We start from the raw sequence: 121458 nt of genomic DNA, 5'->3' as shown, positions 1-121458 counted from the left end.
AGGAGGCGCTTCCTTTGGAAGTGGGCCTTGACCTCATTCATGCTTTTGGAGGGTCTTTTTTCCTTCCTGAAAGTTCATTTTTGTAACCTGTTGGTAAATGAAACGCAGCCTCCCTCCGTGCAGAATGCGAGGAACGGTTACTTTTTTTTCTTCTTCTTCTAATCAGAAACCCTAGAATTTTTCTGGCCAACACGCAGTGACTGACACAGCTTAGCCACTTTCACACAATTCTCTCCTGTTCTCTTCGTGTTTGTTTTGTCCTGAAGTAACTCCTGTACTCGGTTTTCTGGGGCCCCGAGAGGCTCACAGGGGCCTTGCCCGCTCCCCTCACTCCCCTCGCAGTGGGAGAAGAGTGGGGGTGCCTTCTCCCCTTCTCCCCAGCTGAGCTTGCCATCCACACGCCACCCACTTTCCCACGCGGCCTCTGAACATCAAAGCCCCTCGCCCACCGCCTCGGATCCTGGCCCACAGGCAAGGCCCGCCGGGGGGTGGGGGGCAGGGGGTGACACAAAATAGAAAGAGGAGAAAAGCGAAAATGGGAGTCTGGCAGGCTTTCCAGAATCGGCCCACCGGGTTTGCGGGGAGCCCACGGGCAGGAGACGTGGGCCCGAGACCAGAAGCTGTGGGCTCCCGCTGCCCGCAGGCTGTCCCCTCCCGACTCTGCCCGGAGCTAGTGGCGAGGTAACCACGGGGGATCTTCTGGCAAAGGCCTTTGTGCAGACGTTCCCCCCGTTTTATTCATTCATTCACTGATGTTTCTGGCGGCGGCAGCAGCATGAGCCACGTTAGGTGGTTCAGCCGTTCACGTGAATTAACTCGTGTCAGGCTTACAAAAACCTTGTGAGATGAATATCACCGTTCTTCCCACTTTTTTTCTTTTTCAGATGGGGAGACTCGGGGCGTGTCAGGGATGCAGACAGAGGTCAGGGTCCTGGCAGCATCGCCCCGCAGCTTGACTAGCGAGCGCTTCACCGAGGGTCTCAAGAGGGCACAAAGTGGCCCGAGACCACACAAGCCAGGTTCAAATCCAGCCCTCACGCGGTGTTCCCGGGGTACCAGGAACTTACCCAGTGAGGCAGCCGGAGGGGACCCTCACCACCTGAAGGCTGTATTAGCCTGAAGGCCGGCCAGAAGCCAGACATGCTGCCCTAAAACAGTTTTCTGGGGGGTCTTTAAGAGATGCTTTCACTTTCTAGAAAATATACTTACACGTATTTTAAATATAAAAATAGAAATGTGTAACACACACATACTCAGTACATGCACGTTAATGTTATCCTGAACCAACAACCGTTGTTTTTTTTAATTTTTTTTTAATATTTATTTATTTTTGAGAGACAGAGAGAGACAGAGAATGAGCAGGGCACGGGGAGAGAGAGAGGGAGACACAGAATCTGAAGCAGGCTCCAGGCTCTGAGCTGTCAGCACAGAGCCGCATGCGGGGCTCGAACCCACAAACCGTGAGATCATGACCTGAGCTGAAGTCAGTTGCTTAACCGACTGAGCCACCCAGATGCCCCAACCGTTCTTTTATACCACCTCTTTATGCCAGATCTGCCTGGAGCCCTGCGGTGCACCCCCGGGCTTTGATGTCGGATAAACCGGAGGGGTTCCCCACCCCTGCTCGGGTCCCTGTGGCCCGCCATACACGGCCTTCATCACGGGTAAAGTGGCCTCGAGATGCAAACAAAGTGCATCCCGTCACTGACAATGTTCAGCAACTCCTTTAAGGAGCTCTCAGCCTAGAAAAGGACCTGACAGCTAAGGCTTTCAATTTTGTGGCGATTATGCAAGTCTATGGAGCATGAACGGTATCCATTTATACCCCAAATGAGAAAACATGGAAATTTTTTAAAAGCTGCCAAATGTAATCTTTTCCTAAGACCTCATTTATATAATGAAGTAACTACTGGGGCGCCTGGGTGGCTCGGTCGGTGGAGCGTTCGACTTTGGCTCAGGTCACGATCTCGTGGTTCCTGAGTTTGAGCCCCGCGTCGGGCCCTCTGCTGTCAGTGCGGAGCCCGCTTTGGATCTTATGTCCCCCTCTCTCTGCCCCAACCCCACTGGTGCAGGCCTTCTCTCTCTCTCTCTCTCTCTCTCTCTCTCTCTCTCTCTCTCAAAAATAAACATTCAGAAAGAAAGAATAAAGTGACTACTAACTGGTCTTATCTTTCAAGACCTCTCTTTTATGATTTATTGCCTTAAATTTTTCATTATTTTTTATCAACACAGCACATGTTTATTGCACACAGTTCAGGAAAAAAATCAAGATGAAAGAAGAAAATTTAAGAATTATTCATAAACATGTCAGGCAGTGATAAGTGTGAATATTTTGGTGTTATTCATTCATTTTATGTGAACACACATACAAATATAAGTATAAATGTAAAGAAATAACTATATGCAGATAAGGCATTGACACTGTAACATTTATTTAATAATCTCCTTTTTATAAAACCTTCATCAATGTATAACATCCTACAGAAAAGTGCACAAATCCAGTAACCTTTTTTATACAACATATAACGAATATCTTAACATGTCGTTAAATCTTGTAGAGCATGCTTCACAACCTCAGTATTCCACTTTGTGAACCCCGGTGGTCCCCCCGTCCTGGGACTCTTGAGTTGCCTGAAGTCAAGCAACTTTCTGAAACGAATTTCAATCCTTAAGCAGGACTCTCATTTCAAGGTCCTGCACATTCTTGCAGGCCACGTATGGAAACTCGTGGGCCATGAACCACCTCTATCAGGATCCTGGGGCTATTGATAAAAATGCAGATTCTTGCCTTACTGAATAAGAATGTCAACGTTTGGGGACCAGGAATCTTCACTTAAAGTAAGCTCATCTGTGGGACACCTGGGTGGCTCAGTTGGTTAAGCCTCCGACTTCGGCTCAGGTCATGATCTCGCGGTCTGTGGGTTCGAGCCCCGCGTCGGGCTCTGTGCTGACAGCTCAGAGCCCGGACCCTGCTTTGGATTCTGTGTCTCCCTCTCTCTCTGTCCCTCCCCTGCTCTCTCTCTGTCCCTCTCAAAAATAATTAAACATTAAAAAATAATAATAATAAAGTAAGCTCATCTAGGAAATTCTTATGAGCATTGAACTTTGAGAGCTCCTGGCCTTTCCTCATTTTAAGGTGAACATCTCTTCTTGGGGAATCATTCCCTAGAATGATTGGGGAAGTAACTTCACTTGCTTTCATGTTCTTTAGTGACACCTAGATTGTAGGGTCTGCTTAGGGGAGGTTGTGTGAGGATAAGACGCCTTGGGGAGAGAAGCCAAGCTGTGTCACCTACCCACTGAGCACTGTTGGGCAAGCCACTTTCGCCTCTCAGAGCCTTAATTTTCTCATTGCAAAATGATGCTGCTGAAAATAATTATCTCACAGGGTTGCTACCAGGACCGTATGAGATAATGTCTGGGAAGCCTCTGCAAACCAAAACCTGCTCTAAAATGTTATTATTGTGATTATTACTATTATTATTATCCACAACTCAACTTTTCCTCTTAGCCACGGGGGTCCTGGCTACTGGTTACTTCTGCACCTATAATGTCTGATATGGTAGCCACTAGCCACATGTGGCTTTTGAACATTTAAAATGTAGCTAGTCAGAATTTTAGTATAGGGGCATCTGGATGGCTCAGTCGGTTAAGCGTCTGACTTTGGCTCAGGTCATGATCTCACAGCACATGAGTTCAAGCCCCGCGTCGGGCTCTGTGCTGACAGCTCAGAGCCTGGAGCCTGTTTCAGATCCTGTGTCTCCCTCTCTGACCCTCCCCCGTTCATGCTCTGTCTCTCTCTGTCTCAAAAATAAATTAACGTTAAAAAAAATTTTTTTAATAAAAAAAAAAATACTTCAGTGCAATCATATGTGCTGATCAGCCTCCAATTGAATTTTAAGACTGTCCGGCCAACAGCTTTACTGTCAGCAGTAAAACACTGCTCGGCAATAAAAGGAATTACTAATAACGTGGTTGAATCTCCAATGTAGTATGCTAAGTGAAAGCCAGACAGAAAAGGTCTCATGCTTTGTGATTCTGTTGCCATGACATTCCGGAAAAGGCGAAACTATCAGAGTAGAAAACCGATCAGCGCTGGCCAAGGGTTGGAGGTGTTTCCTACAAGGGGCTTGAACGTTTTATACAGGAAAACATTTTGTATAGGAGCTTGAAGAAACATTTTATATCAGAGAAAATGTTCTGTATCTTGATCGTGGTGCCTAACTATAGATATCTGCCAAACTCATAGAACTATATACTATAAAGAATGAATTTTACCATATGTAAATTATATTTCAATAAACTTGAGGAAAAAGGAGACCGCGCGGTCCAAATTTCACCATATGTAAATGTTACTTGAAAAAAAGAAATCCATGACGGGGAGCCCGGCTGCCTCACCTGGTGGAGCATGCGACTCTTGATCTCAAGGTTGTGAGTTCAAGCCCCACATTGGAGATTCCTTTGACGTTTATTTATTTTTGAGACAGAGAGGGACGCAGAGCATGAACGGGGGAGGGTCAGAGAGAGGGAGACACAGAATCTGAAACAGGCTCCAGGCTCTGAGCTGTCAGCACAGAGCCCGACGCGGGGCTCGAACTCACGGACCGCGAGATCATGACCTGAGCCCAAGTCGGCCGCTCAGCCGACTGAGCCACCCAGGCGCCCCTGGAGATTCCTTTGGAAAAACTCCATGTGCAAGTACTGGAGGTAGTTGATGTGCATGTTCAAGAATTTAGGGATAATGTACTGATGCCTGCAACTTACTTGGAAATGGATCAGAAAATTGGATGGATGGATAGACAGGTAAGTGGATAGACGTGTGGCCACAAATATCTCGGCGTGTTCACGGTAGCACCAGGGTCTGTAGTTCTCAAAGTGACGTGCAGGAACTGGCATTATCAGCATCACCTAGAAACTTGTTAGAAGGTGCACGTTTTTAGGCCAGACCCACCGAATCAGAAACTATGGGAGTGAGGCCCAGCCATGTGTGTTTGAACAAGTCTTCGAGGTGATTCTGCTGTATGCTCAAATGTGAGAATTATTGACATAGATAGGGATCACTGTACAATTCCTTCAGTTTTTCTGTAAGTTTAAAGTCTTTCGTAATAGAAGGTTGAGACAGAGAGAGGAATGGAAATCCAGGAGTGGTCAGTAGCATTACACGGGTGGCTTTCACAGGCGGCTACTGCCAGTCCCCCCGCACCTATGTCTCCATCAGCAGCCCAGGCCTTTCTGAGAAGCATACTGGCTATCAAAAATGGGTTTTTATTGGTAAGACAGTATCTTGTTTTTTAGAATGATAAATGCCAATAATGGGCTCCCATGGGTGACCTTAAGGCTAATCAAGTAGGCGTTGGTTAAAACAGTTTGGACTCTACCCTCGTAAGAGCAAGTTATAAGAATTTGGAGGCCTGCAGCCTGCACCCTTAAGGTCGGGCCTGGGGTCTGATGGCCTTTTAGTTGGGGGTCCAGCTTTTGCACCTCGGGAACGCTGCGTCTGCCATGTTGAAGGTTTGGGCAGAGCAACTGAAGGACCGAGAGTTGGAACTTCTTGGATCTTCCAGAACCGGTTGTGTGAACTGTCTTGTGCTTGCTTTGCTAATAAACGTCTGTCTAATAAATACCTGTTTGTATCTGATTTTGGTCGGAGATTTGCTTTCATTATAACCCAATGGTGAGATGTGGGAGGGTACCTAACCCTGACCACTTCAAAACTTTCTGTCAGCTATCATCACCCATGAAAATGAACCGAGAAGTTGCGTGGGATCAAATGAACTCCGGTCAGTTATAACACCTAGGGGACAGATTATTTGGTATCCACGTGGTTCAGGAACATTCACGTAGTCGCCTTACCTGAGGTTTAGCTGTTTACCATCAGTACTTTAAAATTTCCTTTTTAAGTATTCATTGCAGAAAAGTACACCTTCTAGGGTTCCTGGTTAGGTTCATTAACAGGAAATGTGATGTATATTGGGATGCATATTGCGATCACGGCTAACATTGAATGCTGTGTTAAGCCTTTGAAGGCTTCATATGGGGGATGCTTTCTGTAGGCGAGACTAATCCAGCGTTCTTAACCTGAGGTACAGAGGTCCCAAAAAGTCTGTGGATAGAGCTAAGGGGTTTGTGAACCCAGATAAGGACAAATTACATCTTTATTTTCTCTTCTAACTGAAATTTAGCATTTCCTTCCTTTATGAATGTAGACAACATTCTCAGTAGTATGAACAGAACCTGTGACTTTGTCTCCAGTAGAAATACTAGAATCTTCCTATCACATGGCAAGTGTAGTTATTCTTGAAATACCACTTATGGTCATTACTACTTTTGAACGATGGAAGTTGTTAGATCTGATCTTAACGCATGAGTGAAGAAACACATATATGACTAAGTCATCAGACTTTTTAAACTATTTGATACTTGTATTTCAACAAAATTGGTTTCCTTTGTCATTATGTGTAGTTTATTTCACACATTAGAAAATTTCTGAGAAGGGGTCCTCAGGCTTCCCCAGATGGTTAAAGAGGTTCATCCCCCCCCCCGCCAAAAAAGAGAGAGATTCAAACACCCTGTTTAGCCAGACTGAGAGATAGCTGTTCCACTGAGACTTATTTCTGAAACATGCAAGCATTGGAACGTCCCCCAACCCCGGGCCCTGCCAGCCAGATTCAACAATTACTCAGAATCCCAGGGAGCTGGAAGGAGGAAGATAGCAAAGTGCAGGCTGATGGAAAACAACACTTGCCTAAGAAACCAGACCAGCAGAGGAGGCACCCGCCTCAGTTCTTTTCTGTTCCTTCCTTCCATGGTCCTCCCATCTGGGCCTGGTGATTTGCTAGTGATCCGTTGTTACGGTGACAGCCTTTGCTAGTAAAAATAATAATCTTCGAATTCCTCGCTTTTGATGTGAGCTTCGGTATTTTCAGTGGCACCAAAACAAAAGTGGATTTATTGCAAATGTATTGCATAGTTTTCAGTGAAGCTCAACCTTGGCCCACTGTACAGAAACTTATGATGAACGGCTTCTGCTCTGCCGGCTGTAAAACTCAAGTAGAAGCTGTTCCAAGCTCAGGATGAACACAGTGTTTTTAATAAAAAAAGAGGAGGAGGGGGAGGGGGAGGGGGAGAGGAGGAGAGAAAGGTCCCTGTTCGCTTCATTAAAGTCACTTGGAATAAAAGGTGCCTGCTGATTGACACCCTCTGGTTAGTGTTAATGGCGATGAAATTGTCCACTTAGTAAATTCTGAAAATGAATTTAGATATGGATGGGAAACCCGGTTTAGCCACTTACTGTGAGACTTTGGACCAGTTAAAGCCTCCGAGCCTCCTTCTCCTCCCTGCGGAATGGAGTTGGTCAGAGTAGCTGCCAGTAGAGTTACTCTGAGGATCCGACGAGAAACGTACCGGGAGGAATTTACCTGGAGCTCGACATGGTGAGCGCCAATTCTCAACCCTGGGCCCCACGCGGCTGCAGGGAGTGATCACGGGAGGTGGGGGAGGGGTGTCTATTGTGGTAAAATACAGATGACCTAACCTTTACCAGCTCACGACTTTTAGAGGCGCAGTTCAGTAGCATTGAGAACATTGACAATGTACCACAATCACTGCCCATCGCAGGAACTTTTTCACCTGCCCGAACAGAGACTCTGCCCCCGTGAAACAATAATGCTCACCTCAGGAGTTTCCAAATAATGTCCAGGCTACACCCCAGACCCACTGAAGCAGGGCCCCTGGGGGCAAGGCCCGGCAGCAGTGTCTCTAAAACTCACAGCCATGATGCTGACCATTGAACACGGAAGGTCCCACTCGAGTGGCTTTCCAGCTTCCCAACCTTCTTCGGCCACCTCAACTCCCCGAACACAGTAAGAGGGCAGAGGATGAAGAGGTCGCCAGGCTCTGGGACCTGGACGTGGCTGCCCCCGCCCGCCCACCCCCTGCCCAGCCCGAACCCTCGGCTCCTTTGGCACACCCTTTTCGGTTTTTCCAAACAGGAGTTTATTGCTGTTGTTCTCTGATCACAGAAGCAACATCTGCTCCCGAGAGAAAAGTCAGAAAACACAGGTGATCAAAGAAGAAATCGCAGTTTCCATCTTAAAAGCAATCCTGTTGTACTCCCTGATTCCTTAAGCCGTCTGAGCTCTTTCTGCCAGCTGGCTGCCATTGCCCATATGTCCTGAGCCTACAGTGGATTTTAGGAAAGGGTGTCCTGTATAACTTTTAGTCCATGTTCACGATTTCTTGGAACGATTTTTGTAGAGGTGGAAGGTTTCTTCCCGGCCTCATTGATTTCACCCACTGCACCTTGCTTTCCTGACCTTCATATTTCGTTTGAGTGGGAAGCAAGCTTAATTCAGCAACATCAGTGCAGTGTCCATGGACGTACATGGTGAAAGGGACTGTTGACTTGAATCATTTTGCTGTTTAGCTGTTTTAGCGAAGATTGATTGGCTAAGATGCTTTTTATAATCAATGTACTTTATTACATAGGGCAGGTAGAAATCAGCGATGATCACGGATCCTGAAGGAGCTTTACGAACCGTAGGGACACCTCTGCTCAGGAGTGGTCCGACGTGGGGGGAAGTTGTCATCGTTCAGGAAAACCGAGGCTCTGACTCCTCTTCTTGTAATGCAGGCTCGGGAAATGGAAGCAGGGCTCCTGGGCCTCAAAATACCTGCCCACACTTCCCATCAGCAGAAGAGCTATTTGAGCCAAGAAACTTCAGTTTTAAAATGCAATGACCTCCTTCCATATACTAGCAATGAAGCAGCAGAAAGAGAAATTAAGAAAACAATCCCATTTACAACTGCACCAAAAATACTAACGTACCTAAGAATAAACCTAACCAAGGAGGTGAAAGACCTGTACTCTCAAAACTATAAAATGCAGGTGAAAGAAATTCAAGATGACATGAACAAATGGAAAGATATCCCATGCTCACGGATCAGGAGATCAAGTATGGGTCTGTATATGTTCACACCACCCAAAGCAATGTATAGATTTAGCACAATCTCTGTCAAAGTACCAACAGCATTTCACACAGAACTAGAACAAATAATACTAAAATTTGTATGGAACCACAAAAGACCCCGGATTGCAAAGCAACCTTGAAAAAGAAAAACAAAATCGGAGGTTTTAACTTCTTAGGTGGGAAAATCATATCATGGTTGTGTTTTCTTTTAATTGAGGTATAATTCACACATAACAAAATTCATCATTTTATAGGGTATAATAATTCAGGGCCTTAGCATTTCACAAGGTCGTGCAAACATCACCACTATCGAATTCCAGAGTGCTTTCGTCAACCCAGAAAGAAACCCAAACTCATTAGGCTGTCACTCCCCCTTCCCTTCTTCCTCTTGTGTCCTGACAAATGGTTTGCCTCTTATGGACATTTCATAATGTTCACGTATACAATCACATATACAGACTTTGGAGACTGGCTTATTCCACTCGTAGGCTTTGGAGGCTTATCTACATAGTAACATGTATCAACTTCATTCATTCCTTTTTATGGTCAAGTAACATTCCATTGACTGGATGATCACATATGGTTTATCCATTCCTAAGTTGATGGACATTTGGCTTGTTTCCACTTTTTGGCTATTACGAATACTGCTGCTATGAACATTTGTGTACAAGTTTTTGTATCAACATTGCTTCCACTCCTCTAGGTAGATATCGGGGGGGGGGGGGTTGCTGGGCCATGGTGACTCAAGGTTTCACACTTCATAGAACTGTCAAACTGCTTTCCACAGTGACTGTACCTTCTTCGTTTTCACCAACAGTGGACGAGGACTCCAATTTCTCCATATCCTAACGAACGCTTATATGTCTTTTCTTATTATGGTCCTTCTAGTAACTGGGAATTAATATCTCATTATGATTTTGATTTACGTTTCCCTAATGACTAAGGATGTCGAGCATCTTTTCATGCGCTTCCTGGCTATTTGTATATATTTTGGGGAGACATGTCTCTTTGGGTCCCTTTCTTGTGTTTTATTTGTCTCTTTATTGTTGAGTTATAAGAGTTTTTTATATATTCTAGATATATTATTGGATATATAATTCTTTCAGTAGATTTTTTTATTAAGAGAAACTTCTTTTTTTTATGTTTATTTATTTTTGAGAGACAACACACTAGTAGGGGAGGGACAGAAAGAGAAGGAGACAGAATCTGAAGAAGGTTCCATGCTGAGAGCAGAGAGCCCAATGTGGGGCTCAAACCCACGAACTGTGAGATCATGACTCGAGCTGAAGTTGGATGCTCAACTGACTGAGCCACCCAGGTGCCCCAATCCTTTTAGTAGGTATATGATTTATGAATATTTTCTTTCATTCTGTGAGTTGTCTTTTCACTTTCTTGGTACTATTCTTTGATATACAAAAGCTTTTAATTTTGATAAAGTCCAATTTATCTATTCTCTCCTTTTGCTGGTTGTGCTTTTGGTGTCGTATCTAGGAAAGGTTACCAAATCCAAGGTGATGAAGCTTTACCCCTATGTTTTCTTCTCAGAGTTTTATCATTTTAACTTTTACATTTAGGTCTTTGATCCATTTTGAGTTAATTTTTGTGAATGTGTGAGGTAGGGATTTGCCTGTGGCTATCCAGTTGTCCCAGCACAGTTGAAAAGACTATTTTTGTCTATTGAATTATCTGAACTCCCTTAACAAAAATCAATTGACCATAAAAGTATGGGTTTGTTTCTGGAATTTTATTTTATTTTATTTATTTTATTTTATTTTGTGTGTGTGTGTGTGATATATAATTCATGTGTATTTCCTTTCTCTGTTGTGGAAATGATCCTAGTTATTTACAGTTTATGTAAGGAAGAAGTAAGATTTTTTAAATTTTTTTAATGTTTGCTTTTGAGAGAGAGAGAGAGAGACATGGAGTGTGAGCGGGGGAGGGGCAGAGAGAGAGGGAGACACAGAATCCAGAGTAGGCCAGGCTCTGAGCCATCAGCACAGAGCCAGAGGTGGGGCTTGAACTCACGAACTGTGAGATCATGACCTGAGCCGAGGTCAGACGCTTAACCACCCAGGTGCCCCTATTTTATTTTATTTTATTTTATTAAGGGACTAGTAATGATTTTTTAAATTATTTTTATTATTATTATTATTATTTTTTAATGTTTATTTTTGAGAAAGAGAGAGAGAGAGATGGAGTGCGAGTGGGGGAGGGACAAAGAGAGAGAGAGAGAGAGAGAGAGAGAGAGAGACACAGAATTCGAAGCAGGTTCCAGGCTCCAAGCTCCAAGCTGTCAGCACAGAGCCCGATGCAGGCTTTAAACTCACAAACTGCGAAATCATGACCTGAGCCGAAGTCACACGTTCAACCAACTGAGCCACTCAGGTGCACCTGTTTCTGGAATTTTAAATCAGTTCTATTGATTCACATGGCTATGTTTATGTCAGTATCATACTTCCTTGATTACTGTAGCTTTGTGGTAGGTTTTGAAATTGGGAAGTGTTGAGTCCTCCAACTTTTTTTTTTCAAGATTTTTTTTTAAAGTTTGTTTATTTTTGAGAGAGAGAGAGAGAAGGAGAGGGGCAGAGAGAGAGAAAATCCCAAGGAGGCTTCATGCTGTCGGCACAGAACCCCACACAGGGCATGATCCCATGAACCGGGAGATCATAACCTGAGCCAAAATCAAGAGTCAGATGCTTACCCGACTGAGCCATCCGGGCACCCCCAAGATTTTTTATTTAGGTAGGACCCACACTCAGTGCAGAGCCCAATGCAGGGCTTGAATGCATGACCCTGAGATCAAGACTTAAACCGAGGTTGGACACTTAACCAACTGAGCCACCCAGGCACCCCAAGAGATTGTTTTATCTATTCTGGTCCATTGAAATTTAGGGTTAGCTTGTCCATATCCGTGAAAAAGACATTTGGAGTTTTGATCAGTATTATATTAAATCTGTAGTCAGTTTTAACAGTATGAAATTGTCCAATCCATGAACACGGACATATTTCCATTTATTTAGGTCTTCTTTCATTTCTTTCACCAATATTTTGTAGTTTTCAGTATAAAAGCCTTGTGCTTCTTGGTTAAATTTATTCCTAAATATTTTTTTCTTTTTGATTTCTATCATAGATTTTTTAAATTTCATTCTCAGATTGTTCATTGCTAGTGTACAGAAATAAAATTGATTTTTTTTATATTTCTCTTGTACCCTTTTACTTTGCTGAACTAATTTATTAGGTCTAATAGTTTTATTCATATGTATTTTTAGGGTGTATATATATATGTATAAATATATATATTTATTCATGATCATGTCACCTGTACATGGAGATAATTTTATTTCTCCTTTCTGATTCAGATGCCTTTTACGGTTTTTCTAAAAAGTGTCCTTATCTTTTAAAGATATTGAAAAATTTACAGAAAAAATGATGTCTGAGATTTGCTTCAGAACAATATGGGGGAGGATACAAGAAGATAAACAAGATATGCCATGTGTTGAAGCTGAGTGATGGGTACATGGGGCTCATTATACTAATCCCTTTATTTTTGTAAATACTTAAAAATTTTTGGTTATAAAAACCAAAATGAACATGCCTAGAGTTGTCACTTTGGACTGACTTTTGGACTCAGAATCTCTGGGGTAAGCGAGTAAGAAGTCCACTTTTTTAACAAATTCCCCAGGCTATCCCTATAGACAATATTGGTTGAGGGTTTCCAGCGCAGTCTGTGAATTACAAATGAACCTGACCCCAGAAACCCTCCGGGTTTCCGCCACCTTGGTGCTTTGCCAAACTCAGGTCTGTTTTCGAGAAGCTATGATGAAGGATGCGCCTTGACTTTCACGAAAACCTGTGATTTTGCAGGTCGTTTATACGTTGACTTGGTGAATATTTTGGTTGCTTCCCACTCAGGCCACTTCCTCAAAAAGAAGGTCTGTGAGGCCAAGCATACATGATCGAACCCAAGTTTTTACATTAGTATTCCACTTGTTTATACGTTTTCGTCTTATCACTACCAAGTGCCAGAAGTTTAAGAATAAACGGTCTTCAAACCAAATGTCAGTTAACTGTGTACAGTCACACAAGCCAATTTTTACATGAGAATAATTTAGCAGTTCAGTAGAAGTAGATAGTCTTATTTTTTAAATAAAATAAGAAAATATATTTAATTCTGCCTTCTAGATTTTGAAGGTGAAATGATAGCTCTCTGAGCCTAATTCCTGGGCACCGTTTAAAAACGGGGGCGCCGGGGTGGCTCAGTCGGTTAAGCATCTGACTCTGATTTCGGCTCCAGTCACGATCTCACAGATCGTGAGTTCAAGCCCCACATCAGGCTCTGTGCTGGTAGTGCGGAGCCTGCTTGAGATTTTCTCTCTCCCTCTTTCTCTCTGCCCTTCCCTCACTCGTTCTCTCTCAAAATAAATAAATAAACTTAAAAATAATTATGTTTCCCGGCCCACAGACCTGTGTTTAGACCACACAGTTTGCCCCCCGCCCCCAGAGCTGTCCCTTCTCTACTTCATTTGTTGTTTTTCATCGCTGCACTCGTCTGAACTTTGGATTCCAACCGAGCCCTGGATTTCGGCTTGACACCCTGGGAGCACTCTAGCCCTTGCTTTGTTAGTATATTACGTTGAACTTCTTACTGTTCTGTTGCTCCATGAAAAACATGCCAGTCATTATTCCTCTTGTCTGTGGGGCTCCCTCCATCCGTCTTTCCTGTTCCTTCTCTTCGCGGTTCCTGGCACAAAAGTGCTCAATGGATGCTATTGGCTGACATCCAGTCCTATCTAACCTTACTGAGTAGCACACCTCCAGAAACTCAGCACTACACTATTATGGTGTCCTGGGCATTTGAAAGAATATTGGAACGTTCACTGCCCTGATTTGTGGCTCGCATTCAGCAGCGGAGCAATGAAGGCAGCCGTAACTATGAAATTCATTTGCAGCTGAGCAGACGAGTACTTGCTTTTCGCACAAATGAAACCCCAGTCTTGCCAGCTGTGCTTGTTTCGTGGAACTTGCGTGTAATGACTGCATCACCAACTAACGCCCAGCACCGCCGGGGAATTTTCAGGGCTGAGCCCCTCGTGTACTGACGTTTGTCCTCTGTCAGCCCATTTGGTGTTTGTGATAATGCCCACTAGATAGGAGAACGATTTCCTGCAAGTGAGAGAGCAAATTCCTCCGAGCATTCCTCATGGTGTCAGGAATTGCTTCTCTCAAGGAAGGAATTGAAATCATTTGACCATCTCTCTGTACCCATAGTCTCAATTTCCTGACATTCAGAGAGTTTTTCAGTGACACATTCTGTTGGGCGTGTGAACTGACCCAACAGGGTGTTGCCTCACGGAACAGGCGGTGGGGAGCAGCCTGTCTGACCTCTTGTTTCCAGCTGAGATGGGGGCCACTGTGTGTGTGTGTGTGTGTGTGTGTGTGCATGCTTATTAAAGGATCGGGGTTGATTTTCATCAATTCAGGGAATTTTGTGATGAACGTAAAAACAAACCTTCAAAAAAGGTGAAATGGGGACGTAAGACTTTGGGATATCAACAAGTTTAAAGTCATCTTCTTTATGTTTCCAGTCTAACCTGTAAATCATGCTTCTTCTCTCTGAATAGCAGCACTCAAGGAAAACTAGGGTTATCCACGCATCAGAACCCTGAGTTTCAGAGATCCACCATAACACATTGCTCTACTCTTGCCAAATAAAATACTTGTCAGGCCTTAAAATGGCTTAGAGTTAATTCCACAGCTGGCATTTATGATGTTCGACTTGTGGCATTCCTTCCTAAGGTTAGGGAAATTCCATTCAAAGTCCCCAAATTCTTTTAGTTTTTTTTTTTCAGCATGCACAGCATGTAGAGTTTAATATGGCTAAATAGTTTTATATAAAAAAAAACAATTTAGTATCTACAGGATGTTGATCACAACTGTGCCTTACTTAAAAATCATAAATGCCTTTTTTAGATGTTCTGTTCACGATTCCTAAGAAAGCACAGCTATGGGCTATAATTGGTAGCATATGGTGCTATTACCTTCTGTAGAAATGCATTTCCCTCCCTAAATTTGATGTTAATAATTTGATTCATTAGGCTGAAGACTCACAGAAAGATTATTGACTTTATCCTCCCTTCTAGGATGTTCTTTTCACTCTTTTGAGATTTGGTAAGCTCTCGCTCTTCAAAAACTTTCCTTGAATCGAAAATTTACTTCTTCGACAACCACCTTGCATCTGCCGGGGGCTCCGCATACGTTGTGTCGTTTGGTCTTCCGATACCGTGAGACAGAAATGAATCCCTGCTTTCTAAATAAGAAAACCAAGGCTCTGAAGAGTTTTGAAGAAATTGATCAAGCTCTCACAAATAACCAGATATGTTGGCTCCACAGACAACACACCCACTGCCTCCTAGAGCAGAGGTTATATGTGTGCAATCCAGGTTCGGGAAAGACTCCGTGGAGGAGGATGGGGAGGTCTTTTTTTTTAATTTTTTTTTTTCAACGTTTATTTATTTTTGGGACAGAGAGAGACAGAGCATGAACGGGGGAAGGGCAGAGAGAGAGGGAGACACAGAATCTGAAACAGGCTCCAGGCTCTGAGCCATCAGCCCAGAGCCTGACGCGGGGCTCGAACTCATGGACCGCGAGATCGTGACCTGGCTGAAGTCGGACGCCCAACCGACTGCGCCACCCAGGCGCCCCATGGGGAGCTCTTTTAAATCAGGGTGATGGAAGCTTTCAAAGCAACGAGTAGAGAAAAGCACTAAGGATCAGAACCATTTGGAAAATAGACACACGACACAATTACCCGAAATCGTTCGACAATATTCATGCCTCACCTCTTCTGTGCCAGCCGTGTTCTAGGTGCTAAGGACCAACGAAGACTGACACAATCCCCGTCGTGGCTCAGTTGACAGTGGCAGGGTAAGGTCTCTCCTTCCTCCCCGCCTCTATTCATTCATAGCTTTCTCTTCCCGGAATCTCAAAAGCACATCCAGGGGACAAGACTCAGAGAGAAGTCTGGGGGCAGGTTCTGGCTGGTGGAGCATCTCAGAGCTGCGCTCGGGCATCGGTTCCCCAGAGTCTGTCTGGGTCCGGCCTGGGTCCCATCGCAGGCCGGAGGGGACGTGCTAACAGGCCGGCAGAGGTGCAGGGGGGGCTGTTGGGAAACAACCCACTTCCATCCGAACCACATCCTGGTCTTGTGGCCTCGGTCTTCACCTCCAGTCTTCTCACACACCTGCACCTGCCTGCCGTGCTCCTCTTACACAGGCAAGAACCAGCCTGGAGGAGAGCTCTTGACGGGCGAGGAGGGCTCCACACGGGCCAGGGTGCAGGGGGGAGGGAGGGGGAGAGGCCGAGGGAACAAAGGAGCTCCGAGGCTGGGTGCCCAGGGCCTGCAGGAGAGACAAAAGGTGGGGCACACGCGGTGTGGCTTAGACCCCGAGGTGGACAGGGGGCTGTGGGATTTGATGGATGCGAGGCCCCACCTTTCTCCCCACGGGCCCCACTGGACTCGGCGCATCAGCCTTGTAAGTGGGAGCCATGAACTAGTAAATCGGCCTGCATTTGGTTTCCAGATGTGTGTTGTTTCACCAGCATCGTCTTCACAAAAATTGACTGCGTACGTTTAGGCGAGGCACGCCACCCTCCCCCACCCCCCCATAAGGCCCCGGTGTTCGTTCTTTCTTATGAGGGTCCAAGCACAGGGTCATTTTACTCACCTTGTTGGTTTGCGGAGGCGTTTGCGTATCCCGGACTCTGTGGCGATCTCTGGGGGAGGTACCAGGAAAGCAGGAGTCGTTGATCCCCCTCCCTGCCAACGCCCGTGTAACCCAATGCCAAGTTGTGTCAGTCTTGCCTCCTCAGCAGCCCCATCAGCCAACCAATTTTTCATGCCCACTGCTGCGGCTCCGGGGTGAGGGTTGGCAACCTTTTCCTGAAATAAGCCAGAGAGCAAATATGTAGGCTTTACAAGCCATATGGTGTCCACCATAACTCCTCAAGTCTCGTATAGGGCAAAAGCAGCTACAGGTGGCAGCACATGATTGCATGAGTGTGGTCGCGTCCCAATAAAGCTTTATTCGTGGACACTGACATACGGATTCATGAAATATTCATGAATCATGAAATATTATTCTTTTTCTGGCCTCCCCCCTATTTAAAAATATAAACACCACTTAGCTCAGGGGCCACATAAAAACAGGCAGTGGCATAACAGACACGTGAAAAGATGCTCACCATCACTCCTCATCAGGGAAATACAAATCAAAGCCACACTGGGATAGCACCTCACACCGGTCAGAGCGGCTAAAATGAACAAGTCAGGAAACGACAGATGCTGGCGAGGAGGTGGAGAAACGGGAACCCTCTCGCACTGTTGGTGGGAATGCGAACTGGTGCAGGTGCTCTGGAAAACAGTGTGGAGGTTCCTCAAAAAATTACAAATAGATCTACCCTATGACCCAGCAATAGCACTGCTAGGAATTGACCCAGGGGATACAGGAGTGCTATGCATAGGGGCACTTGTTCCCCAATGTTTATAGCAGCACTTTCAACAATAGCCAAATTACGGAGAGAGCCTAAATGTCCATCAACTGGTGAATGGATAAAGAAGATGTGGTTTACATATACAATGGAATACTACTTGGCAATGAAAAAGAATGAAGCCTGGCCATTTGCAGCAACGTGGATGGAACTGGAGGGTATTATGCAAAGTGAAATAAGTCAGAGGACAGATATCATATGTTTTCATTCATATGTGGATCTTGAGAAACTTAACAGAAGACCATGGGGGAAGGGAAGAGGAAAAAAAATAGATACAGAGAGGGAGGGAGGTAAACCACAGGAGACTCTTAAATACAGAGAACAAACTAAGGGTGGATGGGGGGTGGGGGAGAGGGGAAAGTGGGTGATAGGCATTGAGGAGGGCACTTGTTGGGATGAGCACTGGGGTTGTATGGAAGCCAATTAGACAATAAATTATACACATAAAAAAAAAACCAAAACAAACAGGCAGTGCCTTAGATTTGGCCCATGGACCACGGTTTGCTGGCTTTGTTATGGGTTGAGTTGTGTCCCTCCAAATTTCAAACGTTGGAGTCCTAACCCCCAGTACCTCCACTGTGTGACCTTATTCAGAGATAGAGTCTTTGTAGTGGTTAAGATATAGAGAAAATCAACGAAAAGTTAATTCGTTCTTTGAAAAGATCGATAAAATTGATAAACCTCTGCCAGACGGATCAAGAGAAAAGAAAGAACACAAAGCTACCAGTATCAGGAATTAAAACGTGGACATCAAAACTACAGTTGTGTTTTAAGTTTATTTATTTTGGGGTGAGAGAGAGAGAGGGAGAGAGAATGAGTGGGGGAGGGGCAGAGAGCGAGGGAGACAGGGAATCCGAAGCAGGCTCCACACTCAGTGCAGGGCCCAACATGGGGCTCAATCCCATGACTGTGAGATCATGACCCGATTTGAAGTGAGGTGATCAGGTTGGACCTTAACCCAGTATGATTATATGTCCTTATAAAAAGGGGGAATTTGAACACAGTCACATACAGAGGAAGACCGTGTGAAGACACAGGGAGAAAATGACCACCGACAAGCTAAGGAATGCCTGAAGATTCCAGAAGCTCCTGGAGAGGCCTGGAACACATCCCCCCTCACGGCCCTCACTAGGAACCGACTCCATTGACCTGTCGATCTCAGATTTCTACCCTTCCTGACCAACCATGACAATACATTCTTGCCGTTTATTAAGCCGCCCGGTTTGTGGTAGGTGGTACTTTGTTAGGCAGCCTCAGCAAAGCCCTGCAGCCCTGCTCTGAGGAAGCACCATCATCTCTCACCTCTGCGAGCCCGGTGATGGCTTAAGCTCCTTCCCGACGGGCCCCGCCAGCTGCTTGCCACGCGGTGGCCAGAGTGATCATTTTACAATCATGTCAGTCCTCAGCTCAGATCTCCTCAGTGACTGCCCATTGCTTTGGGGTAGATACAGTCCCACATCCTTACACTTCCCAGGAGTCTGGCCCTGCCTGCCCTCCAAACTTCTCCTTTCAACTTCCCCCTCATACTCCTGCCACAGGCCCGTCCCAGGGCTGTGGTGTGGCCTCTTCCTCCATAACAATTAAAAGGGTATTTATGACTGTGTATAAAGGCAAATATAATCTAGGCTAGATCTATTATTACATTCACGTTTTTTCCCCGATTTTAAAAGAAGTTAAAATTAAAACTTTTTTCTGGGCCTGATGAAGAGGTTGCCCTGGCAGTGCCCTCTGCCTAGTGGTGAGGGGGACAGAAGAAGGGTTTAGGTCACCCACATCTCCTTCAGCCCCTCCAAGAAACTTGGGTGGCCCCAAAATCACTCCTATCAGCATCACCAAGAGGTGGTTGGTTTGGTGAAAACAATGAGGGTCCTTGCAGCAACAGCAGACTGGCTACAATCTTCACAAGGCATTTGTTAGCACAGTACCCCCCCCCAACCCCTACCTCTGCCTCTGCCCTCTGCCTGGTTACCTCCCACTCACCCTTTAGCTCTCTGATGTCATTCCTTCAGGAAGGGCAGCCCTGACTGCCACCCGTGCCCAGTAGGTAAGAGGAATTAGATTATGTGACACTTAATACTGTTTTGACCATGCATTTGTTTTGATGATGATTGATTTATGCCCCCCTCCTCCTCCTCGGCTGTAACTTCTATGATGATGGGGTCCTGTCTGAGTTTGTTCACCATTATGATCTCCATGCCCAACGCCGGGCCTGGAATTCAATATATGTGTGATAAATGAATGAATGACAAAGTATTTCTAATCCCTGAGATTCCACTTGAAGAGATTCGGCCCTGAATCTTAAAGGCTTTTCACCCCCTGAGTTCCCTTTAAAAGACAAATACTCAGTGGTTATCAGTTGCAGAGGAAATGCAGCATGAGAAGGGGCTCAGACATGGCTTCCTAAGGTGACCACACCTGGGACAAGCACTGTCCTGGGGACGTGGTGACATAGCGTTGGTTGCTTTCCATGAGGACCTCAAAGGATCTCCCCTCTTTTGACTTCCTTTTAGGTCCCACTCAAAAAAAGGACTTGGGCTCGGGCACCTATGTGATCCTATAGTATTTCTATTGCACTTTGTAATTAAAACTTAGTCTGGAGGAGAAAATTGAGAAATCTATCAAGAACAATTTTACAGTAACAGGGTGGACCCATAGTCCAATAGCCCTGTCTGTCGCAGGAGCACCAATGCTCTTTATTTTCCTGCTGGGAGCTCAGCCTTTCCTCCCCACCTGCTCTGCCTTCGGAGGGCTCTTTCTCTGAGTTTCTGGTCCAGTTGGCCTTCTGGCTTCTCCCTCTGTTTTCCTGCCACTTCTTTCCTTCCCAGCCAGATTTTATCTACAATTTCTCTAGATTTCTGTAGCTAGCTACGTTCAGTATTTGCGTAGTTGCACGCTCGCTAGAGAGATCTTCAACTCATATATAGTATACTATCTGCTAAATAAGGGCATACTGGGAGGGTATCGTGGAAGCTTAAAATCCAGCAAGAGCCTGGTAAAAACAAAATCTATCATTCTGACCTCTCAGTGTAAAAATCTGTTAGTTCAGCTCTGAGTTGTGATTTTTTAGTGGTTTCAGCTGTTCAGATAATATTTGCCTTTCCTCTTGACTTCTTAGGTTTCTAGTTCTGGGATCTGTGAAATTCATGTATCCATTGTCAAGGGAGCAATCGTCTCTAATATCTGAATCTTGCTTTATGCTTTCGCAGTGATTCTTTGAACATTGTAGCTTCATATCTTGGGATTTTTAGTAGTGTGTAAATGTTCTATCCATCTTGCTAGTTGCATCGTGGCATTTGTTCAGTATAGGTGGATATGAACATGTCACTTGATCTGGGGGAACTTTTTTTTTTAACACAGTTTTCTCTTTCTAAGTTTAAATATAATTTATATTCACCATTGTACTGTTTCCTCCCTCATAATTCCACCCTGGAAAAGAAACATTAAAATGCAGACTTAGTTCTTCATAAGGAAGCCAAATCCTGTTTGGTGTGAATGTAACTGATTATAATCAGCAATATTAAGAAACATAATACCTCGGGGGGTGCCTGACTGGCTTAGTCAGTAGAGCACGCGACTCTTGATCTCAGGGTCATGAGTTCCAGCCCCAGTTGGGTGTGGAGCCCACTTAAAAAAAAAAAGAAAGAAAAGAAAAAAAAAAAGAAACAGAATACTTTGGCTGTCAGCAACCATTTACAGGTAAACATGTCTCTTTATCCATTCTTATTTATTATTAACTCCCTAAAGTTCCAAGGTCTGCTTCTGAGGAAAGGCATGAAATAGAACTAATCGCAATTAATTATGTGATGGGAGTAATATTTTCTGTGAACTAAATATCCAAATGGTTTTGGGGCCACTGATGATAGTAAAGGAAAGGCCTTCGATTTCCGAGTTAGGATAATAATATTTAACGTAAGGGAAAAGAGAAGAGAAAGGGTACACTTACTACGGTTACTTTTCTTCTGCCACCTTTATAGGGTTTCCATTTGTTTAGTGATTACGTAAAAACAAAGCAAAAGAAAGCGAACGCAATGGTTGAGCAGCTCCTATGAACTGGGCAAGTGGCTACACACTGTGGCAGCTCCTTATACACACCTAAACCCACTCACCTCGAGGAGCTAGAAGTCTAACAGGAGAATTAGGACCCGTCTGCAAATACCCAGGATGCCAGACCATTTCTCACCAAGAGAGAAGTCCCACACAGTGCTGCTGGGAGATGAAAAGAAAGGAAAGTGGTCACTTCTTGCTTCAATGGTCAAGGAGAGCTTCTCGGAGACACTGAATCAGAAACTGTGTCTAATGAAGGAGAAACCCCACGAAGGAGACTGTGGCACTTTCCTATTGCTGCCCACGAATTCCACAAACTTAGTGGCTTAAAGCAACACAAATGTCTTGTGTGGTTCTGGAGGCCGGCACGGATCTCGATGGCAAACACCAAGGCATTATCAGGGCTGAGTTCTTTCCTGGGGACTAGGTGGGGGAGTCTGTTTCCCATCCACTTGGGCTGTTAGTGGAATTCAGTTCTTTCCAGTTGTGGGACTGAGGTTCCTGTTTTCTTGCTGGCTGTAAATCAGAGGCTTTGCAAAGCTTCTAGAGGCCACTGCATTCCTTGGATTGTGGCCCTTCCTCTGTCTCCAAAGCCAGCTGCAGGTCAAATCCTTCCCATCTGCCTTCTTCCACTTCTTAGGACCCTTTTAATTACCCTGGGCCCCACCTGAATAATACAAAATAATCTCCTCATCTCAATATCTGTAACTTTAATCACATCTGCGCTGTCCCTTCCACCATGTGGGGTGACACATTCTCGGGCTCCAGGCATTATGGTGTGGCCATCTTGGGGGGGGGGGCATTCCGCTACCTCCCATATGGGGGTCGGATTTCAACCAGGAGAGAAACTGGGGAGAAGACAGCCAAGCTTGGCGAGACTTGGCAAGACACGATGTGGAGCCAGATTCCAAGCAGGAGGTCTAGGGCACACCTACATGCACACACAGAGTCCAAGAGTGCAAGAGAAGCCTGGAAGGACCTTTTTCCACTTCATCGCGGAGGGCGTCGATTATCAGAGAGTCTAGGCCTTGTTCGGTAGGCAGCGGGGAGCCCCTAGAGGTTTCTGAGTAGGCTGTGTGTTAGGAAAACTAATGTGGCTTCGGGCTGCGAAGAATGGGTGGGAGACAGAAGAAACTGAAAGTAGGGGGGCCCATGTGGGCCCAGGTGCTGGCCTACAAAGGAGAGGGAATGGACACGCTGGGGTCTCCTAGCCCATCCTGCCCCTGTGCTGCGGGCCTTCTCTTCTGACCCGCCAGGTGGGAAGGTAATAACCCTGTGCTTCCTCAAGTCACTAATTGTGTGCTAACCTATTACAGCAGCAGACTTCGCCCATTGAAAACGAGCCCCGCCCCCGCCCCAACGTTCCTTGTCCTCCAACGACTTTCACTTCCTCACCTTTCCAACTGCCTGTCCCAGAATCTGCTTTGGTCTTTGCTGCCTCACTCGACGGGAAGTCCTCCCATCTAACATCTTCCCTTATCAGCCTCCCAGCAGAGCTCTCTGCTAAGCTTCCAATGACTGCTGGGTCTTTAAGGCCAATGGACATTTTTCACTTCTCATTTTACCTCCCTTCCGAGTAGCTTATATCTTTGTTGATCCCTCCTTCCCTTTGTTTCTGTGAAACCACGTCTACTTCCGGCCCTCTGGCAGCTTGTCTATTTCCCCGCACAGGCTGACCCTGCTCTGCATCACCGTGAAATGTTGCATTTCCTCAACGGTCGAGTCTCCTTCCCCTCTCCCTCTACACGGTCCCCGGGGGCAAATTCTTGTACACCTTGAGCTTTAGGGGCCACCCGCAGTACGCGCAAGAAACTCACCAGTTTGGACCTCCTGATCAGATTTCTCCTGAGTTACAAAGCCTTCCTAACACCTCCATTCACTTCACTCCACCTCAAAGGATGGCTCCAACACCAAAGCCCTGATCTCAGTCCATTGGATGGACACTATGGCCCCCCAGTTTTGGAAGTTGGAAACCTCGGAGCCACTCCCTTCTCGGCTCATCCTGTCGACCTTTCTCCATTTCATCTACTCTTTTCCATGTCCGTTGCTACACGAAGCTGTATCACTTCTCACCTCAACTAGTTTTGCCTCCTTTCTCTCAGCTCCCACTCATCCTTTCACTTAGCAGCCAGAATGAACTTTTGGAAACTCGTCAGATCATGTCATTCCATCAGGTCATTACGACCCTTTCATGACTCCCCATTGTTCTGAGTATAAAAACTAAATTCCTTAAAACGACCTGCAAGACCCGATGTAGCCTGACCTCTGCCCACCTCTCTGTCTTCACCCCCACCCCCTACTCCTGCATTCCGATAACAATGGCCTCTCTTTAATGTTCGAAGTGGTGTGTGCCGATCTTTCCCCCACAGGGCCTTTGCATGGGCAGTTGTCTCTCTTGGAATGCTTTCCATCTTGTTAATTTCTTTGCATCTTTTACATCTCAGCTAAAGTGCTTCTTGATTTCTTAGACCAGGTCACATCCCCTCTTTTATAAAATCTCACGGACACTTGTGTCTTTTTATAGTACAAACCAGAATCCACACTTTCCATTTGTTTATAGCGTGGACCTGATTGTTATCTACCTCTCCGGCTAGACTTGCAAGCTCCGTGATAATGCCCATTTTCAGTATTTTGTCCCAGGTGCCTAGTACATCTGGGCACCCAGTGTTGAACCCAACCCCAACGTTGAACAAATTAGGTACTTGTTGGAGAGGGTGACAAGCCTAGCATGTTGTAAATGCTCAATAAATATTTGAATGAATATACGTGTTCCATTTGAGACCATTTTGACTTTGAAAGGTTGTCAAGACACATACGTGGAAATGTCCAGCATTGCTTGGAAGTGTGGAAACGAGTATGTGGGACTTTGAAATGCAAACTGTAACTTCTGTTACCCATGAACACCCCCAAAATTCCTCTTTAGGCAAAACACCAGAGAGAAATGGTAGGCAAACTCAAGATCTCCTCTTTTCTTTAAGGTTACCTTTTGGTGTAGACATAAACCTTGCTCTGTTCTTTCATTGTGGGAACCCTGGGAACCGTGATAATTTCCACCAGAGCGTTATCCTCTCTTCCCCTCCCTCTACCTGAGCTCAGTTTAGCTTTCTCTCACCTCCCGTGATATCACACCAATATTCTTTCAGCTCGTCTCTCCCACCCAGGTATTAATTTGACAGAGCGATGCCATCTGGTCTTCTCCACTTCTCTGTTTACTTCATGGCCCTATTTCTCTAACATTCTCCCTACTCTCTTCATTCTATCCATTCTCCGCATGCCTGGAATACCAGACTTTCCCATGACTTTGCTGCCGCCCTTCTCCCCTTCCAAGTATCTTTACCTCAAACTTTAATTCTTTCTCTCACCTCTTCCTGAAGGGTATTAGCTCTGGGACATTTTTCAAGTTTCGACCCCAAGCCAAGAAACTCTTTTTGTCCTGGGGTTACCAGCTATCGAATACAATCTGCACGAGTGCTTCCAGACTTTTACAGATTTCCCTTTGCTCTTTGAAATTTGGCCGCCTCTCCGTCACTGGCCTCCTTCCACTTCTGCATGTGAAATTGCCTATCATCATCTCATCGTGGTTTTTACTATCAAAACCCATTTATCAAGCATCTGAAGATAACACACTCAATTGTTTTGTTTTGTTTTTTCAGATCTGATTAATGAAACAAAATGCATGGTCTTAAAAGCAACTGTTCAATAACAACCAAGATGACATTTAGTAGTTAATTTTAAAGTTAAAAATAGACCATGAAAATGTTTCTTTTACAATTACCCAATTAAATAGTTATTGTCAATGTAGATTGGCTCAGATGTTTCCCTTTGAGAATGTTAATTTCGTTACGGAAATTGATTTTGTGGAGATCAGAGTTTTGAGCCTCACACTTTTAGTTCTTCCTAAAGCAAATTTTGCCAAGGTTCACTGCAAAAGATTAAATTAAAAATTTGAATGGAAGGTTTTAGAACATATCGGAGCATATAGACCTTGTCAGTGGGATTTGTATTTCAGTTACAGACACAACAACGTACTGCTCGTGTCTGCAGAGAAAATAGAAATCGCAGCCAACTCTACACGTAATGAGAAATAATAAATAGCTGGTGTTGCTGTCATAGCTCACTCGGCATGAAAAGTAAGCTAACGGGGGATGTGGTAAGAAAAGAAAATTTGTTTTAGCAACTCGTCTCTTAATAATGTGAAGTGTCAACATAAGAATTCTCTAAATGCAGAATGTGATTTTTATCTTGACAGTGTTTCTTTGAGGTCTTCTGGGAACAAATCTTCTTAAAGTCTTGAGCAATCCTGACTTATGCAATCGCATACTTCATTACTCATCTGAGCAGCAGAGCGGCTGCTATGCGGAGAATGAAGCTGTGCTCGGTGGTGTTGGAGGGCTGGAAAGGCAGGTCTGTGGACACTGGCCAGGGGGCCACCCTGGGAGCCTTGCTGGGACCCTGGGCCTTCCCCTAAAGATGCCCTAGTGAGTTTCATCAAGTTTTCCAGGAGGTCCTGTTTTCGAAAATGGTGAAAGCAATTAGAAATAAGCTAAAATCAGAGAAGATGTTTTAATATTCGAAAACACACATAAGAATGCAAAATGAAAACTTAATACTGGGGATTTCCCCCTCTGGTATCAGAACTGTTTTCATTATTGTGAAACATAAAAGCTTATACACTAAAAAAGTGGTGAAGATGGTAAGTTAGATGTATTTTACCAAAATTATTATTATTTTTTTAATTTGGAAGAAACCAGAGCACTCGGGTGGCTCAGTTGGTTGAGTGTGTCTGACTGTTGATTTCGGCTCAGGTCACGATCCCAGGGTCGTGGGTTTGACTCCCACATCGGGCTCTGCACTGAGCATGGAGGCTGCTTGAGATTCTCTCTCTCTCTCTCTCTCTCTCTCTCTCTCTCTCTCTCCCTCTGCCCCTCCCCCCATACTATCTCTCTTTTTTAATTAAAAAAAAAGTAAAAAATTTAAAAAGAAAATAAAATTTAAAAGAAACCTGGTGGTAGAACCCAATAAGGAGGTTTGTATTAAAGGCTTCTACAAAATGATAAGATATGAAACATTACTGGTCATTCATCTACTGCCTACTAATCTATTACTCTCTTAAAAACAGTAATAATCTACTTGTATCGAAGTCTGACTTTCTACAATATAAACCCTTTGGGAAATGTCCAGAAACTGAAGAAGCAAATGGCCTTTTAGCAGTTGAAACAGCCATCACAAAGCCCTCGTTCCTCCCTGCAGAGGAAGACTTCTAGGAATAAGTTCTATCAGCTGTTTCTGTACGTACAGGTTTGATAAGCTAAGTAATCTTCCTTACCTAATAGCAGATTAAAAGCAAAAAAATGAGTAAGGTATGGTACGTTACTAGAGACTGGGGTCGCAACAGCAGAGTTAAAATACGAGCTGCTCACCCAACAGAAGCGAAACAATTAACTGCAAAAAAAAAAAAAAATCCCTCAAAACAACCCAAACAAACAAGGAGAGGAGGAATGGGACTTGTTTAATGCGTAAGAGCTTCAGTTTGGGACGATGACGTTCCGGAGATGGGTGGTGGTGATAGTTGTACGACGTGGAGATAACGCCACTGAACAATACACTTAAAATTGGTTAAAATGATGACTTTTACATTACGGATATTTTATCATAATTACAAAAAAGGTTAAAAAAAAAAGAGTTCATCATTGAAACAGAGTCTCCAACTAACAGAGCTGAAATGGTTAATCCTTTCTTTGGAAGTTGCTACAAGTTTGTAGAATGGAACAATCCAACCAACAACGAACCAGAGATCTCCTTGGCTGACCCAAAGTCCTTGGTTCGGAGGAAAAGGTGGTACTTACACTTTGGTATTTGAGATATTAAAGTGCATTCAAGAGCACCTGGGTGGCTCAGTCGGTTAAGCGTCCGACTTCGGGTCAGGTCATGATCTCACAGTTTGTGGGTTCGAGCCCTGCGTCGGGCTCTGTGCCGACAGCTCAGAGCCTGGAGCCTGCTTCGGATTCTGGGTCTCCCTCTCTCTCTGCTCCTCCTCCACTCACACTGTCTCTCTCTCTCTCTCTCTCCTTCAAAAAGAAACATTAAAAAACTAAAAAAAAAAAATAATTCCGTAAAGTGCATTGAATACATTCAAATTGTTAAGACATTCTTTGTATGTAGTCTCAGGGGAAGAATATGGTTCCCGTTCCCGTGGAATTTATAAACTACTCAAGGAAACAAAATACCTGGGTATAAAACAAATTAAATCAGTGTGCCTCATCTTCCAGTTTTGTAGGCCTTTTAGGACCGGATGCTGCTTTCCAGGCACTAAGGCATAAAGAGGCTGAGCCATAATCATTCAGGTTTCTTGCATTCAAAGCCTGAGGAAGGGGTGGGGGGCAGGTAGGTAGTCTGGGGGCATCCTCCTCGGGTGCCTCAGGGAGAACCTCTAAAACATCCTGGCCTCACAACCGCGGGGGCCCTGCCTGGGAGGGGATTGCCCCTTGTGCTCGCAGTGGCTGCTGCTGGAGACGCGTGCCTTTGAGTTCTTGTTCCTCCCTCTAGAACGCCCGCTCCTCCTCCCTCAGATGAAGCATAAGGGAGTTATTTGATTTCAGCTTCCTTCTTTGTAAGTACACTATAATCAAGACTTCCTGAGACCCGTGTTTTTGAGCTTTGGAGCCAGATCTACTAAGGTTTGAATCCCAGCTCTGAGATCTTGGGCGAGTCACTGGGACTCTGTGTTTTAGGATCCTCTTCCAGAAAATGGGGTTCATAACACAGTTGTCTAGAGGATTAAATGAGATAGTACACAAATTTAGGGCAACAGCTGGTATAGAGTAAGGACGCACACATACATCTATATACATGGGATGTTAATTATTTACACATTGAAACATTGCCACTGCGGTAGGCCTCGTGCTCAGCTGGACTTGTGTTCTCCTCTTCTCAGGTCGATGAATTGTGTGGATGTACTTACTTAGTTGATTATTTAATTAAACATAATTCTTGTTAACTATTCTGTTTAGAAGTATTAAGAGCTATCAGACAGAAACCACCTAAAAGGGTGAAATAGGTGACCGAGATTAAAGAGTACACTTATCACGTTGAGCACTGAGTGATGTATATAGAATTGTGGAAACGCTATATTGTATACCTGAAACTAATGTAACACTGTGTGTTAACTACACTGGAATTTAAAAACTTAGAAAAAATTTTTTAAAAATGAGGAACTGGGGTGGCTCAGTTGGTTAGGTGTCCAACTTCAGCTCAGGTCATGATCTCATTGTTCACAGGTTCGAGCCCCGCGGCGGGCTCTGTGCTGACAGCTCAGAGCCTGGAGCCTGCTTCCGATTCTGTGTCTCCCTCTCTCTCTGTCCCTCCTTCACTCATGAGCAAGCGCGAGCATGCGTGCACTCTCTCTCTAAAATAAAAACTTAAAAAAATTTTTGTTAATTAAAAAATTTTTTTTGAATAAAGAAAAATCAAGTACATAAAAAATAATAAAATAAACGAAACAAAAATCACCCAGAATCACTAAATCCAGAAATTACAACTTTTAACATTGCTGCATATTTTTCTGGACTTAAAAAGAAAAAAATATATGTATGTACGTATGTTTAAGTTTTTTTGTGTTACATGTTATATAATAGATATTTTTGTATATAGCTTTTGAAAATAAATATATACACTTATATTATTTTACAAAATTGGATAGTGTACTCTATTATGTCACTACAAGGCTGTCAGCTCCAGCAGGGGATAAATCATGTGGTTTTGCTCTCCATGGTATCCCCAGTGTCTGCTTTTAGCCCATGACTCATAGCAGTACTCAAAAAATAAAAAACAAAAAACCCAAAGGAATGAATGACTCCACATCAATAAACACATACCCAGAAAAACAATAAACATGACCATTAATCACAATATCCTCCTGCATAGGTGTGTCAGTTTCCCTAAGCAAGCTTCCATTTAGAAACTTACTTGTTTCCACTTTGCTTCCCATATATATTTGAAAATTTTCAAAAGATTTTTTTCAAAGAAAGGCACAAAGGATAACACAGCACGCATGATTGAACCTACTTGCCCGGAATCAACAAATTTTAAGGTTTTGACAGTTTTGCATTGCTTTTTTAAATACAAGAAGTAACACACTGGAGGTAAAGTTCAAGTCCTCATTCTTCCCTCCTCAGTCTGGTTTCCCTCCTTCCACGTAGGCAACAGCTGTCCTGAATTGGGTGCATCTTCTTGCAGTCTCCATGTCTATACTCATAAAAGTACGGGATTAGTATAGGTTCTGTGGTATTTATTTATGAATACGGTATCATAGTGTATATATAGTTCTGCAACTTACTTTTTTCCACTCTCCAATTGAATTCTCTCATTCATCCTTTGAAAAGTATACAGCTAGTTCATTCACTTAGCTCTATTGTCATGTGAATATCTACCTTTTATTTTCCCACTATTCCCTATTGCTGGATATTTTACGTTCTTCTGGATTTTTCACTATTGCAAACAATGCTGTAACTAATTACAAAATTTTGTAAGGGTTTTTACACATAATTTTAAGGCCCACTAAATTCCTTTTATTTACAATATTTCTTTGACCAAAAAAACATTTTTTTAAAAATTATGTTGACATCTTTGAAGACAGCAAGGGCGGGACCTTAAAACACACGCAAAGAAGAATGTCAACCAGCCCAGCCCGCTGGGGGCCAGGGAGGAAAAAGTAAGGTCGCTGGGGGAGTGAAGAGGTACACAGGTGAGGGCAAGAGGGATGTAATTACGGATTATCCGCGGGGGACTTAACCGCGCAAGATGCCTGGATAGAGTGCGGGATAAGACTGAAAAATAAAATTGAATTCTAAGTTGCACAAGAATGGTTTCATTACCAGAGCTCAAAGCGGACAGAAAACAGGAGGGCTGTGTGGGAAGATCCCCTGGAAGAGCTAAGGCAGAGGCAGGGCTGGAAGCCTAGGTGGCAGGGAGAGAGGCGAGAGCACAGCAGGACAGACCGGGGACTGGTAAGGTCGTGAAAAACGTCCGGACACGACGACCTTCGTTACCGTTTCTTTTCAAATTAAAATTTAAAAACTTCACAAGAGTTTGTTAATGAAAAAGGAAACTGGATTTGCTTTTACAACGATGCTGGTCCCTACCATCACCTGCCGCAGTCTGTGCGTGGCAGGAAGCACGAGCTCACGTCTCCGCACAATCCCTGCATATGCCCTGTACCGCATCCAGAGCTCACAAATGGAAAGACAGTCGAGGGGCTGGATTGCAAAAGTCACTTGCTGGTCTACGAGACCATCCACATAGTCTTGAAACACGCGCATCGCGAGACACTTCCCGCAGACAAAATAGCCACGGCCGTGGGGCTGCACTGAACTCAAACTGATTACATTTGGATACACATCCGGACGTCCTTCTTTAGTACTTGATGCCACGGACAAACGGCCGTCTGTCCTCTTCTGCCCTTACTCTCAGCAGCTGGCGTCTGTTTGGTAACTCGGTGGCTCCTTCAGGCCTGTTAACTTACTTTCTCCACCAAGGCTGGTCTGAGATGCCTAACGGCGGCTTTAAGGACGGAGTTACCAACTTTCATACCAGCGCGGTCGAAGGGGCAGTACTGGAGCCGGGGGCGGGTGACAGAGCGGCAGAAAGGTCCGCGAGCGCCGGCGGGGAGGCCGCGGGCAGGTGGCGGCGGGCTGGGGCGGCCGCGACCGGGAGGCAGGAAGCGGCGGCGGGGCGGAGCGGGGCGGGCCGGCCGCCGAGCAGCCAGGGCCGCAGGCGCCCCGCCCGGGCTGGTATGCGGCCGAGAGTGACGCGGGAGGCGGGGTCACGTGACGCCCGTGGAATGCCAACAATGTAGCGAATGTCCCACTTGGGTCTGCGCGCTGGAACCTCGGCGTGAGCGCCCCGGGAAGATGGAGCAGCCGCCGCCCGCGTCGCCGCCGCCCGGGGCTCCCCCGTCCCCGCGGGGCCAACAGCAGCTCCAGCCACCGGCGCCCGGTCCCCCGGCGCGCGAGGCCCCGGAGCCGCGGGCGAGGACGCCCCGGAGGGTGTAGACCGCGCCCCAGGAGGTGAAGGGGCAGGGGCGGGGGGCGTGCGGCCAGGGGCCGCGGCGGGGCGGCTGGAAGTTTCCGCGGGCCGGCGGGGCCCTGGGGCTCCCCGCGCCCGCCCTCGGGCCGCCGCGGGCCGCGGCTCCGGGAGGGGCGCCCGACTCGGCGGGGCGGCCGGGCCGAGGGGCGGGGAGCGGGGCGGCCGAGGAAGTTTGTCCCGAGCGAAGCCCTGAGCCCTGCCCCCCCCCCCCACTCCCCCGCCACGGCCCCCGCCCGGCTCGGGCCCGGAGCCGCCTCCGCTGGCGGCGCGTCGTCGCGGGCCGTCCGGCGTCCGCGGGGCCGGGCAAGTTGGGAGCGAGCGCCCGGCCGGCGGGGCTGCGCCGCTTTGTTGTGCGCCGGGCGGCGGCGGCGGCGGCGGCGGCGGCCGGGCTCCCGGCGGGGCAGGGGCGGCCCGGGGGGGAGCTGGGCTTTTACCCCCAGGCCGGGCCGGGCGCGGCCGCGCGGCCCGACAGCGCCGGGATCCCGCGTCCACCGCGCCGCCGTCTACGGGGGCCGCGCCGTCGTCCCTGCACAGGCCTCGGCGTCGTGGCCTCGCGGGCCGTGCGCCCGTCCCCCCCCCCCCCCTCCTCCCAGCGGGCCGCGCCGCCCGCACGGCCCCCGGCGACGCCCGGCCGGCGCGCGCCCCGACCTCTCCGAGTGTGCCTCCGGGTCCTCGCGGGTCGCAGCCCGAGCTTCAGGGGCGCCTTCTCGGCCGCGAGAGCGGCGGCCGTTGCATAACACGCCTTTCCTGCGCCCTAGTTTAGCCGACTTTCTGGAGCTCGTCTTTTCTGATGCAACCTCACGTGCAGTTGGCTCCCCTGCCGGACCCCGGAGGTGCGGATTCTGAGTTAAGGCGAGTTTTGCCAGTCGCTTCTGCGCAAGCCTGCCTTCGGAACTTCTGGAAGAGCATCTCCCTCGGGGTGAAGTCTGGCGCGCGGGGTTGGGCGGGAGTGTCAGCCTGGAGCAAACCTGTAGTTTGTTGATTCCGGGTCCCCAGTGCCCCGGGGGGAGGAGGGGAAGGCCGGTCCCCAAAGGAGGTGAAACTCACCTGACGGCGCGGGGGGCCCCGGTGTTGGAGGGCTGCTGGCCACCTGATCTGAGCCCTTCGAATTAGAAGGTTTTTTTTTTTCTTCTTGCAAGCGTAACGGTGGAAGTACTCTTTATTTGTAGCTTTGTGATGACAAAATGTTAAACAAGAACTTTTACATTTTCGCACCGTGTAGGATATAAGTGAGCGTGCTCTCAATATAGTATTAATCTAGACTTTAAAAAAAATCGTTTAATAGTGCTGTTAAGCAGAGACTATGAGTTTGCAGATAAAAATTCAGGGGCCAAAGAACGCGTTTCCCAAAGTATTCGGCAAATGTTTACCCACATTTTACTAAGAAACTTAAATATACTGAAATTTGACATGAAAGTCACAAAACGTGTGTTGTCTTTGTACAAGTGTTCGGTTTAAACTTAAAGTTTAGTAGATGAGGGGCCTTCCTTTAACAATGGCTTATTGTTAGGAAATTTGTATAAGTACATCTTGGTCCATATATTTAGTTGAATCTCGGGGTAAATCCCTCCACGATGGACCACTGATTTTGAGGGCTAAATCAAGAGACTAAGAGGCTTTGTATCTTTTAATTTTTTGTTTAGCGGCTGTTGTAGTAAGGTAGTAACAACAATCTTACAAAATAAGAATGCAGAGACTGTTTAAGAAAGTCTGTTTTAAATTATAATTAACAAGACACTACGTTATTCAGCGTCTCATAAAATTTGGACTCATTATCCAGGTATATAGAACACTGTTTCATGAATACACCAGCATTCCTTTGAAATTAAAATTGCCGAACATTTAATAAATCTCCAAATGTCAAGCCGTTTAAGATAGTATCTGCAGAAGACATCACACAAAATTATTAAGGTCAATTACTAGAATCATGAAATTTTAGAATTGGAAAAGATTCTACTAGCCTCTGCATCTAGTTGGAAATGGTTTTGACCTGAGTGTATATTGGAATTCTACATGTTTCTTTCCGTAGCAAATCACAGGGTTGATGGGAGGGACTTTCCTTTGGTGGGAGGGGAGTGTTTCTACAATACTTTGACTTGTTATTTTAAATGCTGTGTTGTAAATAGCCAGCCCTAGGCTCCTAGATCCCACTATTCTGGTGTGTGTGTGGGGGGGGGGGGGGGGGGGGAAGGTGTTGAAGCTGATAAATTCGCCACAAACACTGGGTAGGATTTGGAAAGCTTGGGGGAGGGGGGGCGTTCTGCTTTGGATTGGAAAAACCAGACCGACACAGTTTTCGAAAAGCCGTTTTTATATTTTATTTCATGGTGATGATGTAAAACTTCTCAACAGTATTCCTTCCTGACCTCTAAAAAATGGCTTGAAGAAATACAGAAGAGAACGCAGCGCATTTAATTTGTCTTGACTGTAAATCTGTTTAAGAAGGAGCAAGGTATCCCGATCTGCAGAATGAAGGGGTCGGGCTTGATAATCCCTAAAGTGACTGACTTCCAGCTGAAAAAAGTCTCTGAATCTCCTTCCCTTTTAAAAAGGCCTATTGCTCAGTAATTCCTCTGGACAGATCTGGGCCTCTGTGGCACAAGTCCAGGGGTCACCGCTCCTATTGGATGTCGGGTGGATGATGCTCTAGGAAGCAGGCCATTATTACACACGGCGCCTTTGAACGGTTCCTGGTATTTGACCATAGCCCTGCTCGGACCACCCGTTTCATTAAGTGTTAGCTATTCTCTCAGGATTGTTTTTTTTAAGCGACTGTTACTCGATTTATCGTTTCATTTGGAAGTATTATTCAAACGGGTTAATAGTGGAAATAAAGATAATGTTGGTGATACTAAAATTAGGACAGAAATTTGACATTGCTGAATGTTGGCCGGTCACCACATGAAAACAAAACCTTATGTTGCTTACCATCTAGACCATGGCCACCTAATGGTGACAAGCAGTTTTTTAAGCTAATTAAATACTTCTCGCTCGTGTGCTAACGTTTGACATTCAGAGGAATTTCTCTGGAGGACAAGTGAAACATCTCGTATTTTGTAGCAGTGGTGTAAGTTTATGGACAGCTAGTTATTGTTATATTTTGGCGTAGTGTAGATTCTGTAGCCTCTAAGTTAGCAAGGATGGCAAAGATCTTACGGATGTAAGCTGGCTTTTGACTGGAGTGGGCCTTGGTTGGAGTATTGGCCTCCCTGCCTCCAGGCAGTTTTCCTGATGAGGAATGCTAAGGACCAGCGGGTTCCATTACTAATTAACCTCATCCTACCTCAGGAGTCTCACTCCTGTGTTTTCATTAAATGTACCCAGACGGTACCTGCCCCCTCCCCGACACTGTCTGCCTGTTCATCTTTCTCTTGTATGTTTGAGCCTTTTCACAGGAAGTTCCAGGCTCTAAGAATAGCTTCACACTTCCTTCATCAAATCATAGCCCTTTAGCCTTTCCAGTTTTGCTGAAATGATCCTTTCTGTAACAGATTTTTCCCAAACAGGCACATGTACTCGGATTCTTTGCACAGTCACAGTGTTACCTCTGTCCATAGCAGGGGCTCTCAAATGGGATGGGTGTCCTGACTCCCTAGCTGGCGTATGTCTGAAATTTGGAGGGGGAGGAAGCAGGGCCTTCCCAAAGATTGAAAACCCTTGCTCGGGTATGGAGTTGAAGATAAGGAGACCCATCCTGTACAGCTGCTTGCTTGCTGTTAGGAATGCTGCAAATGACGGATAATAAATTTATCTACAACCTGGTCACTTGAGTAATCTTGAGTACAGACTTCTGTGGTTCCATTTTTTTTTATGCCGTTGCTCATAATGCATACATACGTATCCTACAGATATCGGGTACAGAACTATAGAGAATGTGATGGTTTGTTTTTCTTCTACATAGTAAGCTTATTTAGAGGTGAGACCTTGTTCCATCTGGGTGAGACCTCATAATATCCAGCAGTTTTTGGCACACCTATGGCACTTCTCAGCCCACTACAGCCTTGTGATGGCACTGTTTTGGGGGGGACTTTTCCTGGATCCCCAGAGGAATGTAATCATTGATTTCCTCCAAGACCCTCGTTATGAGGGGTATGGCCCCCGTTGTGTGGTTTCCTGGCCTGGACACAATGGAGAGGCCCATCAGCGTGGTGGTTTGTGATTCTGACGTTCAGCATCTGGCCGGAGGCCTGGCCCGGCCGCCTGATGTAGTTTCAGCTTTGCTAGTTCATTATGGGAAGGATATGATTTCAACTATAAGTGGAATTTTAGTCCCAAGAAATACCATTTTTTAAAAAATGCCAATGTTTATCATTAGTGTGGGTCCTGAGAGACGTGGGTCTGGTGGATCCTGTGGTTGGTGCTTGATAGGCGTTAAGCAACCAGTGTGGGTCTACGAAGCACTAAGAGAGATCAGAGTAAAGGTTCGTGAACACCTTTAGCACTTTCCAGGATCGGGATTGGAGTTGATGGCGCCAAATTAATAGACGCTTCAGATAATCGCTCGTAACAGTTTTTATGAGCCACCTGTACTGAAGTAGTTGTCTCAGCTCCAGGTTTGAAAATGAGGAGTTTTTGTTTTGTGGGTTGTGCTGTGGTTTTAAAATTCTGGAGTCTTATAGTTTCTTTTAAAGCATGTTCAAATCGATTGATGATACCAAACAAATTTCTCAAACCAGACCTACCTTGCCTGGTACCCTCATTTCTTAAAACCCATGTCCACGAGGCCGTAGGGTCGTCGTGTTTAGGAAATTCTTGATGAAAGAACTTATTAAAATGATATGGCGGCGTGTCAGAGGAACTAATTTCCAGCTGCAGTCTTAGTTTAGTGAGTATTCCCACGAAAAATTCTTTCCTAAGTTCATAATTTGGCCATGAAATCGATTGTCTTCAATCTAAAACCTAAAATACAAGGTCTCAGGCTGCGAAAATACTTTCGTTCTTTATGAGACTGAAGGAAAGTTTCCTGCTTTCCAGATTGTTCAGGCAGGAGCACAGTTTACCCGGAGGAGCTATTTTACATATTGGCCTACGGAGACAGGACAGTGCCTGTGGTGGTCGCAGGGCCGGCGCTTGCTGTAAGTCGACGGTGGAAGATGGAAAGAACATGAGAAGAGTGGGTGCTGCCCTCCTTCCCTGCCACGCGGAGGGGCTCTCCTGGGTGGTGGGTTTATGGGGTGTCACCGAGTCATTCTTTCCACTTCTCTGTAGTTTGAAAATTTTCATAATAAGCTGTTGAGGGGCAAACAAGAAGAAAAGAAACCAAGACCTCTGATCAGGTTCTGTTTAAGGGTTCATCCACTTGGTATTTTTCGGCTCAGGAATAAATACAGACGGCAACACAGAAATGCTGGTCTCACCTGTGCTGGTCGGCTTTATAACTGGGGTGTTTGTGGGAAACTCGAGTGCCTAAAGCTGCCAAGTGTCTTAGGAGCATGGCTCTGCAGAAGCTGTTCCCTGTCATGTGTTTCAGCGTCCTGGTGGCAGGGGTGACAGTGGGGGTGACGGGGGGGGGGCGGTCAGCATCCTGGCGGTGAGGGTGACGGTGGGGGTGACGGTCAGCATCCTGGCGGTGGGGGTGTGGGGGGGGTGCCCTTGCATGGGCGTGTGTGCCATCGGCAGATTAGACTTCACTCCGGGAGGGGACTTTGCCCCCCTGTCAGCGCCCCATCCTGAGGTCCAGTCTCTGCATGTGTAGCTGTGTTTAGAAAGGGAACCATTCTCCAAACGCTAGTTAGCTAAACGTGAATAGTTAGATGGTTTTTCCCCATTTTTTATGAAAGTGAATTGTACATAGTACGTGTCATTTTAGCCACTCACGAGTGTATAAATCAGCCGCATGAGGTACATTCACGTTGTTCTTGGAATCGTCACCCCCGTCTGCCCTCCAGGCTTTTTCATCATCCATACAAACACTCTCTGCACTAGACGGTAGTTCCCCATTGCCCTGGGCCCTGGTCATCTCCATTTCCGCTTTGTCTCTCTCAGGTTGCCTGTTCTAGATGCCTCATGTAAGCAGAATGATGCAGTGTGTGTCCTCCTGTGTCTGGCTTATTTCACTTAGCATGATGTTCTCACGGTCCAGCCATATAGTGGCCTGTGTCACAGCTGCGTTCCTGTTCTTGGCTGACTGACGGACTGTAGTTGTGCGACTTTGATCATAGTTATGTGTGAGCTTCACTCGGGGATGTTTCGTTTGGGCCGCGTCTTAAGTCCCAGGGCAGAGCTCTGCTGTTTCCTGGGGGCCTCCCGTGTGCACCGCCTTGTGCCAGCCGTGTTCCTGCACTGCCTGTACCCCACCGCAGGTGCTCCTGTCCCCCGGAGCCTCCCGGGGAGGTGACTCCAGAGGAGTCCCACACTATACGCTGTGATGGCACTGTGGGAAGGCTGGGAGTGGACAGCAGGGTCTCTGAGATTGGGTGGGCAGGAAGGTCCTTCTGCGGAGGGGAGTTTTAAGCTGAGAATTCTGGGAGGCATAAGTGAATCGGGCCGGGAATGGTATTTGTTCCTAGCAGAGACAACGGTCTTGCCAGGTTCCAGAAGGAAGGAAGAATTTGTTGCTTTTAAGTTGCCCAGAGTCCTACAGATTGAACCGGATTCTGGCTGGTCGGGAAGCAGTCGGCTTCTCGAAACTCATGTACTGCTCAGAACTGAACATCCTGGGCCCGGCTGAAGGCACGTGTTTTAAACATGAAGTCAAATGACTTAAGTTTTTCTCTCTCTGTGCTTTTCTTTTCTTTTTTTTTTTATTTTTTTTTAACATTTATTTATTTTTGAGACAGAGAGAGACAGAGCATGAACGGGGGAGGGGCAGAGAGAGAGGGAGACACAGAATCGGAAGCAGGCTCCAGGCTCTGAGCCATCAGCCCAGAGCCTGATGCGGGGCTCGAACTCACGGACCGCGAGATCGTGACCTGAGCTGAAGTCGGACGCTCAACCGACTGAGCCACCCAGGCGCCCCCTTTTTTTTTTCTTTAACAAGGAAGATACTTTAACTTTTGAAGCACGGTTATCGAATATTTAAAGAGGAGGCACACGGAGTGAGCATGAAATACCCGTGTTTCTACATTCAGTTTGGTGCCTTTTCCACTGAGCCCGTCTGCAGTTTGCCCTGGTGTGGTCTCTTGACTTGATTAAAGCCGTTTTTACTGATTCTGAGTCCTGAACTTATTAGTAACTCTAATAATTGGCCAGGGTGTTGTGCGTTACAGAGGAGAGTGATGTCACAGGCGGCTTCACCTGTGATCTCCCGAGCAGCCCTGTCAGGGAGACAGAGGGAGGCTTGTTGCCCAGCCGGAAACCGAAGCTCCGAGAGGGGAAGTGTTGGCCCAGCTCACGGAGCCAAGTGCCAGAGCTGGGGGCGGGAGCCCGGCTTCTCACCTCCAGCTGCTGTTTCCTTTGCACCGAACGGCAGTCTTCTGAATCAGCCTCCCCCAGACGTGTCCTCACTTCCCGATAACTGCCCTCCTCCGTCCCCGCCAAGGCTGCTTTCTGGACGGTGCTCCCTGTGCCGACGGTTGTCGTGGCTCAGAGGACGGTACTGCCATCAGCTCTGGTTTCCAGACCAAAAACCTGGCCGCCTCTTCCAGAGCAGTCCTCTGGTGAACGTCACCAACCCTGACAGGTTCTGGTTCTTAGCTGCTGTTGAACCCACCCACTTCTCTCCGTTCTCCGGCTGCTATTCCGTTTCAGACCCCATAATTCTTTGGGAAGACTTTTATTGTCACATTAGGCAAGTAACCAATCCTCCCCTCTGTCTCCCATCTTAGACTCTGAGCGCCTTAAAGTCAGAGGCTTGCCATTATTTTCTGCTTCCCTAAGACCTAGTAACAGGACCGCCTGTGTGAGTGTTCACGTTGTGCACGGTTCAAGGGCCTTGCACGTAAAAGGGCATGCCTCACGTCGTGTAAGTGCTCACTTCCGTGAGGGCGTGTGCAGCCTGTGTGCAGACTCTGGGCCGCTCGCAGATGACCTGAGCAGCAGCGGGAGTTACCTGCCGGGATAAAGTCACGTGATGCGCACGATACGCGCATATTCCGGACAGTACGTACGATCATATCTCTCCTCTGTCACCTGCCTTGAAGAACCACCCTCCTTGTGGTTCAGACTTTACCTGCCCCCCTCACCCGGGGTGTGTGATAGATCGTGACATGTGGCCTCAGTATGTTTAAGAGCGAGCCAGGCCACTGTCCCCAGAGCTCTGGAAAGCTCCCCAGGGCAGGAGTTGCTCGCGTTGTACGACAATACAGTCGCAAAGAACTTACTTGACGAAGGGGCATCTTTTTATAGCCCCGCAAAGGTACCGCATGAACCACCAAGGCTCTGCCCGCAACTGCGCAAAGTACTTGGTAGGGCGGTGGGAGCAGTGTCGTAGAGCGGGCCGCGGACTCAGCACCTCAGATCTGGGGCCGGGGCCGTGGGGGCTCAGCAGCCTTAAGGCAGCAGCACAGTTTGCCGCAGCTCCAGACCGGGACTGACCCACGTGTCCTGTGGTGGCAGAGTGGATGGCCAGGATGCTCACACAATGGAACACGACACGGCAGTGAAAAAGGGGCCCTCTTGCTGCATACCGGGTGTGTGAATAGCCAAACGGTGTTGGCCCAGATAAGCTGGACAAAGAGTACGGAGCGTGGAATGCCACGGACATGAAGTTCAAAAACTGGCCAGGCTGATCCCTTGGTGCTGGAAGTCGTGACCGAGGTTCCCCTTGAAGCATGGGTCTGTGGGAGGCTGGGGGCTTCTGGAGTTGTCATGACAACACTCCTTGATCTGGATGCTACGCATCAGGGTGTGTTCTCTGTGAACGTTCGTCGATCTTACGAGTTGTTTAGCTTAAGAAGTGATGTCAAACTTTACCCCCGCCCCAAACCAAGCCTTACTTCTTCCCCAGCTTTCAGCAGCTTTCCGTTCTTTTTTCCTAAGTTTTATCATTTTGGGAGAGAGTGGGGGAGGGGCAGAGAGAGCCTCTCAAGCAGGCTCTACGGTATCAGCACGGAGCCTGACGTGGGGCTCCGTCCCACAAACCACGAGGTCATGACCTGAAGCCAAGAGCCGGATGCTTCACTGACTGAGCCACCCGGGAGCCCCAGCTTCCCATTTTGAAAGTAAATTGCAGAGGTGGCTCTTAAGCCTCAGGACCAGCCGGGGCCTCCCTCACCTGCGTCTGGCTCCCCTTCCCTCTGCCGGTGTGGCTGGGCAGAGAGGGCGCCTTGGTTTGGCTTTCTCACGGCTCCTCTTTCCTCAGTCTGGACCATCTCTTGCGGCCCTTGGCCTTCTTGGCTGAGTGCAAAACACCTTGTACCTTCTCCTCACTCTGCTAATAGCGCCTGAAGGTAAAATGAGGCTTATTACAGACCGCTGCTCCCTAAGACATGCCGGGTGGGAGGGATACGAGCTCTCCATTCACTCACCTAACTGCTCTCTTTCGTGGACAGCCACGAGCGACGGAAATGTCCCACCTGCTGGTGGCTCTGTTGATGTCTTCAAGCCCTGACACCTGGCCAAGGTATAGCTAGCTCCGAGCCCTCTTCTCCTCCCTCCCTGGGGTTGCTGCCTCTCACCCAGGCTTTCTTCGTCGACCTGGTGTGTGTGGTTGTCCCTTCCAGTTAGATTCCAGACTCAGTTCTTTAAAAGGGCACTTCTGGCCACATCCCTCCTGAGCTCAACCACAGACAATGGCTTGCCACCATCTGCAAGGAGTGCAGACAACGTGTCCATGCAGCTCCTTCAGACGGAGCCCTGTGCACCTCCAGGGTCTCAAGCCTCCATCACCCTCCAGGAAAAGCCTCCGCCCGGACGTGAATGGGAGGGCGGGGCCTGCACACTTCCTGTCCCTCTGCTCCTTTGCAAATGCTGTTCCCTCTGGCTGGAGTTCCATTCCTCCCTACACTCAGACCCAGTTGTCTCTGCTTCAGAGCTTTTTCTGGCTTTCTCCTTCATTCACCCATTTCTTAGATGGTTTCTTTTTTTTCTCCTTTGGGCATCTCTTGTCCTTTGAAGCTGTTTATTTGGCTGCCTCACCCTCACCTTGCCGAGGCGGAGTTTTGTTCTTGTTTGTCCCAGCAGTGCCTGAGAGTTAGTAGGCTTTGGATGAATGTTTGCCAGGTGGGCGAGTGGGCGGATGGCACAGAGATGAGTCGGTGGCAGAGGAAGCTCGAGTACATTTCGACTGTGAAGAAACCCTCCCTGATTATGTGTTGTGAGAAGATAGTATGATTTACGTCTTCTGAATTTTAGTTTTCAAAGAAAGGGTAAGAAGACCCTAGAGATGGGAAACAAAGTGATCTGTGTAAATTCCCACAGGAAAAGAGCCAAGTCTCCTGCCTGTCCTCAGACATATCGAATCACTCAGGACCCTCCGTACGTGCTTGGCAGCTCCCTGAGAACCTCTCTATTTTTGCTGGAACGGGAACCCCTGGTTTTAGAAAGTTAGGTATTTCAAAACAGATGCTTAGACCACGAAGTCACTGAAAATGAGTGTGGTTACAGTATGCCCCATTTTACACCAATTAAGCAGAGCTCTGGGTTTCTGGCTCCCTGCCAACACTCTGGTCCAGGCCCTGGGGAAATCTCAGCAGTTCTTGGATCTGATTGTTCACTGTCTGCAGAGTCTTACAACAGTCGTGTCAGGGACTGCCGTGTTAAACGTTGTGGGTCAGAATAAGAATTCCATGTTGGAAACTGTGTTGAGTCTGGTTCTTACTTCGTAAATAGACTCTTCCCTCAGTTTCATTGAGGAAGTGATAGAACTTTTCAGACCTTCCACCTTCCCACCTGTAAGAATAGTAATTTTGATGTCGTTTCTTCAGGTTTACGGCCATGTGTGGTTATGAGGTAGATCTACATAAGTAAATTCACATAGAACCCTCAGAGCCCAGCACATAGTAGATCCCGGAGAAATACTGGCCATCAGTTTTTCTTCGACGTGGAAGTGTCTGTGAAGCAGACTTCCATTTTACAGTTCTAAAATTCCTCGCTGAAACAAAAAGTTCACATCCCGCTGCTCCTTTCCCTTTAAAGGGTGCTCAGGTTTTCTTTGCTGATTAAAATGCAAAATGCTTATCCTTTACAGTTTGCTCCCCGAGTCCTATGGGCCAAAAGGAGTGGAAGGAGTGAGGGCAAAACAGGAAGGAAAGGGAGCGGGCCCCCGGAACTTGGGGCGTGAGCCCAGCGGCCGCGCAGGCCTTGGCTTTTGCCACCGTGGGCACCCGCGCGCGGGTCGCGAGAGCTGACGACATAAGCCGTACTCACTCACACGCGTGGCAGACGGCGCGGTTCCCCCAAGACTGGCTGTGCCGCCAGGGCTACGGAGCCAGACGCATGCGCGCTCTTTCTCGCGCTCTTTCTCGCCGCCCCCCACCGCCCTCTTGCCAGGCTTCGTGCGGTGCCTCGCACGGGGAGTTAGAGGACCCGCTCAAGGTCACCCAGCCGGCAAGTGGCTTGAGCTAGATCCTGCTTCCGGGGGAGCTGGCTGCCAAGGGCAGCATCTTGTTTTCCGAATGCAACAACAACGGAGTATTCAGTCAATTAGGCCTGGGGTAGGTCTCGTTCACTACCGGCAATGGCTTTGGGGTCTCTGGCTCTGGGCGTGGGGGCCGTTTCTGTGCTCAAGTGTGCTAGGCGATCCACACGGATCGCCTTTAGTGGTACAGCCGCTCGTTGGTACGGTCGCAGTGCGCTCTGAGAACGGAATCACCCACGTGATTTTACCAGTCCCCGTCCGCGTAAGGATCAGTGTCTCCAAGAAACATATTTTTATTTTGGTATTTAGGTCAAAATGCTGATAAGGGGGCGCCTGGGTGGCGCAGTGGGTTAGGCGTCCGACTTCAGCCAGGTCACGATCTCGCGGTCCGGGAGTTCGAGCCCCGCGTCGGGCTCTGGGCTGATGGCTCAGAGCCTGGAGCCCGTTTCTGATTCTGTGTCTCCCTCTCTCTCTGCCCCTCCCCCGTTCATGCTCTGTCTCTCTCTGTCCCAAAAATAAATAAACATTGAAAAAAAAATGCTGATAAGAAGGTGACCATTTTATAAAAAAAACCCAGGGAGTTGTTACCTTCAAAGTCTCATAACACATTGTGTTAGAACTTCTTTCACTTGCGATATAGGACGCTTTTAATGTGACACGTTTGTGGCGTCTTTCAGGAAGTCTGGGAGGGCTTTAGACGGCAGACTTTGCAAAGACATGGAAGGACCACAGGTGCAGGTCGGGGGAAGGGTTAGTAAAGCCACAGAGATAAGAGACGAAGGTGTGTGCTACGAACTGAGTGGTTATTAGGAACAAGCCAGAAATCCAAGACCTCAGGTGGAAGGTTTAACCCTAAACACTCAAGCTGCAAGTTTCAAAGTGAAATTATATTATAATGAAGTATTTCGAGTGAACGATCCGTTAATACTACTTACTGTTCTTACTCTGAGGTGAATATTTGTAAATAATATGAGCTTGTGGAGATTTACTTTATTACAGATTACATGTTACAGGAAACATCTTGGGACAGCCCTAGATGTCATGGGCGCCGACTAGAGCTGAACACTTTTTATCATTTCTGAGAGGTGATGTGTTCTTTCTTAATCCTTTCAAGTGGAATATTTTCAAGATCATTGCCCGTTTCTGAAAAGTATTGTCAACAGTATGTGAAGACCATCAATGAGTATGTTCTTTCCATTTTCTTTTTCAGATAGTGATGATCTTCGGAATGAAGTCTCTGGAAAATTTTAGGTTCTCCATAGGAACTACAAATATTGAAGGAAAGAAAATTTTCAAAAGGAAATTGTTTTGAAAGTATGTTTACAACTAACTGATACTGTTGACAGTTTTTCTTTTTTTTTTTTTTATAATAAAACACTTTAAGAAGATTGTATTTATGGTAAAAGGAAACTGGACTAACAATGAGGCCAAAGACTTTTCCTGCCACGACTTATTCTGGAAACAGCCGCCAGCGACTGCAGGAGATCCGAGAGGGCTTAAAGCAGCCGTCCAAGTCTTCCGCTCAGGGCCTGCCGGTGGGACCAAACAGTGACGCTCCCCTGGCCGCCAAAGTCCTGGGGGGCAAGGATGCTGCCCGGCAGCAGCAGACGAGAGCCACCCCGAAGTTCGGACCTTACCAGAAAGCCCTGAGAGAAATCAGATACTCCCTGTTGCCTTTCGCTAATGAATCGGGCACTTCCGCAGCTGCAGAAGTAAACCGGCAGATGCTGCAGGAATTGGTGAACGCGGGATGCGACCAGGTGGGTGCACCCGAGGCTCCCGCGGGGGCAGTTACAGTAAGCCAGCCGTCCGAGCACAGTGGAGGCAGCCAAAGGTCCTGCGGCTGCCCCTCCAAGGCCCCGACTTAGCTACTAAGAAAAGCGTTTCCAGGTCAAAATCCGAGGCCCTTGCGGTGTGCCATTGTATTGTTTTCCACCTTCTCTCCAGAAGGGTCTCTTGGCTGCTTTTCCTTTTCACGCAGGATCCAGACACTTGTGAACTCTACTGCAGTGGTACCACGTGCATTCTCTGTTCTGTCCGTGTAAAGGGGTGAAGGGCTTTCACACTTGCCCTTTCTTTGGGGTTTATTTGGGCTTATTCGGAACGGTCATGGGGAAGACACTGGCTTCCCTTGTTTTTGGTCTGTGCATTTTTTTACTTGGTGAAGGGGAAGGTTGATTAACATGAATTGGCTCTTCTTAGACTCTGTTTTCTCCTGCTGTGTATACTGGTAGAGGAGATGTGGCTATGTTAGGGAAGTGAGCAGGCTTGAGAGGTCATCAGACTGGTGGCAACACGTGTGGTCTGACTGTTCGGTTGCTTAAGAATAAGAGACACCTTAATAAGGAAGGAGGTGGTACGAATACCATAGAAGCACACAACTGACAGCTATGCATTTATGATCCTGTCGTGATTGGTATAGCTACGTAAAACCCAGGTTGAGGGGCAGGACCATGTGAAATGGAACTAGTGTCCGGCCAGGTAAAAATGTCTTTAGTAAAATGGAACTGGTAAAAATGTAATTGCCTTCTAAAGGGACGTCTGAAGGCTAATGCTTTGTTACCATCTGTCATCTTAAAAGTCACAGTTGCATGAAAATGGAAATAAGCTAGGCATTTTTGCTGCCTTGGAAAATTAGTAAGATTTCATGCTCAAAGCATATCAAGATGGCTTGAGCACTTTTAGTTTCTTAGAAATAACCTAATTACCTACTCCTGGCCTCACAGTCACAGGAAAAGGCTAACAATGCCCTCTTATTTCCAAAAGCAATCTCAGCCTTCTGGTTGCAGGTGATTACCATAGAACTGAGCTAGAGAATTTACATTTTTCAGATGATATGTTTGTGAAACTAATCGTGCTATTTTGCAGGGCACTTCCTTGACACTTTGGGATATACTGGGATTAACTTGTGTAAAGCAAGCATTGTTGAGTTGAAAGTTGCTTTTATAAAGCACAGGATCATGAATAATGTGGTGCCGAGTGTTTTAGCAGTGGAAGCTGACAGCAGAGGCATGACCTTTCTCATTGTGAAAATATGAAGTTAAACACGCTGCCAAGTGCTATCCCCTGACAAACAGAACTTGATGGTTTTGAAAGTAGGAAGGAGCAGTCCTGGGGAAATACCAGTAAGATCGCAGAGACTTCTGAAACCCAACAGCAAAGCCTAAAATCTTCTGTAAATCGCTTGCAAACAAAAGAGGCGATCAGAGCAGGGTGTTCTTTGCAGTTGTGTTTCAGCTGTGGTAAAAAGAAACAAGTGAAGCAAATAATCCAAAATACAGGTGGGATCTCATTATGGCAGAATCCATTAGTGATAATTACAGTGCAAGAAATAATGGAGCCGGTGCTGTATCCAAGACAGTAAAATACAAATACAGTAAAATTAAGGATCGTGACACCAGTGAAGTTCCCATCAACATTTAATTTATGTTAATTGCTGGCAGAAAGGACTCCATTTGCCGTATTTAATGCTCCTGAAATAGTTCAATCACTTTAGTGTGTAGTGTTACTTTGTAAAGTAAAACAGTTCTGCCTTCACCCTCACAGTCCACTTTGGACCGTTTTTTGGTCTGTATACAGGATGCATTTTGCTTTTAGAGAATTCCGGTCAGAAAGTCCTGACGGGAACCCAAGTAGCATGCGTGGAAAGGATCAACAGTAGCTCTAGAGTTCGGTCTCCCACAGCTCAGATGATCAGATCCAGTGTAATAGGCACAGAGACTTCTAGTGTTGCAGCTTTCCTTTTTCCTTTGTCTCCTACTATACTGCCTTTTAATGTAGGTTCAGTTATGTTCTCTTGTATTTTGAGTTTAAGTGTCATTTTTAGTCCTAATATTAATCAGAATGGCAGTAAACTCCAGGTTTTCCCCGAGGTCTTACACACTTTTATATGCACCGTTTTATCCATCGTATATGCATGCGCACACATTTTTCCCCATTTTACTTGACCCGAGACTAACTGGAAATATTTGCCCGAATGTTTATAAGGGAGTGTTTTCTTTTAGGCTTTTCATAATAAAACAAAATTTACATAAGAGAAGTACATGATTCCTAAGTGTACAGCTGGGTGAATTTCACCCAGTGAATTACACCCGTGTAACTAGCATGTACTGGGTCTACATTTTAAAAAATTATTTTTTTAATTTAAGTTATCTCTGCACCCAATGTAGGGCTCAAACTCACGATCCCAAGAGCAAGAGTCGCATGCCAGCCAGGCGCTCCTGGGTATGTTTTTAATTGAAATATCTTTAAATAGAAATTTCTAGAAAAAGACTAAGTATTTTCTGTGTAATGATATAGTGTATATGTCAAATGATAGTGTCTAAAATATTTCACACATACATGACTAAAGGCTTATGAAAATTTCTATACAAAAAAAGGCCAATAGATTAATATTCCTTATGCAAGGAGCTGTTCTTTTTTTCTTTTTCTTTTTTTTTTTTAGAGAGAGAACACGAGCAGGGGAGCGGGGAGCAAGAGAGAATCTCAAGCAGGCTTCACGCTCAGCACAGAATCCGACGAGGAACTTGATCTCAGGACCCTGGGATTATGACCTGAGCTGAAATGAAGAGTGGATGCTCAATTGACGTAGCCACCCTGGCGCCCCTGTTCTTTAACTATAGATTTAAGGGGTGCCGGGTGGCTCAGTTCGTTAAGCGTCTGCCTCTTGATTCTAGCTCAGGTGATGATCCCAGGGTCTTGGGACTGAGCCTCTCTCCCTCTCCCTCTGCCCCTCCCCTGCTTGCACACAAATGCCCTTTCTCTCTCTCTAGAAACAAATCAATTTAGATTTAAGGAATTGTAAAGATAAGTTTTTTGGTTATGAGTGTCATGTTTTGTATCATTGGATACTTTTAATATTGGCATTGGTAATTAAATTTAGCATTTACTTTATTTTATAAAATTTAGTTTCAGTTTTTCTTGTACTCTTAATGGTTTCAAGTGATATGTATTTTTTTAATATGAAATTTATTGTCAAATTGGTTTCCATACAACACCCAGTGCTCATCCCAACAGGTGCCCTCCTCAATGCCTGTCACCCACTTTCCCCTCTCCCCCACCCCCCATCAACCCTCAGTTCTTAGTTTTTAAGAGTCTCTTATGTTTTGGCTCCCTCCCTCTCTAACCTTTTTTTCTTCCTCCTTCCCCTCCCCCATGGTCTTCTGTTAAGTTTCTCAGGATCCACATAAGAGTGAAAACATATGGTATCTGTCTTTCTCTGTATGAGTTATTTCACTTAGCATTACACTCTCCAGTTCCATCCACGTTGCTACAAAAGGCCATATTTCATTCTTTCTCATTGCTGCGTAGTATTCCATTGTGTATATAAACCACAATTTCTTTTTTTTTTTTTTAATTTTTTTGTTCAACGTTTATTTATTTTTGGGACAGAGAGAGACAGAGCATGAACGGGGGAGGGGCAGAGAGAGACGGAGACACAGAATCGGAAACAGGCTCCAGGCTCTGAGTCATCAGCCCAGAGCCTGACGCGGGGCTCGAACTCACGGACCGCGAGATCGTGACCAGGCTGAAGTCGGACGCTTAACCGACTGCGCCACCCAGGCGCCCCTAAACCACAATTTCTTTATCCATTCATCAGTTGATGGACATTGAGGCTCCTTCCATGATTTGGCTATTGTTGAGAGTGCTGCTATAAACATTGGGGTACGGGTGCCCCTATGCATCAGCACTCCTGTGTCCCTTGGGTAAATTCCTAGCAGTGCTATTGCTGGGTTGTAGAGTAGATCTATTTTTAATTTTTTGAGGAACCTCCACACTGTTTTCCAGAGTGGCTGCACCAGTTTGCATTCCCACCAGCAGTGCAAGAGGGTTCCCGTTTCTCCACATCCTCTCCAGCATCTATAGTCTCCTGATTTGTTTATTTTGGCCACTCTGACTGGCGTGAGGTGGTATCTGAGTGTGGTTTTGATTTGTATTTCCCTGATGAGGAGCGACATTGAGCATCTTCTCATGTGCCTGTTGGCTATCTGGATCGCTTCTTTAGAGAAGTGTCTATTCATGTTTTCTGCCCCTTTCTTCACTGGATTATTTGTTTTTCGGGTGTGGAGTTCGGTGAGCTCTTTATAGATTTTGGATACTAGCCCTTTGTCTGATATGTCATTTGCAAATATCTTTTCCCATCCCATTGGTTGCCTTTTAGTTTTGTTGATTGTTTCCTTTGCGGTGCAGAAGCTTTTTATCTTCATGAGGTCCCAGTAGTTCATTTTTGTCAAGTGATGATATTACTAGGTTTTTCCCTCTTTCTCTCCCTGACAGATTTTAATTAATTATTTACTTTTTAATGTTTATTTATTTTGAGAGGGGGGAGGGACCGAGAGAGAGGGAAAGAGAGGGTCCCAAGCAGGCTCTGTGCTGTCAGCACAGAGGCTGACACCGGGCTTGTTCCCATGACCGTGGGATCGCAACCTGAGCCAAAATCAAGAGTCGGACACTTAACTGTGTGAGCCATCCAGGTGTCCCTCCTGACAAATTTTTAAAAACCACTAATTTGATGTTGCAGTGATGTGAATACGCGTGACACGTCTGCTTCTCAGAAGCATGTGATTTGTGTGCTCTTACTGAATTGCGGCGGGTTAGCAGGTGGAAGCGTCTGATGGGGCAGGCTCGCCACACTCCAGGCTTCTCGGGGCGCACAGATGGACGGATGGCATGGGGGCCTCGCGGTGGCGAGGTTCCTGTTCAGTAGTAGCCTGCGCTCCATAGAACAGCTAAGCATGGTATCACCTTGTGTCCTCCAGAGGAAGGCTTCGAGGAGAACTTTCTCTCAGAAGCGAGTACCAGGAGACATTTTCTGCTTCTCTGGAGCATTTAGCACGTGCACTTTCTCTGGGGACCGCCCCATATCCTGACCTTCAAGCACCTCCCTTGTCGGTCCCCTGTGAGGGTTGCCAAGTCTGGCAGCTTCCAAGACTCTTTAGGGCCCTGGCTTTTTATTGCTATATTCTTCTAGGCCTGAATTTCTGTGTTAGCATCAATTTCCTAATCCTGACTTAATCCAGTTTTTCCTCACTTTATTGCGAATGTTTAAGTGACTGAAATCTTTATTGGAATGAAGGTACGAAGAAATGTAAACAAACACATTGATTGATTACACCAAATGTGACCTAAGAAAAAAGCCCACGGTCAGGCTGTATATTCAGAGGCAGGTTTCCTGAGAATAATGATCACAGCACCAAATAAATCTGAGGTGATCTGGTTAATAGGCAAAGGGGGGGGGGGAGTGAATTTCTTTGCATTCTCAAGCCAAGAAGTGTAGAAAAATCCGGTTTCTCAACCCATTCCACACGTTCTTCTGGGACCCTGGTCCTTTTGCCACAAGAGTGGCGCTGCACAGGGGCGAGGCCTGGGGGGCCTGGGGGCCTCAGGGACAAAAGGCAGACACTGGTGTGGACCCCTACCTGCTGGCCAAGTACTGTTCCAAGCACTTGCACAGCTAACCTCGCTGAAACTACACAGCAAACATTCGAGATGCATTCCCGTGGACCCCAGTACTGCCCAGGAAACTGTGGTACCTGACTGGAGGTCTCTCTTTTGCCGCCCTCCCCTCCGCCCCCAGCTCCTACTGACCTTGTGTCTTCGGTAAGGGTTGTTAGACGTGCTTATGACACACACTGGAGAGGACAGACTTCAGTGTTCCCTTAGTGTGGTCATGCAGAGCTCTTTAACTTGCAGTGTGCGTGTTGCTGGCCATTTTCTGTGTTGGCTCCTGTGCGCCCGGTCCTGGTGGGCGTTTCTGCTCCGTGACTTGGCCCTTTCCTTTCCCTTGTGTCCTCTCGTTCTCTGGGGCTGGCGGCACTTGCTCAGCCCTTCCTGTCCCCAGGACCCCTCGCCCACAGGCCACAGGCCCCATCCGATCCTCTCCAGGGACGCCCCGCCCACTGTACGCACCGGCCCCGGATCCCTGGCCTGGCCGCCGCCGCCCGCACCTTCTGCTTCGCGCGTTCCAGGGGCTTTTCCAGCTTTTCTGTTGGCTGCTGACACCGGCTTCCACCTTCCCCTGCCTGGATCCGGGCACCTGGCGGTACGGTTCAGCTCAGAGCCCTCCTGCAGCGGCTTGAGTCTTCCTCCTGGGCTCCAGCTGGGCCTACTCGGACCTCCATAGTTACGCGGGGGGCTCGATGCCTAGCGTTGTGCGGCCAGGTGGTCACGCTGTCGTTGCACTTGGCCTCTGGGGGCCGCGTCCGCCGGGCGTCCCGGTGCCCGGGGCCGTGTGCGCGGGGCGAGTTTGCGCACGCGCCGTGGGTGCAGCCGGGCCGCTTTGCCGAGGCGGTTCCCCCTGGGCCGGCCGCACAGAGGCCTCGCCTACTCGGGACTCGTCGGGGCTGGAAGAGGACAAACACCACCCGGCCTCGTAGCGTGTTTCGCTCGGACGAGGCGTCCTCCGGAAAGCGCCAGACGTCGACCTAGAGAAGTGTTAACCCCGAAGTGCTGTTCTTTATCCTGGTGACAAGCCCTGCCTCGAGATCATTTCTCTGTAATGCAGGGGTTTTGCTAATGAAAAAAGAAGGAGTTTAGATAACAGGCACATTTCCTCCTTGTCCCTTCCTCTGGGAAGGGAACCACTTTTCAGGGTTACCAACACCCACCCGGTACTGCCCAGAAATGTCAATAAGAGGAGAAGGAAAAAAGAAACACTTAAGTTTAGGAATGCCAGTAATGTGACAGGAAATTGTATTACAATGGCTTTTGGGTGTAGCAGTTCCTTGCTTTCCCCCTCTTTTTTTTTTTGCCTTTGCCTCTCAAATTAAATGTGGCCTTGCGAAAGATAAACTGTATGTTTTATTAAAGTCGGCTATTTAAAATTCATTTGACAAGACGCAAGCACATCATACCCTTGTTTTATACCCTCCCCCCCCAACACACCACACAGGCCTCCCCCTAGTTTTGAAAGTAGTATGTGTTCGTTGTGGAAGCTTGAAAAATACAGAAGAGTGTAAGAAGAAAAGAAAAATTGCTTGTAGTTCTGACAGCTCAGATATGATCACTCTGAACATTTTGGTATAAAAGTGACCAAGTTTTTTTCCGACTAAAGGAATTTAAGGAAAGGAGGGACGTGCCAGGTGGGAAAAACAGTATTTGCAGGATGATCCCACTTCTTCCTTTACAAAAAGCATACGTGTATAATCTGTCTCTTCTCACCCTCCTTACCCATCGTCGCGGCCAGTCAGTCCCCTGCCAGACTGTGCCCTGCGTGTTCACACTCCCCCGCCCCGTCCCCCACCTGCCAAGCCTTCGCCTTTGCCTCATGGTACTGCCTACGGTACCTCCCGGCCCCTCCTCATCTGTTCCCTGCACAGAACCCTCCCCGTAGTCATTCTGAAAAGGAAAAGATCCTGTCATTTCCTTCTCGAAACCTTTCCACCGCACTTGGGATGAATTCCTGACCCGCAGGCAGGGCCCATGTCACAGCCTCCGGTCACACCCCGTGTCCTGCAGTTGGTGCTGTGGCCCCGGGGGCTTCACTGCCTTCCCTCCCACTTCCCAGCACTGGCCCTGTCTGGCCTGAGAACTGCCTACTCCTTTTGAAGCCTTGTCTTGCTGTCACAGATTCAGAAAAGTAATTTCTGACCCCCCTAGTCTAAACCAGATCCCTCTGTTTTATTCTCTGTCATTCCAGCAATTTCCCTCCATAGCGTTTTTCACAATTTGTTCCTGAGTGTTTCGTTGCGTGTGTTGTGTAATATCCATTTGTCTCCTCAGAGTTAAGCCCCGTTAGGCAGTGGTTTTGTTCTGGTCTTCATTCTCCTGGACCTAAGACTGCAAACTCTCAAAAACATCTGCTGTTTAAACGGAGGGACGGATGATTCGTTATAAACGTTTCCATTTTCCACACCTGTATTGTATTCCACTGTCCAAATGGAAGTTTTATAGTTCATTGTAAATAAATGGTGTGCACGGGTAACCGAAGCACGTTAAACATTTTGGAAGCTGACCCGAGCAAAGATGACTCCGGTTGGCGGCCGCAACTCGGAAGTGGCTACGAGTGCTCCACCGACGGGTGCTCAGGGAGAGACTTTCGTGGGGGAAGAGACTTTCGTGGGGGAAGACGCAGAAGCAGAGCAAGAGGAGTATTTGCGTGGCCACACTTCAGCGGTTACCTTGTTTGGGAAAGCCTGGCCGGCTCTGGATGGTCAGTTGTCCTCAGGTTCCAATTCCCTCTCCTGGCGGCATCACGGGCACGGGTTTGCTTTGCTCGCATCGATGGAGGCACAGGAGCCGCCTCGGTGTGATGGCTCCTCGTTTAGTTAACGCTGTGATGAACAGCCTTTTGCATAAACCTCCATAGATATCCCTGATTGACTCAGAAAACATTTTAGAAACGGAAGGATTCGGACAAACGAGTACTCGCACAACTGGCAAATTCCGACGGTTTCTATTTTGTCAAGTTTCTTTTAAACATTTTTTAAACTGTCTTTCTGTTTCCAACCCTGCCAACAATGAGTTCTGCGACTCCTACAAAACGACACCTCTGTTTGTCAGGTTGGTGGTTTGTTCTGCATTCTTAACAGTGGCCGTAGGCGTGTGGTAATAGACAGTGGTGACAGTTTTGCAGACGTAAGTAGCGGAAAACTGCCATATTTTGAGGGGAGGCCCTTATTTAAGTGTCTGAGATTGGATCTGTCGCCCTCTTTTTTTTTTCTTTTCTTTTCTTTTTTTTTTTTTTTACCATTTACTTATTTTGGGGGGAGACAGAGACAGAGTGTGAGTGGGGGAGGGGCAGAGAGAGAGGGAGACACAGAATCCGAAGCAGGCTCCGGGCTCTGAGCCATCAGCACAGAGCCCGACACGAGGCTCGAACCCACGAAGTGCGGGATCATGACCTGGGCCGAAGTCGGATGCTCAACCGACTGAGCCCCCCGGTGCCCTGGTCCATCTTCCTCTTAAAACAGGATGCAGAGTCTAGTACATCAAGACCAAAATACATCTCTTGAGGAACATCATGTCTCTCCTCCCGGTGCGTGGCCCACCTGCTAGCCGACTTGGGAACTTGTCATCCTGGAGAGTAGTTGGCTGACAGGTCGGCGAGGCCTGCCCTCTGGGGAGAAGGACAGGCCATAACAAGCCCAGGGCAGCAACATCTGGACGTTCAGCTTGGTGTGTGCCCCACAGTGTGTTGTGTGCTGAGCGGAGCTGTCTGGCTGGGTTTTAGAAACGACGGGCTACGAGTTTGCGCAGGTGTTGGGTCTGGCTGCCCTCAGGGGCCCCGGTTCCTGGCCTTCTCTTTGCACAACCTTTCCCCTTTATCCAAGCATGCGGTACAACTATTCGTGTTTTCCATATGTGCCATAATGTGAAGAATGTTGGGAGTCACAAATAATTGTTTACCTAAAACCAGCAGTTTCCTACTGGGATGGTTATTTGCCATTACAAATATGTCTGTGGCCATTAGATGGCTCACGCCACCCTAGTAGGTGATCAGTGAGCATTTTAATATGTTCTGTTGCATAGCGCTTTCCCCCGGCAAGTGCCGGAGATACGGCAAGTGCTACAGAGGATGTGGAATACAGAGGATGGTTTCCAATTTGGGAACGTTGGAAAAGTACTGCTGCCCAAGCCCCAGCATTAGAGATTGGATTCATTTGGTGAGGAGTAGGGCTTGGGTATGAGCCCTTCCTGAGGGGCCCCGATGGTGACGAAGGCGCAGCCACTGCCTGCAACCTCAGCTCTGCGTTGAACTCGGTAGAGTGGGTCCTAGGAAGTGGCTCCGACATCCGAATCTGATGTTTGCGTGCAGTCCGTTCAGGGCTCCCTAAACTGTCCCTGTCATTGCCAACCTGTTGTGAGATAACTCAACAAGGAAACTGAGGGTTTTTTTACATCCTTTAACTTTTCATGCAGTTATTATAAATTTCAAACTTAATGACAAAAAAGCCACATTTGTTAGCATTGTCACTACCCAGCTGCTCCTTGTTTTGGTGTTAACATTCAGTTACCACCAGGGTTTCGTAGTTCTCAAGTTTAACGCAGAATACGTTCATCATGCAAGTTTTATGGAAGTTCTACTCATCTTGGATTTTTAGAATTTTCTTTAGTAAGTATATTGGGAAGGGAGATGTTTTTCATAATTGTTTTTCAGATTTGTGATTTTGTATAATTGACTCATCTTTCCGCGCAACAATTTGAATTTTTGTAAGTGTACTCGGTGTCTTTCCTGGAGATATGGGAAACCGTAGGAAGTTTGTCTTCCCTTGATGCCATTCTTTATGCCCTCCCCCTTACCCCGAGCGTCTAGCATAGCTGTGGCTAAACGGTGAAGGCTCAGCAGAGATCTCCAGCTATTAGAGTTGGACAGACTGGATTTCAGTTCAGACGGAGCTTGCTCGGAGTATGATTTGGGAATCGAATTGAGCTGCTGGTGACAGATCCCTAGCTACAGAGCTTAATAGCCATAGGGGACATGATGGAGGCTGCAGGTTGGTCGGACACGGCCAGCTTGGTGGTTCTGCAGTGTCCTCGAGGACCCAGGCTCCTCCCCTCTTTTGGTTCTGTTCTCCACGATTCAAGCCTTCCAGCTCCGGTGCACCAGCTGGCACCTCTCCAGTCAGCGATGCTTGCAGGAGGCAGGAGCACAGCAGCAAAGATGCCCATCTGGCGCTGGCTCTTCCTTGAGGCGCGTTCCTCCACGCCTCACCTGCCAGAACCTAGTCACTTGGCCGCAGGAGGTTAAAGCAGCCTTGGAAATGTGTACTTAGCTGGGCACATGGCTGCCCCTGATAGAACCGGGCTTCTGTTAGTAAGGAGGAAAGGATCTCGGTAAGTCAGGCGACGGGTTTGGCCAGGAGACCAGAACACAGCCACGTGTCCCGCTGGCCGTCACCACAGGCTAACAACTTACTGGTCCGAGCCCACGGTTCTTCATCTCTACGCTTTGGGTAACCATCAGTCCCGGGGTAGGAGTTGTGCTGCAGACCAGAAGGAACGTAAAGCGCCCGGCCCGCGGTGGGCACACAAGGGAAGGTGGCTGAACCACAGTGCTGTGTGTCATCGGTCTGGGAAGTGTGTGAGGTGGCTGGAGAGCAGGGTTGCAGGGAGCTTCACGGGGACGGCGTCGCCCTCTCGCCAGCCTTAGTGGTAACCACGCGGAGGAGGTTTGCTCTGACCTGTGCAAGGCGTGTGCTGTTGTGGCTTTGATATCTATCCGGTCAGTCACGACATTGGGCAGAAATAAAGGTCGTTTCAAGACAAGTGATTAACGGTACCGACATTTCTCTGGGCAACAAGTAAACATTCAATGTAAGTTTAAAGCAATTTCGTTGGGTTTATGGAAGCTTTTACTGCGCAGAGGGCCGTTGTAAAGCTAGTGGTGTTTGGCATCTAGAAGGCCCAGGCACGAGTGGAGTGCACTGGAGCAGATCGGCTTCTGTGGCAGCCGTCAGCCTCCAGGGCCTTAGAGGAGGCTTCTGGAAAGTGCGTGTGCCCCTATCACGTCCTCCTTCTCCCTGGACGCCACGCGGTTCATTCGACTGCTGCTCTGGCGTCCCCACCGTTCCTCCAGTGTTTTTGGCTGGAAGTGTTCACGTAAGAGGCCCCCTCCTGTGTCTGGCGATCTGTTCCGAAGTCCTGTGTGCTTGGTTCCAGTCTGCCATATTTGGTCTCCACCTTTTGGGCCAAGGTTCCTGAGATCTCCAGTAGAAAGAGGACTCAAGTCAGCACAGACGCAGCCTGCCCTTCCGTCAGGATTTCACTGGTAGTTTCAGAACTCTTCCTCCTACAACATGAAACGTGTGCTCTGTCTCTCCTTTTTCCTCTCGCCTTCTCTCAAGAAGGTCTGGGAGGGTTCATCAAAAAAAGTTGAGACCTCTGTCGTTGACTTCTCTTTGACTATAATCTCTACTTCAGTCACCAATGAATACTTTCCCCAGTTCCTATTTTTTCCTCCTGTGTAGCTTTCACATCCTTGTCTTTTCTCCATCCTGATTCTTCTAATAGTGCTAACACCCTGCTCTCCATCTAGATTCTTCTAATAGTCTCTTTGACCCAGTATCTCTTTCCTAAAAGGTGACAGTCAGCCACTCCCTTGGTATCCACTCCGCCGTCTGATCTCCGCTTAACTTACCAGACTCCGTTATCTCTCTCGTTCCCTACAGCCCGCCTGCTCCAGCTGTGTTTGCCTCTTTACACGAGAGGCAACTACCACCAAGCTGGGCGACTCTCTCCCACACTGGCTTCACTCGCTGGCTTTGCACTCCCCGCCAGCCCAGCCGTGTCTACCCACTCCCGCCCCACTTCTGCCATGATTCATCGTTGTGGCCTTTTCCAGCACAAGCGGGGCTCTCCCTTTTCCGAATTCCTGTTTCTCTCAGCACCATCCAGGGAACCGTGGTCTACACGGTCGTAGGGACTATCTAGCCCACAGGACTCTTTACACAGTTGAATTAACGGAGACCCAGAAAGATGATGTGGTCAGTTTAAGGCTATACAGCAGGTGAGGGGCAGACCCAAAGCTAGAAGTCTCTCAGTTTTACCCATGAAACTTGAAAGAGAAAGAGAGAAATAACTGTCACCCTACCATTTATAAGAGGAAGACATTTTCCTATAGTAGAGTTGACCCATCAACCCACTGTCCAGGGATAATCACTGTTATTTGGCCATATTTTATTTATTTATTTATTTATTTATTTATTTATTTATTTATTTATTTATTTATTTTTTAACGTTTATTTATTTTTGAGACAGAGGGAGACAGGACATGAGCAGGGGAGGGACAGAGAGAGAGACACACACAGGATCTGAAACAGGCTCCAGGCTCTGAGCTGTCAGCACAGAGCCCGACGCCAGGCTTTCAGTTCACAGACAGAGAGATCATGACCTGAGCCGAAGTCAGATGCTTAACTGACTAAGCCACCCAGGCGCCCCTACCATATTATATTTCTTTTGTTGTTTTGATTAACTCTTTATTTTGGAAAAAATTTAAAAGTACATTAATATTTTTCTCTGGACAACTTTTTAGAAAGTATGTTACTTAATTGAAGTATAGTATCTAGGATATTTAAAAAACATATCAGGCATCATTTCATTTATCACTCATATATGTTTTTATTATTTTTAAAAAATGTTTTTTTATTTATTTTGAGAGAGAAGAGAGAGCACGGGTGAGCGGGGAAGGGGCAGAGAGAGAGGGACAGGGAGAATCCCAAGCAGGCTGTGCACTCAGTGTGGGACTCGATCTCACGACCATGAGATCATGCCCTGAGCTGAAATCAAGAATCAGACACTCAACCAACTGAGCCACCAGGTACCCCTATCACTCATGTATACTTAAATGTATCTCTAAAAGACAGAAAAAGATACAAAACACAACAGAATAAAAAACATAATCACAATACTGTTAACACATTCAACAAAATAAACATGTAGATTTAATTTTAACATAATTTTCATGACTACGTGGTTAGTATTTTAGAACTACTTTTTTTTTTTAAGACGAAATTTATTGTCAGATTGGTTTCCAGACAACACCCAGTGCTCATCCCAGCAGGTGCCCTCCTCAGTGCCCATCACCCACTGGAACTACTTGTCAATGAAAATAGTATATTTGAGCAACTACTATGTGAATATCGCTTAATCCTCTCATCAAGCCCATGTGGAAGGTTCTGTCACTGTCAACGTTTACAGAGGAGAGAACTAGTTCACAGGTTACCGTGCACACGGCAGATAACGCGTCTTCTAAGTAGTGACACTAAGAAATCCAGATCTGGCTGTTCCTTATTTTATGTCCTGAATTCTTTTCCCTCCACATTTATTTACAAAGCATTTCTTCATATCAATGAAAACATTAGTCTAAAACGTTTATATGCCGTCATGGTGGACTGCCATCTGCCAGAATTTAACAGTTCCCCTGTTTTGGGGCAATGAGATTATTTCAAGGTTTTCGTTATTATCAACAAAAATCCAACGTTAGATTTTTTTTTTTTTAATTTTTTTTTCAACGTTTATTTATTTTTGGGACAGAGAGAGACAGAGCATGAACGGGGGAGGGGCAGAGAGAGAGGGAGACACACAGAATCGGAAACAGGCTCCAGGCTCCGAGCCATCAGCCCAGAGCCTGACGCAGGGCTCGAACTCACGGACTGCGAGATCGTGACCTGGCTGAAGTCGGACGCTTAACCGACTGTGCCACCCAGGCGCCCCGACTGCGCCACCCAGGCGCCCCCCAACGTTAGATTTTTAAAAGTGAAATCACTCCAGGAGTCTTGTTCTATAATTGTTTCATGCAAGTTAGTTTTGCCCAGAGGTTGAGTAACATTCAGTAGGAGTAAAAGGCAGAATCAGAAGTGAACCCAAATAATGTCTGCAGTCCTTTGAGCACATATTTATTGAGCACCTATAAGGTGTCATGCACTGTGCTAAGCACGGAGGATTCAGAGAGGTCTGAGGTCTGAGGCCTGAGATCCTTCCTCTCAATGCCTGGTTGCTTCTGGCTGGACTCTCTCATTTACCAGAGCGCTGAAGTAAGAAGAAAATCTGTCCACTGAGAATTCTATACGTAGCAGAACTGTCCTTCAGAAATGAAAGTGAAGACGTTTCTTTGGGGCGCCTGGGTGGCTCAGTCGGTTAAGCGTCTGGCTTCGGCTCAGGTCATGATCTCACGGCACGGTTCGTGAGTTCGAGCCCCGCGTCAGGCTCTGTGCTGACAGCTAGGAGCCTGGAGCCTGCTTTAGATTCTGTGTCTCCCTCTCTCTCTCTGCCCCGCCCCTACTTGTGCACTCTCTCCCTCTCTCAAAACATTATCATTAAAAAATTTTTAAAAAATAAAAAAAGAAAGTGAAGACGTTTCCAGAGAAACAAAAATCTGAGAAAATTTGTAACCATTTGCACTAAAAGAAATATAGGATATACAGGGAGGAGTGAAGAGCACTTGGAATACTAAATATCAACAAGTATGAAAGACTAATTTATTCCTTTCTTTCTCTCAATTTCTTTAAAAGACATCAGTATTTAAAGCAAAAACTATACTGTATCAGTGGGTTTATCTGACATATAGATATAACAATACATATGGACAAGGGATTGAGTGGAATTGTATTATTTTTTTTAACTTTTTTTAAATGTTTGTTTATTTTTGAGACAGAGGGAGCCAGAGCGCCAGTGGGGGAGGGACAGAGAGAGGGAGACACAGAATCTGAAGCAGGTTCCAGGCTCTGAGCTGTCAGCACAGAGCCCGACACGGGGCTCGAACCCACGAACCGTGAGATCATGACCTGAGCCGAAGTCGGACACTTAACTGACTGAGCCACCCAGGCACCCTGGAATTGTATTATTTATGCAAGGTTTCTGTGTTTCGTGTGACATAATTACAAATTAACATTTAAGTAGATTGTGATAAATTAAAAATGCACATTGCAGTTTGTAGATTGCTCTAAGAGCAATTCAAAGAGCTAAAGCTAGAGAGCCAATTAGGGAATAAAATGGAATACTAAGAAAATTTTGATTACCATGAAGGGAGGCAGGGAGGGAGGAACAAAGGAACAAACCACAGATGAGATAAATAGGAATGACAGGCTTACATAAAGCCATGTTAATAATTACATTTGCTCAAAGGGGTTAAGCACTCCGATCAAAAGTTAGAGGTTGTCCTACTGTATTAAAAAGCAACTATATCCTGTCTGTAAGACACACTTCTCTCTCTCTCTGTCTCTCTCTCTTTCTTTCTTTCTTTCGTCCTTTCTTCCTTCCTTTCTTCCTTCCTTCCTTCCTTCCTTTCTTTTTTCTTCTTTCTTTCTTTCTTTCTTTCTTTCTTTCTTTCTTTCTTTCTTTCTTTCTTTCTCTCTTTCTCTTTCTTTCTTTCTTTCTTTCTTTCTTTCTTTCTTTCTTTCTCTCTCTCTTTCTCTTTCTTTCTTTCTTTCTTTCTTTCTTTCTTTCTTTCTTTCTTCTTTCTTTCTTTCTTTCTCTCTCTTTCTTCTTTCTTTCATCCTTTCTTCCTTCCTTCCTTCCTTCCTTCCTTTCTCTCTCTCTCTCTCTCTCTCTCTCTCTCTCTTTCTTTCTTTCTTTCTTTCTTTCTTTCTTTCTTTCTTTCTTTCTTTCTTTCTTTCTTTCTTTCTTTCTTTCTTTCTTTCTTTCCACATGTTTATTTTGAGAGCAATAGAGTGCACATGTGAGCAGACGAGAGGCAGAGAGAATCCGGGCAGGCACTGTGCTGTCAGTGCAGAGCCTGACGCGGTGAACGAAGATCGTGACCAGTGCTAAAATCAAGAGTCAGACACTTAGAACTGACTGATCCCCTGGGGCCCCCAGACACACTTCTTAAATACAAGGACACAATTAGACCTCAAACAAAAGTCTGGGGAAAGATAAGCCATGCAAACAGTAAACATAAAATAGATGTAGTGGCAACATTAATATCAGAGTAAGTGCCCTTCAAGATGAGTGCTACTTGAGACAAGGAGGACCGCTTTATAATAAAAGGGCCTGTATATCGGGAAGATGCAGTAACGAGTGTGCATTTAAACACAAAGCTTCAGACCATGTGAAGTGAAGTAGACAGAGCAAGAGCAAAGGAAAAATCAGCCAAGCCCCAATCCTATGTGGAGCCCCGGCCCGCCTCTCAACAGGTGGTGGGGCAGGGAGACGAGTATCAGTAAGCGTGGAGGAGACTGGAACATCGTCAACCACTGGAACTTCGTGACTGACATTTGTAAACATCACAGTAAATGCAGAATCAGTGTTCTTTTCTAGTGCATGTAGAATGTTCACAGGTGGATCGCTTGTTGAGAAAGAAGTCTCAGTAACTTCTCAAAGATTGAAATCTTAACAGTATGTTCTCTGACCACAATGAAATTAGATTAGAAAAAAGTTAAAATCTTTAAAAGCCCTGAATATCTGGATGTTAAACAGCTCCTATCTAAACAAGTCATGACTTAGAAAAGAAATCACAAAGGGGGATGCCTGGGTCGCTCAGTCGGTTGAGCATGTGACTTCGGCTTAGGTCGTGATCTCACAGTTTGTGGATTCAAGCCCCGCATCAGGCTCTGTGCTGACAGCTTCCTCAGAGCCTGCAGCCTGCTTCAGATTCTGTGTCTCCTCTCTCTCTGCCCTTCCCCCGCTCATGCTCTGTCTCTCTCTCAAAAATAAATAAATGTTAAAAAAAATTAAAAAAAGAAATCACAAAGGAAATTGTAAAGTACTTGTTCTGAATAATTATATATCAAAATTTGTGAGATTTTGCTAAAGCAGTATTTAGAGGGAAATTCATAGTTTTAAGTGTATACTTTAGAAAAGAAGCCTAAAATCAATTATCTAACTTTCTCCCTTGGGAAGATAGAAAAAAAGAACAGTAAATTAAACCCAAGGTAAGTCAAAGAAAAGAAACAATAAAGAAAACAAACTATAAGAACAAATAAGTTGGTTAAACGTCCGACTTCGGCTCAGGTCATGATCTTACAGTTTGTGAGTTCGAGCCCCGCGTCGGGCTCTGTGCTGACAGCTCGGAGCCTGGAGCCTGCTTCGGATTCTGTGTCTCCCTCTCTCTCTGCCCCTCCCCCACTCACACTGTGTCTCTCTCTGTCTCTCAAAAATAAATAAATGAAAACAAAACTTTTTTTTAATTAAAGAAAAAAGAACAGTTGAGAAAATCAGGGGAGCCAAAAGCTGGTTCTTTGAATAGATCAATAAGATTGATACATTTCTAGCCAAGCTTACCCAAATAAGTAAATAAGAAAAAACACAGAGGAAGCAAATGACCAATTTCAGGAATGAATGAAGGGATATTACCAAGGGGCCTAAAGACACTAAAAAGATTGTAAGGGAATATGTAAACAATAAATTCGTGATCTAATAAATGTGACTTAGATGAGATGGAGGGACACATTTGTTGGAAGACAAAAACTACCAAATTAAAACCAGAAGAAATAGAAAAATCTGATAACCTAATACCTGTTCAATTCATATTAAAGTCCTTCCTACAAAGGGGTGCCTGGGTGGCTGTTAAGTGTCCAACTTTGGCTCAGGTCGCAATCTCACGGACCTCACGGTTTGTGAGTTCGAGCCCCGTATCATGCTCTCTGCTGTCAGCAGAGTCCGCTTTGGATCCTCTTCCTCCCTTTCTTGCCCCTCCCCCACTGGTTCTCTCTCTCTCTCTCTCTCTCTATCTCAAAATAAATAAATTTTAAAAGTAAGATCCTTCCTACAAAGAAAACTACAGGCTCAGATGCTTCACTGGTGCATTCTCTTAAACAGTTAAGGAAGAAGTAATCGTAACGTGAGCCAAACTTTCTCACAAAAGACAGGAGTAGGGAGTGGTTCCTGACTAATCTTATGAGACCAATATTGCTCTGATATCAAGACTTGACATAACCACTGAGGACAACTATAGACCAATATTCCAGTATCTTTTATAAATACTATATAAAGGCAAACATCCTAACCAAAGTATTAGCAAATGCCATTCAGTAAAAATATATCAGGACTGAGTGGAATTTATCCCAGACATGCAGGATTGTTTTAACATTAGAAAATTGATGTAATTCACCATGTCAACAAAGTGAAGAGTAAAGCCATCTCCATAGATGCAGAAAAAGCATTTTACAAACTCCAATAGCCATCCATAACAAGACTGGGGATAAAAGAGAACTTCCTCAAATTCCCAAGGGGCACTTGTGTAAAATCTATAGCAAACATCACATTTAATGGTGAAATTCTGAGTATATTGCCTCCAAGATCAGTAATAAAGTATGGATGTCCACTTCCGTCTTCTATGGAGGTCCTGGCCAGTGCCTAAAGAGCAGTAAAAGAGAAAAGTACATGTGGGTGCCTGGGGGGCTCGGTCAGGTAGGCGTCCGACTTCAGCTCAGGTCATGGTCTCGTGGTTTGTGAGTTCAAGCCCCATATCAGGCTCCATGCTGACAGCACGGAGCCTCCTTGGTATTCTGTCTCTCTCCCTCTTTCTCTATTTCTCCCATGCTCTCTCTCAAGAAAAAGGAAACTTAAAAAAAGAAATAAAAGTACACAGATTGGAAAATAAGTAAAACTGTCTTTATTTATATTTGACATGGTCCTTTTGTAGGAAATCCTAAGGAATCTATTACCAGAACTAATAATTTCCTGCAAAATAATTTAGCATGGTCACAGGGGAAAAGGTCAATATGTCAAAATCAGTAGTTTTCTAGCAACACTGGGAAATTGAAATTTAAAATGTGATTTCATTTACAATAGCATTTAGAAATACGAACTACTTAGGGATAAATTTAACAAAATGTGTACAAGACCTGTAAAAAATATAAAACAGCACTGAGTTAAAAAAGATCTAAATAAATGGAGTGAGATACCACGTTCATGGATTGGAAGATTTAACATTGTTAATATGGCAGTTCTCCTCAAACTTATCTGTACATTCAGCACAATTCCAATAAAGCCACAGCAGGCTTTTTTTTTTTTTAATTGAAATTGACAGGCTGATTCTAAATTTAAATGTATTACAAAGGACCTGGAATAGCAAAAGCTATATTAAAAAGAACATAGGTAGAATACTTAAACTATGTAGTTTCAAGACTCATACTAGTTAGAACTTTAGATTATAATAGATTCTAGAGCTATACAATAATCAAGACAGTGTGGTATTGTCATAAGGATAGATAACACAAATGAGTGAAACAGAATTCAGAGTCCAAAAGTGGGCTCACACTTATATAGTGAACTCATTTTCAACAAGGTTACCAAGGAAATTCAGTGGGAAAGGAAAGAAGTTTTTTGTGTGTTCAGCGAATGGTCCTGGGATAAACGGATAATCTAATGGACAAAAATGAACGCTTAACTCTACACCATTCGCAAGAATTAAGTCAAAATGGATTATAGACCTAAATACAAACTACAAAAACTTTTAGAAGAGAACATAGGAGAAAATCTTTGCAATCTTGCAAAAGGTAAAGATTTCTCAATCTAATATAAAAAGCATGGACCACCAAAGAAAAATTGATAAATGTGACTTTTCTGAAATTAAAAACCTTTGTTTTTCAGAAGACATCATTTAGAACAATAAAAAGTCAATCCATGGGATAAGAAAAAATATTCCAAGTTCATATATTGGATGATAGACTTATTTTGGGAATATATAAAGAATTCTTAGAATTTTTTTAAGTTTATTCATTTATTTTGAGAGAGAAAGCATGAGCGGGGGAGGGGCAGACAAAGGGAGAGAGAGAGAGTCCCAAGCAGGTTCCGAGCTACCAAAACAGAGCCCAACACAGGACTCGATCCCACAAACCTCAAGATCATGACCCAAGCCGAAATAAAGAGTCTGATGCTCAACCGACTGAGCCACACAGGCATCCCAAAAATTCTTACAACTTAATAATAAAATGACAAGCCTTTAAAAACGGGCAAAGATTTGAGTAGACACTTCACCTAGGCGCCCCCAAGGATAAAATTTTAAAGTCTGATAACACCAAGTGTTGGTGAGGATGTATAGCAACTAGAATTTCCTTAAATTTACGGTGGAAATGTAAAAACATTTCTTAAATATATACCAACCATACGTCTCAGTCATTCCTCTCAATTATTTCTCAAAGAGAAATGAAAACCTGTGTCTACAAAAAGACTTGTGCATAAATGTTCATAGCAGGTTTATTTGTAATAGCCAAAAACAATAAACAGCTCAAATGTCCATCAACAGGCGAATGGATAAATAAATGCTGGCATGTCTGTACAGTGGAATACTATTCACCAATTAAAAGAAGCCTGTGGGGACCACTTACATACACAGCACTGTGGGCAAATTTCAAAATCAAGCTGCATGAAAGATGCTAAACACGAAGTAGGATTATATAGGATTTTCTTTTCATAGTTTTTTTTTCATTGAAACACCTTCAATAATTTTTTAATCTGTATGTTTACAAAGCTCTTGCAGGAAAGGAAGCCCTAACATATTTCTGTTTGGCAAATGAAGAATACGAAATTAGGAGAGGTAAACAAATTTAGCCACATAAGCTCCGAAACATAGTTGTGTAGTTGAGGCTTGAACCTAGTTCATACTGAAACTAGAGTCTGGGCTCGCTCTTTCTTTCTTTCTTTCTTTCTTCCTTTCTTCCTTTCTTCCTTTCTTCCTTTCCTTTCTTTCCTTTCTTTCCTTTCTTTCTTTCTTTTTTTTTCTATAACACACTGCCCGGTGCAGTTTAGTGAAGATTTGGTCCTGAAACCATGTGTTGGGTTTCTTTTTTTTTTCTTTTTTTTAATTTTAACTTGTTTTATTTTTTAAAATTTACATCCAAATTAGTTAGCATATCGTGCAACAATGATTTCAGGAGTAGATTCCTTAGTGCCCCTTACCCATTTAGCCCAGCCTCCCTCTCACAACCCCTCCCGTAACCCTCAGTTTGTTGTGCATATTTATGAGTCTCTTATATTTTATCCCCCTCCCTGTTTTTATATTATTTTTGTTTCCCTTCCCTTATGTTCATCTGTTTTGTCTCTTAAAGTCCTCATATGAGTGAAATCATATGGTATTTGTCTTTCTCTGACTGACTAATTTCACTTAGCATAATACCCTCCAGTTCCATCCACGTAGTCGCAAATGGCAAGATTTCATTCTTTCTGATTGCCGAGTAGTACTCCATTGTATGTATATACCACATCTTCTTTATCCATTCATCCATCGATGGACATTTGGGCTCTTTCCATACTTTGGCTATTGCTGATTGTGCTGCTATAAACATGGGGGTGCCTGTGTCCCTTCGTAACAGCACACCTGTGTCCCTTGGGTAAATGCCTAGTAGTGCAATTGCTGGTCGTAGGGTAGTTCTATTTTTAGTTTTTTGAGGAACCTCCATACTGTTTTCCAGAGTGGCTGCACCAGCTTGCATTCCCATCTTTTCATAATATTTTAGAGAAAGAAACTAATTTGTAGTGATAGAAAGTAGATTAGTGGTTAATTAGGGTGGGTGGGGGTGGAAGGAGGGAGTACCACAAAGGAGCACTCAGAAAATGTCAGGAATGATGAAAATACTCTGTGTCTTGTGACCATGGTTTTACAGTTGTATATATCTGCCACACTTACTGAGTTGTCCAGTTAAAATGAATGCAGTTTGTTCCTTCTCCCCCTTCCTACAGCCTAGAAGAGGGTGGGGCAGCAGATGTAAGTTCTAGAGACCGTTATGGATCTCGGGGGCACTGCTGGTTTTGGCCAGTACTTTCAGAGGTGGCTTAAGGATGATCAGGCCAATTCCTGGGGAGTGGGGGTGGTGACAGGGAGAGATGGAGAAGCTCTTCCAAAATGTCAAGCAAAATTAAGGACAAAAGTGAGCTGTTCTTTACAAAGCTTAAGGACAGGGACACCTGGGTGGCTCAGTCAGTTAAACACCCAGCTATCGGGGCGTCTGAGTGGCTCAGTCGGTTAAGCGTCCGACTTCAGCTCAGGTCACGATCTCTCGGTCCGTGAATTCGAGCCCCGCGTCGGGCTCTGGGCTGATGGCTCAGAGCCTGGAGCCTGCTTCCAATTCTGCGTCTCCCTCTCTCTCTGCCCCTCCCCCGTTCATGCTCTGTCTCTCTCTGTCTCAAAAATAAATAAACGTTAAAACACCCAGCTATCGATTTCCGCTCAAGTCATGATCTCACGGTGGTGAAATCGAGCCCCTACATCAGGCTTCACACTGGGTGTGAAGCCTGTTTAAGATTCTCTCTCCTTCTCCCTCTGTCCCTCCCCCACTCGCATGTGCAAGCTCTGTCAAAAATAAAAATAAAAAAATAAGAAGCTTAAGGATAAAGCCCTAATCCAATCCTTGCCGGAGTCAAGACTGATGGAAAAGCCCACCCCAGATCTACAGGGCCACATGGCCATCAGGGGCATGTCTCCACAGCTCAACACCCCTCTAGCCTGGAGCATTATGTGAGGCGTCATGGCAAGAATTTCAGTCCATCCTCCTCACCGTCCTGCCACCTATGAGCCAGCTGACCAGCATACGTTTAGTACTGTTCTAGATGCTGGCATGAACAATGTCAAGACCCAAACCTAATTTTGAGTCCAGAGGTCACAAAAGCCAAGCAGAAGAATTTCATGGTATGCTACTTCATACATGTGTCATGAATTAGAGGGAAACACTTAAATAATCATACATGGAGGAAGACTCTGAAAGGTAGTTATTGAACGAGATCGTTCCACTCATCTGGGTCCCTGTCCTCTCCAGAAACCCTCCCGTAGGTGTTCCTGCCAATATGTCCATGCCTCACCCCCCACCCCCACAGCCACCAACAAGAAACTCTTTTCTGCCAGTGTATGTAGGTTATGCTTCATTAAAGATACAGGGAGTAACATGTATTATCAACATTAACAATATTGATAATAGTTGATAAGAATTTGTTAAATAAGAACCTGTGAACAAAGCAGAACCAAATCGTGACTTGGGGAGAGTAGTCTGCTGGGTTCTGCATAACTGTTGAGTGGCCTAGTGGACGCAGCTGGTGCTCTTGGGCCACGCTGCCTGGGCGGGACCTGAGCCACTCTCGGCTGCGGAGCCCCGGGGGTGTGCCCTATCTGAGTTGAGATACTGAGTCAATATATACCCGATTTGCAAGACGTCATGAGAGAAAGAGGATGTGAAACCTCTCTGTGTTTTTAATATCGGTTACGTGCTGAAAGATATATTGCATGAAAGAACACACATTAGCATTAATTCCACTTGTAGTTCGGCTTTTCTTAAATGCGGCTACTAGAAAAATGGAAATTACCACGTGACAGTGCGGTGCTAGTCAGTGGTAACAGCGAGGTGGGGCATTCTTCGGTCACGCCGTGGTCGGGGCCAGCTCCCTAGGGTGCTCTTGCTTTGGACATTCTCCTCTCGGACCGCTTGCTTATAAGTGTCCTCGCTAAAAGTTCAACCATCTTAGAAGGGGCAGCTTTTATAATTTTATTGTCATTTCATCACTTCTAAAACGGTAATCTCTATTAATTGCAGAAAACTTCAGACACCGTAGGTGAATGAGACAAAAGCCATTGAAAACTTTACTTCTGACAAGCAACCACTGGTCAAAGTAAATTTTTTACCATTAATACGTTGATTTATCCCTTCAGTCTTTTTGTATGTATGCATTTTATAGAAAAACCGAGAAACTGGAATCGCATTGTTTCGCGGTCTCGGTTTATCATTTCATGAGCTGCTGCTTCTCTCCGTATTCCGCTTCCTTTTCTTCTTGGGTTTAAATCTGTTTGTGTTTTTTTGTTTTGTTTTTTGAACATGACGTTTTATTTTTCACAGTTAAAGATGTAACTTTTCTCCGTGGAAATCTGTGCGTTTGCCGTGGGGGCCCCTCCCTCGCAAGGTGCCAGGCTGCCTGCTTGCCCTCTTCCCAGGCCCCCTGACTGTTTTCTTTCCGCCAGCAGCGCAAAATGTGTCGTCCGCTGGCCCTCCTTCCAGTCCTTTTGGAACTTTCAGATCTTGTTTCATTGTTGACCCTCAGCTTCAGAAGCCCGAGGGACCAGACGTTCTCAGGAACGGCGGTTCGCTACCTGATGTGGGTTGGTTACGCCTCGCAGATGGTTCTGGGTGACGTGCTCACACCCCGGCAGTCAGAGTCCGGTCAGTGCACTTGGCAGCTCGGGTTCCAGTCTGTAGAAAGCAGAGGTCACAGAGCGGAAGCCTAGGGATCTCCGTCTTCAGCAGTGGCGTTTTTCTTCTACTCCCACACACTACCTTACAGTTAAAAAAACAAAAAAAATCGGTTTCCAACTTTCAGAAACCAGGATGCTCCACACTAAAATTTGGAATTTTGGCTTCCCTTGAAAAGGAGAAGCCCCGGACCTGTCTGTCTTGTACAGAAGCTGGTCCCAGGGCTTCTGGGTGACCTGTGAGCCCTCTGTTCAGTGTTGAGCTCTGGGTCAGTGTTGACGCGGCCGAAGTGTGGTCTAACGGCATCGAGACACGAAGCCCCAGAACGGCCGCTCGCCGAGACAGCAGCAGAGGCGGCTTCGAGGCGGCACTGGCCACCACCGGCCACCTGCAGTCCTGCGTCAGGCCCCCTCGCTGGGGTCGGGCCGAGCCCTCTTCCCTCTGGCGGCTCTCTACTCCCCTGCCAGCGGCTCGAGGCTCAAAACCGGCCGCTCAGCTGCCTCCTGTGTTTGCTAAAGAGGGGAGATCAGATGCCTGGGGGGGGGGCCGTTGGCACGGCATGCAGAGTAAGAAGGGGAAGGTTCATGGCTTATCATGTTTTTAAGTTTTTTTTTTAATTAGTGCTTATTTTTTAGAGAGAGAGAGAGAGAGACAGAGCATGAGTGGGGGAGGGGCAGAGGGAGAGACGGAAACACAGGATGTGAAGCAGGCTCCAGGCTCCGAGCCGTCAGCCCCGAGCCCGACGCGGGGCTCGAACCCACAGACCGCGAGATCATGACCCGAGCCGAAGTCGGACACTTACTGAGCCACTCAGGTGCCCCATGACTTTAATTTATATATGATCAAGATGATAAATGCGTCTCAGAAAAAGTGATTATTTCTTTTAAAGCCAGGATATTATGGCCCCTCCCGCCTCCCTGAAGAGTAGCTGGAAAATCCCTTCGTGAATATAGTGAAGACCTTTTACTCTCTATCACGGTGAATAATTCTGTTTATATCAAGTTCAGTTTCCCAAAACCCGGCGAATGAAACTCCCATTTTCATATCTAAATTGGTTGATTGTTTAATACCTTTAATACCTCTCATCTCTGACCCCCGCTTGCTCAAATATTCAATTTCTCGGACTCGGGTGGCAAGCCCGGGATTCCTGGAAGCACCTGGGATAAAAAGCTCAGTTTTGACTTTGGCAGAACTCACTTTGCCTCTCGGGAAGGGGGCGGCGGTTTGGACTGGGGCACAGGGGAGCAAGGGCCATGCGGCGCCTGCTTTCCGACAGCGCGGTCTGAAGATGGGGTGTCAGGGAGCTTAGCTCCAGCACCAGTGGGAGAGAAGAGGTAGAGGGTGTGTTGGGGGAAGTGTAGAACCTCAGGGCAAATGCTGGAAGCAACAGTTCTCAGCCCTGAGCACTTAGACTCACGGGGAGCTCTGGGAACATGTGCAAACACACTCTCTCTTTTCTCTCTCTCTCTCTCTCTCTCTCTCTCTCTCTCTCTCTCTCTCACACACACACACACACACACACACACACACACACACACACAGGCTCGCACACCCAGCCCCAGAGGTTCCGATTTCATCCGTCTTGCATGGGTTCCGGGCCTTGGTATTTTTAAAAAGTCCTCAGCAAGCGTGGGCGCCCACGGGGCTAGTCCTCTCGGCGGTCCTCTGTTTCCCGCCGGGCTCACCACCCTTTGCTCTAATCGCTTTCGTGTCACAAATGAAGTCCGCCCTTCTGATGTGGGGACGGCAGTGTGGAAAGGCAGTCCAGGGGCGCATTTTGGTTATCTCAGCGTGTGGATCTGAGAAGGCTGGGAGGAAGGACCTTTCACCTTGTGCTGCTTGGTACCCCAGCTGGTTTCTGGGGTGCTGTGCAAGGCGCCCTGGCGCCCTGTCGGAGGCTGGTGGACGGGTGTGTGCGGGGTGTGTGTGGGACCAGAGCAGGCCGTGCCCGCCAGCCTGCTTTCCGGGCCCAGCGTCAGGGGCCCTGGGACCTGGTTTCGCTTTTCCGGGTCAGTGCCTTATCACGTGCTGCTGGTAAGTTCCTTCCGCATCATTGCAGACCCCGCAGGTCACAAGAAGCTCCAGATAGGGTCGTCTGTTCCCAATCAGGAAGGAACTCGCTTCCCTGTTTCTCAAATAAATCCTCACTCTCACTGACCTCTTAAGTCCTTGTACGTGCCTGAGGGAGCGTCCTAGGGTCCACAGACCTTTCTGCCCTGTGAGTTTGCAGATCTGCTGACCGACTAGCTGATGGTCCTCCGCGGGAGTAAAATTGATCCTGGAGAATCGAGCCAGCCCAGCCGACGCCTTCCCACTTCCACGTGGCGGCTCGAACGTGGGAAGACAGGAGAGGACTGTGGCACCGACACTGAAGGGAGGGCATTTTCAAAAGTCTCACATCACTGGTATGAAGAAATGACTGCTCCTTTTGGTGGAAGGGTTGCTGATGGCCCCCAAGCATTTTCGGTCAAGTGTCTTTCAAACTGCAGAGCGAGATCCTCGGATGGATCAGACAAGCATTTTGTGGTCTGTGAATCACAACGCGGAGAAGCACATCACATGTAGATAAGGGCACCTTGTCATGAAATGTGAGTCCCGGTGTAAACAAAATGGCAACCATACGCACTTCTGCATAGAGTGCGGACGGACAGTGACGCGGGGACGGGCTCCGTGTTTTACTTCATCACCCAGCTGCTGTTCAAGTGCTGGGCACTCTGCTGAGGGCTTCCCTGATGGTTTGTCCCCTCCCGTGACTACTCCACTGCTTCACTTTCCTTAGAAACCTGAGAAAGAAAGAAGCCCTTCCAACGAAGACGAATTTGTTTCCGGTTTTGCTATATTCCACGGGGCGTGTTTCTTTCTCCGGAGTAATTTGGTGTCCCACTCAGACTTCTCTCTGAGAACAGACACGTGGCCAAGGGCTGGGCAGGTATTGTCCTTTGTCCTGGGGTCCCTCATGTCAGGGAGGTGGATGGAACAGGAAGCAAGGGGGCAGTCATGGGCCCTGCTGTGGTAGACAGTTATTTTAGGTTTTCTTTTTTTTCTTTTTTTAACTATTTTTTTGATGTTTTATTCATTTTTGAGAGAGAGGAGAACAGCGTACGAGCAGGAGAGGGCAGAGAGAGGGAGACAGAATCCGAAGCGGGCTCCAGGCTCCGAGCTCTCAGCACAGAACCTGATGCGGGGCTCCAACCCACAAGCTGTGAGATCATGACCTGAGCCAAAGTCAGACGCTTAACCGACTGAGCCACCCAGGCACCCCTACTTTAGGTTTTCTGTGGGGTTTTAGGAGCAGGAGGTTTTCGGCTCATTTCTCAACTGTGAAGTGAACAAACCAGTCATTTGCTATTGGTGTGGAGAAACACTTGTTTTTACTCAAGGTCACAAGAGGGGCTGTGCTTAATGTCCTAGTATTTACAGCAGAGTGCTGATATTTCCTGGTTGTAGGACAAGGGTGAAATAAGAAGAAAGAACGTTTTTTTCCTGGCTACTTTTAAAGGAATGAACCGGTATAAAAAGGGAAACTGCTGATCCTAGAAAATTAATTTTTTTCTAAAGATTTTATTTTTAAGTAATCTCTCCACCCGACATGGGGCCTGAACTCACAACCCTGAGATCAAGAGTCACGTGCTCAACCTCTGGATCCAGCCAGGTGCCCCCAAAATTAATTCTTGACAATCCCCGGAATTCTGTTTATAGCACCCACCTTGGAAAATTTTTAAAGTTGGGCGTCAGCGAAGCCAAAGGTATTTTGCTTGTTGTCCTCTTCCAGAAGTTTCTAAGTTTTATTTGGGTTTCAGGTGAGTTACTGTGCATCATGTGGATTACTGTGCGGGTCTGCTAGGTGTCTTTAATTATGTGTGGATGATTCCTTCACCACGTCTCAGAAGTTGTGCAGAGGAGAGGGTACCTTGTCTGCTCTCTGCCAGAGTCCTGGTCCTTGCTGTGTGTGAAACACAGACCTTCATCCAGGGCAGGGTCCTGAGGGTTACAACCAGCAGCACAAAGTGAAACGCACCAAACACAAGCACCCTCCCGCGGTCGGTCCTCCGGCTGGCTGTCCCTTCATCTCTACAGCCGATCTGGACTTTTTCCTACCACCATCTGACGTCTGAACTCCGACATGAAAGAATAAAGAAAGTGCTAAAACCACACTTGCTGAAGTTCGCTATAGGTCATTTCATGGTAACCTAGATGTTACTGGACCAAGAGTGTTAGACAGTTTTAGCCAGAACACCAGGTGTTTGAGCCTGAAAATAAATTCCTAGTGTCGCTGATTCAGCGTGTATTAGGGAGGGCCTGCTGCGTGCCAGGCACAGTGTTAGGCCCCCAAGGGTACCGTAGTGAACATACGAGACCTGATGGCCCCTCTTGGGGCTTACAGCCAGCCAGCCGACAGATACATTTTCAGTACCTTTTTCAAAACTAAACTTTCACCGGGGCGCCTGGGTGGCTCAGTCGGTTAAGCGTCCGACTTCAGCTCAGGTCATGATCTCAGTCTGTGAGTTTGAGCCCCGCATTGGGCTCTGTGCTGATGGCTCAGAACCTGGAGCCTGCTTCCGATTCTGGGTCTCCCTCTCTCTCTGCCCCTTCCCTGCTCATGCTCTGTCTCTCTCTCTCTGTCAAAAATAAAGAAAAACATAAAGAAAAAAGAAATTAAAAAAAACTAAACTGTCACCAAACAGACCAGATCTTAGAAGAGCTCAGATTGCCCAGCTGGGTAAAGACCGTTAGGTGTTGTTTGTGAATTTCTGAGAAAGGAGTGTTCATGTGGTTGAGTCTCTAAAGTTAAACCAGTCCACACACATTTTTTAGAGGATCGTTTTCATCCCTTCCCTGGCCCCGTGATGTTTGTTTGTGTTGCTCAGCTTGGATAGCGGCAGAGCTGGCTCCAGAAACGGACCGTCCCAGTTCAGTGAGGCCAGCAGGACGCACATTAGCGGACGGGCTGCTGGTGTGTGTCTTTCTGACGCTGTGACCGCGACCGAGGCGGGCATCGCTGGCGAGGGTGCTGCCTCCACAGCGCCCTGAAAGAGCTACCGTGAAACCCTCCCGGCGTGGAATTTTGTAACACACATCAAACATATGCCTTTCATCCGAAAAGACTTGCTTCGTGGCCGTTCCTTAGCAAAGGTTACGCTGTACTCATACTCGCGTCTCGAGCTAAGCCAAACCATACGGCAGTGCAAACGGGCTTTTTTGGTTTGTCGAAGCGGACTGCGTGACTGCTTTCTTTGGCTGCTGTGTCTGAGTCCTGGAACTTGTTTCAGATAGATCATTTGACCTGAGAGGATAGCCGCTTGAATTGCCAATTGTCCTCTGCGGTTTGCTCCCATCTGAGAGCACGAGTGAGAAGGAAGGCCGCTGGGCTCGCGAGCGCCACACATGGCCCATCCGTGTCCCCGTCCCCGTCCCCGTCCAGGGAGCGTCCAGGGATGCTCCCCAGCATCACAGACTTCGTATTGTCCTGTTCTGGTTTTTTAGAATAATTCTCTTCTTATCCGTTTGCTCCCCTTAAAGCGTTTAGCCTTTGAAATCCGCTCCCTTATTTCATTTTTAAATGAGCTACACAAACTTCATGGAGGACAAGGACAAGGACGTTTCAGAGCGTAAGAGGAAAGAGCATTCCAACATAAATGTGAAAGGCGAACCGTTAAAATGGAACTCTGCTGCGGCCTTGAAACAAGGTCAAGACTTTGTATCACAGACTTCCGAGTGCAGCTTTTCACACGACCCCACCTTTACCTTGCCTGCCTGTTTTAGATCTTGTCTACGGAGAATTCGACTCTTTCCATGCGTTTTGGAATTAGCGCACGCTGGGTTTTGCTTTTCCGAGGTATGATAGTCCTGGCTCAGGCTCGTTGCTCGCACCCTGAGGACGGGCCTATGACTTGGGCATGAAGCGAGGACAACGGGCCAGGTCCCACCGGGACCAACCTCATGCTTCCGTAACTCTACTGAGTAGTTACCAGTAACCCCTAAAAGCAGCCCCCACTGCACCTGAGTGCTACAGCTGGTTGGCGTAACTGGCCTGAGTGAGCAAGCAACGAGAATCGTTAGGCGTAGGAACGTTCCCCACCCCCAGAATGGAAGTCCCATGAGCAGAGGGACTTTGGTCTGCTCTGTCACTGCTGCAGCCCCAGAACCCAGAGCAGGGCCCCTTACGGGTTGGTGCTTTAGTAACTGTTCCGAACAAACGAAATGTTAACAGCTGAAATCACGAAGTCGTTGGCTTGAACAAAACCCCTGTACCTCAACTAGTTGCTCTGTAACAGAAACAACACCAGCTTCTTAACACCAGCCCGTCCGTGATCAGGCAGAGAGCCGTGTTGTCTCTGTCACTCTAGGTGAATTACTGATCTGTTCTAGTCTCGGTTTTTCCGTCTCGGAACCGTGGTGGGTAATTCTCATTTCACAGGGTAGTTGTGGGGTTGACGGCAGATGATTTAGGTAAAGGGTCCTGTACAGCACGTGGCCCTGTGCCAACGTCATCCTCTCAAGCTGCCCATTTCCTTCAAAAATCTACCAAACCGCTTATAGTTGTGGGCTGTGGCCGGTGGCATAAATGGCATTTCCTAAGAATTCACTCTGAGGGTCGGAGCACTGTTAGGTAGAAAACAGGAATAGAAAATTTCCTCGTGGGAGGGCTGAAATTAATTTCTGGCAAAAATTAATAAGTGCAGTGTTCTATCATTTTTGGAACTCTTAGCTCTGTCCTAGCCTGCCGGTGGTATTTTGCCCCCAGATTGTCCAGTCGAGACAGAAGCACAACAGATCTTGAAATTCCTGGACCGGGGCAGAGCCTCCCAGCAGTAGCGTGTACTGAGAACTGTTTCATCATCCATCACATGGGGTCACTTGCCGTTCAAAACCTCTGTTTTCTCAGAGAAAATGTTAATGCGCCTAAGAAGTTGTACATTTTGTGATTTTTTTTAATCCGCTTTCTGCCACTTGTGGGTCCAGTGACCAGTTTAAGAGCACGATCCTCCCTGAAACGAGAAACATTACTTCCAGCCACGTCGTTTGCAGCAGAGGGTCAGCGTGCCTTCGCATTTGGTGAAGGTCTGAGACCCATGGCGGGGCGGAGACGGTGTGTCGATTCTTTCAACCAGAAGTTGGCACACATTCGCCGCGTCGACAAGTCCGTGTCAGCCTTTGATAGGCTGAGTGAGGGGGAGCAGACGTTTCAGAATAGTGGCCAAAGGAGAAGCGAGAGGAAGCAGGAAGGGTCACGGGTCCCCCAGGGGGTGTTTGGCGCACGTTTATGGAGAGTCATGCTGTTGCCACCGCGAGGCGGCTACCGTGAACGTGTGGTATAAGCTGTGATTTCGTAAGGTCTCACGAGAACAGGGTCCTGTCGCATGTACTGTTTGATTTGTGCTGACTTCCTGTTGGAAGACTTTCCCGAGGGTCTGGTGATCGGGGGCTGTTCATATTGGGGAGTGACGCACTGAGATGCTGAGCGGAGGGACTGTGGGGTGGGGCCTGTTGATGGGCTCTTCGCTGTAGGGAGATCAGGCAGAGAGCCAGTCCCTCAACTGTCTGCTTCTGGAGGCTCGTCTCGGGGACACTTGGGTTTTTCCAGGGGAGCCCCTCAAGTCTGTGAGCTGCAGGGGGGATGGGCAGTGGCTCTGGGAGGTCTGTCCACAGGACAGGAGAGGGTCGCTGGCGGGCCGTCGTCGATCCAGCATGTCTGGCCCGGTCTCTGCTTCCTTCTGGTGCTTCCTGTCTGCCCCTGGCTGCGCTACGGTCTCCGATGCCAGTGCTTCTGGTTCAGTGCCTCCTGCCCAGGGTGGGGACCCGAGGACATAGGTGCCCTGCATATGGACCTCCGGCAGAGCACCTGTTTTCCGCTGCACACCTCACCCTCCCCTGCCCTGTGGGCTCACGTCACGCGCTTGGGCATCTGTGGGGTCTGTAGCTCTTCTGCATTTAGTTCTGTGTTCTACCAGCTACTGAGATCCCTTCTTCACCGTGATTGTCGTGTAAGAGCTATGACGGAAAACGAAACGTAAACCAAGAGTAACCAGACTTGCGGCTAATGCACCAAGTATGAGCTGAAGTCGTATATGTATCTTTGTTACCATTTTTTGTTTGTTTCTAATATTTATTTATTTTACGGAAAAGGTGGGGGGGAGGGGGGACAAGGGACAGAGAGAGGGAAAGAGAGGATCCCAAGCAGGCTCCGAGCTGTCAGCACAGAGTCAGACGCAGGGCTTGATCTCAGCAACCCTGAGATCATGACCTGAACCAAAATCAAGAGTCAGACGCTTAACCGACTGAGCCACTCCAGAGCCCCTGTTGGTTTATTTTTACTTGGCAGTATAGTAGAAACGTTTTCCCATGTCATGAAATTTTATTCCCTCACACTATTTTTTTTTTTTTAATGGTGTTGTAGTTCACTACATGACTGATAGACATTAGTTTATTTTGGGACACTCAGTCCATTTGTAATTTTTCACTCCATAGGCAACACCCAGATAGATAGACTTCTAATTAACTGTTTCATTCCTAGACATTATTTGCTGGGCCAGTTGTCCCCAGACAATTTGAATTTGAACCAATTTGCAAGAGGGATTTCAGATAGTTGCCTGAGAGGAGAAGGTGAGGAGATAGGAGCAGGTGCAAAGGAAGAATGGGTTATTTGAAAAGGTCTCAAGGACACTGACTCGGATGTGAAATGATGCTTTTTCCTGCCTTCCAAGAACTTGCAAGGTGGGGGGGAAACCACGGGATGAAGGGCTGTGCTTCTGCACATGTGTTCATTCGCTCGGTACTTAACCAAACAGTGAGCAGTCCCTGTTTGCTAAGCACAGTGGAATACAAACATGAATATGACTCAGTTTTTGGCCCTCAATGCTTACAGGATAAGGAGGCAGGACTGTGAAGAAAGACCGTGGGACAAAGAGAAACTGGGTGTTGGTTTTATTGTTCGGTATATTTGGTGATGATTGATGATGATGATGTAATCTTTCAAACATTTGTAAAGGAGAATAAGAGAACATTTCCCCCCATTTGTCTCAGAGCCTCTTTTTTTTTAGTTTTTATTTTAATTCCAGTTAGTTAACATACGTGTAATTCTAGTTTCAGGTGTGCAGTCTAGTGCTTCCCAGTCCCATGCCTCACGCAGCGCTCATCACAGCAGGAGCACTCCCTAGTCCCCTCGCCTGGTTCCCCGTTACCCCCCCCCCACCTCCCCTCTGGCAACCCTCAGATTGTTCTCTGTAGTTAAGAGTCTGTTTCATGGTTTGCCTCTCTCTGTGTTTCCCTTTGCTTCTTTGTTTTGTTTCTTAAATTCCACACAGGAGTGAAATCACATGGTATTTGTCTTTCTCTGACTTGTTTCGCTTAGCACCATATTGTTGGAAATGGCAAGATTTCATCCTTTTCTACGGCTGAACGATATTCCATTGTGTATATGTGTGTGTGTGTGTGTGTGTGTGTGTGTGTGTGTGTGTGTGTGTGTGTATCTATCCATGATAGATCACCTCTTCTTTATCCATTCATCTATCGATGGACACTTGGGCTGCTTCCAAAATTTGGCTATTATAAATAATGCTGCTGTAAACATTGGGGTGCCTGTATTCTTTTGAATTAGTGTTTCTGTATTCTTTGGGTAAATACCCAGTAGTGGACTTACTGGGTCATGGGGTAGGGTAGTTCTACTTTTACTTTTTGAGGAACCTCCATGCTGTTTCCCAGAGTGGCTACACCAGTTTGCATTCCCACCAGCAGTGCAGGGGGGCTCCTTTTTCCTCAGTATCCTTTCCAAGACTTGCTCCTTGTGTTGTGGGTTTTAGCTCTTCAGACAGGTGTGAGGTAACATGTTGCTGTGGTTTGGATGTGCATTTCCCCATGGTAAGTGATATCGAGCATCTCTCCATGTGTCTGTGGACCATCTGTATACCTTCTTCGGAGAAATGTGCGTTCTTCTGCCCATTTTTTAATTCGATTATTTGTTTGTTGGGTGTGGAGTTGCAGAAGTTTTTTTCCGTATTTTGGACACTGCTGCCTTTTAGTTTTACTGATTGTTTCCTTCTCTGTGCAGAAGCTTTTTTATTTTGATGTATTCCCAATAGTTTATTTTTGCTTTTGTTTCCCTTGCCCCAGGAGACATCTCTAGAAAAATGTTGCTACGGTTGATGTCGGAGACATTACTGCCTGAGCTCTCTTCTGGGATTTTGATGGTTTCCTGTCTCACATTTAGGTCTTTCATCCATTTTGAGTTTATATTTGGGTGTGGTCTAAGAAAGTGGCCCCGTTTCATTCTTTTGCCTGTTGCTGTCCAGTTTTCCCAGTACCATTTGCTAAAAAGACTGTCTTTTTCCCATTAGATATGCTTTATTATATATTATTCATCTTATGATTGTGGATTTATTCCTGAGTTTCCTATTCTGTTACATTGTGTCTGTTCTACGTGGCTATTCTTGTACCGGTCCCATACTGTTTTGGTTTCTACAGCTTTGTAATAGAACTGAAGTCTGGAATTGCAATACTGTTTCAGAGACTACATATGTAGTCAAGCTTCTCTGGCTTCTCCAACCTTGATCTCTCCCCTCCCTCCCTAGCAAGTACTGTCCTGAATCAATCTTCTCATTCCCTTGCATACTATAACCAATCTACGCTATTGTTTTACAAATTCAAAAAAACTCTATACGATACGATTTTGCAACTTGGTTTTTTTTATTCAGCATGTTTTTGAGATTTTTCCTTGTTGATAGAAGAGGCTGTGATTCATTTTAATTGCTCAGTATTGCACCGTGTAATTATGTCCCCCCTTATCTATCCATTACTCTGTTGACGGACATTCAGATTGATTCCAGTTTTCTTTTACCAATAGAAGTGCAGTGAGCATTCTTCTGTAGGTCTCCTTATGAACATGGAAATTTCTCTGAAGGATGTTAGGATGTTAGGGTCACAGGATCGGAGCATCTTTAACTTTCCTAGGTATTGTCAAAGTAGTCACCTACATGGTTACACCAATTCGCACTTCTTTCCTCAGTTTATCGGGGCAGGTCTCTATCTTTGCCAATGCCTGGTGACATCAGACATTTTGTAAGTACCACGCGCTAACCCATTGCACCACTGGAGCTCCCAGACATTTTAAATATATGTCAATTTGAGGGGCGTGAAATAGCCCCTTGTTTAAAAAAAAATGCAGTTTCTGTGATTACTAAGGACATCGGACTTTTTGTTGACTGCTTGGGTTTTGAACCACCGATGGCATGAACTTGAGACATGATTACTCATTCCGAGCCTCAGTCTCCTGGCTTTCATAAAACGTGAGTGCCGACATTTTGGAGTCATTCTGAGGGTTGGAGACCACGTGCACAGTTCCTGGCTCTGTTTCTGTCTCAGTCTTGAGTCATTCTTCCAACAACACCCAGAAGGCTGCCCCCACATTGAGGAGGACACCCCCCCCCAAGGGCTGTGGTCTGGAGCCAAAGGAGCCGGTAACCGAGGCCCTGTGGGAGCTGAGAGGACCCTCCTGAGAGCCCAGCAGGAGGCCCAGCAGAGCCCCTGCCGCGGGGCAGAGCATGTGGACAGCCAGTCGGATCTGGGGTGTCGGCTGACCCCCTCTCTCCCTGCGTACCATTAGAGTCCGTTCGCACAGTGGCCGCAGCGACCCTTTTAAAGCAGAAAGCAGGTCTTGTGCTCTTGGGTGGCTTCTGATCTCACTCGGTGAAAGCCAGGTCCTCATCGTGGCCTGTGTGCACGGAGATCCTGCCCGGTGGTTTGTCAGCACTGAAATGCCAAAATGAGCCTGGGGGACCGGGTCCCGCACGTGGGAACCGCGACGTGGAGGGGAGGGGAGGGGAGGGCAGGGTGCCGCTGGCAGCTGGGGTGAAATCAGTTGGATCGGTTGGTTTCACATAAACACACTGCTTCCTGTGAGCAGCGTCCCAGTAACTCGGGGCCTGAGTCTCAGCACCCTGACCCCCTGCTCTGTTCCAGCCACCCCGAGCCTGCTTTGTCCTCAACAGTCTTTTGCCTGCCTCAAGGCCTTTTAGTCACTGCCCCCTTCCTGCAGAAACCTTTGGGCTCCCTCTCTCCCTTCCTTCAGATCTCTGTCCACATGTTCCCATAATAGAGAGGTCTGGGAACATCCTTTATTTATTTTTGAGATAGAGACAGAGTGTGAGTGGGGGAGGGGCAGAGAGAGAGGGAGACACAGGATCTGAAACGGGCTCCAGGCTCCGAGCTGTCAGCCCAGAGCCCGACGCGGGGCTCGAACCCACGGACCGCGAGATCATGACCTGAGCCGTAGTCGGCCGCTTCACTGACCGAGCCGTCCGGGCACCCTGAGCCTCCTTTATAAAATGGCAACCCAATACCTCTGACCTGACCTCACACACTCCCCATCAGCCCCACTACCCTTGACCTGACATCACCTTCTCCCCATAAGCCTCATTTGACTTTTTTCCACTTAGCGCTTGTCACCGTCGCAACACCTACACTTTCGGTCGTCACTTTGTGATTTTCCTCAGTTTTGTTCACCTCTGTCTCCCCAGGGCCTACGATGATGCCTAGCATCTGGTGGGCTCTCAGTAGGTACGTTTCTCAAAATGACTCAGTAGTGGGCTTTCGTTCAATGTTCCCACAGTCCGGTAGGGGCAGACGGCATACGAACCAGTAAGTGCAACTCAGGGGCATCAGTTCGACGGCGTGTACAGGGCATTCTGATACGAGGAGACAGAAGTCCATTCTCCCGGGTGCTGGCTGCAGGGTGAGGGGACGGGCGTCGGGGAGTGCCCATGCTGGGATAAGGGCTTGAGCCCAGGCTGCAGAAGTGTGTAGGCAGTTGTGAAGCTGGAGCTGGGAGCGGGCTGACACTCCCGCATTGGGAGCCGTGGGAGCAAGGGTCCCAGGACGTTAAGCCGCAGGGCAGATGTCTGTGGTGCATTGCAGAGTGGCAAGCCACGGAGAGTACAGCCCACGTGGTGGGTCGCAGCTCGGGGGGAGGGGACAGAGGCCAAAGAGGGCAGGAGTGTGTAGGCGGGCCCTGCGGGGGGGGGGGGGGGGGGGGGGGGGAGGGGGAGTTTCCAGCCAGAGTGAGAAAGGCCAGGGGGAGAGGAGCACCTGAGTCCAGGCATTACCGGTGGGGTGTTTGCGTATATGTATCGGAGGGTGGGGTTGATGCATTTTTAAAAAATTATTTAACGTTTATTTATTATTGAGAGACAGAGAGAGACAGACCGTGAGCAGGGGAGGGGCAGAGAGAGAGAGAGAGAGGGAGACACAGAATCGGAAGCAGGCTCCAGGCTCTGAGCTGTCGGCACAGAGCCCGACGCGGGGCTCAAACCCACGAACCGCGAGATCATGACCTGAGCCAAAGTCGGACGCTTTACCGACTGAGCCACCCAAGTGCCCCTGGGGTTGATGCATTTTTATTGAGACTTTATTTTATAAATACAAAAACAATGCAAAGTCATTACAGATTTGCAAAGTGCAGGAAAAGTATGAAGGATATAAAATTCACACCTGATCCTACCACACAGAGAGATGATGCAGTGTTAACATCTCAGATTGTTTCCTTCACTATGTAGTTAGTTATATATCCTCACTAATAAGGATAATTTTTCTCCAATTACAAAGTTTTATTTTTTTTTAGAGAGAGAGAGCGAGGAGGGGAGAGGGGCAGAGGGAGAAGGAGAGAAAGAGGGAGAGGATCTTAAGCAGGCTCCACACTCAGCATGGAGCCCAGTGTGGGGCTCAGCCCTATGACCTTGGGGTCATGACCTGGGCCAACATCAAGAGTCGGACCCTCTATGGACCGAGCCACCCAGGCGCCCCATAACTTAGTTCCAGTTACGAAGTTTTGTGAGACGATTAGGCCGGCAGGATTGAAGGCGCTGAGGGGTGATGGGGACAGTTACTGGCATTGAGAATACTGGAACTGGAGCTGTGTGTTCTTGGGTCCTTTTGTAACTTTAAAGGAAGGCCCCTTTTTAGGTTTTGGGTATTTAAAGATTCTGCATATATGTGAGGTCATGTAGTGTTTGTCATTATCTGGCTTATTTTTTTATGGCCGAATAAGATTCTGTGTGTGTGTGTGTGTGTGTGTGTGTGTGTGTGTGTGTGTGTGTATGTAGATGTGCACACATTTTCTTTAGCCATTCATCCATCAGTGGATACTTATGTTGTAAATAATGCTGCAACAAACGTGGGGATGGAAATATCTTCTCGAACTAGTGTTTGTATTTCCTTTGGATAAATGCCCTGAAGTGGAATCCCGGGCCATATGGTAGTCCTATTTTTAATGTTTTGAGGAACCTCCATGCTGTTTTCCTCAGTGGCTGCACCAGTTTGCATTCCCACCAACAGTGCACAAGGGTTCCCTTTTCTCCACATTCTCGCCGAACAGATATGTATTTTGTTAACATAAAATTTGTAACGCTATTTGGCAATGCATGTCCTGGGATTTCACTGTCAGCAGCATAGAATCCAGAAAAATTATAACTGGTAGTCACAGCCAGATTTGAAACAAAATGAGTGGATTTTAAAACATTGTTGGAAAATGAAAATTGTTACAGAGCTTCTGAGCCCTTGAAGATGTGAATTAAAAGTTAACTCTCCGATATGTATCCATTTCAAAGTTATACTGTAGCTTTTTGTGAAAAATACATAAAAAGTAGGGAATTTTAGTTTTCACTACCAGGTTTCATAACAAAAATATTTATACATTTTAGTAAATTATAGTGTATTTAATATGTTACACTGTATCCTTCAAGGGTACTTTGTAAAAGTAGCAGATCACTGTCTTCTTTCTTAAATGAACCTTAGCTTCCTAGACCTTCCCATTTACTTGGTAATATTAAAAAAAAATAGTAACCACAGGGAAGAGAGCTGTGGGTACACGGCATGAGACACCCCTGCCCTTGATGCTTGTGGGCCGGCCATCCCCAACAACGTGCGACAGAGGCATTGAGGGCCCGGAACACACAAAAACAAAAACAGCTACTGACTCAAAAAGCAGAGAAAACAAGCTTCAGGTTCTGTGACAGAGGCACGTGCCCGCGAAGTAGGCCCATGTGCTGCCTTCAGGTAAGTGGGTCGTGCAGAGGCAGACCAGGGGAGACGTTCACAGGCAGCATTTGTCCGCAAGTGAAGAGAAGCCAGGCTTCCCACGTATTCCGTGGACTTAATTTCAAGAGCCAGGACTGGCTTGGAGCCCAGGAGAAGAAATCTGTTCTTCCAGAATCACGTTTAAGCTGTTTGTGCTTCAGCTTCGGTGACTCCGGCTCATCTGTCGGCCAGCTTGATGTCCATTGCTGGCACAGGCTGGTCCTTCGTCGCAGCACGTAAACTTTGGTGGCAGATGGTCCTTCGTAGAGTCGAACCGGCCACCCACTTATCCTCTTCAAGTGTGTATACAGTGGCGTTAGAGACCCGGGATGGGTAGTGCTGTCTTCAGCAGAAATGTGCACATCTCGGGCAACAGTTTTCTTTTGCTCACTGATGACAGATTTCCATGCCTCACTCACTGGTCTCTCATCATTCTTGCTCTGATTTTTCTTCCTAAAGCTTCACGGGTTGAGGTAGAGATTGAATCTTTTCCTTTTTGGAGACCTTTTCCTCTCAAGGTAGAGTTCCCACCAAGAGTGTGAATCAAAACTCCAAATTACCGGGGCGCCTGGGTGGCTCAGTTGGTTAAGCGTCCGACTTGCGCTCAGGTCATAATCTTATCGCTCGTGGGTCCGTGTCCCACATTGGGCTCTGTGCTCACAGCTCAGACCCTGCTTCTCGGGTCCTGTGTCTCCCTCTCTCTCTCTCTGCCCCTCCCCTGCTCACGTTCTGTCTCTCTTAAAAATAAATAAACATTTAAGAAATTTTTTTTAAAAATCTCCAAATTACCTTCCTTCATCCTTCTCCTTACCACTGAGCAAGGCTCCTCCAGGCCGCAGAACACACGCGGCAGGTGGCCTTTTGTCTTAACTTGCCTTTAGTATCTTACCTCCGTCCCTGTCAGACCATGGTGGAGGTTCAGAGTTAAGTCTGTGGGTGAACTGCACGCACGGCGAGCCCTTCCCACTGCACCTTCGTCCTGACGTCTGAGCCACGGGAAGAGAAAGCCATGGGAGAGCCTGCGGTCGGTGCGGCCCTGGCCAGCCTGAGCCCTGTGCAGCCGCGGGGGTCAGGAAGGCCGGCTTTGGGTCTCGCGGCCTCTGCCCAGCCCTCCGCCCTGTCTCTGCACATCACCTCGTCCTGTCTACCGCACGGTTGGTTGATCTGTCTTCCGAAGTCCACCTGCACCCAGCCCCACCCTCCGCCTGGCAGCCTTCAGCTCGTCGTTTGAGCGTGTGCGGCTCCACTTAGGTCTTCTTTTGTGTTGGGAAAACGTGGACCTCTGCCTGCCTGTGACGTCAGGCCCTCTGGCTAATGGTGCCCAGAGCTGTGCCTACAGTTCTGCCTTGTGTGGGGCTCCCGGCTTCGTTGCTTCCACCGCACCGTTCCTGGGCCGTCGGCCAAAGACGTCTTGCTTCCCCAGGCACGAGGAACACTGGGGTCTGTGCTCTGGAAGGGCCCGGAGCCAGTTCTGCCTCATGAGGCCCTTGGGTGATCTCTCTTGGGCCTTGGCTCTTACTTCTTGGATCAGGATGCTGCTGGATTGTTCCGTGGCGCTGCTGGGGCCAATGGGCTTTCTGCCAGAGCTCAGGGGTGCCTGCAGGTCAGGGGCTGGGGCTGGGAAGCCCAGTGCAGTACTCATTTCCTAAGCCCGGGCGGCGGGCCGTGTGCACACACAAGTTCATGCCTATGCCCACGTATGGTCGGGACCCAGGAAGCTCTCCCACAGCAGACACTGACACAGTCGCCTGGGGGCCCCTGGCTGACTCAGTCGGCAGAGCAGGCAATTCTTGATCTCGGGGCCGTGGGTTTGAGCCCTTCCTGGGTTAGAGATTACTTAAAAAAAAAAAAAATTCATTGGCCCATTCTTCCCTGAAGCACTTTAATTCTCTTTAATGTTTATTTATCTATTGAGAGAGAGCACGAGCACAAGCGGCTGAGAGGAAGAGAGGGAGTGAGAACCCCAAGCGGAGTCCGAGCTGTCAGGGCAGAGCCCCGCGAGGGGCTTGGCCCCGCGACTGTGGTGACCTGCGCCAGAATCACGGGTCGGACACTCAACAGACTGAGCCACGCGGGCTCCCCTCCCGAACACACTTTGTGTGTTACATCTATTTTCCTCTTACTTCCGTTACCAAAAAAAAATTGTATATTTTTTCTCAAAAAGGGATGGGACCTAAATTCTCATAAGTCACACCCAGGAATTTAGTACCCTTGAGAGAACAGGAACATTTAAAGGTATAGTAATAATTTTGTGGTCAAATAGTAACCCAAGCAAATATTTATTTGAGGGCCTACAAAGTTACAAGACTATGTAAAAAGGCAGTACTTACTGCTGAGTATGCAGCCCAGTTACGATAACCAAAGGCGAAACAAGTATTTTATTATTGGGGCCATTACAGAAAACTAGACCGACTAAGGGGATATACTAAAATAAAGATGTTTACAGAAGTTCTCAAACTTCACTAAGCATACCAGCAATCAGTATTGAGATCATCTCCTCTTCTGATGAAGTTTTGTTTCTTGGCATTTTGTTAAGTCCCCGTTAATAGTAATAATCTTCCATTTCTGCAAAGTTAAACTGTTTAAAAGTTTAGCAGACCAAACCACTCAAAGTTTAAGGTGAATAGGTGAACATACTTTCTCAGATTATACGCTGCAGAAGTAGCAGCCTCGGACCCAGTTTTTTACTGTCGTGTAACAAACCATCCCGAAAAGTAATAACGTGTTACTTATGACGACCGTCTGGCTTGGCTGGCCTCTGCTGGACAGTTCCTCTGCTCCGCGTGGCTTCTCCCGGGGTTCAGTGCAGCTCATTCCGCTGGGGGCTCAGCTCAGGCTGGAGCATCCGAAACGGCGCCACCCACACGCCAGGGCTGCGGCAGGACAGCTGGAGCCACCGAGGCTGGATGGGGCTCTCTCCCGCTCCACAGGGAGCCATACAGTCCAGACGGAAGCAGCCCGGCCTCTTAAAGGCCAGGCGAGGCTCGGGACTGGCACGGTTATCGGTGGTGGTTCATTCACTGGAGCAAGTCCCAGGCCGGCCGCGACCGGAGGGGAGGGCGAGGGACTCGCCTTCCTCCGGGGGCTGCAGCTCGCGTGTCCAGGCGACAGGCGGTTGTCAGTGCTTATTTCTGGACAGTCACCGTGTGTCGTGTGTGTTTGAAAGCCAAAGGGAGTTTTGCTATGTGATGTTTCCATGGAGTGTGTTATACCTCTCTCCACCTATCTCCAAAGTGGCAAAACTAAACATCTTTAGCATTTTAGCAAATATCCCTCAAAACCGAGGGGTTCCCTTGTGAAATCTTGGTCTTTCACTGGACTCAACTGGGATCTGAAGAATTTGGTCATCTGCCCACAATGATGTAGCTACACACTACAGGCAGGTTTACTTTAATGGAACATGGCATAGGCATAAATAAATACTCTTATTGTGATCTGTCTTTAACAAAAACGTTTCAACATAAAATTAAGTCAAAACTTTTTTTTCTCTTTTTTTTTTTTTAATGTTCATTTTTAAGACAGAGAGAGCATGAGCAGGGGAGGGGCAGAGAGAGAGGGAGACACAGAATCCGAAGCAGGCTCCAGGCTCCGAGCTGTCAGCACAGAGCCCGACATGGGGCTCGAACCCTCCAACCAGGAGATCATGACCTGAGCAGAAGTCGGACGCTTAACCGGCTGAACTGCCCAGGCGCCCCTAACTTTTGATACTTATTAACAAGCATTCACCTCAAAGGAGAATTATGGTTTCTATTTCACTGGCCCGTTTATCTTTATTTATTATTTTTATTTTTTTTTTTAAATTTTTTTTTCAACGTTTATTTATTTTTGGGACAGAGAGAGACAGAGCATGAACGGGGGAGGGGCAGAGAGAGAGGGAGACACAGAATCGGAAACAGGCTCCAGGCTCTGAGCCATCAGCCCAGAGCCTGACGCGGGGCTCGAACCCACGGACCGCGAGATCGTGACCTGGCTGAAGTCGGACACTTAACCGACTGTGCCACCCAGGCGCCCCCATTTATCTTTATAATCACTTGTTTTATCTTGGTTATCAGATGCTACTTATCAAATGCTAGTGTATTCGTGCTTCTTTCCTCGTTGGCTGGGTTGCAGCTTTTTCATGTTTGTTTAATTTTAGGCTGAATTTATTCTTCGTTCCCTACCTCCGAGTTTCTTTTCCCTCTGACGTGCTGAGCAGTTACCCTCCCCGGAGGCACTTGCTGTGTAAATAAGGTGTAGGTGCCCGTGGCTTCGTCCAGCAGACCTTTAAGAGGCCACCACCAGGGGCTGATGTTTCTGTGAGTCACACGGATGTGCGGTGGTAATTGATTTTCTTTTCTTGTACACACATCACCTTTCTAATCTAAAGGTTGCTTCCATTCGTTCCCCGCCTGACTTTCCAGCCGTCGTTGGAGCGCACTCGCACAGAAGCTCTCCTAAGCCCGCGGAGAGCGTGCTTCCTTCTCTGGGAAGTACATACCGTGCAAAGAATGGCGGGAGGTGGGAGGCCGGTCCGCGGGGCTGGCTGGTGATTCACATCCATCCCGCCCCAGGCCTGTGTTTCTGATTAAGGCTTGACAGACTGGCGGCCGGATGCGCTGAAACACTGTGTTCCGCTTTGTTTCCAGAAGAACTCTTGGAAGCATCTGGTTCGGGGAATGAGAGGCAACAGCAGACCCTGCTGCAGTGTGTGGGCCTCCTGGGCTGCCTCCTGGCGCTCCCAGGAGCGGCTGTCGCTTCCCTGCTCACCCAGGCACCTCCCCTCCCCTGCGGGCACGCTTCTTCCAAGGCTACCTACCCTGCTAGCATTTCTGGATCTTCTCCCGCTGTTCTCTCAGGAAATCGAGTCTGCTGGATCCCATTCCTTTTTAAGGTGGAGAAGAGGAGTACCGCCCAGTTTCAAAGCTGGCTGTGCTGTCTTCTTCCTTGGCAAGCTGAGCAAGTGCCCGTTGGACTTGGGGAGAGAGCGGGTGTTGGAGTCCCAGGACAGCAGTGCTCGGGTGGCCAGAGATGGGGCCTCCAGTGAGCGACGGCCAGACCCTCTCTCCCTCCGTTTTAACTTTGAACTTAAATCGATAGTGGGTATGGGAAGGACTGAGACAAGGCCCACATAGACCCAGCAAGGCCCGAGTTCTACATTTCTAGTTTTTCAGCCAAAATTCGTAGCTGGAATGTTAAAATGTTGGGGATATGGCTTTGCTAATGTTTGAAAAATGCTTCCTTACCAGGAAGGAGGTGGGGGAAAGATCTCCGTAGGAAATTCCTTCTTTCATACATAATAACTTTTCACTGAATTTCAATTACTCTCAGTCTTGTGTCGATGCCCATAAAATAATCGAGCTATATAGAGTATGTGAACCCAACTTTCATCTTCCTATGAGTTATGAGTCAGAAATTGCAGAACCATGACTAGGTTTGCAACAGCTCTTCCCCAGAGGACCTGTGAGTGTGAGTGGTGGAGAAAATGCACCCATTTGAGGGTGACCACGTCAGGAGAGCAAAGGCAGGTGGGGCACATACCTGGCCAGACCACAGTCCCTTCCCCGGACCGAGAGCCCATGCGTCTGGGGCCGAGGGACAGCAAAGCTGGTTGCCAGGGAGCCGGTCCCTGGGCAAGGCTGCTGGGGAGGAGGCTCAGAGGGAGGGGCAGGATCTGGACCAGGTGGCGGGGATGTCAGGTGGTAATGCACCTGCAGTGGAGGCCTTGGCCGATCCCAGCGGACGCTGTGGGACGGTCCCAGCATGGAGCTGCCCCAGATCCTGCCGGGGCAGCGGGAGAGCGGTGTGGCCACGTGCCCCCAACCTCACCCACTTGGCCACTTGTTAAACTGCCTCACCACAGCCCGTTGCACAGCAGACAAGATGTGGGGGATTCCTGCTTTCCAGAATTTGTTGTGGCTAGAAGCCGTTTTCAGTTCTCAGCAGTTTGTTGATAAAACGTAAGAGGAGAAACCTCTTGGGAGAGACGCCTAAGGTGGAATGCTCTCGCCTTCAGAGCACCGAGCGTCCACCACCCTGGTGTGGGTAAAGCAGACAAACAGAGCTTCTAGACTGGGTGCGGGACGCGGAGGTTGGGGGGAGGCATGGCTGTTTCCTGAACGGAGGCCTGGAAGGGACAGGTCGAGTCCGCACAGGTTGGGTCTGCAGCAGGTGGCACGGAGCAGTCGCCGTGAAGCTCGTGGGGACCCTGGAGGCATCTCGTGTCACAGCTCGTGCACCTCGTACGACGGCTCCCATCCCAGCACGCGTGGCCGTCTCGAAGAGAAAACTTCGTCCCTGCTGGCGAAGTGTGCCTTTCGTGTGAGACGTTCAGCCCTAACTGAAGCCTTCTGGAGTGTTTTCGGAGAATTCAGTTGTATGTAAGATCTTCTTGGTGCACGGTGATGGGTGACATAAAGGCATCAAAGTCTTGTCGACGGACGTACCGCTCCGTCTGCGAGTGTTAATAATCAGTGAGTGGTAAGCGGTTCAGAGACACACAGTGGGACAGCTTTAAGATTTTGTGAACTTCTGTAGCAGAGGCTCCTGAAGAAGGGCCCAGGTATGCAAATTGGGTCATAGAGTAAAACTAGGGAGACCAGTTGATTATGACATTCCCAGCCTGCGTTTGGGGGTAGCCCTCGTTGGCGTGGGCGCTTTACCTGTCTTCCCACACAGCGGGAGGCAGCCCGCCCAGGGAACCCACGGCCTCTCCTGTCTGTCTCCCAGCTGGCGGCTCCTTCCTCCTCTACTGATGTCAGGTCACAGTCCCACTCGGCCGTTCCATCACTTAGCCGTGTCTTCCTAGTGTCAGACACAGGACCGGATGCCTGACTGTCCTTCCCTTTAAACTGGGGCCACCTGCTCGCTTTAGGGCAGGGCCGCCCAACCTCGGTCTCATCTCCGCACCCACAGAACGTAGTTACTTTTGAGGGGCAGCCCGAGGTGAAGTGGAGTGGAAGAGATGGGAAGTGTCCGTCGAGACTTGGTGAAAAGAACGCGTTCCCTTCCTCTTTAGAATTATGGGAAGAAGAACAAAGCATAAAGCCTTGCGCTTTATGCCTTTATATCTGTCCCGGGGCGGATCGGTAATAGGAGCACGAGGGACGGAGGAGCACGTGGGGTGGGGCGCAGGGGTGGCGTGGGGACAGGTAAGAGGAAGAGACAGTTCAGAGGCCCCTGGGACATGCGTGTGTGCTGCGGGAGGAAGGGCCAAGGAGGGCCCGTGTGCCCAGCCCGTGCAGGATGCTTGGAGGTACAGGCACCTGGCGCGCAATAGGCTGATGTTTGAGCGCGTACCGTCCCGGAGAAGTGCCCAAGCGCTGGGGCAGGATTTGGGCATTCTTGGGGGCACTTTGGTCTGCTGCTGGTGGAATGCAAACTGGTGCAGCCACCCTGGAAGACAGTGTGGAGGCTCCTCAGAAAGTTAAAGAGAGAACTGCCCTATGACCCAGCAATTGCACGACTAGGTATATATCCAAAGGATACAAAAATCTAGACTTGAAGAGGGTGCATGCACCCCAAGGTTTATAGCAGCACTTCCAACAATAGCCAAATTAGGGAAAGAGCCCAAGTGCCCATGAACTGATGAATGGATAAAGCAAATGTGGTTTATATATACACGGGAGTACTACTGAGCCGTCAACGAAATAAAATCTTGCCATTTGCAGCAACGTATATGGAGCTAGCGTGTATTATGCTAAGCGAAGTAAGTCAGGCAGAGAAAGAAAAATACCGTATGATTTCACCCGTGTGGAATTTAAGAAATACAACAGATGAAAATAGGGGAAGAGAAGGAAAAACAAAATAAAAGCAGAGAGGGAAGCAAACCATAAGAGACTCTTAGCTCGAGAGAAAAAACAGGGTTATGGGGGGGTCTAGACGGGTGATGGGCATTAAGGAGGGTGCTTGTGGGGAAGAGCGCTGGGTGTTGTGTGTAAGTGACGAGTCGCTGGATTCTACTCCTGAAACCAAAAAAGGAAACAGAAAAAGAAACGCTGTATATAATGGCCCCTTGGCGCCACTAAACCCGCTGACCTGTGCCAGGAGGGGCACCCGACCTGTAGGGCAGAGGCCCAGGTCTTCTCCCACCAGGCAGCCCGTCCCTCCCCTCTCCCTGCACCTGTCCCCACGCAGCCCCGGGGCCACTGCCCGTGGCGACGTTCCAAGCTGCCGGCCTGATGTCTGAGAACCGGAGTCCCCTGGAGCGGGCGAGAGGTCACCAGAGCGACCGCGCAGGCAGCAGGTGGTGCCGGTGGCTGCGTTTAGTGCTCTCTGACTGGCGTCTGCGGGGGTCTGTTCGCAGTCCGCGGCTGACGGTGAGGCTGGAGGAGAGACAGCGCTCGTGTTCCCGGTGGGTTCGGAAATGACCCTGGATCTCCCGCAGCCGTGGGACCTAGCGATACGTGCACGCACGGTGGCGTCTCCGAGAGTTGATGTCGAGGCACCACTGACCTGCTAGGTGAGCACGGGGAGCAGACGTCGAGGACGGGACACAGCCGAGCTGGATTATTCGGTGGTTCTTGACAAGCGAGTTGTCTCATCGCGTCGCTTGGGCTTTACGAGTTGAAGCACTGCTGTGACCACAGTCGTCGTTTCTGGTCTCCCGTTGATCTTGCTCGGTTAAGTTCCTGGATTCAGAGCTCAGTAAACACGTAAACGTGGGAGTCGCGAGTGCCCGGGCAACGGGCAGAGGTGGAGAAGCTGTTCATTTGGACTCGGTCGACGGGCAGGCACCGAGGTGGTGCGCGTGTCTGGGGTCCCAAAGGGACCCGGCGCCCGCGCTTCAGACCCGGCAGGTGGCGCGGTCGGTGCTGACCGAAGGGCTGCGGTTGGGGTTGGCTCCCCCAGTTTTTAAATGGGTGCCCAGAGCTCCAGGCTCATCCTGAGAAGATGCGGCCCTATACCGTGTCTCTCTCCAAGCCGCCGAGAGCTCTCTGCAGCCATGACCTCATCGCATAACATAGCTGGGGGGGGGGGGGGTGCAGCGTTGCCTCCCATCTGCAGGTGGGCATCGCCGTGCTCACCCTGCACCTCTCTCTCCGCAGCCCCGCCGCGTGTCAGGCACTTGCCCTGCTGGTCCGAGCTCTGCTTCTAAACCGGGAGCTCTGTCCTTACTGCCGTGGCCCCGTCTGCCTCGCCATGTCTCTTCGGGCCCCTCGGCCCCGGACGCGGCCCCCTCACACGCACCCACACGTCCCACTGCCCGTCCTGCTCTCTGGCACGGCCTCGCTGGGCCCCCCGTCTCGGCCCCTCCCTCCCCCCGCTGTCTTGCCGAGTCTCTTGGCATCACCCAGAACGTAGGCACAGGTTGCAGCCAACGTGTTTTGTCCTGCCACGCGCTGGGGATATGGCCAGGAACGGGAAACTTGATTTTGCTGTTACGCAAGCACTCACGTCCCGGCTGATGCGTTGGGCGGGTGGCTACAGCCACGAGTGACGTGGAATCCAGGCCCCAGTGGGTTCTCCCGGTCCTAGAGGAGGAGGCAGACATTCGGACAGACAGATGGGGCCGGTAAAGGTCACGGGTGTGTGATGCCTCGTTCCCGGGGCTGGCAGGAGCACAGATCCGAGTCAGCCTGGACAATGCTTGGCTCGGAGGGCAGGGAGACTGGTGCATTCTCGGTGTCGGGGACAAGTGCTGTTTCTCCAGAGTGGCCCTTGGCCAGCACAGCCGCTCTCTGCCCAGAACAGCCCCAAGCTCCCTTCTCACTGTCCTGGGGTCTTCCTGCACCCTCAGCCCTTTTCTCTCCTGTCTGAGCCACGGGGTCCCCTTGGCCATGCTCTCCCGCCCCCGAGACCCCCTCTGTGTGTTCCGCCCTTGTCTCCAGGAGGCGTTCTCTCTCCTGTCCCGTCCATCCTGTTTGCCCACAGCCCTGCTGAGCCGACTCACAGGTGCGTGTCCCCTCCTGTCTCCCGTGCACTCTGGCCTGTCTTACGCCTCCAGTTCTGCCCCAAACCGATCTCGTGGCTCCGTGTCCCTGCCTTCCAAGAGGGCCAAAACCCGGGGACAGTCGGGCCCAGCCTGTGGCTCCCTCTCTGCTGTCTCTCATGTCCCTGCTGGCCCCTCAGCCTGTTCTCCACGCACCCCCCCCCCCCGCCCCCGGCCTCTGCTGCTTTGACGGTTCCATCTGCCAAGAATACCTTTCCTCTGCTGTGCTTTCCATCTGCCCAATTTCGGGCCGACCTTGGGGAGCCAGGTGTATTTCCGTCTATTCCACTAACAGTCAGTCCCTGGTGCCCTCGCTCTGAGCCGGAAGAATCCGTCTCCTCTGACCCTTGTCTGCTGTGTCTCCCATGATGGGTCCAGCTTGTCTCCTGTTCATCTCGCAGGCAGTTTTCGGAGGCCGTGTCCTGTGCTAGGCACTGCTCCAAGGGCTCTTTCGGGGTCTGTCTCTTTCTCCCACTACACCAGGAGCCCAGCCGCAAGTTCCCAACTACCAGAGCGAGCACTGGGCACTGCGAACAGTAGGCCTTCAGCCAGCTCTTCATAAATGACTCTGGCAACCCTCCCCTCCCCTGGGGGCGGGTCACTCCCTCTCCCAGTTAGCCTGCGGGTGGGCTGGAGCTGCAGCCAGGGTCTCTGACTTCAACTAGTTTTCACGTTAAACTGTTCTAGTCATAGGTTTACTCACAGAGCAGAACTTATCAGTCCAACCGGAAGTTTTCTAAGGAGAAGCAGAACTTAGATTCTTTCTGGTCCACCATCAGAACACCTGTTTGTTCGTCACATACTCTCTATAGCCTGTGGTTCAGTGTGTGTTAAGCGTTTGTCGTGGGCACCTGAGGGCATCTCATGCAGACATTTCACGGTGCAGGCCCCCAGCAGGCACAGAGAGGTGAACATTGCAGCATCGGAAGTCCCCGAGGGGCTTTGTGGGAAGATGACATGCGTTTGTACCTCCCAGTGAAGCATCTGTGTGCTCCCCCCCCCACCCCCCCCAGGAGATGGCCGGCAGGGCTCTCAAGCAGACTGGCAGCCGGAGCATCGAAGCCGCCCTGGAGTACATCAGCAAGATGGGCTATCTGGACCCCAGGAATGAGCAGATTGTGCGAGTCATTAAGCAGACCTCCCCAGGTGAGCTCAGACCCGCAGCCCTGGGGGAGGAAGATTTGCCATCGCAAAGCACAAATCCGTTTGCAGGAAGGGAGGTTCAGTGTGGCCCTGGTCAGCAGATTATCTCTTGGCACACTGCCCTGCTCTGCACTCAGGGCCTAGAAGGGGAGGCAGCAGGGGCAGATCCTGGGACTTCCTGGGTGCTCCCTCTCCCCGTCTGAAGTAACCTGGGGTACTTCCTGCGGCCGGTGGCTGCGGACATTACAGAGATTGGAAAACTCAGTGGATATTAAAGTTTGGCAACGCGCAGAGTGAGATCTAAAGTGGGCTTTTTACTTTCTCTTGGGCCTGTAAGGGAGTCTGTTTATTAAAAGGAAGGTTTATTTCACGGATTTTTAAAACACGCCTTTTCTCACACCGGAGCCTCAGAGCAGGCTGGCAGGTGCCTCCCTGGGCTGGATGCCACGGGCAGTGGCGCTGGGACAGCCCCCCTAGTGTCCCCCGGGAAGGGCCAGAGGCGCCAGCACCAAATGCTCTACCTCACTGGCTGTCAGTGAATGTTCCTCTTAGAGGATGGACAGATGGGAGAATTTTTGGTAGCTGAGGTCCTGAGTGTGATAAGGGACTCACGACATTCAGCCAAAGGAGCTTTCCCACTTCGTGTGTCGAGTGAGAAGTTGTGTCTTCGTTGTTACACTTTTGTTTTCTCGTTGATAGGAGGCTCGTATTAAGCTGCTGCCTGCTGGCAGTCCATTTCCAGATTCTTGGAGTCCCAGGGTCTGTGTTGCCGCAGAGCCCCAAAGGGAAACTGCAGACCCACATCTGTGACGATTCCCTCCTACGTGTGCCTTTGACACATGTTCTTAGCCCAGGAAGACAGGTTGTGGGCTCTGCCGGGTCCCCCCGCGAGGGGCTCTGACCCACAAGGCAGCCCGGGTTTGCCAGAGCAGAGTTCAGCCTGCGTCGGGCGGCCTCGAGCGGTGGAAGAGCCTGCGCAGCGGCGCCCGCCCCCAAGGACGCGGCCAGCGCCGGGAGCCAGCCCGCGAGAGCCGTCCCCCTCTAATGCCGTGTCCGCGTTCTTTCCGCTGCAGGGAAGGGCATCGCGCCGGCCCCCGGGCCGCGGAGGCCGAGCTTCGAAGGAACAGGCGACCCCTTCCCGCCCTACCATCAGATGAGCGGGGCAGCCTACGAGGGCAGCGGTCCGCTGGAGGAGGTGCCCCGGCAGTACATGGACTTTCTTTTCTCCGGAAGCGCTCGCAGCGTGCCCGGCGGCCATCAGCACCAGCCCAAAGGCTACGCGGCCAACCTGGAGTCCGCGGGGATGAGCTTCCCGGTGGCCGTGGCCGCGCCGGGCGCCCAAGCCCTCCCGCTGCAAGGCCCCCCCTACAGGCCGCACCTGCTGGTGCCGGGGGAGCCGCTGGGCTACGGCCTGCAGCGCAGCCCCTCCTTCCAAAACAAGGAGGCGGGAGCGTACGCGAGCCCGGCCGCCAAGGGCCCCGCGGTGCAGGTGCAGGTGCAGCCGGGCGCCGGCCACGCGTTTCCGGCCGCGGGAGCGGCGGCCGGTCTGTACCTGCCCCACCCGCACCACAAGCAGGCCCACCAGGTGCACGTGATGGGCTCCCGGGGCCAGGTGTTCGCCAGCGACAGCCCCCCCCAGAGTCTGATGGCACCCTCCAGGAACAGCCTCAACGTGGACCTGTACGACCTGAGCGGCGCCCCCGTCCAGCAGTGGCAGGCCTCCACCCTGTCCCGCCGCGACTCTCTGCAGAAGCCGGGCCTGGAGGCACCCCCCCGCCAGCACGTGGCCTTCCTGCCCGAAGGCCCGGTCCCCAGCAGGACCAACTCCTTCAACAGCCACCAGCCGCCCGTGGCCGTGCCCATGCGGGCGGGCGTGCCCGGCAAGACGGAGCCCTCCGTGCCCTCCCCCAACACCATCACGGCCGTGACGGCCGCCCACATCCTGCACCCGGTCAAGAGCGTGAGGGTGATGCGGCCCGAGCCCCAGACGGCCGTGGGGCCCTCGCACCCGGCCTGGGTGCCCGCGCCCGCGCCTGCGCCCGCACCCGCGCCCGGGGTGGAGAGTCTGGACTCGAAGGACGAGCACTCCCTGCCGCTGGGGGGCGCCGGTGCGTACCCGCTGGACGTGGAGTACGGCGGCCCGGACCTGAGGTGCCCGCCCCCGCCGTACCCCAAGCACCTGCTGCTGCACAGCAAGTCCGAGCAGTACGACGTGGACGGCCTGTGCGCCGGCGTGGAGCAGAGCCTCCGGGGGGGCCCGGCCGCCGAGCCCGCCGACCGGAGCGACAAGAGCCACAAAGGCGCCAAAGGGGAGAGGCCGGGGAAGGATAAAAAGCAGATCCAGACCTCTCCTGTCCCCGTCCGGAAAGCCAGCAGGGACGAGGAGAAGAGGGAGTCGCGCATCAAGAGCTACTCACCGTATGCGTTCAAGTTCTTCATGGAGCAGCACGTGGAGAATGTCATAAAAACCTACCAGCAGAAGGTCAACCGGAGGCTGCAGCTGGAGCAGGAAATGGCGAAAGTAAGCTCTCCTCGTGTTCCCGCCGCCGGGCCGGCTCTTCTCTAAATTGGCGGTGGCGCTCGCAGCGGAACCTCTGTTTTGCCTCTGCTTTGCCCCGGTTATTACGAACGGTTCGCATCCCCGGGCGATGGTGTGGTTATGGGGCCAAGGACTTGGAGGGATGGCCGATGGTGCAGGCTCCCTCACGGGTCCCCCCGGCTGTGTAGGGGGGCCGTGAGCACTGCGCCTGACCCAGCCGGTGGGCACGTGACCACGGCGATATTTTTATTTCATTTTCTTTCATTTCATTTTACTATTTTACTTTACTTATTTGTTTTACTTCCTTTTACTCATTTTATTTTTTGAGAGAGAGAGAGTGGGAGAGCGTGCGTGCACACGCAAGCAGGGGAGGGGCAGAGGGGGAGAGAGAATCCGAAGCAGGCTCCGTGCTCTGTGCGCAGCCTAAAGCGGGGCTCAGTCCCACAACTTTGGGATTATGACCTGAGCCGAAATCAAAAGTCACACTCAACCGGCTGAGCCACCCAGGCGCCCCAGCAAGTACTCTTTTAAATATACCTTAGTTGACACTAAACTGCTAGAGAAGGTAATTAATGAAATGATTTAAATTAAAATCTTACAGTAAATTTAAATCACACAAAGCCAGCGATTTCAAATTCTAAAAATCAGATCTGTGCTCTTACTTTCTGCTGCCCCATTTTCATTGACTTTTCTTTGTTCCCATTTTCCCTGAGCCGTTAAAATATTAGATTGCGCTGAGAGTCCCGGGAATGTTGTGGTCTCCTTTTCCACCGGTGTTTGTTTATAGAGGTTTCCTGAGAGCCTAAAGTCACCGGTTTTGTCCTCCCTTTAGAGTCCAGATTTGTGTCTACATAAGTAGATGAAGAGCAAACCCAGTTGTTGTCTTGCTTGTAGTATACTGGACCCATATGTGTTCTTGGTTCCGTAAGTCGAGTCAGGACCCTCGCGGTTCTCAGCTGTCTCCCGCCCTGGCTGTTTCCTCCCGTGGGGTCCTCTGACGTGACTTCCTTGTTCCCCTTCTCCACAGGCTGGACTCTGTGAAGCTGAACAGGCACAGATGAGGAAGATCCTCTACCAGAAGGAATCTAACTACAACAGGCTGAAGAGGGCCAAAATGGATAAGTCCATGTTTGTGAAAATCAAAACCCTGGGGATCGGTGCCTTTGGAGAAGTGTGCCTTGCTTGTAAGGTGGACACACACGCCCTCTACGCCATGAAGACCCTCAGGAAGAAGGACGTCCTGAACCGGAATCAGGTGGCCCACGTCAAGGCCGAGAGGGACATCCTGGCTGAGGCAGACAACGAGTGGGTGGTCAAGCTCTACTATTCCTTCCAAGACAAGGACAGCCTGTACTTTGTGATGGACTACATCCCGGGGGGGGACATGATGAGCCTGCTGATCCGGATGGAGGTCTTCCCCGAGCACCTGGCCCGGTTCTACATCGCAGAGTTGACCCTGGCCATTGAGAGCGTCCACAAGATGGGCTTCATCCACCGAGACATCAAGCCAGACAACATTTTGATAGATCTCGATGGTCACATCAAACTGACGGATTTTGGCCTCTGCACTGGGTTCAGGTGGACTCACAATTCCAAATACTACCAGAAAGGTATTGTCCCAGATACGCCGCACCCACCTTCTACATCTAGATAGGACCAAACTCAGGCCGCTGTTTCGCATCCTGGTGGCTCCTGGTCATTTTGAAATTATCTGTTAAATATAACTTAGCGTGACATCCTTTTGTCCCTAAAGCAGTAGCGTGGTACGTGTAAAAGAAGTTTTTTGAAGTTAACGGATTTAAGTTTTACTGTAGCATTTTTAGGACAGCAGTCTACGGGGTGCCATGGGAACGTGGTTAGGAACCATCACTCTGCCCTTATAAAATGAGCCTTAAAAGTCTCACCACCTCGCAAAGAGTCCTAATAGCGAACGTGAATGTATCTATAGGCGTCAGGTGATGACACTTCACCATCCATGGTGAAGGTTGGGTGTAACTCCACCTGCTGTGGGTCTGCTGGCCATTATCTTATTTATGGCTCAGTTTCTGGAAACAGTGGTCTTAATGCGATGGCTCAGGCTTCTGTTACTTTTTTTTAACCTTATTTTTTTTCTCAGTAATCTCTACACCCAATGTGGAGATCGAACTCACAATCCCAAGATCAAGAGTTGCACTCTGTATGGACCGAGCCAGCCAAGAGCCCTTCTATTTTTTAACTCAAAACTAATCCTATACATTTAATTCGTTCCCATTTTCTGGTATTTCAGTCACTTTTGTTTATCTTTTTTAAATCCTCTCCTGCTTTTCCGTGGTTCTCTTGAAACACGTCCTGTCCAACAGGTAGTAGACTTCTGAGACTGGCCTGAGTGTTACGCATGATGTCCCCAAGTTACGTGAGCCTTTCTTCCACAGCATCACGCTGCTACCCCGCGTAGCACCCAGCTCGTCATCGCTTCATCTGTCTTTTTTTTTTTTTAAGTTTACGTATTTGTTTTTGAAAGAGAGAGGGAGAGAAAGAGAATCCCAAGCAGGCTTTGCGCTGTCAGCGCAGACCCGGACACGGGGCTCGAACCCACGAACCGTGAGATCACGACCTGAGCTGAAACCAAGAGTCAGATGCTTAGCCAGCTGAGCCACTCAGGCGCCCCTCGTGTGTTCTGTCGTAGTGTTTGTGTTTCCTCACGACTCCTCACGGCTCGAGTCTCAGACCCAGGAATCACAGGCCACCCCTGCAGAGCAGCTGGGGAGGATTCTTTCTCTTAACATGCCGGGAGCTGAACTGAATTACTTTCCCCTTTGAAGTTGTGGATTTGCTGCGTTGTTGAATAGTGCAAATTCACCTGGGTTTTTATTCTCTTCTTTGACTGCCGCCGATTCCGGGGTGAAAGGGAGCCACATCAGACAGGACAGCATGGAGCCCAGTGACCTCTGGGATGACGTGTCTAACTGTCGATGTGGAGACCGGCTGAAGACGCTGGAGCAGAGAGCCCGGAAGCAGCACCAGAGGTGTCTGGCCCACTCCCTGGTTGGGACCCCAAATTACATCGCACCCGAAGTGCTGCTGCGAAAAGGTACGCGCTTCCGGCCGCAGCCATGACCTCTAAGAGTCTCTCTAGCTCCAGCTTTCTGAGACTCCAAATAGCCTCGTTGTATGTTTATTCTCACGGAAGCCTGAGAGGGAAATGATTTCCTCAACAAGCAGGCCTCCAGCGCAGCGCACGTCGGTTCTGTAGCTGCTCTGGCTTCCAGCGTGAAAGACGACGTCCGCCATGAGGCCTACCTCGCTAGCCCCTCCTTGGGCCGGGAAGGGATAGAGTGGGTGTAGGGTGTAGAGTGGGCGTGGGCTTTCCATCTAGACCCCAAGAGAAATCTCTTCGCACCCGGTTTTTAAGAACCAACCGTGGTTGGTTCTTCTCGGGCACTTCTCGGTCTGCCTGAGCCATGCTCTCGCTCTGACTCTTCCTGGCCCGGGCTCCCAGCTGCTCCTACCAAATTCCACTGGTGGTCCGGTGTGTCAAAACACAAATAGTGCTTCCCTCCACTTCTCTCTGCTAGTCCAGGATCGCTGGAGGGTGACATCTGGGGACGGTGGTGCGCATAAAAGTATGTGTTCAGTAAGATTGGCCTCCGTGTGGATGCTGTGTTCTACCAACGACGACATTTGGTTGAGTACAAGAGGAAGCTTTCAGTGATCAGTCACGTGGCTCACGGCAACAGTGTGATACGTCCAGAGATCGGTGACCTGTCTTTTCACACGTGTGGTTTCAGGTCTATGGAGTCTGTTCGGACCCGAGTTTTCTCTGTCAGCCGTGGAAATCCAAGGCAAATCACTTAACCACTCCCTCAGAGCCACAGGCATCACAAGAACTACCTTGAGAGGTGGTCGTGATTATCAGCCTCACCGCCCAGTAACAGCCTCATTCTCTCCTTCCTGTGGCGGTGTCTCCCCCATCCCCTTCCCACTGTCTCCAGCACCCCAACACGTGCAGGAGTCTGGGAACTAGGGGGGCAGACTTCCCCTTCTCCCCCACCCCCACCCCCCTGCCTCCAGTGCCAGGCTGGGGTGGAAGGCATGGGACGGAGGGAGAACAGAGTTGGCAAATGCTGCTGGCACGTCCCAAGGCCCAGTTCAGGTTAGCGGGGATGAGGTGACACCAAGACTGGAGCATAGCTGGGACTGGGATGCAGAGCTTTGAAGGAAAAGTGAGAGAAGATCGAAGAAAAATGAGCCTGTCCTCCTGCCTCGGTGAGGCGGGTCCTGTCCAAGCCGCAGGGTGCCCCGGCCTCAGCTGCCGCGTCTCGGGAGCTCCGTGACCAAGGGCCTGGCTCAGGTAGCGCCTCATGCCGGGTCTCGGGGGACAGTTGTTTCCTTTGCCAAAGGGCACTCACTCTCTTCCTCTTCTCGTCCCGCACCTCCTTCCAAAACTGACTTCGCCAGCGTCCCCGGGAAGCCCTCGCGACTGGCCGCAGCTGACCATTCACCAGCGTAGCCCTGTTTTTCAGTCATTACTGTTTTCATTTGTGTCTTTGTGTCCTTTAAGAACCTAAAATCCCGGTTGTAATGTTACTAACAATAATAATAATCTTTTAAGATGAAGTCTTATTACAAAAGCATCCCGTGTGTATCACAGACGAATGAGAGGAAATAAGAGAAAATCTGTCAGGTCCCTGGTAGGTGTCCCATCCAGCCTTCTGATCTGAGCCACAAAACATGTATGCTGCGCGAACACGCTTTCCCCCTTCCCAGTAAATTAGTATTGGAGAATTTCCCAAAATTCTTCTCTAAGAGTCATCCATGCCCGTGTTGGAATTGAGTGAGCCTTTGTCTTTCAGGGTACACGCAGCTCTGTGACTGGTGGAGTGTTGGCGTGATTCTCTTCGAGATGCTGGTGGGACAGCCACCCTTCTTGGCCCCGACTCCCACGGAGACCCAGCTGAAGGTAGGAGCTAAGCAGCCCCGTGGAGGAGGCATGCACCTGCTTGCTGCAAACACGCGTGGTTTTCTGATGAAGCCCCGAATGTCTGGTCAACGTTGGACCTTTTATTCTGAGTAGCGTAGGAGTGTCAGTTGCATGCTGTCAAAGTGTTACTATTATTAGCTCTATAAAATTTTTGTTTAATCAAGTGAAGCCGCACCGTTAGATCCGTGTACCTCCATTTTCCGTCGCCACCTGTGCCTACCGGGCAAAAGACACTGAAACCTTTAGGAACTGGATTTAAAGAAATCAGTTCTTTGTTTGGAGGTTTTATCAACAGTAATCTGTCCGCAGATTATCAACTACGCAGTCAGGCTTGCAGTACGTATTTCTAATATTAATTTGAAATAATTAAGTCCTCTGTCCATCATTTAATACTAAATAGTTTTAGAATGATAGCTATTTAGGAGCACCTGGGCGGCTCAGTCAGGCGTCCGACTTCGGCCTGGGTCATGATCTCACGGTTCATGAGTTCAAGCCCCACATTAGGCTCTGTGCTATCAGGGTGGAGCCTGCTTTGGATCCTGTGTCCCCCTTTCTCTCTCTGCCCCTTCCCTGCTCGCCCGCTCGTGCTCTCTCCAAAGTAAATAAACATTTAAAAGGAGTGATAGCCATTTGTCCTCTGATATAAATGCTTTGATTACTTAAGAAGGATTGAATTGAGAATCTGATGGAATCTTTGGAACCTCTTTTTTTTTTTTTTTTTTTTTTTTTTTTTTTTTTTTTTTTTTTTTTTTTTGAGAAAAGAGCATGTGTGTGTGAGCAGGGGAGGGGGAGAGAGAGAAACAGAGAGACAGAGAGAGAGAGAATGAATCTTAAACAGACTCCACACCCAGCACACAGCCCAGTGCGGGCTCCATCTTGAGACCTTGAGATCATGACCTGAGCCAAAATCAAGAGTCGGACACTTAACCGACTGAGCCGCCCAGGCGCCCCGGTACTTCTTAGAACTTACCCACCAGCGTGCGTGTTTACTAACAATTCTGTGAAGTATTCATGTGTCCCAGAGTCTGTGTTAGACCCTAAATTAATGATCCCTTATTTAGAAAAACCCTAAATGAAGGCTTAGTTTCCACATTGGTAACAATAAAATTGGAATTTGACATTATCTGCATCCTAATTGAATTGCCAAACCAGCCACTAATTTACTAATTTGCCTGCATGATGATAACCCAATATTTTTATTGTGATAAAATTTACCACTTTAGCCAGTTTTAATTTTACAGTCCAGTGGCATTAAGTGCACTCACAGTGTTGTGCAACTCTAACCGCTCCCTATTTCCAGAAACTTTGATCCTCCCAAACAGAAACCGTACCCAGGAAACAGCAGCTCCCCATTCCTGCCTCCTCCGGACCCCGTAACCCCTCTTCTGGTCTCTGGGAAGTTGCCTGTTCGAGGCACCTCATTTCACGACTGGCTTCTTTCCCTGAGCATCACGTCTTCAGAGTTCATCCGCGTTGTAGCATGTGTCACAACTTCCTTCCTCGCTGAGGCTGAGGAATATTCCACTGTGTGTGTGAACCACATTTATTTACCCGTCATCTGGTGGCGCACACTTGGGTCGCTTCTACCTTTTGGCTAACGCGAAGAACGTATTCAAGAACCTGCGTCCCTGCTCTCATTTTGCGGCTTTACACCCAGAAGTGCGATGGCCAGGTCATAGGGTCATTCTGTGTTTAACGTTTTGAGGAACCACCACACTGTTCGGTACAGTGGCTGCCTGATTGTACACGTCCGTCACCGGTGCCCAGGGTTCCAGTCTCTTCCGTCTTCATCGACTTACTTTAAGTTGTCATCCTGTGGGTGTGAGGTGGTATCTTATTGTGGCTCTGATTTATATTTCCCTGATGATTAGCAACTGAGCCTTTCTTCGTGTGCTTATTGGACATCTGTACATCTTCTTTGGAGAATGTCTATTTAAGTCTTTTGCCCTTTTTAAATCAAGTGGTTTTTGTTGTTGAATTGTAGGAGTTCTTTATATATTCTGGACATTAATCCCTGATCAGGGAAACACTTTGCAAATATATTCTCCCATTCTGGGAGTTACCTTTCCACTCTGTTCATGGTGTCCTTTGGTGCATAAAAGTTTTAAATTTTGCTGAAGTCCGTTTTAGGTACTTTTTTGTTGCCTGTGCTTTTGGTGTCTTCCAAGAGATCATTGCCATATCTAATGTCATGAGTATTTTCCCGTCTTCTTCTATGACTTTTACAGTTTTAGCTCTACTAGAACATCTACTCAAGTTCAGACCAGCCCTCCCACCCATACACTCAGCTACCTCCATGCCTCACCCAGTGCCCCATCACCCCAGCCCGTAGCCCATTAGTTTGGCCTTGCTTTATCCCGACTCTGAGTATAAATGATAAAGAAGGCCCTTCAGTTTCCTCTTCACGGTAGCCACGTTTCGTAACCAGTATATTTGCAGAACATGTCGATGTCTAGTCTGTGCAGTTGACTGTGAACATGAGGCGAAAGCCATAGGGCCAGCACCTTTATTCTCCTCCTCTGTAGGGTTGCCTTGTTTGTTTGTTTGTTTAACTGACACTCCAGCTGAACATGTCTCAGCCAGAAGTCCTAGAGGGTCAGCCTCTTCGTTCTTACAGAAATAACAAAATTCTCCTGCTGACGTGTATTCCTGATCCAAGAAAATCAGTGTCTTTTGGTCTGTATTTGGCTTCATTCCCCTCTGCCTCAGCCTGTGAGCCCCCTCCTCGGCGGCACTGGCCTTTGACAGCTGCTCAGGGTGGCGCCAGTACTCCTATTCTAATCGTTCTCCCATCACGAAGGTCAAAGTATTTAAAAGCCACCTCGTCACGTAGCCTCACAACGGCCTCACATTGGCCGTGAAAAGCGCACAGAGGGGAAAACTTTGGTTCTGTCGTCTCTGCAGGTGATAAACTGGGAGAACACGCTCCACATTCCAGCCCAGGTCAAGCTGAGTGCCGAAGCCCGGGACCTTATCACCAAACTGTGCTGTGCTGCTGACCAGCGCCTGGGGAGGAACGGGGCCGACGATCTGAAGGCCCACCCCTTCTTCGGGGCCATCGACTTCTCCAGTGACATCCGGAAGCAGCCGGCCCCCTATGTGCCCAAGATCAGCCACCCCATGGACACCTCCAACTTTGACCCCGTAGACGAAGAGAGCCCTTGGAATGACGCTAGTGAAGACAGCACTAAGGCCTGGGACACGCTCACCTCTCCCAACAACAAACACCCTGAGCACGCGTTTTATGAATTCACTTTCCGGAGGTTCTTTGATGACAACGGCTACCCCTTTAGGTGCCCAAAGCCTTCGGGAGCAGACGCTTCACAGGCCGAGGACTCTGACGTGGAAAATTCTGATATGGGGGATCAGACCGAAGGGTGCCAGCCAGTGTATGTGTAGACTCAGCTTCGCCGACGCTCTGCCTCCGCGGGAGCCCGGGGTGCCCGCGGCCGGTCTCCCCGCAGGCCCGGTGGACAGCTGAGCTCAGCCGTGTTCAAGGTGGGTTGAGTCTGGCAGTGGAAGTTCTGGTCTCCACCAAAACCCCCAAAAGAAACAAGAAAGCTTTTTACGTGAGGACTCAAGCCTAACAGGTTCCGAATGATGGGGATGGGGGGGGCGGGTGTCGACATTGCTTTGAATTGGCTTTCGAGGACCTTCACTGCATTAAAACAATATTTTTAAAACTTAGTACAGTTTAGAAAGAGCACTTATTTTGTTTATAGCCATTTTCTTACTAAATTATAGGGATTAACTTTGACAAATCATGCTGCTGTTAATTTCTACATTTGTATTTTATCCATAGCACTTATTCACATTTAGGAAAAGACATAAAAACTGAAGAACATGTGATAAGAAATCTCTGTGCAATAATGTGTAAAAAAAAAAAAAGATAACACTGTTCTGATATTACTGATGCCATTTTATTCACACAGTGGTTTTTGTTTTATATTTTTTCCCACATTTCAAAATTGTGATATAATGTTAAAAGCTGCTTTTTTTTTTTTTTTTGCTTTTTGCATATTATAGTATAATAGAAAGTGTGAGCAAGGTGATCATGTGGGTGTGATTTCAGATGTCTGGTATGTAGAGAGTACTGCATGAGCAGGGTTTTTCTATTATAAAATTACCATATCTTGCCATTCACAGCAGGTTCTGTGAATATGTTTTTACTGAGTATCTTTAAATGAGATGTTCTAGACAGTGTGCTGATAACGTATCGTGTGGGTGACTTCTTCGCTGTGATTGTAACCCTTACTGTTTTGTTAAAGAAACGCAGATGTGTAACTGAGAAGCGATCTTTGTGTGTGTGTCTTGGGGGGCAAACTTCAACACTTGTCATATACTAAACTCGTATACGTCAAAAGGGATTAATTTAGCCATGCCAAAAATTTTAAGTTCATCCTGGGTCTGTGTCCGTTTCGCTCGTCCGGACACTCTCACCGGCATCGCGGACACGTGGAACCCAGTGGCGGTGACCTACTGCCACTGAGAGGTTTCGTGACGTCGTTCCTCCTGTGGTCTTGGACAGCCGAGGTATGGCTACCAGGATGGAATTTAGTTCTTCCACATTTGTGTGTGTGTGTGTGTGTGTGTGTGTGTGTGTGTGTGTGCGCGCGCGCGTGTGCTTTGAAGTATCAAACTTAACTGGGTTTTAACAGTACATTTTTCTAATCTTTGTAAAACAGCAAGGATTATTCAAAGTGACATTGGAATAAAAAAAAATGAAGCCATACATATTTTCTTAGAAGTGTAGATGTATATATAACTACATAGATAAACACACCAAATATTCCTTTTTTCAAATTAGTATGATTCCTATTTAAAGTGATTTATATCTGAGTTAAAAGTTCAATTCTTTTTTGCTTTTTAAAAACCTGACGCATCGTATTTTTCATTATATTATTCCACATATTTTTCCTCGAAGTTTTTAGCATAACGTATCCATTATTTAGTGTATATCTAGGCAACAACACTCACAAGTTTATCAGTGTCTAAACTAAACAAACAAACGAAACTGTACTGGTTTACATTGTATGAATGGCAAATTCTGAAGTCTGCTGTGCTTGTACTGTGACTCAGTATTTTCGCTATTTTGTAGTAAAGCCCGTTATTTTCCGCGCTGACATACTTTCATGTGGTAGGTTCTTTCTCAGGAACTCAATTTAACTATTATTTATTGATATTATCATTGCCTTTGAAAAGCTTCTACTGGCACAATTTATTATTAAAAGTTTGAATCCAAATCCCTCGGTGTCACCTCGTGCTGAATGTGTAACTTCCCGCTTTAATCTGTGACTTGCTTCCCAGTGACCCGTGTGCGGCTAGGGTTGCCAGCTGCTGGAGGCACTGTCACGAGAGGGGAGGGACAGGCGCCGCCCAGACCGGGGGGGATGGGGGGGGGGAGCTGGCTCAGGAAGGAAGGGTCTGAGGTGTGGCAAAAATGGGCTTTCGGTTTATACACAAGAAGTCGAAGCCCAGCGGATCGAGTGAGATATTGAAAGTGTCTGGCGGGTGATGAAATCAATCATGATACGAGCCGATCCCCCTGCATGAAGTGCTCAAATGGAGAGGGAACGGTGTAGTGCCCTGATTAGGTTTAAAATGGTTGGTGGAGGGGCGCCCGGGGGGCTCAGTCGGTTGAGCCTCCGACTTCGGCTCAGGTCATGATCTCGCGGTCTGTGGGTTCGAGCCCAGTGTCGGGCTCTGGGCTGACAGCTCGGGGCCTGGGGCCTGCTTCCGATTCTGTGTCTCCTCCTCCCTCTGCCCCTCCCCTGCTCATGCTCTGTCTCCCTCTGTCTCTCAATAATAAATAAACGATAAAAAATAATAAGCATTTAAAAAATTAAAATGGTTGGTGGAATTTCAGAAAAGATAATACTTTCTTTTTTGGGGGTTAATCTTTTGAATAGGTACAATCACATGATTTAAAAATCAGAACATGTAGGGGCACCGGGGTGGCTCAGTCGTGGAGCGTCTGACTTCGGCTCAGGTCATGATCTCATGGTTTGTGAGTTCGAGCCCTGCGTTGGGCTCTGTGTTGTTGGCACAGAGCCTGTTTTGGATCCTCTGTCCCCCTCTCTCGCCCCTCCCCCACTCGCACACGCGCTCTCTCTCTCTCTCTCTCGAAAATCAATAAACGTTAAAAAAAGAAAAAAAAATCCAAACGTGTAAAAAGGATATACAATGAAATGTCTCCTACTCCTTGTCTCAGCCATTGACTTCACCTCAGTTTATCATGTCCTTAGAGAAAGGACACCTCTCACGCACACACAGCACAAGGAAACACGTATGCACGTATATTTTGCCCCACCTACACAAATGCGAGAACGTTACGTGTACTTTTCTGCATCTGTTTCCTTCACTTGGCAATCCGAGCCCACACTTACAGAAACTTGTCATGCTTTATTATACCGCATGGTACTTCTCATCACAAGTGTACTGTGAGTAATAAAGTCCTGTGTGTCTGATCCTGGAGTCCCTTGTCTGATTTCAGGATTCATGAAGGAGTAATAGACTGACTTCTTAGCTCATAAGTAGGGTAAAAGCAAATCTTTCACCTGCCAACAGGTATTATACCAGTATGTACTCCCAATAAAAATACACAAGAGTATTTACTTACTGCCTTGCCAAATGCACTGTGTATTACCAACCTTTTTGATCTTTGTCCATTGACTAGATTAAAGTGTGTGTGTGTGTGTGTGTGTGTGTGCCTTTGATATACTTTTGCTTGATGTTCCTCTTATTTTGAAAGAGGTAGGACATATTTGTGTATGCTTCATATTCATTTGAATATCCTTAAAAAGCAATGGTCCTAATATTATGCACTTTTTGAGTGGCGGCCCCTAAGGGAATCCCAGAAGATTTCCATTCGCTTCTCGCTCTTCAACTTCTCCTTCCTGCTCAGCTGAAGTGAATTGTTTAACTGGGCTGATGGCCAGATAACAGATTACCGTGAACAGACTGCTTCAGTGTTTTTGACAAATTCCACAGGAAGTGAATCCTCCGCTCAGGATGTTGCAAGGACACAGCCAGGCCCGGCTTCGGTGCATCCGTGGTCATCGCTGGGTGTGATTGGAGTGCACTGAGGGAACAAATACCACATTCCTTCGTAGTTTCCTTCTTCGCACTTGGCACGTTACGTGTCCCTTGCTAAATCTAAACACAAATCACGGAGAGAAAGACGCTATCCAGCGTGGCAGACTTCCTCTGAACGTCCTGTGGTCCAAACCATTATTCAGTTGGAAATTTTTAAGATGGAGTTTATCAAACTCATCCTGCATCTTCCAGATTTTACTTATAAACCACCTTTAAAGCCCCGGTACTTCATTAATATCTTATTTCCACTGGCAAAAATTCAGCATAATATAAAAAAGATCTTTGTGCATGTTTGTAAGTAGTACTATGCTGGCATTATTAACCATTAATTATATCGTTTTCCATCAGTAAAGAACTTTTCCTTAGTAAGAGAATTTCAATTTGCAAAAATGGTAGCTTAAAGTGACTGGGCAAAATGTGCTTATTCACTGTAGAAAGGAAGAAACATTCTATTGTTGTTGAACATTGAGATGAAATACATAGGGCCCACGGTTAAAGGGAACACGTTAGCTTGAATGGCAACTTTGTTTTTCTTTTGCAACTCACATCAGACCATTGAAAACTGTTTTCACCATCAAGCATACTTTAGAAAGCTCCAGAAGGAAAGCCTGCTGCATTTACTGATAGTTTTGCTGACCGTGTCTTTCCTCCCGATGTTCTGAGGTTTTCTTGTCTTTTCCTTTCTTGTTAGAAGATGTCCTTTATCCACTCTTTTAGGGTTAGATCAACTGGCGACACATTTTCTTGTTTCCTTCGTCTGAGAATGTCTTCCTTTCCCCTTTTGCTCTGAAAGATATTTTAGGTATGTCTAAATTCGAGGTATAATCCTATTTTGGATGTAGGATTCTAGATTGATAGCTGTTCTTTCAGCATGTGACAAAGAGTGTGTCACTTCCTTCCAGCCTGCACGGTCTCTGATGACAATCTGTTGTCATTCTATTATCCTTCTAGAGACCAGGTATTTTTCTCTGACTGCTTTCAACATGTTTTCTCTGATTGCTTTTCAGAAGTTTAATTATGATATGTGTTGGCTTGGATTTCCTTGGGTTTACCTGGTTTGTGGTTCACTCAGATCCCTTTTTTTTTTTTTTTTTTTTGAGAAGGAGAGAGGGAGAGAGAGCTGGGGAGGCACAGAGAAAGGGAGACACAGAATCCGAAGCAGGTTCCAGGCTCCAAGCTGTCAGCACAGAGCCCCATGTGGGGCTCGAACTCACGAACAGTGAGATCATGACCTGAGCCGAAGTCAAAGGCTCAACCGACTGAGCCACCCAGGTGCCCCGCGCTCGGATTCTTGAGCGTGCAGGTTCATTTCTCTTGCCAAAGTTTTGAGTTCCTGGCCATTGTTTCATTGGTTGCTTTTTCATCCCTGCCCCGCTTCTCATCTCCTTACAGTTCTCCGAGGACACAAGTATTACATGTTTTGTTATCCCCTAGGCTCTGTTCATTCCCCACCCCCATCTCTGTGCTGTTGTTCAGGTTGGATAATTTCTATTGTTCTATCTTTTAGTTCACAGGTTCTTTCCTCTGTCCTTCCGTTCTACTCTTGAGCCCATCCACCGAGCTCTTTATTTTAGTTATCGTATTTTTTAGTTCAAAAAGTTCCATTTCTTTCTTCTTTATATCTTCTACTTTTTTGCTGAAGCTTTCAAGCGTGGTTGCTCTTTGAAGCGTTTATTATCTTAGACAAGTCTGATATCTCCGTGTTGTCGTCTATTGATTTTTTTTTAAAGATCTTACTGTTTCTTGTTGTGATAAATGATACTCCCCTCAAACCTGGCCATTTTGCATCATGATCCGAGACTTTGGATCTTCTGTGTGGCTGTCATTGACACTGCTCTGGTAGGAAAGAGGGCCATACTGCCTCCTTATTGCCTGGTGGAGATAGAAGCCGCCACTTGGCCTCTTTGGATGCTCAGGGACAGAGAAGTCTCATCGTTACTGCTGAGCAGGGGTGCAGTACCTGCCGTCCAAGTTGTGTCTGCTGACATCACGTCAGGGTGGCCTCATTAACACCAAGCAGTCCTGTCGCCGGCAGGAGGCCTTCTCTGACACCACCCTAGTGACAGAGAGAAAAGGGTGCCTCATTATGGTGACATAGGTATCGAAGTCCAGTGTCCCCACATTTTCCACTTAGACTGCCAAGTTGGGGAAGGCGTTACCAGCCAACGGGGATGAACAGCTCAGCATCCTGCTAGGAGTTCTCTGAAATCACCCCAGCAGGAAGCCTCATCTCAGTCTTGCGAGGGTAGAACTCCAGGCCCCCCACTCTGCCTTTGCTGGCATGGCATTTTAGGATAAGTATATGGTGCCACCGTTTTTTCTGTGGCAGTTGGCTGGAGTAGAGCAGTTATGGTGTAAAAGCCGTCTTGCTAGTCTACCCTATTCTTTCTCCTTTGGTGGAGAGAGCAGATCCTTGTTGGGACCCTTTTTGTCTGTGCTTGTTGGCATTCCAATTTGCTGACTTCTTTAGCTTCAAGTCTGGATCATCGAGGCAGAAGGAAAACCAGGGAATTCACCACTGTGTCATTCCTTGGGTACGAGGTCCCTAGCTGTTCTGCCTCCTCCTGTCCACCTTTCAGTGTCTTTTGTTTCTTTTATATATAACGTCTAAGAGTTTTACTTGTACTTAGTGGAAGGAATAGGGAAAAGTATGTCTACGCCATCTGGAAGAGGCAATTCAGTTTTAACCAATGAAAACTCAGTATTCAATTCCTCAGTCACACCAGCCACATTTCACATGCTCAGTAGCGACATGTGGTTAATGGCTGCCATATTGGATAGCTCAGATCCGAGAGAATAGTTCTCTAGTTTTGCATTAATCACTGCATCGACAAACATCTTGCTGAATTTTAGGATAAGTAAGTTACCCTTCATCTCTTATGTGTCATTTACACTTGGGCAAGGGAGAGACCACATTATTCCTCAAGGAGCAGTTAACTAAAAATCTACAGTGCGTCCCAACTTGTCTTTGGTTCAGCAGCGTCATTGCCTATTCCTTTGCTGCTTTGCTGCTCTATGTGGTACTTCCCAGCATCGCTGTTTTCCTATTTCTTGAAGCTGGTGCCTAATGTCTCCAAAAGGATCATGACAGCTTGTAGAAATAAGACAAGAATAGCAGATACGTAGCACATCTACCACAGCAATCTCTTACTTTTCTTGCCAGACGTCACTAATCAATCAAGATACACCTTCCAGCTGAACCCAGACTCGGCCTCAAAATCCAACTCAGTGCTTGGAGTAAATCTTATCGCTTGATCAAACTAGGTACTTGAGATAATACCTAGTTGCCACTCTCGGCGTAATAACGCCAACCTCTTAACTTCCTCTCTTTCTCCTTTGACCTTATTGTCCCTTGCCTCTTGTGAAAGCCTCAACACTCATTTATTTCTTTCCACTGGCCTCTAACTCCTACACCAACAGGATCAAAGGTGTCTACATTTTCCCTGTCTCTAAAAAGGAACTGGCTTTAATTGATGCCTCTGTGTCTTTTGTTTTTAAATTTCTGAAGCAGGACCGTATACGTGAAAGAGTCTTAGGTAGGGAGTCTGGGGTTTTTTGATTCTAAAGCCCAGCTTTGTATAACTTTGGGTAAGTTAGAACTTCTGCAGATTTATTAGTAACATGGGTCAGAGAGAGTCCAATTTTTAAATTCTTCTTAAGAATTAGTGGCTTCTAAGGGTTGTCTCAGAGGCTGCTAGGGCAAGAGGGTCTCTGCCCCCTGCTTCTGTCATATATTAACTGTGCTTTTATCTTGCATGAGATTTCCCAAAAAAGCATTCTAAACAAAACAAGTTTTAAGACCACTGGTTTCAGTGATGAGTAATGTCTTCTTTTTTGTTTAAAGCTAATTTTAAATTTTATAAACAATAAATGTGTATAGTTTTTAAAAAGTTGTATGACTAAAAAAAAGTCTCTGTCCATCTCTTGCCATTTCTTGCTCCCCAGACACAACCCCCATGTCTTCTATGTTATTTCTTCTAGCATTTCCATCATTTGTAATAAACTTTTTTTTTTAATTTTTTTCAACGTTTTTATTTATTTTTGGGACAGAGAGAGACAGAGCATGAACGGGGGAGGGGCAGAGAGAGAGGGAGACACAGAATCGGAAACAGGCTCCAGGCTCTGAGCCCTCAGCCCAGAGCCTGACGCGGGGCTTGAACTCACGGACCGCGAGATCATGACCTGGCTGAAGTCGGACGCTTAACCGACTGCGCCACCCAGGCGCCCCTGTAATAAACTTTTAATGCTATTGCTTGACTTACTTATTTCAACTATTTTTTATCAATAGCATTTCCTGCTGATTCTCTTACAGTCCCCTTACCAACCCCTGTTTCCTAATAGAGTTCGATCACAATTTTTAAATCAATTGTCAATGGAAATATCACTACTAAGACTACACTAAGTAGCCTTGGAGCCGAATACTATATTGTGACTATGTTTCTCTTCTTATAGAAATTTTGTCCCCTCTTGGGGCGCCTGGGTGGCGCAGTCGGTTGAGCGTCCGACTTCAGCCAGGTCACGATCTCGCGGTCCGGGAGTTCGAGCCCCGCATCAGGCTCTGGGCTGATGGCTCAGAGCCTGGAGCCTGTTTCCGTATCTGTGTCTCCCTCTCTCTCTGCCCCTCCCCCGTTCATGCTGTGTGTCTCTCTCTGTCCCAAAAATAAATAAATGTTAAAAAAAAAAAAAAAAAGAAATTTTGTCCCCTCTTGTTCTTAATAACTACCTCATTTTTCCATTTGCTTTGTTTTCTTTGAACCTACACGTGTTTTTGTCTGTCCATCCACCCTTTTCTCCTCCCTCCCTTCCTTTCTCCCTCCCTCGCTCCCTTCCTTCTTCCCTTCCTTCCTTCCTTCCCAGTCGCTGCAACAGATCTGCCAAATGCCAGACTGTGTTCCAGGAGCACAAATGCTTTGTCCACCTCCTCCCAGTCTGCACCGGCTGCTCTCCAAACCCGACAAGCGGCTGTCGTCTTGGGAGTTCTCTTTGTCACTTTCCTGTGTCGGATCCCATTTTTGCCAAAAGCTGTATCTTCGTTTTGCAGGATTTATACCTAAAAAACGTTCAGAGTCCTTGCTTGTCTGAAAATACCCCTTTGGTACTTGATTGAAAATATGGGCACGCATAAAATTCCAGGATGAAAATTCACATGCGTTTGGAAGGCGTTCATCCTTTGTTTCCTGCTTCAGCTGTTGCTGTCAGCAGTCTGATGCCGTTGGGATTCTCAGTCCTGTATGAGTGGCCTTTTATCTCTGTCTCTGGAAGGATTTAGAGTCATGTCTGTATACCCAGCGCTCTCCACTTGATGATGACGTTCCTTGATATACGCTGTTCTTCATTGATTATCCTGAACACACGGAGCTTTCAAACTAGAGGCTTGTGCCCTTCAGTTCTGGGAAGTTTCCTTGTGTTACTTTGAATTTTATTCACTTTGTTCTCGAACTCCCATTGGGACTCCTCAATTTATCCTCCGATTTTCTTGTTTATATGCTCTCATGTCTTTTGATTCCACTTTCGAGAAGAGTTCATTGACATTATCTTGCGGATTTCATATTAAACTTTGGGGGGGGAGGGGCAAGCAATATCTTTTTAATTCCCAAGAGTTCATTCTTAATCTTTAAGAAACCTTTTCTTGTTTTATGTCTTCAGTATTAGTGGGTTTTTTTTTTAATGTTTATTTTTGACACAGAGAGACATAGCATTAGTGGGGGAGGAGCAGAGAGAGAGGGAGACACTGAATCCAAAGCAGACTCCAGGCCCCCAGCTGTCAGCACAGAGCCCAACGTGGGGCTTGAACTCATGGACCACGAGATCATGACCTGAGCCAAAGTCAGACGCTCAACCGACTCAGCCACCGGGATGCCCCTCAGTATTAGTGTTTATTAGCCCTGTTATTATTTTCAGGGTTTTCTGTGGTTTCCCAAGCTGTCTCTGGGTGCCTTTTTGCTGCTTGCTTCTTTGTTTTCCTCTATTCTTTCTCTTTCATGTTGGAAGCTTTCCTTCTGACTCTGGCCATCTTTTTTTTTTTTTTTTTTTTAAGTAGCTTTAGAGGCACCTGGTGGCTCAGTCAGTGGAGCATGCGATTCTTGATCTTGGAGTTGTGAGTTCAGGCCCCACAATGGGTGCAGAGACTGCTTAAAGTCTTTAAAAGCAAGTCCCCCTTAATGAAATATAATTCACATAAATCCATAAAATCCACCCATTTAAAGTCCAAAATTAACGTTTTTAGGATATTCACAGTTGGGCAAACATCACCATAATTTCGTAACATTTTAATTTTCATCGCGAGGGAAACCCTGTTCCCTTTGGCGATCGCTCCCATTTTTCGTCCCCATTCAGGTGCCCACGCTCGGCAATCATGAATCTGCTTCCTGTCTCTACGGCTTTGCCTGTTCCGGACATTTCATACTAATAGAGTCATACTATCTATGGCTTTTGGTGACTGGCTTCTTTCACTCAGCATAATGCTTTAAAGGTTCATCCATGTTGTAGTACGTGTCATTCCTTTGCATTGCAAATAATATTGCATTATGCAGATTTACCCCATTTTATTTATCCTGTTTATCAGTTGATGAACATTTGGGTTATTTCTACTTTTTGGCTATGTAGAATAATACCGCTATGAGCATTCGTGAACAAGTTTTTGTGTGGATGTGTGGTTTCATTTCTTTTGGGTATGTGCCCGGTGGTGGAAAGGCTGGTGCAAATGGTAACTCTGTAATTGACCTTTGGTGGAACTGCCAGACTGTTTTCCAAGCCACTGCGGGGTTTCACGTTCCCACCGGCAACGTATGAGGGCTCCAACTCCTTTGCAATGTCATCAATACCTGTTCCTATCTATCATTTTTGTTATAGGCATCCTGGCAGGTATGGAGTAGTATCGTTGTGGGTTTGATTTGTAGTTCCCTAGTGACTAAGGATGTTAGCCTCTTTTCACGTGCTTAGTGGCCATCTTTATATCTTCTTTGGAGAAGCGTCTCTTCAAATTTCTCGCCCATTTTAAAAATTGGATTATTGCTTTTTTCTTATTGAGTGGTAAGAGTTCTTTATTATATTCTAGAGACAAGAGCCTTATCAGAAATACGGTTTGCAGATACCTTCCATTCTGGGAAATGTGTTGTCTTTTCACTTTTAAAAAAAATTTTAATGTTTACTTATTTTGAGAGAGAGAGGGAGGGAGAGAGAGAGAGAGCATTAGTAGGGAAGGGGCAGAGAGGAGGAGACACAGAATCCGAAGCAGGTGCCAGGCTCTGAGCCGTCAGCACAGAGCCCAACGTGGGCTCAAATCCAGAAACTGTGAGCCCATGACCGAAGCCGAAGTCGGACACTTAACCATCTGAGCCACCCAGGCGCCCCTGTCTTTTCACTTTTTTGGCAGTATTCTTTGATGCCCCTAAATGTTTCATTTTGGCGAAGTTCAATTTATTTATTTTTTATTTTGGTGGGTTTGCTGTTGGTGTCGTGTCTGAGAAGGCTTTCCTGGCCCAGAGTCATGAAAATTTACTCCTATATTTTCTTTAAATTTTTTTTTAATTTAGCCCTTACATTTCGCTCTATGATTTATTTTCAATTTATTTGTGTGTATGGTGAGATGAAGGGGTATGATTTCATTAGTATGCTTGTGAATGTCGACCATTTGTTGAAAAGACTATTCTTTTCCCATTGGATTGTCTTAGCATTCTTGCCAAAGATTAACCGACCATAAATTTAAAGATTTATTTTTGGACTCTCCAGTATATTTAATGAACGATGCACCTTTCCTTTTGCTATCCATTCTTGTTCAAAGTATCAAGGACTCCTGAAATCATTGTTGCACCGTGTGCTAACTTGGATACGATTATAAAAAGAAAATTTTTTTATTTATTCTAAATTATAGAAAGAAAATTAATTCTAAATTATAAGAAGAAAAAATAAAATAAAACAAAGTATCAAGCACTGAAGGTGACTAGGAGCTCCACTTGGGGGGTGTGTGTGTGTGTGTGTTATTTATGACTCTGAGGTTTTTCTATATTTGCAGAAAAGGCTTCACTTGCCTTGCCTGTTGGTGGTTATACAGCCAAGTGCAGGCATTCTGTGGACCTAGAACCTAGCACAGAGATGGCTCAGAATGTGCGCCTCTCTCTCTCTCTCTCTCTCTCTCTCTCTCCCTTGAGATCTCTACCTCTGTTGCGTGTACATTGGCCATATTCTCCCTCCTGGGTCAGGAATCTTTTGCAGTGAGGAAGCTTGAAGGCTCTCCATTACTCAGCATCTGGCAGGGCCAGGATATTTATTATCCTGGATTCTTACACAAACCATCGGACCCTCTTTAGTGAGTATCTATTCCTTTGCCCTCAGTTTGTACCAAGAGGCCTAGTTATTCCCTCAGGGCCCAAAGTAACCAGCTTCTTAGTGTTTTCCACCAGCCATCGCTCCTTCAACACACTTCTCGGTTTCGGCGTAGCGTCTTGATTTAGGCATCTAAGAATCAACTCTGACTGTGTCTACATTTTCTCTCTCCCCTGACACCACTAAAATGGCAGAAAAGAGATTTTTTAAAATTAATATGCTTTTTTTAAAATTTTGATAGAGAGACAGAGCACAAGTGAGGGAGGGGCAGAGAGAGAGAGGGAGACACAGAATCCGAAGCAGACTCCAGGGTCTGAGCCGTCAGCACAGAGCCCGATGTGGGGCTTGAACCCACGAACCGTGAGATCGTGACCTGAGCCGAAGTCAGACGCTTAACCGATTGAGCCACCCAGGTGCCCCTAATATGCCTTTTTTTTTTTAGAGCAGCTTTAGGTTCATGGCAAAATGAAATGGAAAGTACAGAGGTTTCCCATACACCCTGCCCCCACGCGTGCATAGCCTCCCACGTTATCAACACCCCCACCAGAGTACATTTGTTGTAATCAAAGAAGTCATGCTGACACGTCGTTCTCATTCCAAGTCCATAGTTTACATTAGAATTCAACTTAGTGTTGTACATTCTATGGGTTTTGGCAAATATATCGTGTCATGTATCCACCATCACAGCATCGTACACAGTAGTTTCACGCCCTGAGAATCCTTTGCTTCACTGACTTAACCTCCTTAAGCCTCTGGGAACCACTGGCTTTTTACAGTCTATAGTTTTGCCTTTTCCAGAATGTCATAGAGTTGAAATCAAACAATATGTATAGTCTTTTAAGACTGGCTTCTTTCACTTAGTAGGCATTTAAGGTTCCTCTGTGACTTTTCATGGCTTGATGGCTCATTCCTCTTTGGCACTGAATAATATTCCATTGTCTGAATGTACCATGGTTTATTTATCTACTCACCTGCTGAAGGACATTTTAGTTGCTTCCAAGTTTGGGCAGTTATGAATAAAACTGTTTTAAACACCCACGTGCAGGTTCTTGTGTGGACATACGTAGTCTCCCCTTATCCATGGGGGACGTGTCCAATGTCCCCACCGGATGCCTGAAGCCTCAGATAGTATGGAACCCTATATATGCTATACTCTTCCTGTACGTGTATACCTGTGATACGGTTTAATTTGTCAGTGAGACACCGTAAGCCATTAACAAGAACTAATAATAGAACACTTGTAACAATATCCTGTAATGACAGTTATGTGACTGTGGTTTTTCTCTTTCTCAAAATACCTAACTGTACTGTGCTCACGCTTCTTGTGACAGTATGAGGTGGTAAAATGCCCATGCAGTGGGACCGAGTGAGGTGAACGACCTAGGCATTGGTGGTGTAGAATTAGGCTAATGCTAACCTTCTGACAATAAGTTAGAAAGAGGATCTTCTGCTTTAAGCCGGTGGTTGATGGTGGGTAACTGGGCCGTGGGAAGTGAGAGCACAGATAAGGGTGGACTGCCGTACTTTTCAACTCCGGGTAAATTCCAGGGAGCACGATTGCTAGATCATACGGTGGGAGTATGTTAGTTTCGTGAGCCACTGATGTGGCTGAGCCATTTTGCATTCCTACCGGCAGTGAATGAGTTCCCATTGCCCCACATCCTCACCAGCATTTGGTGTGGTCCGTGTTTGGGATCTTGGCCCTTCTAACAGGTGTATAATGTGATATCTCACTGTTTCAATTAGCGATTCCCTGATGACGTATAATGTTGGACATTTTTCCATATGCTAACTTGCCATCTGTATATCTTCTTTAGTGAGGCTTCTTTTCAGATCATTAGCCTATTTTAAAATCAGAATACTTGTTCTATTATTGTTGAATTTTAAGAATTCTATGTATATTATGTCCTTTGTCAGATGTGTCCTTTGCAAACAATTTCTCCCTGTCTGTGGTTTATCATCTCATTCTCTTGACATTGTGTTTCACAGTGAAGAAATCTTTAATTTCAATTAAGTTCAGCTAACCAATTCTTTCTTTCTTCCATGGATCGTGCCTTCAATGTTCTATCTAAAATGTCAGTGCTAGAGGTGCCTGGGTGGCTCAGTTGGTTGAGCATCCGACTCTTGATTCCAGCTCAGGTCATGATCCCAATGTCATGGGATCCAGCCCTGTGTTGGGCTCCACACTGAGTGTGGAGCCTGCCTAAGATTCTCCCCCTCCGCCCCTCTCCCCTGCTTGTGCACATGCTCTCTCTCTGTCTCTCAAATTAAATTTAAATTAAAATAAAATAAAATAAAATAAAATAAAATAAAATAAAATAAAATAAAATGTCATTGCCAGACTGTGAGCCCAACACCTCTGCAAACATGAGAACTGGCACTAGGAGCAGTGTGGACTTTGGAGGCTGCGACCCTGGGGCTGGGGGCTGGCACCATCTGGGAGCAGTGTGCGGGCTCTGCTCTGCTCTACGTGCATAAATTCACAGACAAACACGAATGGGTAACAACGGAAAATGGAACCGGAGCAGGGGGAGCCAGCAATTTTGCACAGGAAGCTTTGGGAGATGTTGTTCACTGTAGTCTGCCTGAAGTTGGGACAAAATTGAACAAGCAACATGAGTTTGGTCTTTAGAAAGTGTGAATGCTGCTAGGGAACTCTATTCTCCTCTATCAGGAGAAGTAACTGAAATTAATGAAGCTCTTGCAGAAAATCCAGGACTTGTCAGCAAATCTTGTTATGAAGATGGTTGGCTGATCAAAATAACACTCA

The 121458-nt window shown here is 47.5% G+C and overlaps 2 protein-coding genes and 1 long non-coding RNA gene across 6 annotated transcripts; 1 reads left to right on the top strand and 2 right to left on the bottom strand.

The window, feature by feature from the left end:
- Nucleotides 1-15588: 15588 nt before the first annotated feature.
- LOC123380672 lies at nt 15589-22891 on the bottom strand. Its single transcript, XR_006586747.1, has 3 exons — nt 21623-22891; nt 16694-16908; nt 15589-16366 (listed from the first exon to the last, which is right to left on the bottom strand). It is a non-coding gene; the product is annotated as an uncharacterized LOC123380672 (long non-coding RNA).
- A 6723-nt stretch (nt 22892-29614) lies between these two features.
- On the bottom strand, nt 29615-37608 carry LOC109494173 (basic proline-rich protein-like). Its single transcript, XM_045040409.1, has 3 exons — nt 37461-37608; nt 30434-32314; nt 29615-29804 (listed from the first exon to the last, which is right to left on the bottom strand). The coding sequence occupies exons 1-2, from the start codon at nt 37606-37608 to the stop codon at nt 31143-31145; spliced, it is 1320 nt and encodes a 439-aa protein (XP_044896344.1). The 3' UTR covers nt 29615-29804; nt 30434-31142.
- On the top strand, nt 31486-108511 carry LATS2 (large tumor suppressor kinase 2). 4 transcript variants are annotated; one of them, XM_023249486.2, is made up of 8 exons: nt 31486-31624; nt 44312-44861; nt 95640-95772; nt 96843-98290; nt 99336-99918; nt 101196-101378; nt 103141-103247; nt 106173-108511. In XM_023249486.2, exons 2-8 carry the CDS (start codon nt 44523-44525, stop codon nt 106665-106667), a joined length of 3288 nt encoding a protein of 1095 aa, XP_023105254.2. In that variant the 5' UTR covers nt 31486-31624; nt 44312-44522; the 3' UTR covers nt 106668-108511. The 4 variants fall into 4 exon arrangements, with proteins under 4 accessions (XP_023105254.2, XP_044895521.1, XP_023105281.2 ...); XM_023249513.2 differs by lacking the exon at nt 31486-31624 and adding an exon at nt 47271-47325 and having other exon boundaries at nt 44722-44861; XM_023249540.2 differs by lacking the exon at nt 31486-31624 and adding an exon at nt 93001-93156 and having other exon boundaries at nt 44729-44861.
- Nucleotides 108512-121458: the final 12947 nt, after the last annotated feature.

Source organism: Felis catus, chromosome A1 (assembly GCF_018350175.1).
Source record: "Felis catus isolate Fca126 chromosome A1, F.catus_Fca126_mat1.0, whole genome shotgun sequence".
In the NCBI taxonomy this organism is placed as follows: Eukaryota; Metazoa; Chordata; class Mammalia; order Carnivora; family Felidae; genus Felis; species Felis catus.
The sequence above is the reverse complement of the archived record's forward strand: the minus strand, read 5'-3'. Positions and strand labels throughout refer to the sequence as shown.

Excerpts from the sequence above, each read along its gene's own strand:
- LOC109494173 (XM_045040409.1), bottom strand. The coding sequence starts at position 37,608 with ATGGAGATGACCAGGGCCCAGGGCAATGGGGAACTACCGTCTAGTGCA. Across the intron at positions 32,315-37,460 it reads TGCGGCTGATTTATACACTC|GACCCGGAGGCACACTCGGA; the intron begins GTGAGTGGCTAA and ends GCGACCCGCGAG.
- LATS2 (XM_023249486.2), top strand. The coding sequence starts at position 44,523 with ATGAGGCCAAAGACTTTTCCTGCCACGACTTATTCTGGAAACAGCCGC. Across the intron at positions 101,379-103,140 it reads CGAAGTGCTGCTGCGAAAAG|GGTACACGCAGCTCTGTGAC; the intron begins GTACGCGCTTCC and ends TTTGTCTTTCAG. Across the intron at positions 103,248-106,172 it reads CCACGGAGACCCAGCTGAAG|GTGATAAACTGGGAGAACAC; the intron begins GTAGGAGCTAAG and ends TCGTCTCTGCAG.